At 38.0% G+C, this 131,216-nt stretch overlaps 5 protein-coding genes and 2 long non-coding RNA genes across 7 annotated transcripts; 3 read left to right on the top strand and 4 right to left on the bottom strand.

The window, feature by feature from the left end:
* The first annotated feature begins 18,738 nt into the window (after positions 1-18,738).
* LOC137005226 (NACHT, LRR and PYD domains-containing protein 3-like) lies at positions 18,739-25,768 on the top strand. The gene is made up of 11 exons (XM_067366043.1): positions 18,739-18,788; positions 19,103-19,216; positions 19,477-19,575; positions 19,770-19,868; positions 20,041-20,148; positions 22,672-24,435; positions 24,543-24,707; positions 24,805-24,915; positions 25,040-25,213; positions 25,304-25,477; positions 25,612-25,768. The coding sequence occupies exons 1-11, from the start codon at positions 18,739-18,741 to the stop codon at positions 25,766-25,768; spliced, it is 3,015 nt and encodes a 1,004-aa protein (XP_067222144.1).
* A 2,208-nt stretch (positions 25,769-27,976) lies between these two features.
* Positions 27,977-43,428, top strand: LOC137005225 (NACHT, LRR and PYD domains-containing protein 3-like). Its single transcript, XM_067366042.1, has 12 exons — positions 27,977-28,023; positions 28,292-28,402; positions 28,627-28,728; positions 33,062-33,172; positions 36,856-36,966; positions 37,957-39,540; positions 39,582-39,704; positions 39,819-39,983; positions 41,451-41,567; positions 41,687-41,860; positions 42,676-42,849; positions 43,275-43,428. Exons 1-12 carry the CDS (start codon positions 27,977-27,979, stop codon positions 43,426-43,428), a joined length of 2,973 nt encoding a protein of 990 aa, XP_067222143.1.
* A 3,604-nt stretch (positions 43,429-47,032) lies between these two features.
* LOC137005224 (NACHT, LRR and PYD domains-containing protein 3-like) lies at positions 47,033-55,454 on the top strand. Its single transcript, XM_067366041.1, is given in 10 exon segments — positions 47,033-47,109; positions 49,080-49,190; positions 49,862-49,972; positions 50,381-50,529; positions 51,095-52,886; positions 53,133-53,303; positions 53,645-53,818; positions 54,770-54,940; positions 55,020-55,193; positions 55,298-55,454. Coding segments are annotated over 10 exon segments (3,087 nt in total).
* A 259-nt stretch (positions 55,455-55,713) lies between these two features.
* On the bottom strand, positions 55,714-102,160 carry epha4l (eph receptor A4, like). The gene is made up of 17 exons (XM_067364531.1): positions 102,021-102,160; positions 101,059-101,126; positions 95,003-95,666; positions 79,554-79,709; positions 77,024-77,359; positions 72,086-72,210; positions 71,688-71,847; positions 68,217-68,331; positions 67,970-68,022; positions 67,768-67,881; positions 67,501-67,686; positions 63,454-63,515; positions 60,820-61,029; positions 60,505-60,654; positions 60,112-60,305; positions 57,186-57,347; positions 55,714-57,090 (listed from the first exon to the last, which is right to left on the bottom strand). Exons 1-17 carry the CDS (start codon positions 102,115-102,117, stop codon positions 56,976-56,978), a joined length of 2,967 nt encoding a protein of 988 aa, XP_067220632.1. The 5' UTR covers positions 102,118-102,160; the 3' UTR covers positions 55,714-56,975.
* A 4,583-nt stretch (positions 102,161-106,743) lies between these two features.
* On the bottom strand, positions 106,744-108,695 carry LOC137005247 (uncharacterized). Its single transcript, XR_010892216.1, has 3 exons — positions 108,642-108,695; positions 108,063-108,187; positions 106,744-107,737 (listed from the first exon to the last, which is right to left on the bottom strand). It is a non-coding gene; the product is annotated as an uncharacterized lncRNA (long non-coding RNA).
* Positions 108,696-119,252: 10,557 nt separating this feature from the next.
* LOC137005103 (uncharacterized) lies at positions 119,253-121,515 on the bottom strand. Its single transcript, XM_067365886.1, has 3 exons — positions 121,427-121,515; positions 121,185-121,298; positions 119,253-120,998 (listed from the first exon to the last, which is right to left on the bottom strand). The coding sequence occupies exons 2-3, from the start codon at positions 121,205-121,207 to the stop codon at positions 120,332-120,334; spliced, it is 690 nt and encodes a 229-aa protein (XP_067221987.1). The 5' UTR covers positions 121,208-121,298; positions 121,427-121,515; the 3' UTR covers positions 119,253-120,331.
* A 626-nt stretch (positions 121,516-122,141) lies between these two features.
* LOC137004122 (uncharacterized) lies at positions 122,142-124,756 on the bottom strand. The gene is made up of 3 exons (XR_010892112.1): positions 124,698-124,756; positions 124,505-124,620; positions 122,142-122,687 (listed from the first exon to the last, which is right to left on the bottom strand). It is a non-coding gene; the product is annotated as an uncharacterized lncRNA (long non-coding RNA).
* Between the last annotated feature and the right edge of the window lie 6,460 nt (positions 124,757-131,216).

The raw sequence follows: 131,216 nt of genomic DNA, 5'->3' as shown, positions 1-131,216 counted from the left end.
TTTCTGTGAGCCAACAAAAACAAGTGGAAAGGAATCAAAATGTCAGTTACCTGCAAGACAAGCCGTCATGCTGTCATCTTTGACTTCAAATACCTCCCCCTGGAAAAAATGCTAACGTTAGACATTGAAGAGACAGTACTTTTACTGCCAATGCATCAAAAAGAGGTTATGGCATCTGGAAAAGCCTTGAAAAGAAGACTGTGTATGTGTGTGTAGGTCATTTAAAGTGCCTCCGTATCTCATTGGTAGTTCACTATAACTCAGAGCAATGTGACAGAAAACACATCCACAATCTTAAAAGCCCCTCAGAGGAGCATTTGTCATTTATATTTATTTTCCAATGTGTTTTATTGAGCAGAATAATGCATGTTGGTTGAAATATTATTGGTGAGATCATGGGCGTGCAGATATAATAATCTACTTTAAAACATTGAATGTGCAGCACAACACAAATTTAAAGGTTTAACATTCGCATCCTCATTTTCAAAATGCACCAACCTGCATCCATTGTTTAAATCTTTGTTCACGGAAATCCAGTCTTAATCACTGAACAATGCCAGAGAAAGACAGATGTGTGTTTATGTGTGTTATAACTTTAGTTTGTTGAATTACACATACAGGTTCTGCCAAAAGAACATCTGAATGCTCCGGCCTGTCTTTCTCTTTCTATTGTGTATCTAATCAATGCTTTCAATCGTGTGTGCAATGTTTATATCTAATTTGGTTCCCTTCAGCTTTATATATATTCATCATGAAAATGAAGGCAAAGAGTGGGAAGAAAAACAAACAAACAAACAAAAAACATTGTTAGGATGGAAAAAACTCAAGCTAACAATACAGAACAATAGATAGATAGATAATAAACAAGAACTGTAGATAGATAGATAGATAGATAGATAGATAGATAGATAGATAGATAGACAATGAACAAGATAGATAGATAGATAGACAGACAGACAGACAACAGATAGATAGATAGACAGACAGACAGACAACAGATAGATAGATAGATAGATAGATAGATAGATAGATAGATAGATAGATAATGAACAAGATAGATAGATAGATAATGAACAAGATAGATAGATAGATAGATAGATAGATAGATAGATAGATAGATAGATAGATAGATAGATAGATAGATAGATAGATAGATAATGAACAAGATAGATAGATAGATAGATAGATAGATAGATAGATAGATAGATAGATAGATAGATAGATAGATAATGAACAAGATAGATAGATAGACAACATAGATAGACAGACAACATAGATAGATAGATAGATAGATAGATAGATAGATAGATAGATAGATAGATAGATAGATAATGAACAAGATAGATAGATAGATAGATAGACAAAGAACAAGATAGATAGAAAATGAACAAGATAGATAGATAGATAGATAGATAGATAGATAGATAGATAGATAGATAGATAGATAGATAGATAGATAGATAATGAACAAGATAGATAGATAGATAGACAGACAACATAGATAGATAGATAGATAGATAGATAGATAGATAGATAGATAGATAGATAGATAGATAGATAGATAATGAACAAGATAGATAGATAGATAGATAGATAGACAAAGAACAAGATAGATAGATAGATAGATAGATAGATAATGAACAAGATAGATAGACAGATAGATAGATAGATAGACAAAGAACAAGATAGATAGAAAATGAACAAGATAGATAGATAGATAGATAGATAGATAGATAGATAGATAGACAAAGAACAAGATAGATAGAAAATGAACAAGATAGATAGATAGATAGATAGATAGATAGATAGATAGATAGATAGAACAAGATGAATGGAACAGATAGCTAGAGTGATAGAATGATAGATACAGTAGTTGAGGAAAACATAAGCCTGCAATCCTGAATGAGAAAGCCATCAATACTAGTTTCCTGAAAAACAAGGAGTCACAGTCCTCTCTTATGTGACTAAATTTGTTTCAGATGATTTAAAATCAGCGCTGTAAAATGGGCTAGTAGCATTTTAATCACTTGGCACGGTTTACTGCGGTGGCATGGATGTTCATTAAGGACGTCTAATTTTACGCACTTCAGACATCAGTCCCCTGAGGGCGTCCACTCTCCCGAAGAAAGCTGCTTTTAGCATCAGGAAACCAAACTTCTGACTCGTCTCTCATGCCTGTTGGAGAAACATTGTCTGTTATTAATCTGTTTTCACATATAATGCGTTACATTGTGGTGAAGCCTTAATAGTTTCCAGTGTGTTTGCAGCTGAAGTCGTGGGGTTGTTGGTGGGTCGTAAAGATGAGTGAGATCATGTGGTTTTGGCATTTGTGATCTAGCACACGAACAGCCATGGTGACACAGAAACAGCTCAGCGCACGAGTAAACATCGAAAACCACATTGAACCACACCAGACCTTCTAGAGTTCAGCTTTACGTGATGATCGTTAGAGAACCTGGAGCAAATCCTACAGGAAAAGGACGAACGTGAGGGAGACTGAGACTGAGCTCTATCAGGTCCAGAGTTGGGTGATGAGGTGTTAAAACAATGAAATGTCATTTGGTTTGGCAGCGCGGTCTAAAATTCTGAGGTCATATTATAAACCTTAAAATAAACATTTTAAAAATGTTTACATTTAAAACAAATACAAGTTATGCAAGAAGAATGTGAATTATTTATAATTCACAAATCAAATGTAAGTATACGATTGAGAAAGATCATGGGACTCCAGATATTCTTATTGAAGCTCAAGATGCAGTTGAGCTGGAGAATATGACCATTATGTTCTTGTCAGCTCCAGTGCTGGTCAATAAAACAAAATGGGGACATTTCAAATACTATGCAAATAGTAAAATTTTCAAATTCATCCCATATTTCTAAATTCAACTTTTCCTTTAAAGGTGCCCTAGGACCCCTTTTCAAAAGATGTAATATAAGTCTAAAGCCCGGGGTATACTTCGGCCGTCCGCGTTCGTGCACCGTCCGCATGACGTAATTTTTGTCATGCGGAGGGCTCGCCAAATTTCGAGACCGCGCAGACAGTCCGCGTGCAACAACGCATGCGCAAGCAGTATAGAAGAGTCCACTAGGTGGCAATATGCACAGTATTGAGCCCAGTGTTCAGCCGTCAAAGAAGAGTGTGAAAAGACCGTTTTAAAAACAACATTTTCGTATGTGTTTTTTCGTATTCGTGATCCTAAAAATTCTGTAGACGACGTGGATCAACGTGTCAGATGGCATTCGGGATTTTGCCGTAGCCTATGCCTATTTTTAGTTTATAAAAAAAGATATTTAGTTTATAACTTATTAAATATGGATATTTTTCTTACACAAACACATCGCTTTGCTTCAGAAGGCCTTTATTAGCCCCCCGGATTTGCAAAAATGCTGATTGTTATCAAACACTCCTTCTTGGAGGATTTTGAAAATGCCAGTCACAATTGGCTTAACTCTTTCCCTGACAGTTTTTATACTGTATCCACCTTATTCTTGACGAGCCTACTGTGTTTTGAATTATGGGTTGCACTTCCGGTTTGGGGAACTTCCATTTAAAAAGACTAAGATAAGACTAAAATAAGATTGCCCTACAAATAAAGCTTATCCATCAGTTTGACTAAATGAGCTGTCAATGTTTCTTTCATGTTTTATTTTTTAGACATCATGAGAATAACGTAATGCTTGGCATTTTAATGTAACATGTTATAACAAGAATATCTATGGCAAGAGCTCTTTTCAGTCGCTGCTTCCTATCCTCGTGATTATTTTATTTTGTCTCTTTGCATACCGCTGTAATAGTATGAAAAAGGACAACAGATACTGCACATTTGTGGTCTGTTCTCCCGATATAATTTACGATATATCCCATTAATAATTCACAAAGAATCTCTTGTTTTTCTCCTCAAAGCCTCACGTCTCTTTCCAGGTTTGTTTTCACAGGTAAATACTATTTATTATCTGTCAAAATGGCGGAAATCACTTTGAAATAGTATCACGCAATGCTGAAGTTCATGAACATTTTTATTAAGGCAATGTATATTACATAATACAGATATATATCACTATAGTTATATTTAACCCATCCGTTATTGCTGTGGAAAGAACGGAAGTTACACCATAACTCACGCAAAGCATGAGGCGTTGGAATAAGGTGGATAGACAACAGTGAAAATATGGATTACCTGGAAATTCCATCAATGGCGGGGAAGCATTGTGTCATAAATAGGCTGACTAGACGTCCCGTTTTCCTTGGGACAGTCCCGTATTTCAGCTTAATTTTAGTGTCCCGACTTATTATGAAAAATTATGTTTTGTCCCATATTTCTTCTTTCCTAAATTTGCTAGTTGATCATAAAAGCGAATAGCAGTCTTCTGTCAAACGAGAATGGTCTAATTAAAGGTAGCCATAGTTTATTTTGAAGAACAAGTTTACCATCCAATCACAATTTGTTACCGATTAACTTGCACAAAATGAAGGCCGGATATTTGATAGTGTGGTGGAGATCAAGTCAGATGTGAAGATGACGCATATTAACGAGAATCTTCAAAAAGAGTTTATCAAGTTATTAGGCACACAAAAGAACTCGATGTGTTAACGCATGACGCTATGACGCTGTGTTATTCTATGACACTAGAAGCGCTCTCTCAGACAGCACGCGATCCCAGATTCCTCTTTATTTAGACACAGTTGTCAAAATGGTCATCATGTGGAGTGTCTCACATAAATACAGTCAATTATAGCTTCATTATTCGGTGATAGCTGGATATGAGTCTGTATCCAAACATTTGGTCTTAAAATTACAGTAGCCTAAAATCTGTGGAAATCAAGTGGAAATGATGGGGAAAAGAGTTAAAGTCATCTCTGCATATTATGTTGACATACTGTATGAATATTTTTTTTTATTTTAAATACAAAATTAGGAGTTTTTACCAGTGGTCTAATGCTTTTGGACTCTACTGTATGTCTGTAAGACAGAAACAATCAGAAATAGCAAGAGAGAAAGAGCATGAACTTACACAAATTCATCAAACATAAAATGTCCTCCAGCACCTTCTTCTCTTTCTTTACAGTCCATCATGTCTCTTCACTGACAAACATAAGGGGGGAGGAATCTGTCATACTTTCATTCTCTCTTTGATCTCGCTCTTTTCTTCTGCTTCACCCCTACTGGTTTCATTCTTTACATTATCTGCGTGTCCAATGTGATCCAGGCCGTAGTGTGCTTGTGTGTAACTGAACTTGATTAACATGAGTAGACTAAAGTCACGTGAAGACTCCCTGACATACTCCTTCACCTCCCCCACATCTTCAGATCCACACTGAACTTCTCCATCAGTCTGAAAGATGTTAAAACGCATTTGCGTTATTCTCGTGATATGACAATACAATCAAGCACTCTGATGTAGACTCACCTCTGTTATTGGATCACTGGAAAACTTGAAAGGACAAAGTGAATTGAAACCACAAACCAGCTGATTTTTTTTGGCTGAAGTTCGTAAGAACATTCTATGAAACTGAAGTCATTTTATGGGCTTTATACTTTATGATTTCAGTGTATAAAAGGAGCAATGTTGGAAATCATTTGTACAGGCCTACCTGTGGAGCTCAAACATGCTCCAAAATGAACATTCAGCAAGTGAAATTGGCTTTGCTGAGTATAAATTGGCCTTTACTTTTAAAAACTTAAGTAGGTTAAGTCTAATTACAGTGTTTACTTCAGTGGAAAATTTTATATATTATCTACAATACCAAATGTTTCTTTTCTCTAGAAATTAATGTGGTGACATGTAGAAAACTCCTCACATTAAGCCACCAAAATGAAAATAAGGTGCTTTAAAGGGTTAGTTCATCCAAAACTATAAATTCTGTCATTAATTACTCATGTCGTTCCACACGTCGTGACCTTCCTTCATCTTCAGAACACAAATTAAGATATTTTCGATGAAATCCGAGTGCTCTCTGACTCCTCCATAGACAGAAATATAATCAACACTTTCAAGGTCCAGAGCGATACTAAAGACAATGTTAAAACAGTCGACTTGACTGCAGTGGTTCAACCTTAATGCTGTGAAGTGATGAGAATTTTGTTTTGTTTTTGCACACAAAAAGTGATAACGACTTTATTCAACAATATCTTCTCTTCTGAAGGTGATGATACACGGGGCAACTTTTTAAAGCAATGTTGCTTGGGCACTTTCCCATTGAGAATGAGCAACAAATATCTATCCGGATACTTTAGATCAGTCGTGGGCAATTTTTTGAGATCCTCCAATCAGAATGCTAGCAGCCAATCACATGACCAGCTTGGAGATTTCAGAAAAAAATCAAACTAGATGGCGGCTTCTCAGGCAGTGGAGTGAAGAAAAGGAGCGTAAACTTATATCTTTTTACGCTGGTAAGTTGTGTCAACCCAAAACAGAGAACATACCTATTTTAATGCTTAAAGGGTTAGTTTAACTCAAAAATAAAAATAATGTCATTAACGACTCACCATCATGTCGTTCCAAACCCGTAAGACCTCCGTTCATCTTCAGAACACAAATTAAGATATTTTAGATTTAGTCCAAGAGCTTTCTGTCCCTCCATTGAAAATGTATGTACGGTATACTGTCCATGTCCAGAAAGGTAATAAAAACATCATCAAAGTAGTCCATGTGACATCAGTGGGTTAGTTAGAATTTTTTGAAGCATCTAAAATACATTTTGGTCCAAAAATAACAAAAACTACAACTTTATTAATATAGCAATACCAAAATACAAACAATGTAGAATAGCTTCAATACAGCATGTGTCTCCCTCAGACTGTAAACGAAGCTCAGGCGCACGAGATAACATGTCATCAGCGTCACTGTCCGGAGCAGAAGGGGGCGGAAATGCACCAATAAGCTGGATGCCAACCGCCGTAAAACAGGAAAAAAGAAGAAGAAGCAGCGTCACTGTGGAGTGAAAGCGGATATGCAACAGACCGGGAAGAGAAGACAATGCTGAATAAAGTCGTAGTTTTTGTTTTTTTTTGGACCAAAATGTATTTTCGAAGCTTCAAAAACTTCTAACTGACCCACTGATGTCACATGGACTACTTTGATGATGTTTTTATTACCTTTCTGGACATGGACAGTCTACCGTACATACATTTTTAATGGAGGGACAGAAAGCTCTCAGACTAAATCTAAAAACATCTTAAACTGTGTTCCGAAGATGAACGGAGGTCTTAAGGGTTTGGAACGACATGAGTCATCAATGACATAATTTTCATTTTTGGGTGAACTAACTCTTTAAAATACCAACAGATGTCCAATTTAATGTGCGCAGGCTGTAATTTAGCCATTGAATATTTTTAGTTAAAACCTAAAAAGACGTGTTCCACATAACATCTGTAGTGGCATAGGCTGTAGGGAGTATGGCATATGAAAGTAGCTTTTGATGCAATCAACCCGGGTTCGAATCTGCCTTTTTCCAAACTCACTTTTCTTCCTTTTCCCATCACAAATCAGATTGGAAAGGCATTTATATTTTTAATAAAAAATGAAGAAAATATTTGAAATGTTGAAATAAAGTGCCAAACAAGTGTTTAATAATAAAGTATTTATTGGGTTGGCAATAGATTTGCTCCTCTCTGATTGGTTGCTACCATCTGTCCTAATTAGTTGCCCTGTGTCTCACCAGGTTTCCTGTTGACGACATCATTGACCAGCAGCATTGCTCAAAAAGTTGCCCGTGTATCATCACCTTGAGTCTGTATTCTCGTTGCTTCATAAAATTAAGGTTGAACCACTGTAGTCACGTCGACTGTTTTAACAATGTCTTTAGTACCTTTCTGGACCTTGAAAGTGGTGGTTAAATTGCTGTCTATGGAGGAGTCAGAGAGCTCTTGGATTTCATCAAAAATATCTTAATTTGTGTTCTGAAGATGAACGAAGGTCTTACGGGTGTGGAACGACATGAGGGTGAGTAATTAATGACAGAAATTTCATTTTTGTGTGAACTAACCCTTTAATCTGCATGTTTTTGTGCAGTTTCACTGGCTAATCTCATTTATGATGCTGTGACAATGTCACAAAATGCAAGGGAAAAAAACATGAATAATCTTATTGTCATAAGGAATCAAATTTTTTTTTTTTTTTATTTATAAAAATGGTTTGACGGTCAGTAAATATCTCTCTTCAGCTCTCCTGTAAAAAGGTCTGTTTAGAGTATAATCAGGGATGTTGGACAGTATGAAAAATGAAGAACACTTTGTCAGAGTGTTAGGTGACACAGATACACACACATACAGATGACCTTTGACCTCCATCTGTGATCCACTATCAACAGGAAACTGCAAAGGTCTTGGCTCCTAAATGAGGTCTTTCATCAGACGGCAGTATTCACGTGTCTGGGGTGGATACTCCGTTACTGAGGGATGTTGAACTTTTGAATTGAGGAAGATGGTGTCGATTTTTAATGAACTTGCATCTTGCTTTATTTCTGTTTAATTTCACTGCATCTGCAACTGTCAGTTACGCTTGTTAATTATCTTCATCTTGTAAGACAGATGATCACATAGAGAAAATGAAAAAAGTTTCATATGAAATCTGGAGTAAAGATTTGTGTGTGAACAAGAGAAAAGGGGTACATGTGGTCGTCTCATTTGAGACTGAGCCAAATGGTTTTCGTTAATTGGCCGTGCAATATCACACAGCTGGGACTGATTAAAACTCTATACCGTGAAGAAAGAGAGAAATTAGGAGAGGAAAGAAAGAGTGAGAGAGATGAGGAAAAGAAAGAGCCTGAGAGGATCCCAACATGTGCTATGCTCGTGTACATACTACGAGATGAGTGAGTTTAGTTGAACGCTGGCCTTAATATTTATATCAACGAAAGCTACAGAATCAAAAAATGATGTTTCAAATGTCAGAATGAATATTATATAAACATATACAGGCCACATTTCAAACCCAAAATCAAAAGAAAAAAAAAATGCTTACAGAAAATTAAGCCTGTTTTAGAGACATCAATACCTTTTTATTGCAATGTGATATTTTCATGGCGTTTCCCCATTTAATTGTCATTATTTACATTATTCTCATTACTAAAATACAGTAAAAATAATACATTACAGTACAATGATTTAAAAAAAAAATTAAATCCACATACAAAACAGCTTTAAAATTTAACTTTTTGTACTTAAATGAGCATAGAATTTTTGTCGGTTACAGTAATTAGCATCTGAAGGTATAATGTGCTTAAATGGATAGTTCACCCAAAAATGAAAATTTGATGTTTATCTGTTTACCCCCATGGCATCCAAGATGTAGGTGACTTTGTTTCTTCAGTAGAACACAAATGATGATTTTTAACTCCAACCGTTGCTGTCTGTCAGTCGTATAATGCATGTCAATGGGAACACAATCTATAAGAGTAAAAAAACATGCACAGACAAATCCAAATTAAACCCTGCGGCTCGTGACGACACATTGATGTCCTAAGACACAAAATGATCGGTTTGTGCGAGAAACCGAACAGTATTTATATCATTTTTTACCTCTAAAACACCACTTTGTCCAACTGACCTGCACATCCGGTTAGTGAGGTCTGAACGCGCTCTTACAGCGGAAGTGATCTCTCGCACTCATTGAAGCAAAGCGCGAGAGATCACTTCCGTCATCAGAATGCGTTTTCTGACCTCGCTAACCGGATGTGCAGAGCAGTTGGACATAGTAGTGTTTTAGAGGTAAAAAATAATATAAATACTGTTTGTTTTCTCACACGAACCGATCGGTTCGTGTCTTAGGACATCAGTGTGTCGTCACGAGCCGCAGGGTTTAATTTGGATTTGTCTATGCATGTTTTTTTGACTCTTATAGATTGTGTTCCCATTGACATGCATTATACGACTGACAGACCACAACGGTTGGAGTTAAAAATCATCATTTGTGTTGTACTGAAGAAACAAAGTCACCTTCATCTTGGATGCCCTGGGGTTAAGCAGATAAACATCAAATTTTCATTTTTGGGTGAACTATCCCTTTAATTGTTATTAAAAATTAAATCAAATTGTAAAATGCCTCTTAATGGTCCTAGAAATAGCTTTCATAACTTTAAGCAAAACATTAATTCCTTCTTTTACATTTGGGGTCAAATATGTTCCAGACACGCAGACTCGTCATGCCAGAAATTGACCGATTCATTTTAAAGTGTTTCATTTGTAGTTTTATTCAGGGTCTGATCAAGAACTTTGACACTGATCAAAGCATTTTGAGCAGTCTTACCAAAAAAGGCAACAAGGATTCTGAACAGCTGGTTCATATAAAAGTCCATATTTGTGTTGCATTTGGTGCTAAATATCTTCCCTGTGTCCTGCTACGCTGCCCTCAAGCGGTCACACGACTCACGGAGATCTGCTGTGGTCACCGGCACTTTCACGTCCTGCAGCCTGACGGCTCTTACACTAAATGTCAAATCTCTACTGTGCAATAACTGACCGCAGCTTTTTCGTGCAATAGCAAAAATACCAAGGGAAATTCCCTGGATCTTTTCTCTGTCTTCCCATCTCAGTCTGCTTCTGGAATGTGATGGTCCTTCTTCCTAAATCCTTCCCTCTCAAGTCATTTACATACTACTCCTTAATCTCCCAAATCCCTCTCTCACGAAAGTCAGTCGGGAATTTTTCCAGAAGAGGAGGAAAAGCTGTCTCGACTGATATTTTATTACTCTGAGGGAATTATGGAGGGATTAGAGAGGAAATTGATGAGGAACACCACTCTGTAATGTCTTTCTCTCGCTCTCACACGTGGGTATTCATGGGTATTTTGATCACGTGGACATGAAGACATGTTTTGAAGACATTTAAGAAGGCTGAGGAATTCATAAACAGTCAATATTCATAAACAGACCCAGCTGTATTTACCTATTCACATCTAGCCAGACAACCAGCATAAGAACCGCTCATTTCAACATCATGTAAAGACACTGACCAGAAGTTTACTTTTAGTATGGGATGTTTTGGCATAGGTTGCTCTGAAAGTGAAAGATTATTGTCTTCCAAAACTGAACTGATCGTAATGTGAAATTTTTAAATGTAAACTGACTTTCTTTGCAATAAATGCCACATTATTTGATATTTTATCATTTAATATATTGCAATTAATACATTTTAAGCGTAGCTTAAAGGATTAGTTCACTTTTTAACCTGAATTAAAATTTCCTGACAATTTACTCACCCCCATGCCATCCAAGATGTTTGTCTTTCTTTCTTCAGTTGAAAAGAAATGAAGGTTTTTGAGGATTGTTCTCCATATAGTGGACTTCACTGGGGTCCAAATTGCATTTTCATTGCAGCTTCAAAGAGCTCTACATGACCCCAGACGAGGAATAAGAGTCTTATTTAGTGAAATGATCTGTCAAAAAATAAAAATAAATAAATAAAATAACCACAAATGCTCATCTTGCACTTTGATGCAATGCGCCACGCATGACATAGTCATGTTGGAAAGGTCATCCGTGACGTAGGCAGAAGTACCGATCCAGTGTCTACAAAGCGAACGTGCAAAGACTAAGCCAAACGCCCTTTACAAAAAAAGGATGTCGGATGATTTTGAAGTTGGAGGAGAAGTTTTTTGCCTCATGCTTGACCTTTCTAACGTTATGCACGGTGGATTGCATTTGTGGTTAAAAAGTATATCATTTTTTATTTTTATAGAAAATGACTGATAAGTTTCACTAGATAAGACCCTAAATGCCCCGATATACTTCAAACAACGTTCTTTTTCGTTCTTCATTTAGGGGTAAAACGAAGTTCGAAATGCGTGACTGACGACCAACTGAGAGCGATGGTTATATAAATATGTAAATATGAGCCATGCACTTTCTTCTCAGTAACAAAATAAACAAGAAAAATGAGAAAACAGCAAGCATTTTTATAGAAAGCATAAGAAAAGCGTCTGACCATAACATGGGTATGTTAGCACAAGCTCTAAAAATTAGCACTCCAGTCATGTCACGTTTATTTATATAGCATATAGAATGGATGTTTATTCAATAGATTGCTTAAAAGCAAGCAGCTTTACAGTATCAAACACGAAAAGCAGTGTCAGTGCCTCATTTCATCAGAAGCACAACTTCATTTTGTACTATAAAGCGGCTATTCAGTGTGTTTTCACCCATGGAGTTCTTACCTCAACAAACTCAACAGATCAAATGAGTCAGAGACGACTTTAACGCAAATGAAGGCGGAGCCTCAGCGCACACCTCCTATTACATTATCATCACTGACCAATGGTGGCATGAAGGTGTTTTGCAGCTGGAAACTTTTCTTGAGAGTTCAAGCCGTTTCAAACTTCCAAAAAGAACACAAAACGTTCGTTCTTCGATTTCATTTGAAGTATATTGGGTCCATTATTCCTCGCCTGGGATCATGTAGAGCTCTTGAAGCTGCACTGAAACTGTAATTTGGACCTTCAACCCGTTGAACCCCTTTGAAGTCCACTATATGGAGAAAAATCCTGGAATGTTTTCCTCAAAAACCTTAATTTCTTTTCGACCGAAGAAAGAAAGACATGAACATCTTGGATGACATGGTGGTGAGTAGATTATCAGGAAATTTTAATTCTGAAGTGAACTATTCCTTTAAGTGTCTAAATACATCTTAAGGTTTGGTGCAATGGTGCAAACCTTTGATTAAACCATCGACGAGCTCTTCATTGATCTTATTGAAGTGCTCTAGTACCGTTTAAAACCAATTGAAAAGTGCATTTCGACTTTCGGAAAATAGGTTAGGCTCCAATCATTTTTTGGAACTCATGGTTGTGGGAGAACTCCATTCCATTTCTGTGTTGCACCAGACACTCAATGGGTTTGCCATCTGAGGCTACTAATACCTGGCTGGAGTACTATGTGACATAAAAGATGAAAAGAACATTCGCCACACAGACATGATGTGTTCCTCTTCACAGTAAGTTCTCACACTTAAAAGTTTCTTTGGAATGTCAAAGGTCAGTCTGCTCACTCGGTCAGGACTTCCACTCCTGTCAACAGATTCAGATATTTGAGGAGAGAGATTATAAGAGCCAGAACCAGAAATAAAGTAACAGAATTCTGTTGAAAGTTGGAGTGAACAACATATGTGCCAAGAACTCGAAATAGAGAGATGATCACAGCTGTCTTCACTGAGATTAATTTGAATCCAGCTCTGAAAGAGTGATTCAGATTTTCACAATAAAGCCAAAGACAACACAGACTAGTGTGTGTCACAGTGGTATATCTGGCATCTTCCTCTCTTCTCTAATCAACACGTTTTGCATGTGACCACTGAAAACCAGCAGGTCGTACAGGACACAACAGAGCAGACTGGTGTGTGTGTGTTTAAAAACAATGCACATCTATACAGTAGAGTTTCCTATATGCCTTCCACAAAATTAGAAAAACATGTTTCTGCTCTTAATGTGGATAATTCCCCATTCAATCCATTTCTGATGTATAAAATCAGTGAACGTCCTGTTTTGCTCAGAAAACTGTCAACGGAAGTAAAATAAGCTGCAAATGCTGTTTAATGTTGACTATAAAGTCACGAGGTCTACAGAATGAACACAGCAACAAAATAATCTTTTGTTTTCTAGTTTAAACATGCATAAAACAAGATATATTTACTTGAGAAGGAAATAGCATGAGATATGACATTGTTTACAGAAAAAAAATGTAATGAGGTTTTGCTAAAAAATAATAATAGTAATAAAAAAATTGCCAGTGGGGTAGAAAAATGAACTGAATTCAAAGGGAAAACAGCTTTATTCGTCTGACGCCCTAGGCAAAGAGTTTTTCTTGTTTAACCTCATTAAATTTACTTAATATCTCTTAAATTTTCACCAGAAATCCCACCATTACAAAGATCATTTCCTGTTCTGGCAGTGAAGATGCTCGTTTATTTATTTGTTATTTGTCTATGGATCGTTTGGCGTTATAAACGTTGGACTGACATTCTGCAGGAGTGAATGTAGACAAATTACAGCTCGTGGACGGCAGTACATCAGCTCACACATTCACAAACACAGTCACTCATTTGGCTGCGCTCTTTATTTGTCATGAATGCACCTGCTCTTCCTCATATTTATGGATTATGCAAATGTTTATCAAACTGACTGTTTAAAAAAAAAAAGAAGAGAAAAATCAAATACTCAACCACCTGATCTCTCCTTGTCATGGCACATTCCAGTACGCCTGGCTGCTCGTTGGTTCTAACAGGATTACGGTTCTGCAGGGGAGAACCGCAGGACGCTGCAGTGACCTGTGGAGAGATGAAATATGAGTGTGACGTGTTTCAGGAGGATGTCTCAAAGTGCACAACTCAAATGTTTCTTCTTAATTTGGGTTTTGATAGAGGTTTATAAGTTACATTTTAAGGATGAAGCCTGAAGCTATATTTAAGGCCACATTTTATAGTTGTATAAATATTTGCTTAAAATCCTAATAAAATATTACAAATGGCTGTAATTGACTTATAATTTATTCATTTATTTTTGCAGGAGTGAAACATTTGTTACCCTTTTCTGGAAATTCATCTGCATATTCATGACACCATTACTAGAAGAATTCTGAAAGAATTATTACATCATTGAGATGATCTCATGCCTCTGTCTCCAAGATGATGAATACGGACATCTGTTCTGTAAACAGCGCAATAAACACGTATGAGCCCCGACTGATGTGTAAAATTCAAATGAGTATCAGTAGTCAAATAAACAAAAAAAATTTAATTAACCAAAACTACTGTCTGTAATTCATAAAACTAGACTACAAAAGATGGAAAGTACACACTGTAAACAAACATAAAATGTGAGACCCATTCACACTTGGAACTGGGAGAGACCTTGGGATTGTCTTTAACAATCATTATCATCAGCAAACACTCTACATCGACATATTCAAAAGACCTTTTTCCAGTTTTATGATGAAAGCATAATGAGGTATATTGAGCTTATTATTTTTTAACGATATAAACTAACGCATGTGTTTATGTACGAGTTTTGTGCACGAAAACAGCTTTCTCCAGGATGACAGTAACAATTATGAACGAAATAATTTTTTTTAAAGGGGGTACCACACAGTTTCTGCCAATCTCATGTTAATCTTCAGTACCTATAGAGTAGTATAGCATCCTTCGTATCACCGGAAAGTCTTTAGTTTTATCATATTTATAAAATACGCTGTACGGAACCTTTCCGAAAACAGCTGAGTGCCTGGAGGCGTGTCCTGTGAGCGGAGCTAAAGAGTCACAAGCACGCACAACTTTACACAATCACATTATCCCTGGATACATTTTGAATCACTATAATGAATATAGTGTATAGTGAACGATGAATAATGAATTTATGAATTCACTACATTCGTATTGTTTACAATTATTGCCAACAAAACAGACATTTGATGCAGTTTTACTCACCACCTACAGTTCCGACTCATGACCGGGATCATTACCGCTCCATCTTTCAGTTTCAAACGATCTGTAAATCCAGTGTGGAACTGGGCCTTGTTTATTAAAATCATAAGCGCCGATCCTAAGGGCTCGAGCAGCCACGGAAAAACACGAGATATTCTCCATTCATTTTAACCAATAAAAAAGAAATTGCAACTATCAGTTTCTTCCAGGAGAAGTGCCCGTCCAAGGAACTCCGACCTTGTTTACATCACTCAGGCACATATTTGAAAAAAAGATCTCAAATCCTGTAATTTTTTGGCACAGCAATACTCCGTCATTCGTCCAACTCGTGTTTTGAAACTTTGGCCACGTTTAGCATGAGAATCCAACTCTTTAACAGTGTAAATAAGTTAGAATACATGAAACAGCATTATATCCCCCCTTTAAATAAAACAATGCTGCAATCACTACTATCATGACAACAAACCCTTTGCACGCCACAAACATCCTTCAAACTCGAAACAGATTGGAAACAATTGTTGCAAGATTAATTATAGCACAATACACAAGATTTAAAAAAAAAAGCAAAACAAAAATTCATCAAAACACACTGACTATGCAGTCTCTGAAAATTTACATGATTAGGTCTACCCTTAATTTAGATCTTAAAAGACTTATTGAAGTGTGGCTGGTTATCTTTTAAGATAACATAAAATCTGTCATGAGCAAATCCCTGTTTTTCTATACAAAATTTGTTTGGAAAAACATTGAATTTTTAAACAAAATATAAAAATGTTCAACATTCAAAATAGCTTATGAACTTTCCAGTTTAGAGGGCAGTGAGTCATAATGATTATATTAACACTGCAAATACAGTGGCATGAAAAAGTATGTGAACCCCTTGCAGAATCTGTGAAAATGAGAATTATTTTAATAAAATAAGAGGGATAATAAAAAAAATGCATGCTATTTTTTGTTTAGTACTGTCCTGAGTAAGATATTTTACATAAAAGATGTTTGCATTTAGTTCACAAGACAAAACAGTAGCTGAATTTATTAAAATAACCCCATTCATATGTGAACCATTGATTCTCAATAATGTGTGTGGTTACCTGAGTTTTCACCCCACGACTCTTAATGCATCGTGTTTCCTTCTGGAGCATCAGTGAATGTTTGAACCTTTTTTAATAGTTGAGTTTGAGTCCCTCAATTGTCCTCAGTGTGAAAACACAGATCTCAAAATCCTACAGTCACTGCTGGAAAGGGTTCAAATATGCAAAAAAAGACTATGTTTATGTATATGGCTGTTTTCCGTATGAGGTACTCTTCTGAGTGAGTGCTAACGTTGTACATTTTCTGTCGCTGTTTGTGGAGATTAAAGAGTTCAGTCTCTCTGGAATTATTGTCTTTTGTGTTAATTCGGCACAACACCACAATAATCCACATGTAAAACTATGTGCAGCACACGTTATGGTAAGAGGCGTGACCTTTCTGGGCAAGGAGTGCTAAGCTGCTGTCGAATCACAACACAGGAACTGCTGGCACAATCAGAACTCGTTACGTATTTCTGAAGGAGGGACTTCATAAAACAAGGAAGTCATCAGCCCATTTTTATGACAGTGGAAACAGCGGTATACAGATAAGTAAATTATGTGAAAAATACTGTGTTTTTTTTACACGCGAACACATGAACACATGTTATATTGCACACTATAAACACAATCAAAGCTTCAAAAAAACACGAAAAACGGGACCTTTAATCTAAACCCTGTCTGGGAAAACGAGCCTTAATGTTTTATAGCAGTGGTTTTCAATCAAACTTAAAGGATTAGTTCACTTTCTAATTAAAATTTTCTGATAATTTACTCACCCCCAAGTCATCCAAGATGTTCATGTCTTTCTTTCTTAGATTAAAATTAGGGTTTTCGATGAAAACGTTCCAGGATTTTTCTCCATATAATGGACTTCAATGGGCACCAAACGGTTGAAGGTCAAAATTACAGTTTCAGTGCAGCTTCAAAGGGCTCTACATGATCCCACAGGAGGAATGCGGGTCTTATCTAGAGAAATCCCTGCTCATTTTCAAAAAAAAAAAAAAAATTGATAAAAGTTTTAACAATACATGCTCATCTTGAACTAGCTGTCTTCTTCTCTATTAGAATTACAGCAGTGTAGACGCTGCTAAGTGTATTACTGCCCTCCTCAGGTCAAAGTTTGAACTAATTGTTATATACTGTACTTGCACTAGCATATTGTATATGACAATTTAGTTCAAACTTTGACCTGTGGAGGGCAGTAATACACTTAGCACTTCTAACAGAGAAGAAGAAGAGAGCTAAATCAAGATGAGCATTTATTGTTAAACGTATAAAATAAAATAAAAATGTAGAAAATGAGGGATGGTTTCTCCAAACAAGACCCTAATTTCTCGTCTGGGATCGCTGTTATCTGTAATCTGTAAAATTAAATATTTTATTTTATTTTAGACTGAAGAAAGAAAGACATGAACATCTTGGATGACATGGGGGTGAGTAAATTATCAGGACATTTAAATTTGAAAGTGAACTAATCCTTTAACAGTACTTTGGTGCATATTCATCTGCCACTTGGTAATATTTCATATTCATATTTATATTTATAAATATAATTTCATATTTATACAGTTGCCCAGTATCTGCTCCATCTGTTAGGCTGATGAATCACAAACCTGTGCATTTCATAGAAGATTTACAGTAGCTCCTCCTTCACAGGACAGGTAAGCAGTGAGAAAAAGGAAAGCACCATCATTCTGTTGTTTCTCAAAGACAGTGAGTGGAATCCAGAGCACACATGGTAAGTACAACTGCACAGACTGAGAGAAAAATGTTGGATAGATTACATTAGGCAGGATTAATCATTCTGAGTTAAAGAGTAAAGACTAAAATACATTTGACACTGTCTAATCATTTTCAGTTATATTATTTGCAGAATGCATTCAAGTTTAAGTGTTTAAGTGAAAATCCCCAAATAAATGCTATGCTTCAACTACAACAATCTAATTTTAGGATCATAAAGTGTGTGTATTTATTTTTAGTCAGACACTGTGAAACAGTCAAAACCTTACACAACATGAATATATGTGAACTAAATAACTACACCAGGAAATATCTTTAAAGACAACTCTTAAACCAGTCAAACCGGATTCTGTTTGTGTCTTTCATTGCTTTTCTTCCTCATTCTCAGTCATTTGTTTCATAATGTATTTGAGAGACTAAAAGATTGTTTTTTATTTATTTGTCTTTATTTGATTATGATGGACACAGACTTTAAAAAAAAATTGTTCAGCATTTAGAAAAACACAAACACCATAATGAATGCTGAAGAAGACACTGATTATCACACTTGTGATGGAGAGAAAAGGTGAGAAATATATATATATATATATATATATATATATATATATATATATATATATATATATATATATATGTTTATTACTTGTACAAGCATCATATTTATATAGATATAAATCAAATATAAATGAATATTTATATAATATATATATAAATGAAGAAGCATATTCTTTAAATTTATATGCTTAAGAGACAGATCAAAACAAATTCAGTTCAAACCAACTCAAATTTTATTACAAAAGGCATTGATGATATTAATATAATCTGAGTGAAAGAGATGTTGAATTGCTCTGAACTCTGGACTTGTGTTGTATCTGACAGTGTTCAGCGGGAAAGATCACATTCACCTGATCCCAGTGTTTTATCCATGAAGAGCGACAAATCAATGAAAACACCAATTCAGTTAAAAAATGGAGACTCTCAGTTTAACCAAAGGTAAATCCAATTATATTTATGTTTGCATGTGGCTTAGAATACCTGTGTTGCTTTTTATTCTACAGTAGCAAGATAAAAATAATGCAATTTCTTTGCAAATAACCTTTCATTAATAAAGATTAATAAAACCATTTTTTTATGTATTTGAACATAATATTCAACTTTAGAGAGATATAGATTAATGAAACAAATTTTTTTGTTGACAAGGACAATCTTTAACTTTCGAGAAAAAGGTTGTTGTTTTTCAGGTCTCTGGAGAGATCAGATTCAGCTGTTTCCAGTGTTTTGTCCATGAAAAGTGACAAATCAATGAAAACACCAATTCAGTTCAAAAATCAAGATTCTCTGCTTGATCAAAGGTAAATAGAACTATTTTTATGTGATATAGCTTTGATGATTTTGGCAATATTATGACATAAAACTAAAATTTTGCTTTCAAATAATACAGTATTTTCCTTAACAAATCTTGATGAAATTGATTTTTACTTGGAAGCACATAATCGTTGTTCAATGGTGAGATGAATTATGTTGTATTTCGCAGTTCTGAGGAGAGATCACATTCAACTGATCCCAGTGTTTGGTCCCTGAAAAGTGACAAATCAATGAAAACACCAATTCAGTTAAAGGATGGAGATCTTATAAATGATAAAAGGTGAATACAGTAACAATGTTTTTAAATTACCTACGCTTTTAGTGCTATTGTGAGATAGACAAAACTAAGTTTGCTTGCAAATTCTATTTTTCTTAAAAAAATTTTGACACCATCTTTTATAGGCTAGAAAATAATGATTTTGAACTACAGTGAGATGGTTGTTGTTTTTCAGTTCTGAGAGATCACATTCATCAAAACCCAGTGTTTTGTCACTGAAAAGTGACAAATCAATGAAAATACCAATTCAGTTAAAAAATGGATATTCTCTGATTGATCAGAGGTAAATCTATTTATCTTTTATGTCCACATGCTATAGCTGTGATAACTGTAGCCTACAGTTATAAATAAGACTTTTTTGTGAATTTTTAAAAAGGTTTTTTTTTTTCTCAATCCCTTACACACAATCACATTATATTATTTAACCATTACTTTATTTCTGAAATCAAAGATGCATTTCTCAAATCTATAAAAATTCTTAACCTATTTTCACTTATTTTTCAAATAAATATATATATATATAGTCAGACCAAAATGTATTCAGACACCTTGAACATTTAATTCATTAATACAGTTTATTCACTATAGTTTTACAAAATGGTAATAAAAATATGAGAAGATCTCAGTTAAACTGACTGAACTAACGGTGCACTTGATTTGACTTTATTTTGCTATCCTCACTCACATAAATAAACTATAGTGTCCTGCACCCACTAGTAAAAATATATCAAATCTGAATAATTTTTGGTTTGACTGTATATTGTAGTTCTGTATATATTTTGAAATGTATCTAAGCAATGGAAAGAAAACTCAAATCAATCTGAATTTAATTTTCATTAATAGTTCATGTCTTTTTCAGTTCCCAAGAAATATCAAATTTACCTGATCCCAGTGCAACACAAAAGACAATTCACTGGAGAGATGAAACAAATCTACCACATCAAAGGTATTGTTTCATTCTGATAACCTGCTGATGTTCATTCACGTTAAAGGGTGCTGTTATGTGCTCCCCAGGTCAGAGAGGGTGAACGGGGGTCTGATGACTCACCATGTCATTCACAGTGAATAAGGATGAGTATAGATGATTTGCTGTTAACTCTCACCTCCTGCAGCGTTTAAGAAATTAACAGAAGGGCATCTCCGACTTCCAGAGGTGGGAAGTCCAGGGGTCAGAGAGTAAAAGTCCTGCCATATTTTTATTCCACCCACTGAAGCATTAATGAGATAAATAGGTGTTTAATTGAGTGATGATTGACAATTATTGAAGACAACTAATGATAACAAGCAGAATCACCAAAGGAGAAAATCACTATTTTTAAGTTACCATCATTGAGGTCAAGGTTTGTTTTAGTTGAGCTCTTGATCCTTGACTTTTTAATATTAGATTTTGTTTGGGCAGTTTTAACTGCATTAAAACCAAAGTTAAAAGATGATCAGGTGGTGTTGGTTATGTTTTCACATAATCATTATTTGATCTGAATAACTGAACTAATTTAGAGCCCAATCTTATATTTACATGACTAATTACAGCAGCACTGTGATTCCACAGCAGAAGATCAACTTTATCAATACAAACTTTTTTTTGAAAGTTATCCTTATCACACACACACACACACACACAATAATTATTTTAGGCACACACAGACATCAAGAATCAGCGTATGAATCTCAACAACGGTGACAGGCAACATATTCTGATCAACAGATCAACTCTGAACATTAGAAAACAAGCTACTAAAAAGTCACAGAAAAACAGCAAAATTTAAATAGTGAGAATAAAGAAAATTACTAAGACAATTCAGCTCATAATTTATTCATGCAGCAATGCATGATGGGAGGCATGGATGAATTTTGTTTGGTGGCACCCAGAATGCATTGAAACATGCTTTATTACTCTCACCACTGTTGAGATTCACAGACTGATTCTTGATGTCGGTGTGTTTCAATAAAGTTTTTTTTTTTTTAATCAGAACTTAAAAAAAATATATCTATATTTTTGTATTGTAAAAGTTGATCTTCTGCTGTAGAATCACAGTGCTGCCGTAATCAACATTGTAAAGCTAACTAAGATTGGGCTCAAAATGAAGTCAGTGATTCAGATCAAATAATGATTATGTGAAAACATAACCAACACCACCTGATCATCCTTTAACTTTGCTTGTCTGGTCGGTTTTATTTAAAACTGCCCAAACAATATCTAATATTAAAAAGTTAAGGGTCAAGAGCTCAGCTAAAACAAACTCTGACCTCGATGATGGTAACTTAAAAATTGTGATTTTCTCCTTTGGTGATTCTGCTTGTTATCATCAGTTGTCTTCAATAATGGTCAATCATCACTCAATTAAACACTTATTTATCTAATTAATGCTTCAGTGGGTGGAATAAAACTATGGCAGGACTTTTACTCTCTGACCCCTGGACTTCCCACCTCTGCTGATCTCTCACATGATCTGTTTTTGAAAAATGAGAAATAACACATAGTTAAACAAAATTTAAGTCATTATTCAATTAATACTGTATCTCACTTATGAGAATCAACACTTGTATTTTTAGCAATTTGTTCAAATAGAGAAGGAAAAATCTTCATTAGTAGAAAAAAGCAATCTAATTAAAATAGTCTCATAAAAAATTATTGCAGATATTATAAAAGAGGAAATACATGATATTGTGTTTAAGATATTTATAAATCAATTGGTATTGTTTGAATATTATAAAAAAAAAAATCAAGTTTACACTTAACCATATATGTAGCCTACATAGACTATATGCTCTGTAGTTTTATTATTTGATTCTGTTGTTTTTACAGACATGATGCTCCTCATCCAGAGATCCAACAAAGATTAAAATCTGAAATGAAAATGAAGCATCTGTACATTATTGAAGGGCTGGCAAAGCAGGGAAACCCAACACTCCTGAATGAGATCTACACCGATCTCTACATCACAGAGGGTGGGAATACAGAGATCAGTAATGAGCATGAAATTAAAAGGATTGAAAAAACATTAAAGATTGCAGCAGGAGTTACAATACCAATAAAATGCAATGACATCTTTAGACCTTTACCTGGACAAGACAAACCCATCAGAACTGTGCTGACAAAGGGAGTCGCTGGCATTGGAAAAACAGTCTCTGTGCAGAAGTTCATCCTGGACTGGGCTGAAGGGAAAGAGAATCAAGATGTCCAGCTCATATTTCCACTTCCTTTTAGAGAGATCAATTTGATGAAGCACAAAACACTCAGTCTTTCAGATCTTCTTCATGTCTTTTTCCCTGGAACAAAAGAAATGGAAATATCCAGTGACAAATATAATGTGTTGTTCATCTTTGATGGTCTGGACGAGTGTCGTCTGTCTCTGGATTTTCAGAGCGATGTGAGGTTGTGTGATGTAAGTGAATCAGCCTCAGTGGACGTGCTGCTGACGAACCTCATTGTGGGGAATCTGCTTCCCTCTGCTCTCATCTGGATCACCTCCAGACCAGCAGCAGCTGATCTCGTCCCCTCTGAGTGTGTCCATCGAGTGACAGAGGTACGAGGCTTCAATGAGCCACAGAAGGAGGAATACTTCAGGAAGAGAATCAGTGATCAGAGTCTGGCCAATACAATCATCACACACCTGAAGTCATTAAGGAGCCTCTACATCATGTGCCACATCCCAGTGTTCTGCTGGATCTCAGCCGCTGTTCTAGAGAAGATGTTGAGCAAAGCAGAGAGTGGAGAGATTCCCAAGACTCTCACTCAAATGTATACACACTTCCTGATGACACAGATTAGCATCAAAGATACAAAGTATACTGAGGAGGAGGACAAAGACAAAGAGATGATTCTCAAACTAGGGAAACTGGCATATGAGCAACTGGAAAGAGGCAATGTGATCTTCTATGAGGAAGACCTGAGAGAGTGTGGCATTGATGTGACAGAAGCATCAGTGTACTCAGGATTGTGCACTCAGATCTTCAGAGAGGAGTTTGGCTGGTATCAGGGGAAAGTGTTCTGCTTTGTTCATCTGAGCATTCAGGAACATCTAGCGGCTCTATATGTGCACCTCTACTTCCACAACAGTGGCAAAAATGTGCTTGAAGAAGGCGAAGTAAAAGAATCAGAAATTAATGTGACAGAGTCAATCATACTCAAATGTGCAGTTGATAAAACTCTAGAAAGTAAGAATGGACACCTCGATCTCTTTCTTCGCTTTCTCATGGGATTTTCAATGGAGTCAAATCAGGTCCTCATAGAAAGTTTTTTTAAGAAAAGAAAAATCATCCCCCAGAACACAGTGAAAATTACTGAGTATCTCAAGAAAAAGATAAAAACCTGTTGTCCAGAAACGAGTATCCTTCTGTTCCACTGTTTAAATGAACTTAATGATCATTCTCTAAATGATGAAATCCAAAAGTACATAATCTCAGGAAAAGTTGAAGACATCCAGTCCCAAGAACTTGGGTTGGCTTTAATGTTCATTTTAATGACATCAGATGAGAAGTTTGACGAGTTTGAACTACTTAAATTTGGTAAATCAGATGATTTCCTTAAGTGGCTGCATCCTGTGATCAAGCTATCTACAAAGGCCCGGTGAGCACTTTTTGTAACTTATTATGTGTGTGAATGCAACAAATTGTTAATATTCAATGAAAAAGCAAAAAAAAAAAAAAAAAAAAAAAACTTACTTACTCTTCCAGGTTGAATGACTGTAATATCACGGAAAGAGGCTGTCCAGTGCTGTCTACGCTTCTTTCATCACAATCCAATGTGACAAAGCTGGATCTGAGCCACAACAACCTGCAGGACTCAGGAGTAGAAATACTCAGTGTCGGAGTAAAGAAATCATATTACGCTAAACCAATGTATGCTTCCATAGAGTAAAGTTAAATATTACAACATTATATTACACATAAACTATTTACATTGAAAATATTTACTGAAATGTTTCTGACACTTCAGAATGAATGAATGGTTCAGTCCAAATGATCCAAACAATCAGCACAAGTATGAAGATTTTATAAGTCTCACTGCTGGACTACAGGACATGGAGTGTAGACTGAAATCTTTGAAGTAGGTTGTTTTTTTTTTTGTTTTTGTTTTTTTTAAAAGACTAATAAATGTGTCTGTATCATGCAAATTGTGCGACATGGATTTTTGCCATTAGATTGAGACAACATATGTATTTTCTCTGTAGTCTGAAGAACTGTGGAGTAACAGAAAAAGGCTGTGATTTCCTGAGCTCAGCTCTGAGATTAAATCCTTCACATTTGAAAGTGCTGGACTTGAGCTGGAACAACATAGGGGATTCAGGAGTGAAACATCTCTGTGCTTCTCTAGAGAAAGTTCAGTGCACACTGGAAATACTGAAGTGAGTTATAGCACAACATAATATACTGACTGTGAGATAAACATACCTATGTTTGAACCACATTCCATTGAGGTCAGAATGATTTCTCAGGTTGAACAAATGTGGAATGACAGAGGAAAGCTGCACTGCTCTGGCTTCAGCTCTCAGCTCAAAGACCTCCAGTCTGACAGATCTGGATCTGTGTATTAATGATCTACAAGACTCGGGTGTGAAGAAGCTCTGTGTCGGACTGCAGAATCCTCACTGTAAACTAGATAAGTTGAGGTAAATGTCTGAAAAAATCTTATTTATTGCAATATCAAATCCAAAGCCATTGAAATCTGGTTAAGCAACTGTTAAACTAGGTAGTAACAGCAAACGACTGACCTGTGCTAACAAATCCACTCTGCTCTCTTCAGGCTGTCCAACTGTAATGTTACACATGAAGGTGTGATGGTACTGACCGAAGCTCTGAAATCAAATCCATCCCACCTGAAAGAGCTTGATCTGCTTGAGAATGATCTCGAAGAGTCAGACCTGAATGTGCTCTCCATGATACTGGACAAGTCATCATAAAACAGAAAAAAAAAAACAACACTAACACAAATCTTTAGAAAGACACCTCTAGAAAGTAACATTTAAGCTTTGATATTTTTTCTGAATTATATACACATGTATATACTGTGTGTGTTTAATAAACATCAAGCATACCACATACAAACCAGTTGTTAAAGTTTATTATCTAGATACAAAACACAATCATTTATGGTGATACATAAATAGCACCAAAAGAAGTAGTAGAAACTATAAAAAATGAAAAGAACTCATTTACCTGTTTTATTGTTTTTTTATGTTCTACTGCTTACAATGAGACTGACGGATCTGAGTGGACTGCTCTCAACAGGGCTTTTCACACTTGTAATATTTAACACTGGGTCATTCTGAACCCTGGTTAAACAGTATCCTGGGTTATCTTGATTCACATTTCACACTGCTCATAATTTACCCAGTGTTAAAAATTAATCATGGTATCCATAAGCTGACATTTCACACTGAACATTCCTAAACCTTGGGTTAACGTACTTCGCATGTTTGCAGTGTCAGTGTCATTGATTGAATGAATGCAGTGTAAGTCATGTTTAGAAAAAGGCTCTTACATTGCACATAATTTCTATATTATATATTGCCAACTGTACTTATAAGTTTATACTGAATTAATTTTTACAGACTATAAAGGAAAGAATGAAACAACCATTCTTACTGGTGATAATCTGGGGCAAATTGCATAGACTGTCAACAGAGGGCTAGAAATCACTCAGAATTCATCAAAAATATTTTAATTTGTGTTCCGAAGATGAATGAAAGTCTTAGAGGTCTGGAACAACATGAGGATGAATAAATTATGACAGAATTTTTATTTTTGGGTGAACTATACCTTTAAGTGCAATGTGAAAAGCCCTAAGCTGCATCTAAAATCGAATACTTCTCTACTATAGTACAGTACAGTATGTTGCGAAAAACAGTATGTGACAAAAGAAAGTAACCACAAAAAGTACCTGGATGACCTACTGCTTCTGACAACATTGTGAAGTGTGCATACAATGAATACTTTACTATCCCATGAGGTCATGGGAGAGGATTATAGAATGGCAGTGAACGCTGGTAGGTCACATGATAATGACAGCATTCATTTAGTAAATCCTGACAGTAGTTTTTTAATGCCAGAAGAGGGTTTGCACTGGTGCAAGCTGTTAAATCTGGCCCTAAGAAAGCAAAATTATCAAAACAACACACTGTGCCTATGGTTTTCTCTGAAGATTCACTTGATAAGTATTATATATAAGTCTTTTATCTAGAATTTAAAAGTACAAACAAGCGAGCCCAGCCCAGATGAGAAAAACTAATGCAAAAGTAACATAACACATTATTTACATAAAAAGTAACTAAGTAACACAATTAGTTACTTTTTTAGGGAGTAACACAATATTGTAAGCATTATTTTTAAAAGTAACTTTCCCCAACACTGTTTATAGCAATGGTTTTCAATTAAACCTTACAGTATTTTCATCTGTCACTTGGTAATGTGGTTCATATTTATACTGTAGCCCAGTATTTGCTCAATCTGTGCATCACAAACCTGTCAGTTTCATAGATTTAGCTCCACATTCACAGAGCAGGTAAGCAGTGAGAACACAGAAAACACAATCATTCTGTTGTTTCATGAGGAGACAGAGTGGAATCCAGAGCACACATTGTAAGTACAACTGCACAGACTGAGAGAAAAATGTTGGATAGATTACATTAGGCAGGATAAATCAGTTTGAGTTAAAGAGTAAAGACTGAAATACGTTTGACACTGTCTAATCGGAAGATTTTCAGCTATTTTATTTGCCGAATGCATTCAAGTTTAAGTGTTTAAGTGAAAATCCCCAAATAAATGCTATGCTTCAACTACAACAATCTAATTTTATGATCATAAAATGTGCGTATTTATTTTTAGTCAGACACTGTGAAACAGTCAAAGCCTTACACAACATGAATATATGTGAACTAAATAACTAAACCAGGAAATATCTTTAAAGACAACTCTTAAACCAGTCAAACCGGATTCTGTTTTTTTTGTGTCTTTCATTGCTTTTCTTTCTCAATCCTATTCGTTTGATTTTGTAAAGTTTTTGAAAGAGTAAACTTTTTTTAAATGTTTTTGTTAAATGTATTTGTCTTCATTTGATTATGATGTACAGAATTAATTTGTTCAGCAGTTAGGAAAACACAAACACCATAATGAATGCTGAAGAAGACACTGATTGTACTTGCAATGGAGAGAAAAGGTGAGAAAAATGTTTTTTTTTTTTTTTTTTTTTTTGTCCATGTATCATATTTATATAGATATAAATCAAATATAAATTAATATTTTAAAAAAAGCATATTCTTTTGTAATAAAATATAATTAGCTGTGCTAGATTAAATCATAATGATATAAACAAGCACAGCTAATTATATATTTTATTGCAAAAGGCATTGACAATCTTAATATAATCTAAATGAAAGCGATGTTTAATTGCTCTGAACTATGAAGACTTGTGTTGTATCTGACAGTGTTCAGCGGGAAAGATCACATTCACCTGTGAGTGTTTTATCCATGAAGAGTGACAAATCAATGAAAACACCAATTCAGTTAAAAAATGGAGACTCTCAGTTTAACCAAAGGTAAATCCAATTATATTTATGTTTGCATATAGTTTAGTATACCTGTGTTGCTTTTGATCCTACAGTGGCAAGATAAAAAATAATGTTTTCTTTGCAAATAACCTTTTATTAATTAATGGAACCAACCTTTAATTTACTTGAACATAATATTCAACTTTAGATATAGATTAATGAAACAAAGAACATAATCTTTAACTTTCGAGAAAAAGGTTATTGTTTTTCAGGTCTCTAGAGAGATCAGATTCAGCTGTCTCCAGTGTTTTGTCCATGAAAAGTGACAAATCAATGAAAACACCAATTCAGTTCAAAAATCGAGATTCTCTGAGGTAAATACAACTATTTTTATGTGATATAGCTTTGATGGTTTTGGCAATATTATGAGATAAAACACCAATTCAGTTAAAGGATGGAGATCTTATAAATGATAAAAGGTGAATACAGTAACTATCTTTTTAATTATCTATGGTTCCCTTTCAGTCGGTCACGTTCGACGTACGTCAGTAGTGACCGACGAATTGGGATATCGCTTAGAGAGCCCTATCATCTTCGTGTAAACTAAAACAAGCCAATGGAATTGGCGTGCGATATTTGCATAATGCGCACCGCCCCCGTCAGGTGTATATAAATAGGAAGCAGATGCAATCGCACTCTGTCTTTCGCTTCGGAGCCATTCACTGGTGTCCTATTTAGAAGACTCCTTTCTTCGTGTGTTTTTTGTACTAAAACACTGCCTCAGAAGAGGATCTGCAGCGAGCTTCGGTGCTGGTGAAGAGGGCACGTGCAGCGAGGTCGCGAGTGTCTGAGGAGCCGAGCTATAAGCTCTAAACTGCTGTTTTCACAGCAACACAAAGAGTGTGTGTGAGGTAGCGATTTGGGCCGGTTCCTCGGTGTGTCAGGGAGTGGTGTACCTGACACATCGCGTCGCTCCCTGGGTGCTTCAGCACGAGTGAGTTGACTTCCCCTTCTAAAAGAGCTTTACAGACGAACCCTGACAGTATGTCATTTCGTCTGTGCGTTACTGGGTGCGGTCGTTCCCTGGTCCCTGCTGATGGGCACAATCGCTGCATCTCGTGTTTGGGCGTTCAGCACGCTGAAGCAGCGTTTGTGGATGGTTCATGTTCCCATTGCGGGAACATGACCATCGCGGTGCTGAGGTCGAGGCTCTCCTTCCTGAAGTCTCAGGAAGCGGGAGTCCCCTCTCCTATGCCGCGTACAACCGTTTTTTCCGGCCCCGGGAACCGGAATGACGGTACGGCGCTGTATAGGGAGGGCGACCTGAGGATAACGGTCAGGGCTCCCCCGTCGAGCGGAAACGCTCCGCGGGCCCCTGCCCCCTCATCAGCACCGCAACCCATCCTGCCGCCGTTGGTTTCCGCGGAGGATCAGATGTCGATCGCTGCGTCGGAAGGCGAGTTTGAGTGTTCGGGGGAGGAAGATCCGGACGCGCTGTCGGTCTCGAGCTAGACTCGGTCGCACGGACTGCGCGTCTCACCGAGGTGCACCTCCAGTCGGTGTTGAACTGCCTGAGCTCGCTCAAGTGCAGGACAGCGGCTCCACTGAAAGATTTTCAGAGGCTCCTGGGGCATATGGCATCTGCAGCCGCGGTAACGCCGCTCGGATTGCTTCATATGAGACCGCTTCAACACTGGCTCCGCGGCCGGGTCCCGAGATGGGCGTGGCAGTGCGGCACGCTCCGTGTCCCCGTGACACCGAGCTGCCGTCGCACCCTTGTCCGGTGGTTGGACCCTTCGTTCCTGTGGGCCGGAGTACCCCTCGAACGAGTGTCCAGGCACGCTGTGGTCTCCACAGATGTCTCTGCCACGGGATGGGGGGCCACGTACAACGGGCATGCAGTGACAGGTCTTTGGACGGGGCCTCAGCTGCATTGGCATACCAATTGCCTCGAGTTGCTAGCGGTTCGTCTTGCGCTGGCCCGCTTCAAGAAGCTGTTGTCAGGCAAGCACGTTCTAGTCCGCTCACTAAGCACTGCGGCCGTTGCGTACACCTACCGTCAAGGTGGTCTACGCTTCCGTCGCATGTCGCAACTCGCCCGCCATCTCTTGTTGTGGAGTCAGAAGGATCTGAGGTCCCTTCGGGCCACTCGTGTCTCAGGTGTGCTCAACCGTGCAGCCGACGAGCTGTCACGGCAGCATCTACTTGCGGGCGAGTGGCGGCTCCACCCCCAGGCGGTCCAGCTGATTTGGCAGCGTTTCGGCGAGGCCCAGGTAGTCCTGTTTGCCTCCCCGGAAACTGCCCTCCGCCAGTGGTTTTATTCCCTGACCGGCGGCACGCTCGGCACGGATGCCCTGGCACACAGCTGGCCCCCGGGTCTGCGCAAACATGCGTTTCCCCCAGTGAGCCTTCTCGCACAACTCATGTGCAAGGTCAGGGAGGACGGGGAGCAGGTTCTGTTAGTGGCTCCATACTGGCCCACTCGGACCTGGTTCTCAGACCTCATTCTCCTCGCGACAGCACCTCCCTGGCCGATTCCTCTGAGGAAGGACCTCCTGACTCAGAGACGGGGCACCCTGTGGCACCCGCGTCCCGATCTATGGAACCTCCACGTGTGGTCCCTGGACGGGATGAGGAGGTTCTGAGTGATCTCCTGCAAGCGGTCGTAGACACCATCACTTCCGCTAGAGCTCCTTCCACTAGGAATCTCTATGCGTTGAAGTGGAACCTGTTCGTCGAATGGTGCGCCTCTCGCCGAGAGGACCCCCGATCATGTTCGGTCGGATCCGTGCTTTCCTTTCTGCAAGATGGGTTGGAGCGAAGGCTGTCTCCCTCCACCCTCAAGGTGTATGTTGCCGCTATTGCCGCACATCACCATGCAGTTGAGGGTAAGTCCCTGGGGAAACACGATCTGATCGTCAGATTCCTGAGGGGGGCCAGGAGACTGAATCCTCCTCGCCCTTCCTCCGTACCCTCTTGGGATTTGACCCTGGTTCTCACAGCTCTCCGGGGTCATCCCTTCGAACCTTTGCAATCAGTCGACCTGAAACTAATGTCTCTTTAGACGGTTCTTCTGGTTGCATTGGCTTCCCTGAAGAGGGTAGGGGATCAGCATGCATTTTCGGTCGACGAAACGTGCCTAGAATTCGGGCCCGGTGCTTCTCACGTCATCCTGAGACCCCGGCCTGGATACGTGCCCAAGGTTCCTACCACTCCCTTCAGAGATCAGGTAGTGAACCTGCAAGCGCTGCCCTCGGAGGAGGCAGACCCAGCCCTAGCTTTGCTCTGTCCCGTCCGCGCTCTGCGCGTTTACGTGGACAGAACGCGAAGCTTCAGGACCTCAGATCAGCTCTTCATCTGTTACGGAGGCCAGCAGAAGGGAAAGGCTGTCTCCAAGCAGAGGATGGCCCACTGGATAGTGGATGCCATCGCCTTGGCGTACGAATCCCAGGGCGTGCCTTGCCCGCTCGGGTTGAGAGCCCACTCCACCAGAGGGGTGGCCTCTTCCTGGGCGCTGGCTCATGGCGCCTCGCTGACAGATATCTGTAGAGCTGCGGGCTGGGCGACACCAAACACGTTCGCTAGGTTTTATAGCCTACGTGTAGAGCCGGTATTCTCACGTGTACTCGCATCCACTAGTCGGTAGACGTGTTGTACCCACTCTAAGTGTCGGCTTGCAATGCCATTCCCGCCACTGGCCGGATACGTACATACTTTCACTCCAGTCGTGTTCCCCGCTTGGCGAACCCTGTCGAGTTCCTCCGCCTCCCCCTTCGGCTCGGACATTGCGGAGTGTCTGATGCCAGGCCTACATCCGTCGCTGACGCTGTCTGTTGGCTGGGGCCCATATGCCGTGACCCCTCTACGTGAGCGGTCCCATATGAGTATTTTCCACGGTTTAAAACTCCCTACGGGCCGAGTCCGTGTCTTTCCCTTAGCAGAGCCAGCTCTGCTGTCACCTGTCAGATGAGTCTCCCCCTACCAGGTGGAGCCATCCCAGGGACTCCATATGCGTACTGCCCCCCGGGCCAGTCCATGTGTGTATTTCCCACGTAAACTCCTCCCCCATTGGGTAGGTAGTGGTCTCCGCAGCGTCCCTTACGGGTTCGCTTCCCCAGTGTGTCTAGTTTACTTAGTGGGTAGTGGTTAGACAGCAGTAGACTCTCTCGGTGTAAGCTCGCCCCCTTCACCGCCAGCCGGTGCTATGGGCGGCTGAGCTTGCGCTGGGCACTGGAAGGGGTTTCGTAACTGTGGCGCTTTAGTTGGGATCCCAATTCGTCTGAAGGAGGGAACGGAGACGTACGTCTCGTCGCCACAGTTTCTGTACCCTCGCTGTAGCGCGGACACCAGTTGTCTCCTCAGCGAAAAACAGAGTGCGATTGCATCTGCTTCCTATTTATATACACCTGACGGGGGCGGTGCGCATTATGCAAATATCGCACGCCAATTCCATTGGCTTGTTTTAGTTTACACGAAGATGATAGGGCTCTCTAAGCGATATCCCAATTCGTCGGTCACTACTGACGTACGTCTCCGTTCCCTCCTTCAGGGAACGAGGGTTACATACGTAACCGAGACGTTTTGGTGCTATTGTGACAGAAAAAAACTAAATTTTGCTTGCAAATTCTATTTTTCTTAAATCTTAATGACATCATCTTTATATGCTAGAAAACAATAATTTTCGGTGAGATATATGTTGTTTTTCAGTTCTGAGGAGAGATCACATTCACCTGATCCCTGTGTTTGGTCCCTAAAAAGTGACAAATCAATGAAAACACCAATTCAGTTAAAGGATGGAGATCTTATAAATGATGGGAGGTGAATACACTATAACTATGTTTTAAATTACCTTATTTTATTTTATTGTGACATAGACAAAACTAAGTTTGCTTGCAAATGTATCAATTAATGACACAGTTTTGGCTGTCATGGTATGTGCATGTGAAAAAGACCTACTAATTACGTTGCTTATTCTGATCACTTATATTGGACACTTTTTTGCATTTAAAGGGCACTGTGGCGACCAGGGCGGGCGAGAGCTGTGAGGGAACGGCGCGAGGCCGGTGACGCAAGTGATAACAAGCATCACCTGGGAGGCGCACCGGCCTTGAGTCTCTCACGGAGGAGCTCCGGGAGCATAAAAGGAGGAGCGACGACCGTGGAGGACGAGAGAGGACCAGGCCTGGACTTTATTTTATGTTTTATTATGTTTGTGTGGCCGGCAGACGTCCGCGAGGGTCTGCCGGCATTACTTTCGTTTTGTTCTTTGTTTATTTTGAATTAAAGTTACGTTGAATGTTCGCCGGTTCCCGCCTCCTTCTTCCCATTTACGAACTGTGTTACATTGGTGCCGAAACCCGGGAGGAAGGAGGGACATGCTGTCGGAGAGCCCTCGCTGCTGAGGGGGATCGCGGTGCTGCGGAGTTCGGGCAGCGCGGAAGTGAATACCGCGAGAGGCTGCCAGAGGCGGTGGTGTTGGAGCCTTGTGAAAGGTGGGACGGAGACCCGGATGCCGTGCTCCTGGGACGAGGTGGGGTGGCTGCCATCCTGGACTGGGAGGGAGCGGAGGAGTCGCCGCCGTCTGCCGTGGGCCGGAGCCTGCTGCCGTCCGCCATGAAGGGGAGGAGCAGGGGACGGGGGACTCGCTGCCAGCTGCCCTCAGCCGGAGGAGCCATCGCCGGCCGCCAGGAGGCGGTCGAGGATCGGGCCGTCCACCGAGCGTCCAGTGCCATCGCATGTGGCACCGCGAAGAAGAGCCTCTTGGCAGGCTGAGGACCGAGCGGCAGTGTGTCGTGGAACCGGACCAAGACTTTTTTTTTTCTCTTTCTTTTTCCTCTCTCCCCTCTCTCGTCCTGTCGCTCCCCTTGCTTCCGTCTCCTTTCTCTCGTCTCGTCTGTCCTTACCCCCAGGTGCTGCGGCCGCCGAGACAGGCCCCGGGGGGGAGTAAGCGCAGTCGCGGGAGTACCCCCCGGCCTGCAAGGGGCGTTGGGGGTATGTGACGAGCAGGGCTGGCGAGAGCCGTGAGGGAACGGCGCGAGGCCGGTGGAGGGACATGGAGGGACATGGAGTGTTAATGAGCTTCACCTCACGGAGGAGCTCCGGAGGCATAAAAGGAGGAGCGACTACAATGAAGGACGAGAGAGGACCAGGCCTGGATATTATTTTATGTTTTATTATGTTTGTGTGGCCGGCAGACGTCCGCAAGGGTCTGCCGGCATTACTTTCGTTTTGTTCTTTGTTTATTTTACATTAAAGTTACGTTGAATGTTCGCCGGTTCCCGCCTCCTTCTTCCCATATTTACGAACTGTGTTACAGGCACCTATTATGCAAAATTCACTTTTACATGGTGTTTGACCATAAATGTGTGTTGGCAGTGTGTGAGCAAAACCACCCTAGAATGAGAAAAATCCACCCAGTGGTTTTTTTACAATCTCAATAATTCATAAGCACTGTCTCAGAACGCTCTGTTCTAAGATTGCTCTCACTGTGACGTAGAATTGCGCTAAGCCCCACCCACGTGGTTTGATTGACAATCTGGTTTTGGCATAGACCCCGCCCTCGGTGATCTGTCAACAATCCTCCATTGTTTCAACGACAGCCGGTAATGTCTCCTAAGAAACATAAGTGTTCTGTTGTGGGATGTAATAATGAACATAGTAGTTTTCACTTACTCCCGACATCAGAGCCACTGAAAACGCAGTGGATGGATTTTATTTACGAAGGAAAGGCGCCACTCAAAATTCCAAAATACGTTTATGTTTGCGCGAATCATTTTTTGACTGACTGTTTTGAGAACGAGGCTCAATTCAAAGCAGGTCTTGCTTCAAAGTTAATCCTCAAGTGTGGATCGTTGCCTACTGTTCGCGATCCAACGTCACCTCCAGAAGAAGTAAGTGTATTTAATGTTTTTTGAGCAAATAGTCATTTCAGTCGATGTCAGCCAATTCAATAACAAATGCGTCTAAAGTTGTTGTCGTAGAATGTCTGTGTATATAATTTAAACCTTGTTTGTATAGTGTGTATCTAACGTACTTAGCAAACGTTAGCACAGTATTTGTGTTCGTAGTTTCAAAAAAATTGCGCGAACGTTATTACAGTGTGTGTGTGTGTGTATGTGTGTGTGTGTGTGTTGCACATCCATAATTGCAAAGGGGACGCGATTAAAACTCTATAAGTACATAAATGTATCAAATAACCATTCAGAGACGTCCTGCTCCGTTCTCAATTGTGTTTCTTCTGCCGAAGTCTCTTCATCATCTGGGTCTGACTCCAGTTCAAACATGTACGGCTGAATGCCATACAAAACAGCGGGTCTTTCATTCTCAGCCATTCTGCATTACCGACTGTTTATTGCCATAGGTATGCAAGTTACGCCCTCATCCAGAGGCAGGGCGGGCATATGCAGCTCATTTATATATAAGATGGTACACACCAAAACAGCTCTTTTTAAAACAGGCCCCAAAAATGACATTTTCAAATGGTTATAATAAATTAACTGTGGGGTATTTTGTGCTGAAACTTCACAAATACATTCTGGGGACACCCAAGACCAATATTACATCTTGTAAAAAGGGGCATAATAGGTGCCCTTAAAATTGGCTTATTCTGACTGCTGACATTGAAAATGATGCATGTGTTTCTTCGAGGGTATTGGGCAGTTTTTGATTGCTGTTTTGACATTCTTCCTGTTCATTTTAAGTCATATTTGGTAATTCTCTTTAATGTATTTGCCCTGATTTGATTCATTTTCCCGGGAAATTTATCTTTTTTTTTTTTTTTTTTTTTTTTTTTTAATTATTTTGTCATCATTATTTTGTTTTAACAAGATAAAAATGTCAACCTTGATTGACATGGCAATAAAATTCTATCACATTATTTTGACAGTTTAAGTTTTGGGCAGTTGGAGTTAGATTGGGCAGGTTTTGTTGAGATTTTTCAAAGCTTTTGCATTCTCTTCAAAACTTGTTGTGAGTTCGGACAAACACTTCCTGTTTAATGTCCTGCTGGCAGTGTTTCAGACAGCTCTATACATTAACAATGGAGCAGTTCATAGAGTTTTATTTTGAACTTGGACTTAAGTTTAAAGAAATATGGTGAGTGCTTAGTTCAAGGAGTTCAGTAAAGTTGGCAATATATTCACAGATTCAAACTTCCCTGATCAATAACTCATGAGCTATTCATTGTTAAAACACAAATAACACATCTTTCCAATCATAGTAAAGTAGACAATGAGCTACAACCTTGTTTTCCTCAAAACAAGCCTTCTTTGCACTGGATAAAATAAATTGATCTAAATGAATAGGTGGCTGAGAGACAAGTCCGAAGGGACCATCTGTAAAGTGCAAATTAACGTCATTAAACATATGCTCTCCTGCTGGTTATTCTATAACACTTAGTTCGATAAAATGTGCTTTTGCATCATTTTTTATGATTTTAATTATTAAAAAAGCACACAATCTTTGTTGTTCAATGGTGAGATGTATTATGTTGTTGTTTTTAGTTCAGAGGAAAGATCACATTCATCTGATCCCAGTGTTTTGTCCCTGAAAAGTGACAAATCAATGAAAACGCCAATTCAGTTAAGAAATGGATATTCTCTGTTCAACCAAAGGTAAATCTATTTATCTTTTATTTGCTTGTGCTATAGCTGTGATAATTGTATCCCTACAGCTATAAATGTCACTATGTTTATGAATGTTTAAAAAGTTTTCCTTGAATCCCCTACATACTAAATCTGATTCTATTATTTTCAAACTATTACTTTATTTCTGAAATCAAAGATACATTTCTCAAATCTATAAATATTCTACACATATGTTCACTCATTTTCCAAATTGCCTGATGTTCCACTTAACTGTTATTATGAAGCACAGGTTTTATAACCCAAACTCAAATGACATTCTCCACATTTTTTGAGAATGTTTATAGTTTTGAGCAAATATTCTTTTAAGAAATGCATCTAAGCAATAAAGAGAAAACGCAAATCAATCTGAATTTAATTAATTTTAATAATGTCTTTTTCAGTTCCGTAGAAATATCAAATTCACCTGATCCCAGTGCAATACAAATGAAAGATGAATCAAATGTACCACACCAGAGGTATTGTTTCATTCAGATCACTTTTTAAGTTTTCATTCAGTGTTTGCAGACTCAGGGTAAAAAGGGGGGTTGGATGACTCACCATGTCGAATACAGGGAATAAGGATGAGTACAGATGATTTGCCGAACTCTAGCCAGCTGCAGGGTTTAAATGACAGCAGGGCATCTCCAACTTCCTCACTGTTCAGTTGCCATCATGTTGATCTCTCACATGTTTTTGAAAAATTAGAAATAACACATAGTAAAACAAAATTTAAGTGATTATTTAATTAATATAAAATCAACACTTGCATTTTTAGCCATTTTTAATTCTTTATTTGTAGAAAAGGCAATCTAATTAAATTAGCCACACAAAAAATATTACAGATTATAAAATGGGAAATACATGATATACTGCTATAAATCAATTAGTATTGTTTGAATATTATGATATTTTTTTAAGTTTACACCTAACTATATATCCTTCATATTATTTCATTCTGAAAAGATTATGTTTTTGCAGCAATGATGCTCCTCAACCAGAGATCCACCAAAAATTAAAATCTGACATGAAAATGAAGCATCAGCACATTTTTGAAGGCCTATCAAAACAGGGAAACCCAACACTCCTGAATGAGATCTACACAGAGCTCTACATCACAGAGGGTGGGAATGGAGAGATCAGTAATGAACATGAAATTAAAAGGATTGAAAAAAAATTAAAGACTGCAGCAGAAATAACAGTACCAATCAAATGCAATGACATCTTTAGACCTTTACCTGGACAAGACAAACCCATCAGAACTGTGCTGACAAAGGGAGTCGCTGGCATTGGAAAAACAGTCTCTGTGCAGAAGTTCATCCTAGACTGGGCTGAAGGGAAAGAGAACCAGGACGTCCAGCTCATATTTCCACTTCCTTTCAGAGAGATCAATTTGATGAAGGACAAAAGAATCAGTTTAGTTGGTCTTCTTCAAACATTTTTTATGAGAGAGATAAGTTTACATCTGATTCAAAATTCCTCCGTCGTTTTCATCTTTGATGGTCTGGATGAGTGCCGTCTTCCCTTAAACTTTGACAGCAATGAGACTCTACGGGATGCGACTAAAGAGACATCAGTGGACATGTTGCTGACAAACCTCATTGCAGGGAATCTGCTTCCTTCTGCTCTCATCTGGATCACCTCCAGACCAGCAGCAGCTGATCTCGTCCCCTCTGAGTGTGTCCATCGAGTGACAGAGGTACGAGGCTTCAATGAGCCACAGAAGGAGGAATACTTCAGGAAGAGAATCAGTGATCAGAGTCTGGCCAATACAATCATCTCACACCTGAAGTCATCAAGGAGCCTCTACATCATGTGCCACATCCCAGTGTTCTGCTGGATCTCAGCCGCTGTTCTAGAGAAGATGTTGAGCGAAGCAGAGAGTGGAGAGATTCCCAAGACTCTCACTCAAATGTACACACACTTCCTGATGGCACAGATTAGCATCAAAAACACTAAGTATATTGAGGAGGAGGACAAAGATAAAAAGATGATTCTCAAACTAGGGAAACTGGCATACGAGCAACTGGAAAGAGGCAATGTGATCTTCTATGAGGAAGACCTGAGAGAGTGTGGCATTGATGTGACAGAAGCATCAGTGTACTCAGGATTGTGCACTCAGATCTTCAGAGAGGAGTTTGGCTGGTATCAGGGGAAAGTGTTCTGCTTTGTTCATCTGAGCATTCAGGAACATCTAGCGGCTCTATATGTGCATCTCTACTTCCACAACACCGGCAAAAATGTGCTTGTAGAAGGCAAAGTAAAAGAATTAGAAATTAATGTGACAGTGCCAATCATACTCAAATGTGCAGTTGATAAAACTCTAGAAAGTAAGAATGGACACCTCGATCTCTTTCTTCGGTTTCTCATGGGACTTTCGATGGAGTCAAATCAGGCCCTTCTACAAATAGTTTTTAAGAAAAGAACAATCATCCCCCAGGACATTACGGAGATTACTGAGTATATGAAGGAAAAGATAAAAACCCGTTGTCCAGAAACGGGTCTCCTTATGCTCCACTGTCTAAATGAACTCAATGATCATTCTCTAAAAGATGAAATAGAAAAGTACATAACCTCAGGAAAAGTTAAAGACATCCAGTCCCAAGAACTTGGTTTATTTTAATGACATCAGATGAGAAGTTTGATGAGTTTGAATTAAGGAAATATGGTAGATCTGAAGCACTGCTTACCTGGCTAAATCCTGTGCTCAGGCTGTCTACAAAGGTCTGGTGAGTACTTTTTGTAACTTATTATATGTGTGAGTGCAACAAATTGTTGATATATAATGAGAAACAAACAAACAAACAAACAAAAAAACATGACAATCTTTCTTACTCTTCCAGGTTGCATGATTGTAATATCACAAAAATAGGCTGTATAAAGCTGTCTACACTTCTTTCATCACAATCCATTGTGAGAGAGCTGGATCAGAGCCACAACAACTTGCAGGATTCAGGGGTAGAAATACTCAGTGTTGGAGTAAAGAAATCATGCCACGCCCCACAAATGTACGCTTCTATTTAGAGTAAAGTTAACTATTAAAACATTATATTAATGGGTCATTCCATGTCACATCAACCAAATTTCAGAAACTTCCCCAGCTCAAATTTTTTATTTTGTTAATTTTTATTTTTTTTTTTCAAGAGAGAAAAAAATAAAGAGTAATTAAAGCCAAAATATTAAATATCATGGATGCATTTTTTACTGAGTAATCCACTATTTTGTAGAGGGGGTCAAAGAACACTTGTTTTGTTTTTGTTTTTTGCCCCAAGTTTGCAGACCTGTATCTCAATAAGTATTAAATATATCTTATATTTTGTTTTTTAATAAACATTTCTTTATCTTAATTTTAATGGTCCTATATGGTTCAGTCCCAGAGATATGGAGATGTTGCTACATGAATAAATTGGTCAGTTGTACACATTTTCAGTTGTCAAAAACCAAATGTGGGTCACATTTGATACTTTTTTCATTTAAAGAGAAATATCTGAACAACAAATTTCTATCAACACAAATTCATAGAATATACCGGATTGCCATAAATATTGTTTTTCAAGGCCCTGTATGGTTCAGTTCCATAGATATGGGGATCTCAATGCAGCTCAGTTCAGTTTGTTGTATATTACCCATTTTCAATAGTCAAAAACAAAATGTGGTTCACTTTGCACACAGCTGATATTTATTGCATTTAAAGGGGGATGTCTGAAGAATAAATAATGTTGAAACTAAAAATGTATGTCATTTTTGACCATTTAAGTGGAATTTTAGCACTCAGAGAGGGATGTTGTATGCAATTATTTTGATAGAAGGAAACAAAATACAATTCTAGCTTTAGTATTATTTGTTTTTTTAGACATTCCTCTTTAAACACAATAAGTATCAGCTGTTTAAAAAGTTTCCTACATTTGGTTTTTGACCATTGAAAATGGATAAAATTCAATAATTTGAACATGGAGTCACATTGGGATCCCCATATCTATGTGACTGAACCATATAGGACCATAAAATGAAGATAGCAAAAGAAATGTTTGCTAAGAACCAAAATCTAAAAGGATATTAAGGTATCTTTAATAATTCTTTAGTTACAGGTATGCAAACTTGGGGCAAAAAAACACAAATGCTTTTTCCCATTTTTAAACTTTCAATGCTGGCATACAATGCAACAAAAATAGCTAAAGTCAACAGATTTTACTAAGAAACCTACCAATCTCTGTTTAAAAATAAAATAATCATGCGCCATCTTTCTCAAGTCATTTTTACCCCCTGTAAATTGGCTCCAAATCTCAGTTGAAAATTGTTATTTTTATACAAAATATTGGATTACTCAGTATACATTCATGACATGTAATACTTTGGCCTTCTTCATTTTTAAAAAAAAAAAAAACCAGGGACCTCTGATTGAGTTGACACAGAATGACCCTAATACACTTTATATATATGAAGATATTTAATAAAATGTTTCTGTGTCACTTCAGGATTCAGGCATGGTTCGACAGTAGGCCAAATAATCCAAACAATCAAATTCTTTATGATGCTTTTATACACCTCACTGCTGGACTACAGGACACAGAGTGTAGACTGGAATCTTTGAAGTATGTTTTTATATCTTAAAGATATAAATGAGTCCTTATCACACAAAGTGTGCTACATGGATTTTTGCCAACAGATTGAGACAACATATGTATAATATACATTATTCTCTTCTCTGTAGTCTGAAGAACTGTGGAGTAACAGAACCAGGCTGTGTTTCCCTGAGCTCAGCTTTAAGTTTAAACCCTTCTCATCTGAGAGTGCTGGACCTGAGCTGGAATGACATAGGAGATTCAGGAGTGAAACATCTTTGTGCTTCTCTGGAGAAAGTTCAGTGTGCTCTGGAAATACTGAAGTGAGTTATAGCATAACAAAAGCACATATACTGAATTGTGAAGTGATTTGAAGTTAATAATGACTAAAGAGCCTTTAACTGCTTTATTAACAGGTTAAATAACTGTAATATAACACACAGAAGTTGTGCAGCATTGGCTTCAGTACTACAAACAGATTCAAACCTGAAAGAACTCTCTCTGAGCAATAATGAGCTCCAGGACTCCGGTGTGATGTTATTCTCTGTTGGACTGCATCATCCTCACTGTAAACTGGAGATCCTGAGGCAAGATGATTCTGAATATTTGTAGATTCACCATTAAACAATATTGCTCCATGGGCATTTGTTAATAAATTATAGCTTATGTAAGAAGTTATTAATAACAGGGACATAATCTTGACAGAAATTGTAAAACAAACAAACAAAGAAACAAACAACTCATTAAAAACTGCTTTCCCTTTTCCCTTTCCCGTTTCTTGGAGTGACTAAATTTACTGTTTACAGCCTTGTAGGACAATTAACACCTATATGATGTATAAAGTCACTGGAATTTCTAGAGTTAAGAATGTTTATATGTTCTTTCAATAGGCTTTCATGTTGCAAATTTAAAACGGAAGGCTGTGGATCTCTTACTTCAGCTCTGAGACCAAACACTCATCTGAGAGAACTAGACCTGGGCAACAACAGACCTGGAGATCAGGGAGTGGAGCTGCTGTCTGCAGCTCTTCATGATCCAAACAGCAGACTGAAAACACTGAGGTTAATATATAGAAATCAGTGAATATATTTATATTTGAAGTTAGAACAGTGTATATTACAATGAGTTTCTTTCTCAGGTTGGACAAATGTGGAATGACAGAGGAAAGCTGCACTTCTCTAGCTTCAGCTCTCAGCTTAAAGACCTCCAGTCTGACAGATCTGGATCTGAGTATTAATGATCTACAAGACTCAGGTGTGAAGAAGCTCTGTGTCGGACTGCAGAATCCTCATTGTAGACTAGAGAAGCTAAGGTAAATGGGTCACATTTCATACTTTTTTTCATTTAAAGAGAAATATCAACACAAATTCATAGAATATACCTGAGTGCCATAAATATTGTTTTCCAAGGCCCTGTATGGTTCACTTCCATAGATATGGGGATCTCAATGCAGCTCAGTTCAGTTTGTTGTATATTACCCATTTTCAATGGTCAAAAACAAAATGTGGTTTACTTTGCACACAGCTGATACTTATTGCATTTAAAGGGGGATATCTGAAGAATTTCAGTGGAATTTTAGCACTCAGAGAGGGAAAAATCTTAAAAAATTGTCTGGAAAAATCTTATTTAGTGCAATATCAAATCCAAAGCCATTCAAATCTGATTAAGCAACTGTTAAACTAAGAAGTAACAGCAAACCACTGACCTGTGCTAACAAATCCACTCTGCTCTCTTCAGGCTGTCCAACTGTAATCTTACACATGAAGGTGTGGCGGCACTGACCGAAGCTCTGAAATCAAATCCATCCCACCTGAAAGAACTTGATCTGCTTGAGAATGATCTGGAAGAGTCAGACCTGAATGTTTTCTCCATGATCCTGGACAAATCATAAAAAAAAAAAAAAAAAAATAAATAAAAATCCTTAAGATAACTCTAGAAATATACTTGTAAGGTTTGAACATTGAGTAGTAATCACACTGTTTAAAAAAAAAAAAAAAATCAAATGTACTATATATTAAAAAAATGCATTAAAGAGTTTTTGCAAATCAAATCATGATGTAATCTAACTTAAGGTAAAGAGACAAATCACATATGAACTGAAAGTGGATAGTATGGTTTTATATTATGTATTTAAAGTACACATTTCCAGTAACAATTTACAATAAGGTTTCAATTGTTAACATTAGTTAAAATAAACTAACAATATTAATTTTAACATTTATTAATACATTATTAAAATCAATAGTTGTATCTGTTAATATTATTTAATGGACCTGAACTAAGAATAAACATTGTATTTTTAATAACTAATTACAAAGATTAATAATACTATAACAAAATTGCTCATTGTTAGTTAATGCATTAACTAACACTAATTGTAAAGGATTACCACTTCTGTAAAGGTTTATACATATACTCTCTGCAATAAATATAATAAATGTAGAGTATGCATACATAAACCTTTATTCTTCATGTCTGAGAATTTTATCCTTGTTGTGATAAGCACAATTAGGAACTCACATGGCTGATGATTGAAGAGTAGAGATCTGAATGACAAGGGGTCAATAGAAAATCTGAAATTGTAATCAAAAGGCAGAAAGTCAAAGCCAGGAAGAGAAATGCAATTTGAAAGAATACAAATAAACCAGACTAGAAGATGCATGTAGGGCATTCCGGTTCACTGAACCAACTACATCCTCCAATCAGGTTTCAAGTGACATGATGGTGAGTAGATGATGGCAATATTCAATTTGGGTTGAACTATCATTTTAAGTATTGAGGTATGTGTAAAATACATAAATAAGAAGGGAAAAAAGACAAAAGAAAAGGGGGGTTCAAATAATGGTGCTTCTACTAGTGATTATCTAATCTTTCATCTAATTTCATCTAATCATCTAATTACAGAGTGCCTCAAACATCACAGAATATCTTTCAAATATATGAGTAACTAACCTTTCAAAGTTTGCCAAATCCACTAATTATTTCATCCTCAAAAGCTGGTACCTTGTAAACATGACTTTGTTTCAAGGAAGACTGTTGTGCCACGTGTGCCCTCATTCGTGCTGCGCAAAATTATTATATTGAAAAGCTGCTTGCGCTTTCCATTTTTATGTGCAATTAGCATCAGGCAGTTAGTGGGAGTAACGCCTAAGACTCAGACTATAGAGGGTACGCATAGACGTCACTTTCCCGCCGGAATGCACTCCCTCAGCTGGACTAGGTGACAAAAGAACCTGCTGCATGACTGGATTTAATAGGGGAAACTGCGAAAACGCGAGTAAAACAAATGATTACACTAAAGTTTGGGGTCGAAAGTGTTCCTTATAACATGTCAAAGAAACCTAATCCATGGATATTGACATGCAGGAATCGTGTTTCCTGACATTTATATGTGCCTGATTTTGACGCCGGGGAAATATATAAAGCGTTCACCGGCTGATTTGCTTTATGTAACTACAATATAGGTAGGTCTAAATCAGAGTGATTACTTATATCAATGTTATATATATTGTCATATCATCCAGCCCTAAAACTTGTATAGTTTTTGTCAGTGTTTATTTAAAACACCCATTTATGCAGAATATAAGATGGTAAATATTTAATTGATGAGTTGTCAACACAATATATAACAATACAATATAGAGGGTATGATTTTACCCCAAAATCCAACATTTTGACACAAAATGATAACTGCAAAACATGTTTCTTTGCCTGGAGTCCAGCGGTTTCTGTGAATTGTAGCAACCTATTTGCTTCTTTTTTCTGTAGCTTTCAGCAGTCTGTAAAAATATACCTCAGATTTTGTGTCAAATGTATTTGTACAGTCAATCGGAAAACTCTTTGCTGTTTTGGATGTGTTTTGTGTGTTTTTCGTGGCATTCACGCTGCAAAAAATTGCTGCCACTCAGTCTTTTGCCACTCAGTGGCAAAAGTCATAATGGTCGACGGTGACGTCATGTGCATATCCTCTGTAGCAGAGGTGTCAAGTTACGAAGTACAAATACTTCGTTACCTTACTTAAGTAGAAATTTTGGGTATCTATACTTTACTGGAGTAATTATTTTTCAGCCGACTTTTTACTTCTACTCCTTACATTTTCACACAATTATCTGTACTTTCTACTCCTAACATTTTAAAAATAGCCTTGTTACTCCTGTTTAATTTTGGCTTGTTTTCATTCCAGCTTTTCTTTGTTCAAAAAAAAAAAAAAACCTATCCAGATAAATCGCACCATCCAGATAGAGTGAATTTGATTGTGGTTGGATGAGAAGTATAAACATATACCATTCCGACATCCTATTGGTTTGTACGTGATTCATCGCACCTGCACATGACACAAATCATCACGTCACACTCCAGCAAGGAGGACGTAGCCAGTGTTGGGGTCATTACTCAAAAAATACTATTTCTTAAAAGTTATTATTTCTCCACTACTGGCTCATTTATCAAACAGGTGCTTTCTATTCATCCTCTGCAAATTAAGCTACAGTAGGTAGCTCGGTAGAGAGATGTTTGAATAAATTAGCGTTTGCGATTGACAACTTGGTTGACAATGTTGTGATAAGTAGGCTATACTAACTTTGTAACTCGTTATCCCCAACACTGGACATAGCAGACGTATATACATTTTGACACGTGTTTGTGTGTATTTGGCTATTCAGGCTCAAGGAGTACTAATCACATGCGAGAGGGTGCTTCTGTTGTGTGCCTATCCCGCCAAAGTGGCTAGAGGGAGTGGCGGTCTTACCCGCCACAGCTGAAATTTACCTGCATTTGGCGGGTTGGCGGGTGTTAATGTCAAGCCCTGATTGTTACTAAGCCTGCCCTGGGTACACCAATTTTCTTGTCCGTTGCCCTCACAGATTCCAGCAGCTAAGCTTGGATGTACATTTACATTCCAGTAAAGGTTATTGATGACATGCCTCTGAAGTTTGACTTTTTGCACCATTACAATACTTATAGGCAACTAGTCATCATATCTTCCGCTCTATGAAACACATGTTAATGCTCATTAGTACACATATATGGTTCTTTAATATATTTACATTCTACTAAAATGCGTTCATTTTCAATGGGCATATATGCGGCTGAAACAGGTACTAGTGCATCCCAAATTTTTCAACATCAACATTTGAATATAACATTATAGTCAATATGGCCTTTAGAAAAACGTTTTTTTGTGTTTTTTTTTTGAGGAGGTGGAGTGCACAATAGGCCCCTGTGGCACGGCCTAAGCTTTTGTCCTTAATGGCATTTTTTTCCCACATTACTTTTACTTTTATACTTTAAGTAGTTTTGAAACCAGTATTTTTACACTTTTACTTGAGTAAAAAGCTTGAGTTGATACTTCAACTTCTACAGAGGTCTATTTAAACCCTAGTATTTATACTTCTACCTGAGTAATGAATGTGACTACTTTTGATACCACTGCTCTATAGGCTGTTCCAACTTCCTTGATGCCATAACATGGCTGTATGTGGAAGAGCAGGTTTATCATGACACAACAAAAACATCATTCATTTCGACGAATTCACGAGGACCGTCAGGTTGTATTCAGAAGATACTCTACTTGGTAAGTACCACTGCAGCATTTAATAGATCACGGCAACATGAATCATTTTGAGTTAGACCTAAAATACACCTGACAATGATTTGAAAAATGATCAAGTTATATTATTTGCAGAATCTCAAAACATGTCAAGTTAATTATTAAAACAAAAACATGAATAATATTTATGCTTTCTCTGGGAAGTTGAACACATTATATTGAAAGATCACAACGTATATTTGTATACATATGTTTAGGCAAATATTTTCAGGTAACTGACCTATGTTATACTTCAGACTCAACTGCATGAAACAACAACAAACAAGTAAAACCAGTTCTTAAAAGACTGCTTACGTGCATAACAAATATTTCTTTCACTTTTCCAGCATTCTATGTTGCAAAAATGTTAAGCATAAAAAGCCTTCTTTTCTCCTGATTATGTTATTAAAAACAAACATGAGACATAAGGACAAACAACATGTCTGATTCCTACACATCTTTCAGTGGATTGAATGGGTGAGAAAAACATATTTACTCACTTCGTTTTTGTTCATGTATGAATTTGTATGTTCAGAGAAATATGAATTTTAAGGATCAGTGTTCAAGTTTGGTTGAAAGAAGATTATTATGAGGAGAAATTGTACTGTTATCACTTGTCTAGATACTAGCTGTGATGAAATTCTAAATCATATATAACAATTTCATTTAATTCTAATTACACTGACACCTTGTTTTTATTGGATTGCTTTATACATAACAAAACATACCAGTACGAAATTAAATACACTGTACATAAACAAAACAAACAAATGTAATTATAAATAATAATAATAATATTAATAATAAACAACTTCATGAAAAAAACAAAACAAACAAAGACCTTTTTTTTTTTATTTGGTTCAAATATTTACTGACACTGTAATGGTGATTAAAAATGATATCATTTTAAGTTTTGTAATCACCATTACAGTGTCAGTAAATATTTGAACCAAATTAAAAAATCACGCAGACACTTTCTGTATACTTGTGTCCTAAATTATTGTACTATTAAGAAACTGAAATGTAAGAAACATTAAGGGTTATTGACTCTACTTAACTTTATATCAATGGATTACTTAAAAGCAGAAAAGTGAAGTTTTATTCAGTAAAATGTGCTTGCTGTTTGAGCTGTAATGTCACATGAAGCCTGATAACATTAACCTTAATGGTGCCATAGAATAAAAATGTTTATTTACCTTGGCACAGTTGAATAATAAGAGTTCTGTACATGGAAATGCCATACTGTGAGCCTCAAACACCATTGTTTCCTCCTTCATGTGTAAATCATTTGCATGAAAAAAAAAAAAAAAAAAACACAGAAAAGGGGAGATATGCTGCATCACAAACAGTTTGAACTTCTGCTGTGTGAACTTCTGTATTATTTATGCAATGTTTATTGGAGTCGTGAGCTTGGGGGCAGGGAGGGAACATTTTTCCTCCCATCCCAAAATAGACAATTAAAACATGGTATAATAAAACATATATGGGGTATTTTGAGCTAGACTTAGATTTATATTAAATCTTCTGAAATGGACATTCTATGGCACTTTTAAGTGAAAGTAAAAGTGAAGTATAGTAACCCATACTCAGAATTAGTCCTCTGCGTTTAACCCATCCAAGTTAGTGCACACACATTAGGAGAAGTGAGTAGTGAACACACACACACACACACACACACACACACACACACACACACACACACACACACACACACACACACACACACACACACACACACACACACACACACAGAGTAGTGGGCTGGCATTTTTGCTGTGGCGCACGTGGAGTGATTGGGGTTTAGGGGCCTTGCTCAAGGGCACCTCAGTCATTTCCTGAGACTCGGACTCGAAACCTTCAGGCCACCAGTCTTACTCTCTAACCATTAGGCCAAACTGCCCCCAAATACTATATTTACATAATAAAACATAACAATCTTGTGTTCCCTGCTGTAGTTTGATGGAGAGATCAGACTCTTCTGGCCCTAGTGTTTTGTCCATGAAGAGTGACCGATCCATGAAAGTACCAATTCAACTGAAAAATGGATCAGCTCCAATGGAAAAAAGGTAAGGACAATTTATGCTAAAGATTTATTTATTTATTTACCTCATTTCAAGTTTTATAAATCACCATTTAATGAATATTTGAACCAAATAATGAAACATGCAGACATTTTCTTTTTACTCGTGTACTATAAAAATGTGCTATTTAGAAGTGCTGAAATGCAAGAAATGTTAAGGGTTATTGGCCTTACTCAACTTTATATCAATGGAGTACTTAAAATCAGAGAAGTGAAGTTTTCTTCAGTAAAATGTGCTTGCTATTTGAGCTGTAATGTCACTTGAAGCCTGATAACATTAACCTTAAATAAAAGTAAAAGTGAAGTAAAGTAACCCATACTCAGAATTAGTCCTCTGCATTTAACCCATACAAGTTAGTGCACACACATTAGGAGAAGTGAGTAGTGAACACACACACGCACACATACTGCAAACCTTGGACACCCGGAGCAGTGGACAGCCATTTTTGCTGCAGCACCTGTGGAGTGATTGGGAGTTAGGTGTCTTACTCAAAGGCACCTCAGTCCTGTTGGTATTGAGACTCGAATCCGCAACCTTCAGGCCACCAGTCTTTCTTTCTAACCATTAGGCCACAACTGCCCCCAAATGCTGTATTTATATAATATAGTTATGCTATATTTTCATAATATAGCATAATCTTGTGTTCCCTGCTGCAGTTTGATGGAGAGATCAGACTCTTCTGGCCCTAGTGTTTTGTCCATGAAGAGTGACCGATCCATGCAAATACCAATTCAACTGAAAAATGGATCAGCTCCAATGGAAAAAATGTAAGGACAATTTATGCTAAAGATATGTTTTTTTTTTTTTTTCCACCTCATTTCAAGTTTCATTATAAATCACCATTTAATGAATATTAGAAACCAAATAATGAAACACACATACATTTTCTGTTTACTCATATACTATAAAAATGTGCTATTTAGAAGTGTTAAAATGTTAAGGGTTTTTGGCCCTACTTAACTTTATATCAGTGGAGACAGCATATGTGTGCAAGTAAACAAAATTTTAAAAAGTAATAATTTATTGCTTAGGCAAGAGGATGGATTACTTAAAAGCAAAAAAGTGAATTTTTCTCCAGTAAATTGTGCTTGCTATTTGAGCTGTAATGTCACTTAATAACATTAACCTTAATTTACATAATATAGCATACCATAATCTTGTGTTCCCTGCTGCAGTTTGATGGAGAGATCAGACTCTTCTGGCCCTAGTGTTTTGTCCATGAAGAGTGACCGATCAATGCAAATACCAATTCAACTGAAAAATGGATCAGCTCCAATGGAAACAAGGTAATGACAATTTATGCTAAAGATTTATTCTAAGCAGTGCTGTGGTAGAAGGTACATTCATAAGGACAGAGTTTCACCCTCATGTCGTTTCACAACTGTAAGACTTTCATCTTCGGAACACAAATTAAGATATTTTTATGAAATCCGAGAGGTATCTGACTTGTCCATAGCCAGCCATTTAACCATCACTTTTTAAGGTCCAGAAAGTTACTAAAGACATCGTTATAATAGCCAATATGACTGCAGTGAACAAATCACCTCCACTGACACTGAGGTAACAGTCTATGATAAGTATTTTACACTGACTTGACAGAACAAAACAAACAAAAAACTAAAACAAGAGAACGAGTAAGACAAGATAAGATAGTCTCCTATGAAAGCTGGTAATGCATGAAAGAGTTAGTATTGGCACGATTTCTAGTAAATTCAGTGAACATAAAACACTAAAGATAAGTGACTGATATTAAACTTTTTATGTCTATATTAAGGGACTTACACAGAAAATCAAGTCAAGACGCTAAGAAGAATGACAGCCTTCCTGGAGGATGCATGGGATATCAGTAGGTTAAAAGACTCATTTATAGTGTCAGAACTTATGCATAGTGGTTGCTACTAACCTATATATTTTCAACAGACATGATTCAGAAACACATCAAGTCAAGATTCAAAGGTTAAAATCAAACATAAAAATGAAGCATTGGTACATTTTTGAAGGATTTGCAAAGCAGGGAAACCCAACACTCCTGAATGAGATCTATACAGAGCTCTACATCACAGAGGGTGGGAATGGAGAGATCAGTAATGAACATGAAATTAAAAGGATTGAAAAATCATTGAAGGTTGTAGGAGCAACAATACCAATCAAATGCAATGACATCTTTAGACCTTTACCTGGACAAGACAAACCCATCAGAACTGTGCTGACAAAGGGAGTTGCTGGCATTGGAAAAACAGTCTCTGTGCAGAAGTTCATCCTGGACTGGGCTGAAGGGAAAGAGAACCAGGACGTCCATCTTATATTTCCACTTCCTTTCAGAGAGCTCAATTTGATGAAGCACAAAACACTCAGTCTTTCAGATCTTCTTCATGTCTTTTTCCCTGAAACAAAAGAAATGGAAATATCCGGAGACAAATATAAAGTGTTGTTCATCTTTGATGGTCTGGATGAGTGTCGCCTGTCTCTGGATTTTCAGAGCGATGTGAGGTTGTGTGATGTAAGTGAATCAGCCTCAGTGGACTTGCTGCTGATGAGCCTCATTGTGGGTAATCTGCTTCCCTCTGCTCTCATCTGGATCACCTCCAGACCAGCAGCAGCTGATCTCGTCCCCTCTGAGTGTGTCCATCGAGTGACAGAGGTACGAGGCTTCAATGAGCCACAGAAGGAGGAATACTTCAGGAAGAGAATCAGTGATCAGAGTCTGGCCAATACAATCATCTCACACCTGAAGTCATCAAGGAGCCTCGACATCATGTGCCACATCCCAGTGTTCTGCTGGATCTCAGCCGCTGTTTTAGAGAAGATGTTGAGCGAAGCAGAGAGTGGAGAGATTCCCAAGACTCTCACTCAAATGTACACACACTTCCTAATGGCACAGATTAGCATCAAAGATACAAAGTATGCTGAGGAGGAGGACAAAGATAAAGAGATGATTTTCAAACTAGGGAAAGTGGCATACGAGCAACTGAAAAGAGGCAATGTGATCTTCTATGAGGAAGACCTGAGAGAATGTGGCATTGATGTGACAGAAGCATCAGTGTACTCAGGATTGTGCACTCAGATCTTCAGAGAGGAGTTGGGCTGGTATCAGGGGAAAGTCTTTTGCTTTGTTCATCTGAGCATTCAGGAACATCTAGCAGCTCTATATGTGCATCTCTCCTTCCACAACAGTGGCAAAAGTGTGCTTGAAGCATGTGAATCTGAAGTGCCTGTGACAATGTTGAGCTTACACAAATGTGCAGTTAAAAGATCTTTAGAAGTTATGAATGGACATCTCGACCTTTTCCTGCGCTTCCTCATGGGACTTTCACTGGAGTCAAATCACAACCTCCTAAAAGGACTTTTGGTGAAGAAGACAGGAAGTTCCCTGGAAAGAGAGAAAACTATTGAGTATCTCAAGCAAACGATAAAAACAATCCCTTGCTCAGAAATGACTCTTGTTTTGTTCCACTGTCTGAATGAACTCAATGATCATTCCCTCATTAATGAAATCCAAATCTACCTGACCTCTGAAAAAATAAACAGCGTCAGCCTTTCCCCAGATCTTTGGTCAGCTCTGGTGTATATCTTAATGACATCTAATGAGAAGTTCAATGAGTTTGAACTTCGTAAATACGGAAGATCGGACACGGCTGTGTTCTGGTTGCTTCCTGTGATCAAGTTGTCGAAAAATATCTGGTGAGAACATTTAGTTTTTTGCTTGCATGAATTCAATTATATGAAGTGGAATAAAAAAAATATATATATCAATGTTACTTTTATTATACATAGAATATTACTTCTATTTTTGTAAAACACTATTTTCAAGATGCTTTTTCATACCATTTATAATTGTATAACAACAGTATCTGCCATTATATACACAGTAAATAGCATCTACCTTAGTCTAAACAGCTGATGCTATTAATATATTTGTACTGGCAGGATGCATGACTGTAATATCACAGAGAAAGGCTGTGCAGTGCTTTCTGCTGTTCTTCCATCAATATCTAATCTCAGAGAGCTGGACTTGAGCCACAACAACCTGCAGGATTCTGGAGTGGAAATACTCTGTATTGGACTGAAAAGATCACACTACGACTTAAACAAATTAATGTACGAGTTTTCAGTGAACCAAAACACAAAAAATATGTCTATACAAGCCATCTGTACATTTGAAGGTTTTAATCAAACATATTAATCCAATGACAGGAGGAGTCTGGGTTCTCATGAGTGTGAGCCCAATCTTAATTTTGTTGTTCTTCCTACTGCTGGACTACAGGATACAAACTGTAGGCTGGAATCACTCAAGTAGGTTTACTCTCTAAGCTCCAGATATTGTACATTCATCCTAGGTTTACAAATGCATAGATATTATTTACATACTTTAAATGATATCTTCTCATTAAGAATGATCATGAAGACTGAAATTAAACTATTTTCTCTTTTATCTGTAGTCTGAAGGAATGTGGAATAACAGAAGCAAGCTGTGTTTTCCTGAGCTCAGCTTTTAGTTTAAATCCTTCTCATCTGAAGGTGCTGGACCTGAGCTGGAACAACATAGGAGACTCAGGAGTGAAACATCTCTGTGCTGCTCTGGAGAAATTTCAGTTTGCATTGGAAACACTAAAGTGAGTTACAACAAACGTAATAGTTACGTTTGCTGTACGTTTTTTAGTAGTACATTTTGATAACCTTTATCTGAATTATTTATTGATTTAAAAAGTGTTATGCAATATAAACAGTCAATGTAGTGAAGACCTGCCCTAAAGCTACTGTTGCAACCTTCAATGGGAAAAGTAAGGTTGGACTTTATTTATCCACTGGAAATTCATTAGAAGGCAAAAAAAGGGTTAACAAATAAAAATAAGGCCATGGTGATGTCATTTTACAGGGAAGTTGTTTAAGAGGTGGAGAAAGTTATTATGAGAGGAAATTCTCGGGAATGATTAGCCAGTAAAATGCATTTAAAAAGTAAATGGAGTGACTTTTGAATTCATGTTAACATTTAAATAACCCCAAAAATAAAATTATTTACTCACTATCATTAGGATGAAGATTTCTTTTTTCAGCAAAATCAAAAAGGAGATTTCATTAGGCAGCATTTCATAAAATGACAGTTGGTAATTATTTTAAATGTCACGCTCAAAAAAGACCAAAATGTTTAATAAAAGCACCCCATATGACTGGTAGGCAATATTTCAAGTCTTCTAAAGCTGTTAGATAACTTTATTTGAAGAACAATGTGAAATCTAGGTCATTGTTGATTCTTTACCCTCTTGCTGTCAAACATACTCTGTAATCACATCAGTTAAAATGGCACCTTTGGATGTGCTTATGTAGAATCAACGTCATTGACGCTATCAAAATTTCAGACTCACTAAATACTGACTTAAACTTTCCATTACGTTTAAAATTACATATCAGTTAAATGTTATCAATGTGCTCTAATTCTGATACTACTGTTTTGAGGTTCATTTAAATATTATATTTAGATATTATTTTGGGTAAACTATTCATTTAAAGTAATATTTTGTACCATAATTTGTATAATTGATACTTTTTTGACTTTCTTGTTATAGACTTTCAACTTGCAAAATCAACGCGGAAGGTTTTGAATCTCTGTCTTCAGCTCTGAGGTCAAACGCTCATCTGAGAGAGCTGGACCTGGGCAACAACAGACCTGGAGATCAGGGAGTGGAGCTGCTGTCTGCAGTTCTTCATAATCAAAACTGTAGACTGAAAACACTGAGGTTAATATATAGAAATCAATGCATGGTTTTTGATAAAGTTGGAAAATGAAGCATATGTTATAATGAATTATTTTCTCAGGTTGGACAAATGTGGAATCACAGAGAAAAGCTGCACTGCTCTGGCTTCAGCTCTCAGCTCAAAGACCTCCAGTCTGACTGATCTAGATCTGAGTATTAATGATCTACAAGACTCAGGTGTGAAGAAGCTATGTGTCGGACTGCAGAATCATCACTGTAAACTAGAGAAGCTGAGGTAAAATATGTGAAACCTAATCAGATTTCCACAAATACTAAACCATTTATAGCATTATTGGGTAACTTTTCCACTGTCTGAAAAATCTACTCTGCTCTCTTCAGGTTGTCCAACTGTAATGTTACACATGAAGGTGTGGCATCACTGACCAAAGCCCTGAAATCAAATCCATCCCACATGAAAGAGCTTGATCTGCTTGAGAACGATCTGGAAGAGACAGACTTGAATGTGCTCTCCATGATACTGGACAAGTCATCATAAAAAACAGATGTTTATAATAACCCTTTAAAAAAAAAAAGAGTTGAATAACTCATAAAATGCATTCATACTAATGTCATTGCAAAATGTACTTACAGTACAAAGAGTATCATCATGAACTTAATGGAAAGGGTTATGTGGAGATATGTGGATGCTGGATAATGAACATGCATTTTGATTCATGATATATATAGAGTGCCAACTACAAACAATTTCTTTGAAATTTTATTTTATGAACTAGATACAAAAAGGTCATAAATAAAGCACATAAGTTAGGGGCACCTAAAGGTGGAAATTCAGAAAATGTAAAATTAAGATTCCTCAACCTGTTATCAAACTGCTCTTAAATGTACTGCTGTTTTACAATGTTAAATTTACTGCAACATGAATATTATGCTCACTTTGAAAATTAAATACATTCGTTAACATATTTTTGTCATGTCATGGAAAAAAAAAACAGGAAGAAAATGTTGGAACTCGGAAGCTGTACATGGAAACGACTGCTGGTATTATGTACATCATGAAGAAAAACAATTAAAAACTATCATATGTACATACAAAATCCTAGATTATGTACAGTGAAAAAAGTTTCAAAAAATAGATCTGTGACTATGAAATTCTTGCAATGATTTAATTCAGCAGTTTCGAACATTTTATCAAATTACACAGATTTAATAATTTGCGGTTGTAGATTCAATGGTACTCAAAAGCTAGAGACATGGAAGCAAATTAAATGAAACTGAAAAGAGGGGAAAAAAAACAAGACTGAAGGATTGACAGAAAGAATCCAGGAAGAGCTGTCAGATTAAGTAATTTACTTTACTACTTAAAAATGCAAAGATTGGATACATAGAACATGAGTAACTCGAGACTAAATCTTATCTGGATCTATCTTCTCATTCCCTTTATTTTCTTATTATTTTTTTTCAACAAATAAAGCAATATAATTTTCCATTCAGCAATGTCTCTGAAAGCTCCATCTGGCCTTCATAAAACAAACACACACCATCCAAAAGGTCTGTTAGATTAGTTTACAATGGCTCAAAATCTCCCGAGGCAAAAGATCCGTTTGAATATAACGTTCAAATCTGATCCACAGAGAACAATTCCTTCCTGCCGATGACGAGCGGCCATCCTGAAAAGATCCTGAGGAGAAAAGTGTCGTAGTCTGTTTGCACTTAGTTTAAATGGTTCTTTCCACTTACACAAGGAGGACACTTCCCGAACTTTCTCCTGTCAAAAAACACTGCCTCGCTGCCTGGATCAAGAGGGTCAGAAACATCTCATCCGGAGAGATGTATTAAGTAATTTTAATTGTCGGCAAATGGCCGGTTTAAAAATCCTTAGATATCATGAAGACAATCGGGAAGAAAATTCCTCGAAAAGTGCAGTTTAGCTCATTCATTCTGATCTTCATACCATTAATTTTCCATTAAAGTGCAAGAGTGATGTGAAATATTCCGTCCCTCTTGTAATTCATGCTAACCAACATGATGCATCATTTTTTCCCCCCTTCGTCACAGATCAGACAGGGATCTTTTTGTCTTGTCTTTGTTGCAATCCAGACAATAAATCCTGCACGCTGCTCAGGATCTTCCTCTGATGTGCACTGCATGAGATTCCCATTTTGGCCAGATCCCTGTAAAAGAGCAGCACAGGGGATTTTTGGTAAGCTAAAGTCAAGCTCATCAGGATGTGTGTGTAATTAGATGTGTAATGTGTTGTGGTGCTTACTCATGACTCATGGGTATGACACTCTCTAAGCTGCAGTATCCTGCTGTGATGAAGTTTTCTCTGTATTGCTCCAGTCCAATGATTTTCAGCCATTCGTCAACAGAACCTAAAGAGGGGGCGGAGCCTTCAGAGGGGGCATGGTGAAGCATGGATGGGTGTGGCCTGAGGGCGACAACATTAAATAATATATTTTATTGCAGAGAACATGAACTTGCCACAATTTATGTGTTTATATATGTGTTGTTATGTGTGTTTTGCTACTCTCAAAGAGATTACATTTCTAAAAATGCCTATTAGAAGAACAGCAAAACTTGAATTAACTTTTTAAAGGAACTCAATAAAATCATAATTTTTACATGCAAATGCCAAAAAGTTCAGAAGTTTAGGGTCAGTAAGAGTCTTTTATGCTCATTTATTTGATTTATTTGAAATATTATTACAAATTTAAAATAACTATTTTCTATTTGAATATATGTTAAAATGTAATTTATTCCTGTGATCAAAGCTGAATTTTCAGCATCATTACTCCAGTCTTCAGTGTCACATGATCCTTTAGAAATCATTCTAATATGATGAATTGCTGCTCATTTCTGATTATTATCAATGTTGAAAACAGTTGTGCTGCTTCATAAATATTTTGCAAAATGATACATCTTTTTCAGGATTCTTTGATGAACAAAGTTAAAAAAAAAAAAACAGCATTTAATTGAAATAAAATGTCTTTACTGTCACCTTTGATCAATTTAATGCATCTTTTCTGAATAAAAGTTTTAATTTACAAACATTTGTATGCTATGCAAGTATTGCTAAAACGTGGTCCCATTGTACATACTGCTAACCAGGATCGATTTAAATTGTTGCTCATGATAGGATTTAACTACAAGTTAAATAAAATGCATTTTCTGAATCATTTTGGAAGGCAATGGCACATGAAATTGAGCATTTTTGCAAAATGAGAATTTTGCAGTTGTTAGTGTACAGCAATTATAAGTAGCTTCCTGTTCAGATAATATTTATGTCCCCAGATGAATATATAAACCTAATAAATGTTCATTAGGGAATTTTTCTTAAGTAAAATGTAAATGCCAAACACATATTTTAAGATCTGTACCAAAATATACCCAAAATAGTAAAACCCCGAACCACCAGGGGGCCCCTTGCTCTCGATTTAATGCCTAGGGCAGTGTGATTAATAGAATTTTACTTTCCTTTGTGATTTTGGCTTCCAACGATTATGAAAACACAATGGCGCATTCTGTTCCTTTCCTTTAAAGCAGTAAGCTGCCGCCCTTCCTATATAGCAATCAAATAATTTTACTGTCGTAATATACATTCTCCTACCTGACTTGCTCAATACTTAAAAAAAAAAAAAAAATTGAACTGTGAAGTCGGGTTTCTGTGTGCTTTCACTTAAACACATTCAGTTTTTATTGAACATAAACAGTTGGGAAGGTAATCGAATGCTTGCCAGTATATTAGATCTGTGCATTCGGTCTTAAAGTGACAGCAGCCTAATAAACCTGCTGCTGTCGATCATTTAATGCTAATGAAACAAAAGAAAATGCGATTTGCATTCACTGCTCTTAACTGAATAACTTTAGTAAATTGAAATGAATCAATGTATATTTAAAGGTGCCCTAGATTGTTTTTTTTACAAGATGTAATATAAGTCCTAGGTGCCCCCTGAATGTGTCTGAAGTTTCAGCTCAAAATACCCCATAGATTTTTTTAAATACATTTTTTTAACTGCCTATTTTGGGGCATCATTAACTATGCACTGATTTTTTTCAGCACGGCCCCTTTAAGAGATGCGCTTCCTCTGCCACACGAGCTGTCGACTATATTACAGCGCATTTACAAAGTTCACACAGCTAATATAACCCTCAAATGGATCTTTACAAGATGTTTGTCATGCATGCTGTATGCATGCTTCGAATTATGTGAGTAAAGTATTTATTTAGATGGTTACGTTTGATTCTGTGTGAGTTTGAGGCTCGCTCTGTGGCTAAAGCTAACATTACACACTGTTGGAGAGATTTATAAAGAATGAAGTTGTGTTTATGCATTATACAGACTGCAAGTGTTTAAAAATGAAAATAGTGACGGCTCTTGTCTCCGTGAATACAGTAAGAAACGATGGTAACTTTAATCACATTTAACATTACATTAGCAACATGCTAATGAAACATTTAGAAAGACAATTTACAAATATCACTAAAATATCATGATATCATGGATCATGTCAGTTATTATTGCTCCATCTGCCATTTTTCGCTGTTGTTCTTGCTTGCTTACCTTGTCTGTGCACAGATCCAGCCGTTAATACTGCCTTTCCTTGTCTAATGCGTCGAATGGGCTGGCATTATGCAAATATTGGGGTCATACATATTAATGATCCCGACTGTTACGTAACAGTCGGTGTTATGTTGAGATCCGAGTGTTTTCCGGAAGTCTTTTAAACAAATTAGATTTACATAAGAAGGAGGAAACAATGGAGTTTGAAACTCAATGTATGTCTTTTCCATGTACTGAACTCTTGTTATTCAGCTATGCCGAGGTAAATTCAAATTCTGATTCGAGGGCACCTTTAATTCATACGGTGAAGACTAAAGGTTTTTTTTTTACATTTGGTTATTCAAAATCTGAATAGTAGGCTATTATTAAATTGTTTATTTAATTTGTCTCTTTTTTATTGTTTTTGTCCCTGTCCCTTTGTTTTTGTTTTTGTCCCTGTAATTTTCTTTTTTATTGTATTATTACTTCAACTCACTGTTTGTTGACAGTGAAACTGCTATGAAAGAGCAGATTAAGGGGTTGGGGATCATTTCAGGGTTTTTATGAACACACTGATAGAGGCCCCTTAAAAGTTTTGTTTAGGGCTCCCAAAAGTCTAGGACTGGCACTGTCTGTAAGTGTTGATGTGCACCTGCTGGCGTCTCCTGCAGTCCTCTTGAGCGTGGCAGGATTGCGTATGAGTTTGTCCAGCATGTTGACTATCTGGCTGAATTTGGGTCTGTCTGCACGTTCCCTCATCCAGCACTCCAGCATGAGCTGATGTAGAGCCAGCGGACACTCCATGGGCGGCGGCAACCGGTAGCCTTCCTCTATTGCCTTTATCACCTAGGAAACAGGGGAGAGGAAATGAGTGGCTGATCTTGCTGAACTACTGCATTCAGTTGGTTTGTATAACTTGGCATGGCATACAATAGCACGATAAAGCCAAGTATTAATACTTTGCAAAGTGTACCATGGGAACGCCAGCGCTGAAGGCATGACAAGCTCTCGTAATTAATTAGATTTGTGGTGCAGTGCCACGTACATCTTGGTTGCTCATGTCCCAATATGGCCGTTCACCATATGACATCACTTCCCACATGACAATGCCGTAACTCCACACATCACTGGCTGAGGTGAACTTCCTGTATGTGATGGCTTCAGGAGCTGTCCATCGGATGGGAATCTTCCCTCCCTGTGATTGACAGGTTCATGTTATTGGCAATACTAAAATCTAATTCTGAACAGAATTGAGGCCCGTTTACACCAGGAACAATAACAATAACAATATTAGCGTCCACACCATCCATCTTTAAAGCAGGATGGATTTTAATTGGCTGATTGAAATGTAAACTCTTACCCTGGTAGTATACGTTCCTTCTGGTTCATCTTCCAGCACTCTGGACATCCCAAAATCTGAGACTTTGCACACCAGGTTGCTGTTAACTAGGATGTTCCGTGCTGCGAGGTCCCTGTGAACGTAACTCATGTCGGATAGATATTTCATACCGGACGCGATTCCTCTCAGGATGCCCACCAGCTGAATAACAGTGAAGCGGCCGTCATTCTTCTGAAAGAGGAAGGAACATATCAGACCTGAACAGTGACACCCTGACTAGTTTCTAGTCCTAAATTGTTTTTATGGGTCATTTAGGAATGGGGAGAAACTCAAGTTTAGGATTACACTGTGTCATTTACCAAGCACAAAATGTTCTGCATCAATTTTTTTCACACTGAAAGGTAGATGGTCTGGCAAGTGACAAAATCACAACCAAATCAGTTGCTTGTTGTGAAGTTTGACTAGTTAGCATAGGTCAGTTAAGCACCTGCTGGTAGCTGCCATAATACTGCAGCCATTTCAGAAGAAGTGGAATTGTAGCGTCTTCTAATATACAGGTGCTGGTCATATAATTAGAATATCATCAAAAAGTTGATTTCATTAATTCCATTCAAAAAGTGAAACTTGTATATTATATTCATCCATTACACACAGACTGATATATTTCAAATGTTTATTTCTTTTAATTTTGATGATTATAACTGACAACTAAGGAAAATCCCAATTTCAGTATCTCAGAAAATTAGAATATTGTGAAAAGGTTCAATATTGAAAACAGCTGGTGCCACACTCTAATCAGCTGATTAACTCAAAACACCTGCAAAGGCCTTTAAATGGTCTCAGTCTAGTTCTGTAGGCTACACAATCATGGGGAAGACTGCTGACTTGACAGTTGTCCAAAAGACAACCACTGACACCTTGCACAAGGAGGGCAAGACACAGAAGGTCATTGAAGAGGCTGGCTGTTCACAGAGCTCTGTGTCCAAGCACATTAATAGAGAGGCAAAGGGAAGGAAAAGATGTGGTAGAAAAAAGTGTACAAGCAATAGGGATAACCGCACCCTGGAGAGGATTGTGAAACAAAACCCATTCAAAAATGTGGGGGAGATTCACAAAGAGTGGACTGCAGCTGAAGTCAGTGTTTCAAGAACCACTACGCACAGACGTATGCAAGACATGGGTTTCAGCTGTCGCATTCCTTGTGTCAAGCCACTCTTTAACAACAGACAGAGTCAGAAGTGTTTCGCCTGGGCTAAAGACAAAAAGGACTGGACTGTTGCTGAGTGATCCAAAGTTATGTTCTCTGATGAAAGTAAATTTTGCATTTCCTTTGGAAATCAGGATCCTAGAGTCTGGAGGAAGAGAGGAGAGGCACTCAATCCACGTTGATTGAGGTCCAGTGTAAAGTTTCCACAGTCAGTGATGGTTTGGGTTGCCATGTCATCTGCTGGTGTTGGTCCACTGTGTTTTCTGAGGTTCACGGTCAACGCAGCCATATACCAGTAAGTTTTAGAGCACTTCATGCTTCCTGCTGCTGACCAACTTTATGGAGATGCAGATTTAATTTTCCAACAGGACTTGGCACCTGCACACAGTGCCAAAGCTACCAGTACCTGGTTTAAGGACCATGGTATCCCTGTTCTTAATTGGCCAGCAAACTCGCCTGACCTTAACCCCATAGAAAATCTATGGGGTATTGTGAAGAGGAAGATGTGATATGCCAGACCCAACAATGCAGAAGAGCTGAAGGCCACTATCAGAGCAACCTGGACTCTCATAACACCTGAGCAGTGCCACAGACTGATCGACTCCATGCCACGCCGCATTGCTGCAGTAATTCAGGTAAAAGGAGGCAAAAATGCTCATACTTTTCATGTTCATACTTTTCAGTTAGCCAAGATTTCTAAAAATCCTTTCTTTGTATTGGTCTTGAGTAATTTTCTAATTTTCTGAGATATTGAATTTGGGATTTTCCTTAGTTGTCAGTTATAATCATAATTAAAAGAAATAAAAATGAGAAATATATCAGTCTGTGTGTAATGAATGAATATAATATACAAGTTTCACTTTTTGAATGGAATTAGTGAAATAAATCAACTTTTTGATGATATTGTAAATATATGACCAGCACCTGTATATATTAGAATGTGTTTGTGTGTGTGTGTGTGTCTATCTATCTATCTATCTATCTATCTATCTATCTATCTATCTATCTATCTATCTATCTATCTATCTATCTATCTATCTATCTATCTATCTATCTATCTATCTATCTATCTATCTATCTATCTATCTATCTATCTATCTATCTATCTATCGTACTTATTGTATCTATCTATCTATCTATCGTACTTATTGTATCTATCTATCTATCTATCTATCGTACTTATTGTATCTATCTATCTATCTATCGTACTTATTGTATCTATCTATCTATCTCTATCATATCTATCTATCTACAGATAGAATAGATATAATATATACGATGGGTGGATGGATGGATACAATATACAATATAAGATAGATAGATAGATAGAATGACAGAACGAGACAGTTAGACAGACAGAACAATAGATAGATAGATAGATAAACAGTGGATATTTTAAATATACATTTATTAAACAAATCTGTATAGACGTACAAACACAATCTTACTCTGAGAAACATGTCCAGTGAGCCGTTCTCCATATACTCTGTGATAATCATAACTGGTTTGCCTGCAATGAAAGAGAGACAAAAATAAAACAATTGAACTTCACAAATTATAATAAATTCGAGTTTCGAGTCAACAAATCTAGCCTGAACAATAGTGGAGTTTTGTAATATATCATGTTTATGCCTTCTTTGGATGAATTATTTTGTTGTATTCCTCATTTGTAAGTTGCTTTGAATAAAGGCGTCTGCTAATTGAATTAATGTGAATCTGTTCATCTGTAACACTTTCTCACTGACAGTATTTGAAAGCCAGAGATGCACTGGATGTATGCAACACCGTTTCACTGTTTCTTCATAGCATAAAACTCAGTGTCAACCAACCAGATCTAAACACTGGGCAGAGAACATGAATATCAGTTATTCAAACAGAATCAACACACACACACACACACACACACACACACACACACACACACACACACACTCAGGCCGGTTGATTGACACGCAGCCAATGCTCCTTTCCTATAGAGGAAGTGAGGTAAATAAAGCTCGACCAGACACATTGTCGGCCATCTTTGTTGGGCTGGCCTTTTTTATGACCTTGAGGCGAGTTTGACTGACAGCTCCTCTAGAGGGCCCGAGGAGCAGGTGACCTCTGACCCCTCCCACTCACTGTCGGAGTTTCCCAGCCCCACCCCTTTCCGCCCACCCTATTAGAATGCTAATAAAGTGTTTACTGACTTTGTCAAGTTTCTCGTGTATGATTGTGCCAACATTTATGTGTACATTTGACAATGAACTCTGCAAGACATGGGTTAGAATCTCCATCTTTACTCATAATTTCAAAAAACAAAAACACTGAAAATACTGATAACTTACATATTAAACAAGAGTTCCAGAAGTCATATGTCAATAATCTCAAAGAAATGCTGTTGAATCATTGATGAGAGATACCGAGAGGCCCAGAGATCCCACACTGCCTTATTTACATATTTAGATTCGCTTCATACTCATTTACATTATGCAAATGAAGTATTCAACTCTATTAGCTCTGCTGTAACAAAAAGCAGGAGAATTTATAGCAAGACAGCTTTATAGATTCATGGAGACATTTATGAGGTAAAATTAAATTAAACATTGACTGTGCTGGCTGCTATTCATGATAGAAATGTCTTCCACCAATTTAATTTACTAAGGAAATATAAATCAATGGTTTTGATGTCACCTGCTGCTCAAGACATGAAGTTTCTTTCAGCATGTACAGCCGAGTGTGGGAAATAAACACATACATCATTTCAATAACATAGACAAATACAAACAGGAACTGTTATATAAAACTACAAAAAATAAAAATAACTTATAATTAAATACACAATTATGTGTGTATGTGTGGTGTATAGTTATTATAATCAACATAAACATATACAAATATATAATAAAATATTTATTAACATTTCTTTAAAAATGAATCCATTAAAAATAATAAAATTTTTACAATTGTAATTTAAAAAAAATATTTTAATATGTAAAACATTAAAATATATATATATTTGTACATATTTTAACTATATATTACTGCTGTCAAACAATTAATCAATTAATCACAATCAACAATTAATCGCATCCAAAATAAAAGTTTGTTTACATAATATATGTGTGTACTGTGTATATTTATGTATATATAAATACACACTCATGTATTTATTTAAGAAATATTTACATGTATAAATGTATATTTATATATTTATATTATATAAATATATATATATATATATATATATAATTTTAGATATAAATATAATATTTTTTTAATAATTTTTATAAAATAATTTTGTTAAGTCCACAGCACACACATATTCTGTAAACAAACTTTTATATACATATATATATTTAAATTAGTGCCCTAAATTAGTGCCTTCTATAACATTCTAAAACTAATGCTGGTTTACTAAACATGAAATGACAGTTAGAAAATGAAGTAAAATGAAAAAATAAAGTAGAAGGAAAGGCCAGATGAATAAGAAGCTAAATGTATAGTGTGTGAAGTCTAACTTTCTCTCTTTCACACACACACACACACGCGCACGCACGCACGCACACACACACACACACACACACACAGCAGTGGCTGTAGGTTAGAGATATAGGGTAACACTCTAACCCCCAAACACATTTAGGTCTGACGACGTGATTAATGAGTCTGCTGTGCTTTTTAGCTCACATTAGCCCTTCAGAGCGGCCCACTCCATCTGGAGACCACAAGGGTGTGTGTGTGTGCATCACACAGCAGTTTTTGTCAGGACACGCTCAGCAAGCAAACACACTGATAAGCTGGACATGCATACATAAACACACACAACCATTAGCACATCAAAAGGAAAACGACATCACCAGCCTGTTTCTTTAGGGGGTTTAAGCCTACTTAATACCCAGACTTTTGACCATGTAGTGTTCCGGATAGGGTTGCACCAGCCATTCGTAAGTTCTTAAATTAAAGCCAAACTAGAGGCTTAGTAATATGATGTTTACTCTCAATTATCAAAATATTCTGTAAGTTTCAGAACTCAAGACTCAGGGCTCTACGGTAAGATTTTTCTAAAAATTTAGGAGAAGTCAAAAATTTAGGAGCACATTCTGTTCAATAACAGACATTAACTTTCCCATTACTGGGCGATATTTGGCCCTTTAAATTAATTTGCTGGGGCATTTGTACCATTATAAGAGCATTTTTCTAATCTTATTACTTGTATGCATCATATTTAATAAATTTCTTAAATTAAAATTCAGTTACAACAATAAGACCCAATCAGACTGTTACCAATAAAAATAAATAAATAAATAAATAAAAAATCCATCTTTGCACTGCAGAAGTGGCACAGAAGCTCCATCTGAAGTGGTATTACTTAGACATTTACATAAACTGCTTAATGCTCATTGTTAAATAACATTGTATGAATGTTTTTAAATATGATTTTTTTTAATTTAGAAATATGTAATAAATTTTTTTTTTTTTGTACGTTTTATTCCGATTGTAGATCTATTCATCGATCGAGTCACTTGCACCAGTGCGCCTAAATATTTTTCACAGTCGCACGCAGTTATTTTCAGGAGCAAATGCGAGTGATATGGGTGCACTTTAGAGCCCTGACACTTCTTTGTTAGTCCAAACAGCTTTTATTAAAGGGTTTGTTCACCCAAAAATGAAATTTCTGTCATTAAATACTCACTCTCGTGTCGTTCCAAACCCTTAAGACCTTTGTTCATCTTCAGAAATAAACTGAGATATGTTTGATGAAATCCAAGGGTTTCTTAATTACACATAGGCAGCAACATCATTTCACCTTTTAAGGTCCAGAAAGGTACTAAAAACATCATTAAAATAGTTGACGTGACTGCAGTGTTATGAAGCGACGAGAATAGTTTTTGTGTGCAAAAAAACAAAACAAAAATAACGGCTAATAGTGAGTAATTAATGACAGAAATTACATTTTTGGGTGAACTAACCCTTTAAAAACAAGCTGCCCAAATGACTCATTTCAGATTTTGTCTCAGTATGACATCACAGTGCATCTAAAGACTCTGCAGCGCCAACTTCTACATCATATCCTCTCTAGCCCCGCCCACCGATTTGAGCAGTAGTGGGTGAACTAATCCATAATGGTCATGACAGTATCCGTGATGGTAATCCATAAGACCCCAGTGGATGAATCTATATCTTCTGAAGCAAACAATAGGTGTGAGGACATAACTAATATTTTTTACTTTTTTAACTATAAATCATTGCTTCTGATCTACAGTCATATGAAAAAATGCACATGATCACTGGTTTTTAAGCACCAACGGAGCAGCACCCATTCACTTGCATTATATGGACTTGCAGAGATTGAAAAATTTTCGTTTGTGTTTATCTGAAGAAAGAAAGTCATACACATCGGGGATGGCATGAGGGTGAGTAAATGATGAGAGAATTTTTCACTTCTGGCCAAACTATCCCTTTAAGGCAAGTCAAACCTCAAATAAAAGCCCTTGATGTCAACTTTGACTTACATTTGGTGACCACACCCTCCAGGTGAATGATATTGGGATGTTCAAACTGGCCAATGACACTGGCCTCACTCAGGAAGTCCAGCCTCTGTTGCTCAGTAAACCCCGCCTTCAGCGTCTTGATGGCCACACAGATCTCCCGCTTTCCAGGAAGCTTCAGACGACCGCTGCACACCTCGCCAAACTCACCTACAGAGACAGGAAGTGACGTTTACAAGCATCTCTCACAATATATGAAATGCTAAAGACATAAAAGGTTTGTTAACGTACCGATGCCGATCACCTTCTCGATCTTGATACAGGAGGTGTTGATTTCCTTAGCAAACTCCCTGATGGCCTGGTTGGGGTCTTCGTAGGTAAAAGGGTCCACATATATTCTCACCCCTGCTGGCACATTAACAGAAGAAGACTTGAGAATGGAAAATTTTCCTTTTTTGCTCCAGCTGTGGACTGATGAAAGGGGTTTGCTTACCTGGCTGCAGGTTTTTCTCCTCAGCCTGTTTAGTTTTGCTGTATTTGCTCCTCCTGAGATTAAAATATTCAAAATGATTCAGTATTAGTAATTATTTAGTAAGTTTAGTAACTTTTTTTTAACTAACATTCACTCATATTTTATTTTATTGCAGCTTCATTTCAGTTAATTTTTAATAGTTGTAGTTTTAATTCACAAAAACAACACAAGTCTATTGTTATTGAAAAAATACCAGATGTTCTGTCACCTTTTGGTGATGATGAAGGTAATGATGAGGATGAGGAGGAGAACAACTACACATCCGGCCACCAGCAGCAGCAGCACGGCAGAGCTCATGACTCCTCCTACAACAGGAGCTGCGACTGAGAGAGACACAAACACTGCAATCATATACACTTTTTAAAAAAGTGACAGCAAGAACCTAAAAAAAAAAAAAATTTTTCTCAGCCATGACGCTTCAAGCTTGACGTCGACTAGTTGCTGATCATGGCCCATAGAGGGCGCAACAGGATAAGATAAGTACACTTTTACACTCAGTTTCCAACAGTTAAAATGACAAATAAATGCATACTCCGAGAGCGATCCGCAAGATATGTTTGATTATACCATCTGGATGCTTAATATTGATCGGGTGAATGTATGTTTAAAACAACTTATTGTACACGTAAGTTAATCTCTGTTCTAAACTACTGTTCTGCTGCATCGCAACTCACACACATACAGGCAGTAGCTGGAATGTCACGTTCAAATCTCAGCTCGAGGTTCAGGCTTATTTGCTCATTAATGATGTCTTCAGCGACTAGTCAATGTCAACTCGACTTTAATCCCATAAATGTTGACTTAAAAAAAATATAAGTAATTCAACCCCTAGTTCTCAGTATAAAAAAACTGTAAGAAAGTATGAAAAAGTTTTGAATGATGTATAACTCTTATATGTATGTCTGTCCAAAATCGATGGAGTATTTTGAGTCTCTTTTGCACTGGTAAGAAAAAAAAAAAACGAGGTGGTATCGCAGGTGCAACCTCCGACCCCAGGGAGTTAAAGAACCTTTGACACTACAGAGAATCTTTTGAACCACAAAGGTTCTAAATGGAACCATAATGCTAATACAGAACCTACTGCTGCACGATTAATCAAAATAAAACCGAAATCGTGATATGGCTTAGTGCAATTATCAAATCACAAGACATCAATTTATTTAAATAAATACATGTGCTGTATGTTTCAGAGTGAAGCGCAGAATTGTGTTCATTTACAGGCGAGCAGCTCATGATCCAGTGTTTTAAGCATCCCTGAGCCTGATACTTCCTGTTTTTATATATATTTCAGTATTGTTTTCTGATGTATAATTTCTGTTCTGTTTCTTTAACGGCCAGGCTCACTTGTTGTTATGCAAGATTGAACAGAACAGAAAACAATGGAATTTATACATCAGAAAACAATGGAAAAAATATTGAAAAAAAAAAAAAAAATATATATATATATATATATATATATATACATATCATAATTGCGTCTAAAGAAAGTTACAAAAATGATACTTTAAGTTATTACTTGCAAAATCGACACAATCATCTTCACAAACATCTAATGTTTGTCAACAAAAGAGAATCTTTAAGGTATTCCTGCAGTTTTCCTCCAAAATAAATGCTTGATGGATTAATGTGTTAAAAGTAAGAAATTAAGACATCCATAAATATTACTGTTGTAATTTTACAGTTGCATTTTAAAATAAAATGTATATTATTATATTATTATTTTCTTAAATTCTCAATTTTTTTATTTAACAGTGAAATATTGCAAAAGTAATATTACTTATTTTGTTTAATATTTTTAGTAATAATAATACAAATAAATAATAAATATATTAATAATAATAAAATAATAATAATAATATTAATTATATTTATTATTATTATTTTATAATAATATTGGTATATAATCAAACATTTCTGGCCAAATTGTGCCCCCTTACAAACAAGGCTTTTTTTAAAAATGCATTCGAAAATGCAACCGCAATTTTTATCAGATAAAAAAAAAAAAAAATTATTTTTTTCTCCAAATCATGCAAACTTTTTTAAGAGTGTATGCCTTTTTAAAATGTCTGGCCTATCATATTTATATTTTTCATTTGTGTAGTGTAAATACATCTGATTCTAGATCATCCCAACTCATCCCAACTCAAGGGGTCTGAGGATTTTTGGGGCCCTGGAGAAGTTTTGACATGCCCTGACATTTGTGCTTTTTTCAGTTGTTCATACACATATTAATGGTAAAAGTGTCATTACACTGTATTCAGCACAAACTAGGCTACAATAATATGTGAGGAACATGTATGTACATGTTTGTGTTTTTGAATGAATAACGTTTATGCGTGGTTATTGAAAAAACAAAAAACTTAAGTCACTGAAATAAGGCCAAAAAATATATATTAAATCTTTGTTCACAAGACATCTGGGTATTTGAGGTTGTAGACTAGAGTTTTTGCTTCAAAATGAGGTAAAAATTATGCTGCCTGCTTGTTTATATAAAACAATAGAGAGATTTAAATTTTCTAAAACATCTTTGGTCAAGAAACACAGTATGCATGGAGGCGTGAATCCTCATGTATAATGGGTGATTCTCACCTGAGAAGACAAAAGAAATGCATAAAGATCTCTAATGAGCTGCATAAATAATGAGCTCTTTCAGTCAGGTAGGCTGTGAAAAAACCTGTGAGACATTGATCATGTCTCAAGCTCATGGTGTATATCAAACATACAGAAAAAACAGCAACACTGTGAAATAGTATTACAATTTAAAATAATGGTATTCTATTATATTCTTTAAAATATAATGTATTTCTGTGATGCAAAGTGTCTGTTACCTCTGTGGCATTTCATATAGGCTTTTAGCTTAAAAGCATGCACATTTGGAGAAATATTGATGGATTCTCATATGTTTGTCAATTTTCTATACAGAGGAGTAATATTCAGGATTTATTGTCATTACTATGAGTGCTGGATACTGTGTTTACAATTCATACTTGAAGCCGGAGGGCGCTCTGCCCCTTTTGTCCACAAATGCCTGAGCACTGAAGAAGAATAGGCAATCCAGGAAATAACTGAACTAACAGAGGCCAGAGATCGCTAACTATGGCTATTCAAAACACTTTTCAAGACAATAAATACACGATTGCGACGATGAATGCATGTATTGACTGAATTTGCGTCTGAATAGCGCTCGCTCCGTGGGCTTGGCCGCATTAGCGGATAATGAGCTGAATCACGGATTTCTGACATGGCTCTTTTTCATACAGATTACATAAACACAGAAGGTTTGTTTTTGATTTGATTTACACGATTTAAAACCTAACATTTCAACGTTTTTTAGACACAAGTCTAATTTTTTTGTGATTAGTATTCGCTAAGTTACAGTTCATTTTCTGAGAACTATCAGATTGGATTTCGTTCAGAGGGAGACGAGAGATCACGCAACATGTTAGTTTTCTTTATTTTACAAAAAGCACAACATTTTGTTTTTACTCTGAGTGTACACAAATAAAAGAAAATATTCCACAGATTAAAATGGTGTATAACTCTTAATTGTATGTGCAACATTGACAGAGTATTTTGAGTCTCTTTCACACTGGTTAGAAAAAAAATGCGGTGATCACGCCGGCGTGACCAACGACCCCAGAGTGTTAAACACATTGTTGAACATGAGCTCTACACTCACCAGTGTTGGTGCTGAACTCAAAGGGGGCACTGAACTCTCCGTATCCCGCGGCAGTGCGAGCGCGCACGTGAAACACGTAGGAGGTCAGCGGGGTCAGATCTTTAATATCAGCATTACGAGATGTCGTCTTTACAATACGATAACTCCTCTCATTCTGATCCTGAGATTTATAAATAGAGAGAGACAGAGAACGGAAGACAAGAGGAAGGTAAGAGGTCAATAGCTGGACATCTGAGGGCTATTTTAACTTGAATAAAACTTCACTTCCTGTTTATCCAGACAGCAAGTGTCCACAGTGCTATACAGTATCTTAAAGGAACAGTGCACCTTAAATTAAAATTCTGTCATCACCAGGGCTTTAAAATATGACAAAAGAAAAGATGTTTCCCATTATTCACCTTTTCATAGTATTTAACCTCATATTCCAGTATGACACCGTTGGGCTTCTCAGGTTCGTCCCAGAACAGAGAGAGCGTGTGGCGGGTGATGTCCTTACTCTCAACAGTCATGACCGTAGAGGGAGCTGAGGAGAGACAGAAAGAGTTAATATATTTATAAAAGGTTTATGTTTACTGAATTGTACTTTTGTCAGGTTTTGCCGAGACATTTGTCTTTCTTTTATCACATCAGAGACAAATGGAGAGGGAAAGGATAAACCCAGAGGACAAGGAGACCTTTTCTTCTTCTAAACTGTGGATTTGGAGTTAACACTGCTTTTGTCTGTTTGTTTTTTTTCCCCCCTGAAGCTGTTTTTGTTGAGGGTGAGAAAGTCAAACAGACAGAATCAGAAATGTGCGTCGTCTTCTCTGCTTTTCCAAAGACACATCACACAGAGTCAGAGACACAATAAAGAAAAAGAGAAAAACAGAAAAAGAAAACGGATTCTGAGGGATGTGAAAGAAGAAGAAGAAAAAAAATCCCCATGTATTACTTTCCTCTACCAAACAGAACAACTCTAGATATCAAAACCACAGAAAGCTTGCCAAATTTCCACAGAATTCAAATGCTGTTTTTGGCGAAGTCCTACACATCCCCTTCTGTGTATTTTGACTAATTAAGTCTGTTCGTTAAGTCAAGCAGGACTATTAATATTGCTCATATTTGGCATTGAACAAACTTCTAACTCTTAAACCACAATATTTCAGAAAACGTGAAGGTTTGGTTTTATTTAGGTGACTGAAAATGGAAAAAAGTGCCAACAAACTAGCATGACAATGCTTTAAGCTAGCAGTAAAATAAACTATTAGCTTCATTTGAAAATGTTTACCATATATTGTAAGACTGCATGTACTTGTGAAAAATCGAATTGCGATTTTTCTGATAAAAATTGTAATTTAAAATGCTTAAAAGGGCACCCATTATGCCCCTTTTACAAGATGTAATATAAGTCTCTGGTGTCCCCAGAATGTGTCTGTGAAGTTTTAGCTCAAAATACCCCACAGATCATTTATTATAGCTTGTCAAACTTCGGTAGCTCAACAACAACAAAGCTGGAGAATCTCACGCAGCCAACATCAGGATTGTCAGTAACAGTGTTCGGCCTTACATTGTTCAAACCGGAGTCGACACTGATGGAGAGACTCTTTTAGAATGAAACTGGACGTTTCTGAATGGTTAGTGGATAAATTTATGTAGTTGCTGTGGAGTTGATTCAACTCATCAACTAGCATGTGCCGTCATGTTAATCTTTTGTGCAAATCCAGTATGAAATGAATTGACATGGCAACAACACTCTACTACAACAACACTTCCTCTTCTCTAAAGCAGGGAAGATGTTTGACACATTACAAATGCATGTTATAAACAACCCAAACTCAGAGCAAATGCAGAGATGAGTTTATGTGGACCAGCATTTATAAATCGAGATCATGAATTGCACGTGTGTAAATGAACACAGTGCCGTGCTTCACTCTAAAACATGCTGTGCGTATATTTAATTAAATTGCAGCCTTTGCAATTTCATAATCGTGCTAAGCCAGATCACGTTTCCAGTTTTACTTAATTTAATCATGTAGCCCCAATATCTAGACCACAATCAGCATAGAAAATGTACAGTTGGCCTATCTAAGCATCCTAAATTCAAGTGCTAAAGCTAGAGTTTCGTGCATTAGCGTGTGTGGGACAGTTAAACAATTCGATCCCCTGCCAGCTGTAGCAGCAGCTCGACGGCGGCCCTCTTCCATCTCACAGATCCGTCTTCTTCTGCCAGTCCCGACAGACTAAACGTGATTTAGGGGCGTCCCTCGGGGGGACTCGGAGACGACCCCCTCCAGCCAAAAACACAGGGGTCACCGCCCTCTTCAAGCACCAAACACACTCATCTCTAACACACATCCATCATGCCGTCTGCTCTGACAGATATGGGCCGTAATGGAGTTGTGGGTGTGTGTGTGTCTGGCTGAGATAACGTTAAAAGGAAAGATGAGAATCTGTGCTTGTTCATCGTTAACACGCAAGCTTTAAGATTTAGTGAAACTACATGTTAATTTGTTAAAGCCTTTCCTGCATGCTAAGATAGAAACACAAAAGCTGAGAAATGCAGTGTATGAAATTTAGAACACCAAGAAAGTGGGCAATACGTCTTCAATGTTCAAATACAAATTTCACAAAGTTTTATAATATTATTTGATTAATGATCAGACTTAGAAAATAGGTGTTTTTGATTGTAAAGATTTCTTCAAAATAAACGGAAAACCTTTTAAGGTTTTGCATATCTTGTCACAAAGTCTCATTATGCGCTGTAGTGATGCTGTATTATGTGTTATCTATAATAAAAGTTTGTTTTTACTATTATTAGATGTGTATGAATGATTTAATAAGTGAAGATTTGTTTATTTTTCATATTGATGAATAAAGCAACAAACAGCATGTTTTTTTTTTGTAATTTTTACCACGGTTAAGGAGGTTTACACAGAAACTTCTTTATCTGACTTTCTCTTTTTTCACTACGACAGCAGGAATATATCGTTTGGTCTATTATTAAACGTATGTCAGTAGCATCTACATTAAGCAGTGTATGTTGATTACTCTAAATATACACACGACCGCCCACTGCACAACTAAGTAGGACACATGGTCCTCTGATTTATAGCCAAAGGCATGTCAATGCATGACAAAACCCCACCCTTCCACACTACGCCCTACATCCTACACCCTAAACTCCACACTCCGACCCCTTAGGCTGATTTACAGGCTTGGGTTGTCACAGAAAGTTCCGGAACTCCAGCTAACGCTCTATTCCGACGGAAACCCAAGACACCATCAAGAGCACAGACCGCATATCACAAGTCGGCAATTACACACACACACACACAGTCATGAATCAAAATAGTGTATCTGACGCTCTACATGTGTGTGTGTTTGTAATGGAGCAGAAAGGTCATACAGAAGTTCTCCGTAGGCAATTAGGGGAGTGAAATTGAAATGTTTTCTCTGAATATTAGGTGAGAAATATAGTACACTGCTGGTTGAAAGTTTGGAATAACTATGATTTTTTAAAAATGTTTTAGAAAGAATTCTTTTCAGCTCAACAAGGCTGCATTCATTTGATGAAAAATACAGTAAAACAGTGAAATATAATTACAACGTACAACAGTTTTCTATTTGAATATATCTAAAAATGTAATTTATTCCTGTAATACAAAGCTGAATTTTCAGCATCATTATTCCAGTCTTCAGTGTCACATGATCACGTTTTCGCCAGTCGCCAAAATACGTACCAATACGTACATATCACTGCAGTTTCCAACTGAAATGAACACTAGAGGCAGTAAAACAGCAAGCACTTTTAATCATTTGCATACACAGTTATGATTACGGGGTCAGATTACGGATTAATAAAGACTCATTTTCACGTCTCCTTGCACAATATTATGTTATGACTTTAAAACGCTTTTTTACCAAAGTGCACGATTTGTAAACGAATATATTTTGGACTTTGCATTGCTTAACCAGCTCCATATGTTTTGCTTTTCTGACATAATAAGCTTGCTCGTTAGCTCAGCTGATACAGAGTTGTACTTAAGTCGAGGAAGCCTTGGGTACGAATCCCGTGAAAGGCGAGTCACGGTATAAAAGAGCTCAAAGAGAGATCTAAACAAGCTAAAACGGCATGATTACAGTTGCTTTTTTGTCACATTTGCTTTTGTTAACACTATCGGGTAGGTTTAGGTGTAGTGTTGGTGGTACGTTATTTTAAATCAGAACTGCGGTGATTCGTGTAAAATCCAGTGTCATAAAATTTTACCATATTCACGTTTATCTTTTCCATCAAAAACAAAACAAAACAAACAAACAAAAAAAAACTAAACTAAATGAAACTGCAGTGATATGTACATATTGGTAAGTATTTTGCAACTCGCAAAAATGTTCCCACAGGTACGTTTTTCCAATGAGACTGGGTTGGCCATTTCATACTTTTCACCGCTGTAGCACCCCCATCAGGCTGATTGGGGCTAGCCTTGGTGATATCGTAGATGGTGTGAGTACTACCAGCCCTCAAAGTTTCAGCGCCTCTACGACTTAAGGTTAGATCTGCCTGGTCACTTTTAGGGGAGAATACTGATCTTTGGAAAATGTAACAATTACAGAAAGGTTTCAATCTTTCTCCTCCATCAGCAATTTCCTTTTCCTTTTATATCCTGAGCAAAGCATTATTTAAGAAAGGAAAGATGATCATGATTAAATACAAACACCAAAAACCATCTCTATTGATTTCACCACATTTCTGTTTAGTTTATAAACTGCTAGATGAACAATCATGACACAACTGTGTTTGATCTCAAGAGTTAATAAATTATATGTATTTGGGAACATGTTGGTCTTGTGAAACAAATATCCTGTAGGTGTTTATTAGTGGTGCAAGTGACTGTTTCTCCAAACAATATCTCACATTCAACTCTGTGTGTCTGTTCAGTCATGAAGGACATGACAGTTTATACAATAAATCTTATTCTATCAGCAGCAGTATGTGGCAATGCTTGTCATTATAGCTCCTCTCCTGATCTGAGACCAGATCAGACCTGATCTACAGATACTTAAACTACAATTCAAACTGTGTCATTGTTCTCTACAGGCTGAGGTGTTGTAGTGTTACAGATGAAGGCTGCAATGCTCTGGCTTCAGCTCTGAGATCAAACCCCTCACACCTGAAAGTACTAAATCTGTCTGGAAATAAACTAGGAGAATCAGGAGTGAAGCTGCTCTCTGATCTGTATTGTGCTACGTGCTTGAACCCCTAAAAATATTAATTATTCTAAACCTTTGGCCAGCAATGTATCACATGCAAAGTATGTATCACTGATTAAATTTGAGCATCTTTGGACACACAAACTTACCAGCCTGGTTGGTGGTGAGCGTGACAGACACGGCCTGCTCCAGGCTAGGATTGTGTTTGGACACCCCGTTGATGGCCCAGATCTGGAAAGTGTAGTTGGTGTGCGCCTGCAGCTGGTGAACGGACACCCGCGTGGAGCGCAGACTCAGCCGTTGCGGAGAATATCGCACGTCGTCCCCGCACAGTGTGCATCTCTGTGTGTCTCGCACACACTGCTTACACACCACATTATAGGTGAGATCCTGACGGCCTCCGGAGGAGAGCGGCGGACTCCATTCCAATGTCACCGACGTCTCGTTGACATTAGATATCAGATTGTGTGGAGCGGATGGAGGACCTGCGGTAAACACAGAGAGAAAGAAAGCTTTCACATAAAATTTCATTTTGCTAGAGATATAATGTAAAATTTGTTTATTTTTAAATAACAATGTTGCATATATGTATGTTTCCACAAAAATATGAAGCAGCACAAATGTTTTAATCACTGATAATAATCAGAAATGTTTCTTGAGCTGCAAATCATCATATCAGAATGATTACTGAAGGATCATGTGACACTGAAGACTGGAGAAATGATGCTTTGATCACAAGCATAAATTACATTTTAACATATATTGCAATAGAAAACATTATTTTAATCTGTAATAATATTTTACAATAATGCTGATTTTACTGTATTTTTGATCAAATAAATGCAACCTTGGTAAACATAAGAGATCAGAATTTAAATATTACGTATATATTTTATTTTAAATATTTATTGTAAAACAATCAGAATTATGGAATTTTTTTTTTTTTTTTTTTACCAAGGTTCAGTTCTGTTATTTTGTGTGTGTGTGTGTGTATTTACATAAGTACCGTATTGTGTACTCTAAAACTTTCTATAAGAGAGAAAGAGGCAGAAGAAATGAGAGAGAAAACAAGAACAGAAGGAGAGGACAAACAGCGTCTGTTCTACAAAGAGATAGAGCTGGTCATTAGTATGGAAGAGAGAGAGAGAGAGAATGAGGATAGACAGACAGCTGGTAGAGTGAGACTGATACTGTCTCATTTAAATTCATTTATTTGATGTGAGGAACATCTGCTGCACATAAAAGAATGTAAACAGAACTAATCACATGCCCATGCACAACATACATTAGAATTTTTACTTTCAATTAGTTATTTTTGTATATTTTAATTTTTCAGACAATATGTTTCAGCTCATTTTTCATTTTCATTTCATTTCATTTTTTTTCATTTGTCATTTAAATTTAATTTTTAAATTAAATTTAGTGCCGTCAAAATTAGCGAGCATTCAGTTAAATCACGTTAAAAATATTTAACGCAATTAATGCAGCATATTTTTTCCATCATAATTGCTAGAGTTAGCATAATGGCTAGAGTTACACTATATGATCACGCTCTTATTCACACAAATGCTTTTAAACCATTCAAGCACCACAAGATGAATGAGAATGTGCTGTCTGTGAATGTCATGTCTGACTCGTGCGCACAGATAGACGAGCGCCAGTATCAAGTACTCTTTCACACTTGAACAAACAATAACACACAGAATTATGCCAAAATGCCCATTTTGTAGAGTATCCTCATAAGAGCAGTGTTAAATTATTTAAATGATGTTAAATGAACAAAGTGTTGTGAGGAAATGAGATGTGCATCAGATCCGTGTCATGTTCAGCAGTGGCAGCTCTTCAAGTGACAGCAGCCTAATAAAGCAGTTGCTGTGATGTCTGTCATTAATGTTATTTAAAGAACAAAAGTAACAGAAAATTGTAGCTTTAATATGGATTAATCTATATTAAATTTATAATTTATGCAGTGAAGTAAATTGAAATTCTAATGAAATTGTAAATTGTTTGATAACTTTATTTAATTTCTGTATATTTCCTGTCTGTTAGATAGGCAAAAGGTAAATATGACATTTATTATAATGGGTTTATGTGAAGATTGTTTTAAGTTTACTTAAATTAAAAGTTATTTTTAAAGCATAATAAATGTTGAAATTGACAGCTTTTTGTTATATGTAATACTGAATGTCTATAATTAATGTTTTAAAAAAGTATTAGTATCAGTGACCTTCATTCATAAAAAGATGCCATTAAATAAATATACTGTATTTAAGTTGTTTCTACATTAATTTAGAGATTAACTGTGGAATTATTACAATATAAATATATTAAAAACTCCAATATTAAAAAAAAAAAAAATGTGTGATTTATTATTATTACTATTATTATTATCAGTTGACAGCATTATGTAGCTTTAGATTGCTGAAGAGGGAACATCTGGCTTTTAAAAATATATATTTGTATTTTTTTATTAATAAAGATGCTTATTAAATGGAAACTGTATTATCTGATCCAATTACGTAAAATATTCATATAATTTTTAAAGTAAAATTTTGAAAAAGTCACTCAAATACCCATTTACATACTACTCCAAGGTCCATGTAAAACACCATAGTAGTAGTTTTTAAAAAACATGGTACACCCACTTCAAACTGTTGTATATGTTTGTGTTTAACTCACGTGTGCAAGGCATGGCAGCGGGATCAGTCTCTGATCTGTAATATCCTTTGTCACAATTACAGGAAGTGGCTCCTTCATTCGTGGAGTAACTGTGCAGAGGACATTTACGACAGCTGGCGTCCGAAGAAAGAGACCTGTAGTAGCCCACCTTACACACTACGAGAGAAGAGAGATACAGGATGAGGTTAATTCAGTATCAATATGCTATCCAGATAACAAAGTACCTGGAGTATGTATCAGATTATTATAAACATTATTAAATGATTCAATTATGAGATGATTATAAAGTATATACGATGGAACATTAAAAGCCGCCAGTTCTCCATACACAAAACAATGATGCATTTATGATGGAGAGAGAAGCCAGGAAAAGGGAGGTGAAGTCAAGAGAGCGAGAGACAGACCAGAAGATGATGAATGAGGAATTCTGGGTGTTTTCCCAGCATGCACCAGTCACCTTTAATTCTCTCATCCATATATTTGAGTAAAACACGTTTTGACATCATAAATAAAGAATGCGTGATGTTTAAATAATCTGGCGTGTCGTGTCCTCCTACTCCTCCTGCCTGAAAAACATCACAGTTTTTCATCGTCCTTATCACTCATTTACGTGCAAACACACACATGCACATTGCTCTGTGTTTAGACGTCTGTGTATATATGGATGAAAACTAGGAAGATGAAAGATGCCTTAGACTCCGGCACACTACTATAAACGTCTATCCGACTCCAGAGACCAAACAAACAATGGGAACATGAGGTCAAGGTTTGGCTGGTTAGCATGACCCTGTTATCTTAAGCTGCTAGATGTGGTAACTACAACATATGATAGCAAAAAGCATTATTTTGCATTAATAACCATTCAAAAAGTTGCCATGAATGGGAATGCAAACAATTCAAATTCTTTAAATGTCAAATAAATGACTTTCAGACACCCAGAAGTAATTTATTTTAGGGTATGTTTACAATGTACTAAAAATGGAAAGGTTTTTCCTTTGCATTTTTCACACATAGACGACAACACGGATCCGCAAAAATGACTAAAGACTCTGAATTCTGCTGCCAGGCCAGTTGATGGCGATGTCACTTTGTTAAAGAAAAAGTAAGATGAAATTCTGATCAGTTGTCACTCTATATCTGCCAATAATATGTCTTAGTAAGATGATATTTAAATGCTTAATTTTATGATAAAAGCTCTGTAATTTTTATTTTGGGAGCAAAATATATAATGTAATGCAATACAATGATGACTGAGAGAACAAATATTCCTCAAAAGCCTAATGAACCTAATTTAAATCCAGTAAATGATCATCTTAAAGTATGAATTACAATGTAAAAGTTATTCTTACATTTACTTTATAAAAATCAGAAGCTAAAAAGCTTTTTACTTGAAAATAACGTATAAGCTATCAATCAGACGACAGAAGGGATGTAGTAGATTGTAGCAGATTCAGCAAAATGTTTAGAGAAATTCATGTATGAGATATAATATAGTAGGCTTTATAAGGTTAAATATTGCTGGAAACCTTCTAGGATTAAAGAAAAACTTGATATATATATATATATATATATATATATATATATATATATATATATATATATATATATATATATATATATATATATATACAGAAACTCGAAGGAAAAAAATAAACACCACAAGGATCTCCTAAGGCTCTTAGATGTTCCTCTGCTAATCCTAAAGAAGGGAACAGACCTCATGACAGATTATCACCATCAGTCCAGACTCTAATCTCTGTTTAAGATTGATCCAGAGGTTCAGGAGACACCAAAGGAAGAGGAAATCATCTCTCATTCTCTCTTCCCACTGGACTTAATCTTCACTGAACTGAATGAGCTTTTCTGTAGAAAAAAAAAATCCTTCCCAGACATCCAAACACACACAATATGACACGACCCCCTGAGATAAGGGGACAAAGAAAAGTGTTTTCTGGTTTCCAACACACATTCCAGCATTCCCTGACATGAAGAGCAGATATATCAGTCACATTTCTGAGCCCTCAAATCAACGTCTTTCCATTAGTGAGATGCTGAGAGACGACGAGTCACGATGAGAGACGGACTGCATCAGTGGGTGGACTGAAAACTGCTGCTCAAAAATCCTCAAACACACACAGAAGACACTTCAAGAGCTTTTACTTTTATTAAACAACATCATAAACATACCTGTCTTTTCTCCTCTCTTGTTATTTCCTTTCAATCTGCTCTAAAAGATACTTTTTAGATTAACCTATTTCTTTAACAATAACAGAAGTCAATGGGAAGTCTCAATTTAGATAGCTAGATAAGCGTGTGTGTGTGTGTGTGTGTGTGTGTGTGTGTGTGAATGATGGTCTGCAGAGCACTAGGATTATTTTAGACAAAAACATCAAGATCAGGTTCCTCTCCTGAGGGCATGGAAGATCTCTCTAACACACACACACACACACACACACACACAAACAGGCGCACCTATCTTAGTGGGGTCTCTCCATAGGCTTAATGGTTTTTATACTGTACAAACCATACTTCCTATCCCCCTACCCTACCCCTATCCCTAAACCTAACCATCACAGGAAACATTCTGCATTTTTACATTTTCAAAAAAACATCTTTTAGTATGTTTATTAATCCATTTCCCTCGTGGGGACCGCTGGCTGGACCCCACAACGTAGGTGATCTCAGGTTTTTATTACATTGTGGGGCCATTTGGTCCCCACAATGTAATATATGTCAGAACACACACACACACACACACACACACACACACACACACACACGTGAAAGAAACATCAATTGGCTTCTTGTCTCATGGTCTGGCATCTGTTGTTCTACATGGTTTAGTCACTAATTAACAATTACCTCTGACCCCCCACCCCCCCACACATGGACGGACGGACGGACGGTCCATCAGTGTGATTGATGACAAACATGTGGAGGGCGGACGGATCATATTGATTGATGACTCACTCGCTCCACATGTTGACCTTGACCCCACCCTGAGGCCTACAACACTAACTGATTCATACAAGCCTGGCTTCACCTTAACAAACTCTATTCTCATTACCAGAGGAAGTCGTCCATCTCCTGATGCCTCCTACGAGCTCTAGTAATAATATTAACCTGAACAAAAGTAAATCTCATTAAACTATTGAGTAAATATCGATGGTCACGTTGAGTTTTTGATACTGGTCCTCATCCGGCATCTTAACTTCCCAAGCAGAGAAAAACATGAAATGAAATCTTCATAATATCTCAACTGTTGCTCATAGAAAGCAATGAGATTAAATGGAGAGCAAATGGAGCAAATAAAGACTCAGTTTCTCACATGCATCTCCTGTAGGGTTTCAAAAGAGACTCAATTTTTTTAGTTAGCAAGATGTCAATATGACAGCGAGATGTCAATATGGCAGATATTTCTCTTCAAATTCACCAAATGATTTGAGCTGCTATTCATATTTATTTTACAGCTCTAAAATCTTACTATATGGTCAAGAATCATCTGAGACAAACTTGGTACTTAAATGAAACATTTAGGAACTGTGATATAAAAGAACAGCCTCTGAGCAATAAAAATCTTCTCTGCTTGGTAAATCAGAAGTTGTTAGTTACACAAGTGACAGGAAAACGTCATATATATATATATATATATATATATATATATATATATATATATATATATATATATATATATATATATATATATATATATATATATATGTGTGTTTTTAAAGCTAAATAGAAATAGCACAGAAGCACAATAGCACAAAAGCACAGAAAATTACAAAAAAAATGTAAATAAATTATTATATATAAACAAAGGCTACTTCAAAATATTATAATATTTTAAAATACTATAAATATTATAATATAGGGCTGCACTATTCTGGATAAATTGAGAATCATATTTTTTTGTTTCAAATAAAAAAAAATCACGATTCTGAACAGACAAGTAAACAAAATAACATTTAATTTGCTAGAGGTTCTGGCAAAATGTTAATTGCTGCAGTCTATTTAAAATTGTAATTAATTAGAATTAATTATTTTAAAAAATGGGTTGAATGAATGATTTAATGACTCATAAATACTTCACTTGTTTCATTACTAGATGAATCAGTGTTTCTGGAAAAAAAAAAAAATCTCTTGAATGAATGATTCAATGACAAATACATTTGTTTAACAGTCACGTGTCGCCACCTACTGGTCTAAAGATTCAATGATACAACTGTTATTTGAAGTGCCAAAGGTGATTTGCTCTATTTTGATCACTTCCACAGACATCAGTGTTTATATCCGAAATATAAACTTTAATCCCAGTACTTCTGTGATTATCTGAATATTTGTAACACAGAAATGATGATACTGTATGGTTGAAAAGCGGTGTTTGTGAAGCTGTTTCATACCTAGATAGCCTTACTGCTTTCTCTGGGACGGCGGCAGCACAAACGCAGATTTGAATGTTCCACTGGGCGAATTGTTGTCATTTAGGAATAAGATTTTGAAAGATAAGAGTCTTTGAATCGAGATTGCGATCTTTTAATAATTAATAAGCTCTACTATAATAGTATATAAATAATACTGTTTTGGAAGGGAAGTACAAACATTTACAAATCTGAATAAATTCTTCACCTGAAAGATTTTCAGTGAATAACAACATTTTGGTCTGTTCATAAGCTCACATAAAGCTAATTTACTGTATATATTTTGGGTGAATTATGACTCTAAAGGAATCTTTACAAAGTTGAGTTAATGCTGCTCTGTGCCTGCTCAAAATTCTGTGTAAAGACGCAACGCAGCATAAAAACCAGGCTAAAGTATACCTGCTCTGACCATTTCAGCCCCTACTATAACAATATGCAGTTATTTTTGTGTAAATTCATTTATGCCACCTCTGTGCAGCATTAAACAGTCAGTGTAAACATACCCAATTGTCACTTCAGAAGTGCTTCTGTGCCACCTTTGCATTGTAATTTGGCATTTCACCTGTGCTTGACCTCTCCTCGACAACACTCAACATGAACACACAATTAATTTCATCAAAGCAAAGGTGTGGCTGAATTATTTATTAATATACATTATTGTTGTTGGTATTATTGTGTCAAAGCATGTTGTTTTAATATAACAGATTTGGCAGGCTTTTGAAAGTATTGATGCAAGACTTCCTGAAATGACCTGAACTTCAAGCTCCCCTGAACACGTACACCAACTTCCAGCATTCAAAGAGAGGAATTTCCCAAAATTTACTGCATGTTTATCGGAGGTAGAATCACGTACACCCTGCAGGGCTGCAGGGGTCTTTAAAATACGTACTCAATTAATAAATCCACAGGGTTTTAATAGCAACTACCATGAAAAGAAAAGAATGGAGAGATTAGAGAGAAATGAGTGTGTGCCTGGCAAGGTCTGCACATATTGTTAAACATGAAAAGTTGTGGCAGCATTTTCAAATACAGGAAGTTTTGGCACAGGAGGATATGCAAATGAGTTCCACACACACTTACACTCACACACACAGGTTTGTTTTGCTATCAAAGTGAGGACATTACATAGGCGTTATGGTTTTTATACTGTACAAACTGTACAATCTTTCCCCTTACACTAACCCTACTTTTAAACCTACCCTCTGCATTTTTACATTTTTAATAAAACATTGTTTAGTATGTTTTTAAATCTATTTAAACTCATGAACTGTCCTCATATTTCATGTTTACGTCATAAATTGGTGTCCTCATAAATCACAAAAATGCGCGCACACACACTTATTTCATGATAGATTCCGTTCGAAGTGACACACACACACAGAGTTCAGGTGAATCTATAACTCTTCATGGACAACCATTTCTGACACTCCCTACAAAAACGTGTCACATAAGTCATGGGATGTCATGGGATACATCATGGGATGAGTTTTCTGTTTTGATAACATGTATATGTGACTTATAGGGTCAGGCTAAAAAAAACAAGGGTGTGTATTTTTAGTTTGTTTATCTAAAACTCTGGAAATTCAGGACGACAGACTGTCTGGAGCTGCAACACCTTCCATTGTGCATGTGTATGAATACGTGTTTATGGGAAGTGGGAGAACAACAGGGAACTGGGTACTAATACACACACCTACCATACAAACACAAACACATGAGCATAATGATGTTGTGGCAGTGCAACATGATGAATATGGCAGCAGTGACATGACAAACTCTCTTATTTTGATCTTTAACCTTTAGAACTTTCTCTTGACCTTTAGGAATGAGGTCCAGAGACATGTGGTCAGTTCTCTCAATCAATACTTCTGTGTGTTTACTATGTGGATGTCCTCAAAGGTAAAAATCATACATAATATCAGCCAAAATTTTCATATCGGTGCATCTCTAATTATATATTAACTGTGCAAAGTACAAAATAATAGATGTATATTGTACAATTTCTATTATATTTAACTTCTTGCATAAATAATAATAATAAATTATATATATATATATATATATATATATATATATATATATATAATGTATATATGTACAGTAGTCAACATTTGAAATGGATCAAAACCTTTCATCAAAGTTGTTATAAAACCTTCTTCTAAGGACAACTTTGATGACATTTTTGGTCCACTTCAAATGTTGACTACTGTATATATGCATATATATAGCCACACCATGTGCTAAATATATGCTGATACTATAAATAACTGGCCGACATATTGAAACACACATATTGAACATCTTTGTGCCTGAAGCTTCATTGGGTCAATTCAATGCTTAACCGCTGATGTCTGTTTGTTACAAATTAGTATGGATCTGTTTCAAAACATAGTGAGCTATGTACCTAGAAAGCATTTTAGGACATCATAGACATAATCTGGATCTCTGCTCCAAAAGATAGCCAGCCCCATATGCTGTATTAATTAAAAAATGTAAATGCATGCTTTGCATGGAAGAAGAAAATTCTGAAAAGAACAATTTAATTAGTTCAATAATATAGTTAAAAAATATTTGTGTGTACTCTGTATCTTTATGCTTACTAGAGTATTGCATTGTTACTATTCTAGTTACGATGCTGCCTTAGAAGAACAGCAAGTTTTTCTCACCGTATTAAAATGAGTATCTATCTAAAGTGTTAATTTTTTACACATCTTTACATCCATCATTCCATCACAATGAGGACTAAAACTGAGAAAAGACCACCTACACACCTCCTACAGTTTGACGAGCTTAAGATTACAACCCAAAACCTCGCAATCACAGCCCATTGTTACAGGAGAGCGAAGAGAGAAACAGAGAGAGAGAAAAAGAAAGAGACAGCGTCTGTCATCACATCAAAGGGATGTTTAAAGGGAACGTGAAGTGAATGATGAGGAAAAGAAATCAAAGACCACCTAAAAACCTCTCTCTTTCTCTAGACATCAGCTCCTTTTCATTCTCTCGTCTTTTCCTGTCTGAGAGGAGGGCGCTGACCTTCCCTGTGTGCTGACAAATCTGTTTTTCTCTGCGATCACCTCCTTTATTCTCGCTGTCTTTCTGTCTTTTGTTGTTCCCCCTTCCTCTTACTGCACGTCTATCTCTCTCTCTGTCTTTTTTAACCCCCTCTTGACAGAAAATAAAAGACAAATTCAAAGGCAGAAGGAAAGTGAGTGAGAGAAAACAATACGGAACTTCCAGCAAGATACCAAAACCCAACACTGATGGTTAAAACGACAACTAGTCTTAACACCAAACCACATTGTCGGAAATGACTAAAGCAGCGACAAAGTTTTCATGCAAAAATAGAAATTTGACTTTCTTTCCTCTATGATTTAAAAAAAAAAAACCCTCCCTTTTGCATCCAATGACAATGAATTGAAGCTAAAAGTTTCAAAAAAGTTGCCAGAGTACAGAAAAGTAACCAGTATGACACATGCACAATATATCAAATTTGCTGAATTCATATGGCAACTATGGCCAAAAAACTAAAATATAAGTCACTATTCAGTTCTGCATTTAAATATGGGATTTTAGGTAAAAGGCACAGCAGGTGTATATATATATATATATATATATATATATATATATATATATATATATATATATATATATATATATATATATATATATTATTTTTAATTTTTTTTTTAAGTGTTCAGATGCACAAGCTGCTAAACGCCACCTCCGTCAAAAATGAGATAATAATATTGAGCGAATGCTCCCTGCACATAGTATACGTTCATCAAATACTTTTGCTACAAATCCCCTAAATCCCAGGGTCAGTCAGCCCATTCAGAAATATCACTTCATTGGCAGAAAGTGCTAAACGCCAGATCCCTTTGTCAGCAAAGTTCACAGAAGTACCAATTGGAAGACGCAAACCAAATCATATGATTTCAGGATGAATGATGGTGTGCGTATGAGACGCTTTTACTTGCCGAGCTTCAAGTTTTTATAGTGTGTTGTCCATCCTTACAGTGGCAATGACAGGATTTTGCAAGTAGCAAGTAAACACAACAGTGTACCTTTTGCTGCTGTAAAACTGACAGAAACCAACGTTTTACTATGTCTTGGTGTCCAAAGAGATGGACTTAGAGACTTTTACAAAAGAAGCACACATGGTGCAGCAAAACAAATTTGTTAAATACCAATGAATTGACTAAAGTTACATTTTTTTTTTTTAAATAAGGCATTTCAATAACTATCTAATAACCTTTTCATTGCTATTAAATCTTACATGCTCACAGCTGTGTGTCTGTGTATCTATTAGCATAGTATTGACTCGTGCATGATATACCAAGGTTTACAATAAATATGGTTTACTTTAAAGGGATAGTTCACCCAAAAATGAAAATTTGATGTTTAACTGCTTACCCCCAGCGCATCCAAGATGTAGGTGACTTTGTTTCTTCAGTAGAACACAAATGATGATTTTTAACTCCAACCGTTGCCGTCTGTCAGTCAAATAATGCTAGTGGAAGGGAACTTCTACTATAAGAGTAAATGAAACTTGCATAGACAAGTCTAAATTAAACCCTGCGGCTCGTGACGACTCATTGATGTCCTAAGACACGAAACGATCGGTTTGTGCGAGAAACCGAACAGTATTTATATCATTTTTTACCTCTAATACACCATTATGTCCAACTGCATTCATCACTCAATTCGTTTGGTCTGATCGCGCTCTGCCAGCGGCAGTGATGTCTCGTGCATATATTTCAACGAGTGTGAGACATCACTGCCGCTGGCAGAGCGCGATCAGAACTTACTAACGAGTGCTGCACGCGGTTGGACATAGTGGTGTATTACAGTTAAAAAATGATATAAATACTGTTCCGTTTATCGCAAAAAAAAAAAACGATCGTTTCGTGTCTTGGGACATCAATTTGTCGTCACGAGCCGCAGGGTTTAATTTAGACTTGTCTATGCAAGTTTCATTTACTCTTATAGTAGAAGTTCCCATCCACTAGCATTATTTGACTGACAGACGGCAACGGTTGGAGTTAAAAATCATCATTTGAAGAAACAAAGTCACCTACACCTTGGATGCGCTTGGGGTAAGCAGATAAACATAAAATTTTCATTTCTTGGTGAACTATCCCTTTAAATATGGGGATTTAGGGAAAATGCACAAATATATTGCATGACTTTTGAAGACTCTGAAACACATAGCACATATGATTATTTTTGTCACTTAAATTTAGAAATAAGTTTGCTAAATACTTCCTACACTGAAGACATTTAATACAGTTTAATGGGTTAGTTCACCCAAAAATGGAAATAATGTCATTGATTACTCACCCTCATGTCGTTCCAAACCTTCGTTCATCTCAACAAAGCCTAGTTTACTGAAATCACATGACTTTGACACTCTGAACCACTGATTCAAAACAAAAGATTTGTGAAGTAATCCTTATGTATTTTAATGGAATAATTGATTAAGAATTGTTTAATTATTCAATTAAAATACATAAGGATTATTCAGTTCGATCTGATGGAATTTTACTATTAATTAAAATGCAATAAATATTTAAAAAAGGCTTATAAAATGTAGTGTATTTTGAGCAACATGAGGTGAGTAAGTGAGTAAGTGAGTGCACTTTCCCTTTAAGAGAGCTGAATCAGAGCTGAATTTGACTGAAATGAGAGAGGGAAATTCAGGTCAGCCAAGGCCACACGTCTCCTGTCGGTCCCTTGTAAGACTTCCAGAGAGTCCATTAAGTCTGGTTAATATAAGGGACTGTCAGCGAGCTGCAACATTATATCAATGTTACGGTGGTGCCGTCCCTCTCGCTTCTGTCACGCTCCTTTTAGAGGGGGGAGAGTCAGCGTTGAGAGAGACAGTCAGAGATAAAGAACTGAGGGAACAGAACACCATCCAGACCAGAAACAGCTCTCAACACCTCGATAATGATGTTCGACTCACACACAGGACTCTTTCTATCTGTTTCCTCTGTTGAGGAACTGGGTTGGGTTGTCCCCATCTCTTCAAGCAGAGGTAAACTCTGACCTGCTCCTTTTAGCCTGGTGTGTGGTTAAACCACTCAGGCATGTCGGAGAAAACGAGGGCAAAAAAGCTGGAACACGAAACAGTTCTTTCCCTCAGCGCAAATAAATGGCACAAGAAAAAGGAGGAAAGTGATGAAGAAAAGGTGAGAGAGATTGATTCCTTCCACCCCTGTCCTTTCCTTCATTACCCAGAAGAAATTTTATGGCTCATTCATAGCTCAGATTAGATCAAACAAAAATGGGTACTTTCAAACTTAAGCCATAATAGCCACATTTTTTATAAATCTATTGTGGTACTTTTGTAAATAAATAATTTAGGACTCTTATGCAAGGTTTATTTTGGCAAGATGTGTTTGATGTAGGGTGTCGTGGTGATTCCTAAACGACAATGGGAGACGGGACGCAAGAATCGATCGATTTATCTTGTGTAGTATGTCAGTGGATGAAAATCGATGCAGGTTGTGCGACGATTCACAAAGTTCCAACATAATTTTTCCGTTCCTCCACGAAGGGTTCCATCACAAGAGAAACAATTGAGATTTTAAAGAGATCGTATTTGCAAGACTTAACCTCCAAGCCAAAAGTAGTGCAAATGTTCTAGAAGAGACAGAACCAACTGACAAAGAATATATTGCATAACTTTCATAAAAATGTATGTTTTATTTTACTATTATTTATCCTTCATTTAAATTTAGTTGCATTTAAAAATCTAATTTGCTGTCTACTAACTAACTAAGTATGTAAGATTAAGCCGAAGAAATAAGCATAAATCCCTATTTGTTCTCCCTTGAATTTCATTTCTGTATAAAAACAATTGAGACTGTAAAGATCTATCGGTCTTGGGGGTGTTGTTGATCATGCAACAGGCTGCTTTAATTCACATAGAACAAACAGCAGCTTCTCTCTTGCCGTCCCCCATCGGGCCCATATAGACCAGGAGCCGAGATCATAGCTCCCGAGTCTCCATGGCATCCTGTGGAACCCCAGCTGTCAAGAGTTTTGATGTCTTAATAAATTTCTCCTCTCCAGCTGTCAGCCAAGCGTCAGAGATGGATGAAAGAGTCAGTGACCTTTGACCTGCCCGAGACCTCTTCTTCAGCTCCCCCCGGTGAACCCCCAAAACTCTCACAGAACCCCGAGACTCTATTGCAACTGCAGATTCCTTTCAGCACAACATCAACCCTGAAAAAGCCCAATCGCTTCCCACTGATAGTTTCACATGCAATACAACTTCACAGAAGAAACAATAAAGGAACACATTGCTGTTTTTCAAACTGTACTGTATATACCGAGGTAACTTTTTCGAATAACATGCATTCATTTTTTATTTACTTTGTTCTTTAGAAACAGATTTCCTCATGCAGAACTATAAAATGTCTGTGAGATGTTTTGTTAGACATGGCTACATGGTGTGCTAAAGTCTTGTGTTTCACCATGGAGTTTTCACTTCATTTTAACTGAAGTAACTGAAAGGCGCAGTGATATAATGGTGGAGAAAAAACTTAATCCACAATGAAACCAACTAACTACACTATGAATTAAAAAAAAAAAAAAAAAAAAAAAAAAAATTCAAGTCATGTATTAGGGGTGTAACGGTATATGTATTCGCCCCGAACCGTCACATTACGGACATCACAGTTTGGTGCATACAGTCAGACGAAGAATTCAGTCACAGGTGATCCACACTCCAATGCAGAAAGGGGTGTGCAGTAATGCGACGCTGTTTGCTAACCACCACAACATAAAAAAGTGCACAAGAAGACAATCTATGCATAGATATGTTTATCTCTCAACCAGTGGTTTAACCACGGAAAGATATCAATAAAACAGCTTGAGAATAATATCTCACTTAGCGTTACATTTACCTCAGGCAAGTCATTTAGTGTCCACAGCATGTTACTTCACTAGAGAAATGAACTCTAGAGGGGAGCGTTTCCTTAAAAATATGCACTATGTTAGCTTATATATTCATTATATTTACCTGTTAGTAATGTCTTAATTATTTAATATATGTTTAACTAAATTTGTCATGAAAAGTTATGATAGTAACTGTGTAAATGATTATATTTCAATAATGAATTGGAGTAGAATAATAATTTAAAAATTATTTTATAATTAGGTTACAAGTTAATGCAAAACCTGCCTTTTTTGCAATTTATTTGAGTGTTGATTATTATATATAAAAATAAATAGCAAATGAATGTAATAGTTTGGGCTGTTGTTAATTGTAACTTTTAATATTATAGTAATGTGCTCCCTGTATATAGTTTACAGCGTTTGCTGAGAAAGATTTTTTTTTTTTAAACTTAAGAAAATGTTAATTATAATCGAATTTGTGTAAAGCAAGATACAAGTTGTTCAATAAATCACTGTTTAATTAAAAAGAGGGAAAAAAAAGAAGCATTTTATGTTTAAAGAATTTTATGTTTAATTTTCTCCACCCGCGCTACCGAACCATGACATCAGTACAGAGGTACGTTCCAAACCATCATGTTTGTGTACCGTTACTCCCTTAAAATATATGTTCACATTCTTGAAATATCACAAAAAACTGTACGTGAAGTGTAAAAACAATTTACACAATGTTGCCATTTATTGTTTTCAATCTTCAGAACAATCAGTGTGGATTCAAATGCCATCAATACTCATGAAAGCTAATAATCTGAATAACTAATAAAAACTCAAAGAAAATTCAACTTGTCATGGACTTGACGCATACTTAAGGAAACCTGAAACAGCTCCAGATGACTGCACTTGTAGTCTGAGCGAGAACGTAACCTCTGATCTGTGACCTCTCGGGGCAAAGGTCAAGGGTGGCGCCGGCTTTCCCTCATCAGCGCTATGGAAACCACGCAAAAGTGTTTGCAGTGCGTCTTTGCGGCACATCTACAAATAGCAGCACATGTCTAGAAGTCATTAAGCACAAAAGAGGTCCGACTTTCTCTTTTCTCTGTCAACACTGTGTGATGTGTATTTATTATTGTCACAGGCTCTTATTTGGCTTGATCTATGGCAGAATGAAATGTCAGTTTTAAAGATAATTACATTTTTTCCCCTCCACAGATCCATTCATCACACTCACGGCCCTCTGCCATTTTTAGATTCTTGATAACATGCCTCAACTCATTCCATCTTTCTCTCGTGATCCCTCTCTCTCTCATGCACACATCCACTGTGAGTCACATCCTATTATGTGGCATGAAGTTGCCAAAAAATTGTTAATTACAAAGTTCAGAGCCTAACTAGTATGATTATAATGCACTTAGTTCCGTGAGAACGCTTGGTTGAGGACAGCACTCTCCTCTCTTCTACTCTGTGTTTGTAATCAGCATCTCTTGTTCTCATGTAATGGTCTCATGGGAGGAGTGATCTCAGTCCTCCTTATTACACAATCACAAACGCTGATAAACCAATCAGAAGTGCTATTATTACCACCTGATGACAGATGCTTGTTTGAGAAAAGAAAGAAAAAGACAGGGATGGATGGATGGATGGATGGCAGTGTTGTGCACCATTCAGAAGTGAATTTGAACTGAATTTGAAATGAGGTAACAAACAGGATTCAAAATTGCAATTTGCATGTAAGCAAGTAGTATCAAAATGAATTACAAATTCTATATAACTGTGATGTTTAAATAGAAATGCTTTGAAAAAAGTTTAAATGGACGTGTGAAACTTTATAGGACGCAACAGTTACCACCCACTTTTTCAGTGGCATTGGTTCTGGAAGTATTTTCCCTGTTCATATTTTCCGTTGGGGAAGTCTTCATTGGAATTGAATAGTGGTATGAGTTGGGAAGAGCCAGGATATTAGCCTAACTCTGAAGAAAGTCATATACACCTAGGATGGCTTGAGGGTAAGTCAATTATAGGGTAATTTTCATTTGTGGTTGAACTATGCCTTTAACGACTTTAGTGAGGGAAAGAGATACAATTCCATAAAGCATTGTGAACAAAATAATCAAATTATAAATGATGGATGAATCTAAAAATATTGATTCAAATAGGTTGATTATATATACAGATACAATAGAAGAATAGAGAAACTGGAGAAACTGACTCTATTTCATTTGCATTAAATGCAAATTTGCTTTATGCGTGAGCGGTACAAGTTTTTTTAAATGAGATTTACTTGTCGTGATTTTCTGATTGGTGGAGATTTCTTTGCAGAATCATGGATAATGTAGTTTATTACCAGGGATTTTGATTAAGGCCCGGTTTCACAGACAGCGCTTAGCCTAAACCAGGATTAGGCCTTAGTTCAGTTAGGGCATTTAAGTAGCTTTTATAAACTTACACTAGACAAAACAATGCCACTGACATATTTTAAAGTATGCCAGTACAAGTTACTTTCAGTTAGAACAACGCAAACATGCATTTTTGTCTAGGACTAGCTTTAGCCATGTCTGTGGAACCGGTGGGAAAATGCAGGCTGATGGATTCAACAAAATCAAATACCATCAATTGATTAACAACCTTGTAGCTCACAGTACAGTAGGTAATTATTAAAAATCTATTTCACTGTGGAGAAAATAAATGGGATTTTTTCTTCCGGAACCTGACAGTTGCACTTAATAGGCTTTATGCCGAACACATGAACAGACCACTGCTTGACGGAGAAAGTGTTAATGTCATCATGAACTGACGCCGTTAGCTATAGACTTTTATATGTCAACCTGCATATGCGATGGCATTGGTTTTGCTCATCTTTGGTAGGTAAAGCATACTGAGAAAAACAGCTCAATATTTAGCGTAGCATGATAAAAAAAAACGAACTGGAAAAGATGCGACCTGTTTTACAGAATACAGAATTTTGTTTTACATAACCTGCATCCTTACGGACAGAGGGTATGACAGAACAGTCAACTTCCTGTGGGAGTGGCCAATTCAATTCAAAAATCCAACTCAAGAACTGAAACATTCTTAAATTTGCCCCAGATCTGTTGTGCTAGTTTGACTGTAACATCAGAAGTGCCTTACCCTGACATTGCTCATTCCGCTCCTCGTATCCAGGGTTACACAGGCAATTCCCAATGGGCACCAGCCACTCTCCATCTGCGCCGCAGTACATTTTGGGAACCTCCTGCTCTTCCGAATGATTCACACAGGAGCCGCGCACCTCCACCAGGGACGACGTGTCCGCCCCAGTTACTGTATCAGGAAACTGCGCTAGGTTCCTCACGGCTAATGGACACTTTTTATAAAACACACGAACGGAAACCAGCGCGATACAGGCCCCTACATCCTGAAAGGCCAGATAGAAGCCCGTGTGGCTCAGAATGCCGACATCCCGAACCTCAGTGTTCAGCTTCATGATGCGATCACCAATATCCACCTGCGTGAAGCTCTCATCCGCCGCAACTGTGTCAATCTTATCAAAGCGGCTCTCGTGAGCATACCGCTCATTATCAGAGTCGGACTCAAGGTAGTAGAGGTTGAACGTCTCTTTGCAGGTGCCGATGACACCGGGCAGGCTGTTACAGTCACGCAGGGTGAATTTAATCTCAATGTAGATACGCTGGGCCGGGCCACGCCGTATCCAGTGAGTCCTTAACCAGTTGTTCTGACTGGGCTCCATTACATTACACACCTGGTATGTTCTGATGGGGATGTTCTTCTCGTCCATGATGCTCACCTCTTCCCACTGCATGAGACAGCACAAAAAAAGTGTTAGAAATTAGCTGAAAATCAAGACTTTCTCAATATCAAACTGAAATCTTTTAAATTGGAACACTCAAACAAATTTTTGCATTTTTTCTGACTAAAATATGTATGCATATATATTTGTATTTCTGTCACAACAAGTCTCTGAGTGTTTGTCATGGTAATGATATGACAATGTTGTTTGGTTTTGGCGGAATAGATGCAGTGCTATACAATATAGCATACAAGAATTACCCGTAGCAGATCTATACAGGTGGAGCTGGGGAAGGTGGAGGGTTTCTGAAAGCGTGCTGCACTGCTATAGAAAATGCTGACCAAGTATATGAAGGTTGAGCAGCGAGCTCATTGGCTACTGATACAGTAGTGTACCAATCAGCTGTGCCCTATAGAAAATTATGTGATTGCAAGCAGATTGAGTTAAGCACCTATCAGCCGGTGCCATTTATGACAGAACTTTGTATTTCTCTTTCCTTTTTATCTATCCATTAATTTCTTGACATTGCAACACTGAATTACTGTTGTACTATTTTAACACTAGTGCTTAATGTCATGAGATCCTTGAACCATTAATGTATAATCTTCAAGGGAAAAAATGCAAAAAAGGAAGAAAATGCATGAACTGACCTTACAAACCCAGATATAATGATTGTTTGGCTGCTGATTGACATGAAATTATAACTCCCTCACATAAACCAATCACATTTTGATGAACTTCAGTATCATTTGTGTGTCATAACTATGAAAAACAAGACAATAATATATATATATATATATATATATATGAGATCTGATTTTTTTGTATTTAGTTGATAAATATAATGTATTAAGCTATAATAATCTGTTAATACCCCAGTGGTAATTTTGTTTGTACATTGATAAGGCTGTTCGTATTTGAAAGGTTATTCTTTTTCTTTTGAGCATGTGCAGATATGTTTATGTTTTTATTTAATTTAGGCTTTTTGCTATACTTCTCTCCATCCAATTTTCATTTTCATGCCCCTCTGATAATGCTGAATACAAACGCACATTGACTGTAGATTAACATTTAATTTTTCCTCCCATCTCAATTTTTTTTTCCATCAGCATGTTCCCTTAGGGGCTCTGTAGTAGTCCAATGTCAAATTTACACCACAAAATACACAGAAGCGCTTCCAAAATGGCATTTTGGTCTCTTTACACAGGCTGTTTAATGTTGCTCAGAGGTGGCATAAATGCTCCAAACATTTACTTTCAACAACCTTTAACCTGGTATAATTGTACAGTCTGTATTGTCTTTTCATTTTGTTTGCCTACGCAAATTGTATTGTATTTATATTTTGCTTGACTTACGTGAATTTTATTTATATTTTAGACTTACATGTATTGTATAGCACTTTGAGTCCACCATTAGTTGAGTTAAAGGTGCTTTATAAATAAATAAATGAAGATGAATGTATTTAAACAGCAATTGTAACTGTATACTTTGATACTTGGGACTGAAGTGCGTCAGAGCAGGCATAATTTAGGCTGGCTTTTATGCAGCATTGCATCTTTACAATGAATTCAGAACAGCTTGGGTGATCAGATACACTTTTTAAAGACAATGAACCGGATTCGACCGCTAAGAAAGACAGACCGGTGTGACAACATATAAAGAAAATCAAACCAATGAGTGAAATAATTATTTAAACGGTGATTTATAAATAAATCTTTTTAAACAGCCCCAAAGAAAACAGTACCACCTGTTCAGTCCTCACACATGCGCTGCTATCCCACCACTCGCTTCTAAACTCTTCCCTCACACGAGATTGTATTTTCTCAAGAAAATTACTCAGACATTTTTTATATATTTTTACTAGTGGGTGCAGGACACTATAGTTCATTTCTGTAAGTGAGGATAGCAAAATAAAGTAAACTGTGACATATTATACCCAAAAATTCTTCATACATTGGACTACCAGTAAAATACATAAAAATTTGGAACCAAAAATTATTGACCTGACCATGTTTTGCTTAAGTGTTATCTGATATAGTTAAGATTTTTTTCTGGCACAGTTTAACTCTGAGATCTTGTCATATTTTATTACCCTTTTTTTAACTATAGTGAATAAACTATAATAATGTGTGAAATGTTATAAATGAACTCCAACCAATTTTGGATGATTCAGGTGACATGAAAATAGTAAACAATCCCAAATGGAGCATCCCAATTAAAAACCGATAACAAGCGGTTGACAGAATAAAGTATGATACTCATCAGACTCCCAAGAAACAGAAAACAAACGATCATTTAACTAAACAAACATGAGGCCATCCAGAGTGAAAATGGAACTGAACCTTGGGAAGCTGTAGAGTAAATGTAGATCTAAAGCATAACATCTGTTTCACTTTTACAGGCTTGAGTGTAAGTTTGCCTGCCCTGAACTAACCTCAGAAAATCACTTTTCTTTTTCTACTAGCCTCAGATACAATAACATCTCTAGACAGTCATTAATGTTGTTCAGCCTAACACTTCTCAGCGTCTGCTAAACCAGAATTACAGCCACTGATTGGACTCATTGAGTTTTCATCATCTAATCAGCAGTAATGACTTTTATTAAAGCAAATGAACACCATCTAAACACATGCAAATACCCAAGAGTCTGAATGGGTATCACATATTAACCTACATTACGGGACAAAAGTCTGGAACATTTATATTTTTAATGTTTCTGAAAGACGTATCTTATGCTCACCGTGGCTGCATTTATTTCATTAAAAAAAAAATATGTAAAAACAGCAATATTGTAAATATTTTTAACATTTAAAATAATTTTATTTTTTATTTTATATGGAAGTTTGTTTCTGCCACTGAATAAAATAAAAAAAAAAAATTCTCAGAATTGCCAATTGCGAGTTATAAAGTCAGAATTGTGAGAATTGATGCAAGTTTTTATCGTGCAATTCTGACTTTTTTGATTGCAGTTTTTTTTTTTTTACTTTATTCTGATTGCAAGATATAAACACAACTGTTATGAAGTCAGAATTGTGTGATATAAACTTGTAGTTCTGGAAAAAAACATTTTTCTCTCGCAACTGGACATTATAATATGCAATTGCAATTTTATCTCACAATTCTGAGAAAAAAAATCCAGAATTGTGAGAAAAAAGTTAGAATTGCGAGATATAAACTCACAATAAACTCACTTTATACCTCACAATTCTGAGAAAAAAGTCAGAATTGTGAGATAAAATTTATTTTTTTTGTTTATTTTTTTGTATGGCGGAAACAAGCTTCAATCATTTTAATATATTTCAAAATATAATTTATTCCTATGATCAAAGCTGAATTTTTTACATAATTACTCCAGTTTTTAATGTCACATGATCCTTCAGAAATCATTCTAATATGCTTAATATGATTAAATAAAAAAAGAAACATTAAAAAAAATTTATATTCCAAACTTTTGATGATAGTGTATGTGCATTAATAATTTTCCGTTTGACCTTGAACAACATACATTTATTGATTCAGCAGGCAATTTTATCCAAAGTGACTAACAAATGTGCACAGTTAATAGTTACAAACTGATTTACAATTTCAACAAGTGATAGGCAATTTTTAGGAAGCAAAAAACAATGTATTGCATCAAATATGCATTACATAGTAAGTGATGTCCATTGAATGCATATGCACAATACCAATGTATGTACTATTTTTCATTTCTGCCTTGCGATATCAGCCACAGTCCCACAAATACCATCCTGGCGGCCCTTAATAATCTCCAGGAATTATTCACCGTGCGCTAAAACTAATTGAGCGTTTGTGAGATAATAAGACTGACAGCAATCTGGCGTCCGTCAGGGACCGCGATTGTCTCCGTTCGGCTCGTCCCTTCATCAGTGTAACTACGGAGGCCCAGCGGAGCAGCGCAGAGATAAGAACCAGGCGCTGCCGATAGCAAGACGAGAGGAGAAAAGAGCTAATTGGCCGTATTAAAGTCTGAATACCCGCCCACCGTCCGTGCCAAAGGCCTGTCCATCACGGAGAAGATCACAGAGGGAGAGGAACTCAGGAGCTCAATGAAACTTGGATCGATGCGAAAGGAAGCCGAGCTGCTCTGCAATGAAAGGGAATTCTGTGTGTTTTATTGAATCGCTGATGTGGTAATTTAGATGCACCTGATCTGAAGATGTTAAACGGCTAATTGGTGATGAGGGGCTCCGAACAGTGCAGAGATCCCGGGAAGCATACATTATCGGACAGAACCCGCTGACCCCCTCAATCTGAAATCTCACACACACACACACACACACTCACATACTCAAACAGACCTTTTCTCTGCCTCTGGGTTGCCAAGTCTCTCCCCCCTACCTCTTTTGAGAGAAAAGGGATAGAGTTTCCTAACAAAGGGCATTTCTGTCTCCCTCCACTATTTAGGAAATTTGACGCCCGTCGCTGTAACCTAGCTTTCCAAATTTACATCCGAGAGAAGTGGAGAGGGCCGGCTGATCTCATTCGTATTTAGAGGTATTCATACGTGACATGAACATTTTCGGACACTGAAATGTAGAATATCAACAAACTGATGGCATCAAACATGTAAATGCTTATACATACGAATTATAAAAGTCTAAACTGGTTAGAATCGAAACTGAGTTTAATACTCAATCCCAAGTAAACAATGAGAAACTTTGGCAAATGTCCTTATAAAAGAAGTCCAGATAAAAATAAAGTGATCTGCACTCTTTGAAACTGGAATATTGGAGTGTGTTACCAGAAAATACTTTTTTCTGCTTAAAAATTTCACTTTAATTCAGTGTGTTTCTTGTCATTATTTAAGACATTTAGTTGCAATTTCTGAGTGAAAGTGTTTCAAAGTAAATCCTACACTAGTGTAATTTAATTATCATCAAAACAGAGAATACTTAAACTAATATTAAATTAGGTACATCTGTAGCCATGTTAAATACATTTGATGGTGTTAAGCATCTTTAAATAATCTCATTTAATAATAATGCAATGCAATTAACCTCTGAATTTCATTTTCTATGAACCTCAAATGATTTGCAAACATTTGTATGCCTTTTTAAAGGCCAATTTAGACGCTTTCAGTACATTGATATTGCATGAGTAAAAATAAAGGCTCAAAAGGGGGTTTTCGCAGTGATGCCATGGAAGAACCATTTTGGAAACCGTTTTTTCTTAGTGTGAAGAACATTTTAATAATTTTTTTCCACTCTAAAGGTTCTTCATGGAACCATATTTTTAGGAGTGTTTTCATCTTACATTGATTTTGTATTGTATCTAAACGTATGGAAATGTGCTAGAACTACATGCATGAATACTAAAGAGTTCAGGTTGGAGACGGAGATGGAAAAAGATGAATTGCAAGATGGGTTTTTCGACTCACCCCTCCTTCCGTCGGGCTGGCGACCCATGCCAGTTCTCCCTGCACTGATCTGGAATCCAGCAGCGGGACTGAAGGACAAAAACACAGAAGACTTGAGGATGAGATCGCCAAAGCTTGTGCGTCTACTGGAGAAAACTGATGCTAGGATGAAGTCTAAAGGCATAAATCTCAGATAAATAATGACAAAAGCTGCAAAGGTGGCTAAAAAGTGACAGACAAGTGTGCAATGGTTTGATCCGTGAGCAGTGACTTGAGTAGGAAATTGTTAATCATTAAAAAACAGTAATTGACAAATGAATGATCAGATTTCCAATTAAGATACATCAAAATATAAAGACAATTGTTTTTGTTTTTCTTGAAAAAAATGTACTAAAAAAAAAAAAAAAAAAATTTACTAAAAAAAATACAGTTCAACAAAAAACACACCAGACCACACAAGAAACCCTATAATAATTCTAAAGCAACAACTACAATTATGTTGTGTGATGTTATATGAAGAAAAATGTTTATATTTCCTTAAATCAAATGAATTAGTATTTCATTCTTGTGACTGCAAGACAAAAAGGGCCCAGAATATCTTCAAGGTACAACTAAAGATATATGACATTATAAATATTAATTAGGGGAAGAATAAACAGAATAGTGAATGATTAAAGATCTAAAATTGAAAATGTGAATAATAAATCTGTGGCATTTCTCCATGTATGAATAGTATTTTGTTTTTAATCTGTTAACATGTCAGTTGACCTGTTGTGTGTAGGCTATATAATGTATATATTACATTTCCAGACATGAGTTGCAACAAATTCCTTAAAAACTCCTTAAAATTTTAAGTAGGCCTACTTTTTTCTTCATTTAAGATGATGTGATACCTGTTCACATATCGTTACTGTGTAACTTATATGTCCGCCTGAGTTTCACTTGCGCCCCAAACTTTTTCTCTTTCTTCCATCCCCTCTTACCTTCATTCGCCGGATGATTCCTTGGAGCGGACAGACCTGCACAAATCCCCAGGAAAAGCGAACTGAGCGCGTAAATAATCCCGGCCATGAGCGCCATTCCTCCTTTATGTTAACTGTCCGTTATTCCTGTTTATTCCTCGTGCTGCTCCGCGCGACTGATCTTGAGGTGCAAGAGACGCTCACTCAGCGAGCTCTGCTGGAGGGGGCGTGGCATGTGTAATGACGTACCTGTCAATCAAGACAAGAAAAAAAGTGGGCATTTATTTAAATTATATATTGTCTAAAATAATACTACCGCTACAACTACTACTACTACTACTACTAATAATAATGTAAAAATATTGTGTATATACCTGTGTTATGCTTGTAGACTTTAAAAAAAAAGAGTTAAAATTTGCATCATGTTGGATGCAAACTGCAATTATTGTTTAAAATAAAATTAATTTAATTACACATAACCTGTATGTGTATATGTAATATTTTGTTATTTTATACCATTGTAATCTTAATTTTAAACATTTAATTATTTTATTTTTTTAAAAAGCATTATAAAAATAGTACATTCTTTAAAATATTTATCGAATAATAATATAAGGAATTAAAATAATACATAATATACATAAAAATAAATAATAATACGATGATATGAAGAGTAAAATAATATTAGGCTATTTAAAATATTTTAAATGCATTATTATAATGAATATTATTAGGCTAAAGCGGTAGAACATTTTGAGGAGCGGAGAGATGAATTGTGCACTGATCTTATATCGCCATCTAGCGTCCATTTTCAGACACAACAGGCTTAATAAACAGTGTAATACCTTTCCTCATGCGCACACCAGCCCCAAATGAACCGTGACGTGGGCTTTTCTTTCATTTCTTTCATCACTCGAGTGAGTGACGTGCCACATTCAAGACACAATAAAAGAAACGCAATGTGTCGATTTTACACTGTCGATGTGGTGAAAAGACATTCCGTTTGGACTCAATACAGTATCCTGCGGGTTTACAGCAGGGAATTTCGGCATTTTATTATTTACCACATTTTTTTTCAGTTTTATAATCATCTCACTGTAAGTAAAATGCTCGTATTGATTGAATTCCACCTGACACCTGGTTCCTCTCGTGCATCCAGACGCAGTTTCTCTCCTCAGGGTAATATGCTGTGGGAGATGTTTCATCTCCAGCTGACTGAATCCAATAGTTTCCATGAGTGGATCCTGACCTCCATCGAGAGGGTCAGTAGCTGCTCTCTTTGGGCAGAGAGAGGAGAAGAGACCCCGGGGAACCTGTGGAGGCTGTGGGTGTGCACTGTAAACCCTAATGCTCAAAATACTTAATTCGTTTGAGTAGGACAAACTTAAATTAAACAAATTAGTTCAGTTAAATTAACAGTTATGAGTATTTAAAACTTTATTTTACTTTTGAGTTCACTGCACTGACATATTTCAAGTAAACTAAACTGTTTTAGTTGCAGCAGATTTCTAATTCCCAGCATGCTTTGCATCAGACTGTCTAAATGTTGAAATAAAGTGTTATTTTGTGTGTTTTTGCATAAGATTAACATAGGGAGACATAAGTTAGTGTTTAATGTTGTGTTATGTTGGGATTGACAGGGGGTTCTGTTATGTTAGTTTTGTAGGGTTACCATTCTGGTGAAGAGTAGACTGTGTGGTTAGGTTGAGGATGGGCTGCAAAACTTTTAAGACCACATATACTGTATGTTGTTTGATTATATACATGCAAGTATATATTGACAGTCTCTTTGATAATTATAATAGCATGTGTTTTTTGCTAACTAACATTTAACCTAGATTTGAATGTGATGTTTATGTAAATTAACTATATGTACTTGAGTAGGGCGAGGCTGAGAACTGTGGGAGCGAAGGAATGCCAGTGATGTGATTGTTAATGAGAGACACCTGTGCACCACACTAGCATTGCTCCACTTCCACGGCTCTCGGCCCCGCCCCACTTGTCACAAAAAAATTAAGTTCTACTAACTTAAAAAAAATAAGTTAGTTAACTTAAATGTTTTGAGGTAATAAGTTTCCTCAAATGTTTTGAGTATTCTGAACTTATTGAGTTTTACAGTGTGGATGAGGAGCAGCTGTACCTTCCTCCACTGACTGAATGTGTGAGAGGTTTGATTGACAGCCTCATCCTGGATGAAATACATTCAGCAGCACCACTGACAGCTCCACCAGCACACTGAGAGGTCAATATATTTTATTACTGTGATAGAAGTGGTTTGTAATAAGCATTCTCCCCTCACTCCTTTGTTTATGAATCCTGATTTCCCTCCAGGCCTTGAACCGGGACCTTTTTTGACTTGGGCTTCAGATCTTCCCAGTTAAACGTCATAAGATGAATAATGCATTTTCAAAGACCTGTGTTAAATGTAAAACGGAGGATGGAACATATTTTCATTGTTTTTTTGAGTGTTCTTATATTAAGGCATTCTGGTCAGATGTTGTTCAAGAAATTAATAATATATTAAGAATTTCCCTGGACATGGACCCATTGGTCCGTATTTTTAGGGATTCTTCCACATAACACCTGGAACTCTTCCAAAATTCAACTGTTTAAAATCTTATTGTTTACTGCCAGACGCTGCATTGGATTTCTGAGACACCGCCAACAAGGACGCAATGGACAAAGAGTATATTGGACATTATGCCATAGGAAGCTCGGAGTTCTTTCCTCAAAAACAAGCCATTTCAGTTCCACAAAATCTGGGATCCTTTTCTCTCCCACTTGGGAGACAGTTTGTGTCAGACGCTGAAGGACGGCCTGTGTGGTATTATAGGGATGCGAATGAGTTGAACTCATGTTACTGGGTGCTTCGAACTGCTTACTGATATGTGACAGAATGATTGTTATACTATGACCCCTCTGAAGACAGCTGTTATTTATGTATGTCTTTTCTTCCTTTTTCATTCTTGAAAAATAAATAAACACAGAACAAAAAAAAAAAAAGAAGTGGTTTGTAATTCTTATCAACTCTGAATGTCACCTCTTATTGTCATGTCAGGCAACCTGAAGAACATGAAACTGTGAATTAATAATAAAGATTTTTATTTGTGTGTGTGTGTGTGTGTGTGTGTGTGTGTGTGTGTGTGTGTGTGTGTGTGTGTGTGTTTGTAGATAGTTAAATTGCAATTGTAATAATTTTAAATAACATTGTATTAATTAGCCTATATATGGATGCATATATAATATTTGTTATTTGATTAAAAGGTATAATCATAAAAATATCTATATATTAGGTTACGCTTTATTTTAAGGTGTCTTTGTTACACTGTAATTATATATTTAAGTACTGAGTAATATTAAATAGCCTAACTATAGTTATAGGTGCATCTGTAGGGTTAGAATTAGGGTTTGGTTTAGGGTTTGTTGCATGTATTGCATAATTTATTTATTATATAGCAACTACATTTAACAAAGACATTGTAAAATAAAGTGTTGGAAATGTATTTTTTAATATGTTGAAGGATTTTTTTGAATATGTTTTTATTATGCCATTTGTAATTTTTGGTCTTAAGAAGTTGTTCTATAAAACTGCGGTTCAATCTATGTGGAGGGTGTTAGATATCAAGTGTGTTTTAGACATTTGAATCCATTCATAATTATTTTTTTTGGAAAAAAAAATGTGTGTGTGTGTGTGTGTGTGTGTGTGTGTGTGTGTGTGTGTGTGTGTGTGTGTGTGTGTGTGTGTGTATGTGTGTATGTGTGTGTGTTTGGGGGACATTTTCAAGTGGCCTGTTTTTGGATTATTGAATTACAGAACAACAGCACTTATAATATTGCATTCCTTTGTTATTATTAATATTATTAATAATAATTATAAAAGTAGCAAGACAATGAGATAACAATATACGTCATACTTGCTTTGTTTTGAAAAGCTGTTTTGGTTGCCAATCATTTTGTAAAAAATACAGAAAAACTGTAAACATGTTTACAGAACAAACTGTAAATTTTACAGTATAAAACCGTAATTTTCAAACAAGAAAATTTGAATGTAAATTCAACAATGCACACTACTACTGTGTGACTGTGCAGATTAATATCTCATAAATCTCATATCTTAGATGAATATCTCATATCTCATAAATATGCTCATAAAACATTCACTATAGGCTTACACTTATATTCTACATTTTTAGACAGCCTCAGGCAAGTAAAAATGTAATTTGTACCAACTGATGGTAGCATTTTAAATGTTGAGACATGAATATGAGCAGGGGAGTATATATATATATATATATATATATATATATATATATATATCTATATATATATATATTATACACATGGGAATGTCATTTTTTTTAAAAATTGTTTTATATGTTTTTTTTTAATGTATATTGTTATGTTGTGTAGGTGTATAGTGAAGCCAAAGATAAAATTCCACTGAAATTCCAAATGAAAGTAAAAAATATATCTCAAATATTATTTAAAAAAAAATCTAAATGCCCCTATTTGGGGTTTTTTTTTTTTTTTTTTTTTTTTTTTTTTTGAGAAATTATTTTTTGTAATGTATTACATTTTTCTAAATTGAGAGTTTGGAACCCTATTGGAAAAATGTAATGTCACTGAATGTCACTCCTAATTCCACCTCCTCACAGGCCCCAGTGTGAACATCCCGCCTGTACTAGTAGTTGGACCACTGTGTGTGTGTTGTGTAAAATTAAAGAAGAGAACAGAAAGTGGTGCATAGAAATGTATTTATTTCCCCAAGCAGTGTTTGTGAAACCATTACAAAATTTGTCATTTAAGCGTAAACAAACAAGCGTTTTAATCACAAAATATCAAAAAACATAGTGGTTCACAGCATTAAACCCATCTGATCGTAATACCAGATGTTTCTGAATACAAAAGATTTAATTTACTGGTTCTTTCCCTTAATCAAGACCTTCAAATTTCCAATTGTTGCTGAATTTGATATGATTATAATCATGAAAGGTCAACATTTACTCTTCCCTGCCATAGTTTACTAATTTCTAAGTATTGTGCTTTTTGAAAGAAAAAGCTGCATGTGAAAGGCTATTTAAGCACTGAAGTGTATCTTCAAAAGTCTCAGCAGATAACTAGCTCATCGGTTCATTTAAAGCATCGCTGTCAAATAAGAAACTCAACAAAAGTGAGCAAGTGAGACCTATGCTCTTAAACATTGGCTTCTCTCATCTATGTTTAAACCTGGTCTTCCACAAAGGATACAACCCTCATTGTTACAGAGGTAAAGTGGCACACGATTAGCAATCTGCTGTAGTTTAGATCTAAGATTTGGTTTATTTTTATCATCTCTGTAGATATGTGTGTAAACAAAGGCTTTAATTCCCTGGTATGTGTTTAATTCATCAAGACCTCTTATAATATTGTTTATGTTATTGCTATTGAGACAACGGTTTATACAAGGACTTAGAAAGGTGTAGAAAACCACACATCCATCTCTGTTTGTATTCATCAAGTGTGTCAAAGGAGAATTATTTGGAGGATTCATCAGTAAAGGCTCTGAATGTGCATTTGTATGAACCCCTGCAGCGATGAGTTGACAGCCTCTGTAGACATTCACGTCAGGTTTTGTGTGAGGTTTAACTGTTTCTGACAGGTCATTTATCAGAAAGGGTCTGTTTTGGGGGTTGAATCCGCTTTGACACTGATACTGTGGGACATTGATGGCTACTGCATACTGGCCGCCGCTAAAATAACTGGTTCCAAAAATAAAAGAAAAAAAGAAAAGAATTATCATCATTTACATATGCAAAGTAAGTAACATTCATGCTGAAACTGTGCGTAACAACAGTGTAAACTTTAACAGTATGGCAAACTCAAAATTGTGTTGATCTGTATGTTTTCTGTGTCTATGCAATCATACAAAAATGTATTTGTAGGAACACACTTAAGTTATGATTACCTATGAATATAGTGAGATCACATTTTTATTGCATAACATAATGCATATACTCATGTTAACAACATACAAATACAACCTAGTGTTAACCCTTTATTTCATACCACAAAATGAAAACATACTTGAAATGAAAATATTTTTGAATCCTGGCAAGGGTGTTCACGTCCACATCTTCATTCACCACACCTTGAATACTAGAGAGCAAAACAATCCAGAGAAGAAGGACCCTCAAATGCACAGTGAAAACCTAAAAGAGCAAAAAAATAAAATAACCCTAATATGGCTATATCTTCAAAACAGAACTATCATGCAGTAACATGATGGAGACAATATGGAGCAGAGAATAATAACAGTGTTGAACAGAAAGCGGTTTACAAAAGCTTATTACTCAACATGATTGTGAGAGCCAAATGGACAGTCAGTCTGATCTATAACAAACAGGAGAATGCATTCATATCAGGCGGCTTCATACAAAAATGTACCAGCTAAGAAAATGAATCATTTTTAATCTTTCAGATTAAAATCTTATATATTTTGCTGCAGGTATCAGAGCATTTTTAATTCATTTAGCTTTCAAATAAGCTGAAAATGTTCATCTTTCTAAATTCGAAAAGTATTCTCTATATATTTAAATCACAAAACTCAAGCTGTTGTAGCTCCATTAATGATGGCAGTGATGAAGGAGTGTGAATATGATTTACCATTTTCTCTGTTGTTCAGGTCAGGATGTTCAGAGATGTTGTGTGAGACTGCAGTGAAGCAGGAGTGATGAGGAAGAGGAAGCAGATGGTTTTTATTCTGACACTCGACCAGCCCTCTTCTTCAACTCCATGAAAACACCAATTAAAATGCTTCACAGTTTCATCACTGACTCCTCTAATAATGTCTGAGCAGCTTTGTGTGTCTCACCATGTATGGTAATGTTGGACTTCCCTTCAAATTGGTCAATAAGAAATAGAACAATAATTCCTCTAAGGGTAACACTTTGTAATAACTCATTAATAAATCATTAACAAACATTATATAATGCTTAACATATCAGATCATTCGTTAGTTAATATCTTCACATAGCCAGAAATATGAGATAATGTGCGTGTTAAAGGGATAGTTCACCCAAAAATGAAAATTTGATGTTTATCTGCTAACCCCCAAGATGAAGGTTCAGTAGAACACAAATGATGATTTTTAACTCCAACTGTTGCCGTCTGTCAGTCAAATAATGCATTGCAATGGTAACACAATTTATAAGAGTAAAAAAAAACATGCACAGACAAATCCAAATTAAACCCTGCGGCTCGTGACGACACATTGATGTCTTAAGACACGAAACGATCGGTTTGTGCGAGAAACCAAACAGTATTTATATCATTTTTTACCTCTAACACACCACTATGTCCAACTGCCTTGAGCGTGTGCACAACATCCGGTGCGTGAGGTGTGTACGTGACTGGCGTAGCTTAAACATGGTGCCTGTAGTACAACAGTTGTTATACACATGGAAGTAAACCACTAAAAAACATGGTTTACATCACGGCATGGCTGATGGTTTAAGTCGTACTTGATCCTCTCTTGGGTATGTAAAATCATCAGGGGAAAAATGATCGCTGCAGACCCCCAACAACTTTAGTACATTAATGGGTGTGTTGATATTCAGCCAAAGAGCAATCAACCATAACTTCAGGCGAGAACGCTCAGAAGTTGGGAATACGTGGAAAGTCACCACTCCCAAATGAGTTTGTGTGAGAGAACGTAATCTTTTAGTTTTAAGTTGGTTTGAACAATCCGTTTATGCGCAAGTAAGTACCATTTTGATTAGCCGTCGTACCTATAATGTTTGTGCACTGTGTAAACAATGAGTGACGTATATGAGCGAGAGATCACTTCCAGCGCTTGTGTCAACTATGCAAGAGCGCGTACACACCTCACGCACCGGATGCCATGCTCACACTCAAGGCAGTTGGACATAGGCAGTTGGCATGATGTCTTAGGACATCAATGTGCCGTCACGAGCCGCAGGGTTTAATTTGGATTTGTCTGTGCATGTTGTCTGTACACATACATACATGCACACTCCACACTATTCACCACACCCAGCTGATACGCATTACCTGGACTATAAAGGACTCCCACACACACCACCTCACCGCGAAGTCTTGATTCCTTGTGACAATTCTGAGCGTTTCCTTGTATCCTGTCTGCCTGTGTTTGATCTTGCCTGTTCCTGTTTATTGACCCGTTGCTGCCTGTCCTGACCCTTGCCTTGTATACTGTTCTGTGAATGATATCTGCCCATCCTCGATCTTCCGCCTGTACTCTGACTACGACTCTGCCTGTTCCTGTTTGCCCCTGATCGACCCAGCCTGTACGACTATGCTCACTGTAAATAAAAGCTTGCATTTGGATCTTACCATGAGTCCTGCATCGTTACACTATAAAAGCATGAACAAATGATTTAAAAATGATTTGTAAAAAAAACAAAAAACAAACAAAAAAAACAAATACCAAATGTATGAACTTTACAGGTTATTGGATATGTTAAAATGGACGTGTAAAGTGCTTGAAATTACTAATTAAACTATTTTTACCACAACATTTGTAAATGTAAAAGTGCATTAGGTAATATATGAATCAAATTTTAATGAGATTTGTTAGCATTTTATTTACATTAAATAATTATCTGTTAATCATTATGTAATGTTTAATAAGTGCATTAGTTAACATTAACAAGCACATTATCTCATATTTCTATGTGAATATAACTAATGATCTGATCTGTTAAGAATTATAATATTAGTTAATGATTTATAAATGAAAGTGTTACCAAACATAACTGAAATGTAATGTCAAGTCCATGTTGAAGCAACATTAATATTCCAGCTACACTTCAACGGTGCATCAACAAATTCCTGACCATTTCAAACTTTGGGGAAAACCTTTTAAAACATATATAACACCTTTCTAGCAGGTGAGTCAATTTATTTAACTGTTTAACACAATCAATGACAAAAAAAAAAAAAATTCTTAAAAAAAAAAAAAAAAAAAAAAGTGATGTAATAACTGCAAGCAGTCCAACGGTTCAAGTTTTCAAAATATGTCTTGCATCAGACTAATGCCTCTTTTTCTTTAGGTTCCCTGAAATCTGAAAAAGAAAACATTATGTACAAGTCAATTCAGTTTTCATACATATAGTCACATTCAAGAACTATATTTATTGTACTGTATACTTATAGTTACTGTATCTAACTATATTTATAATACTGTTAAATTCTGTAATCAAGATCTAACTAGGCATATAGAAACTTCCAGACAGGTGTTTTGGAGCTGTTTAGAGCTAAATTCTGCAGGACAGCGGCCCTCCAGGACCGGGTTTGGACACCCCTGATGTAGAGAAATAAACACCTCAGAGGTATGGTTATTACTATAAACTATATCTCAGTTCATTTTCCATAAAAATAGCATTAAAGTGACAAGTTTATCCTGAAGAATAAAGGAGCTCAATGAATATTTCTTTAAAGCTGCAGATGCTTTTGAGGGTGAACTAATCACATTTTGCCAGGTTAGCAGAACAAAATCTGCAAACAAAACATTGTTTTGACACAAGAGTTTTGTTTAAAGCACTTAATTTTAAGTACATTATTTATTGTTATGCCTGAAAGATAGCAATTTACATGATTAAAATAACTTTTACTAGGCACAGAACATGTTCAAGAATGATGTGTGTTTGGTGTTATTATAGTAAACTAAAACCATAAAAAAAAAAAAAACATTGTTGTACTTGAAATAAAATGAACATTAACTGAAATAAAAAAAATGCTGAAATAAAATAAACTATACATCTTATATGTACCTCAGGATAGCAACTGCACAGTTTTGCTACTGCCACACAGCATGGTTGTGGGAAACGCGCAGATGATGGAGCTCCAATCATAAGGTCTTCAATGAACATACACAGGAGATCAACATACATGGCACAACATAGACATGATACATTGATGTGAAACAATGATAACAACCAACAAAGACTGAGGGAGAACACAGGGAATATATATAGGTCAGACAAAAGGGCCAACAAGGCTAATTAACAAGAGGCTGGGACTAATGGAACTCAATCAGGGTAACAAAGGGAACTAACAAGTGGCAGGGAAACTGAACAAAAGAACATGTGACACAGGGAAACAAACACAGAACACTGACAGTTACACTGTAAAAAAAAATATATATTTTTTTCTGAGTAGTAATTAAAACAGATTATTAAAGTATGTTTTACAAGAAAATACTATTTAGAATTTTTACTTCAAAATTTCATGTTTAAAGGCCCGTTCACACCAAGAACGATAACATAGACTAAAGATAAAGATAAAGACATTTAAAAATCGTTCTAAATATAAAATAATATCACTGTCCACATCATAGCAATAACAATATAGAGAAATTATACTGTTGGGATTACTATCAGAATCCGTTCTAATTTAAGGCTTGCGCATTTAAAATGACACACGACATTGCAGAGAATTTAATCGTCGAGGTCCAGAAAAAGCCACCACTGTTTGATCATTGACAAAAGCATTTTCTGAAAATAGAAAAGTAGTTCCCTTTCAGTCGGTCACGTTCGACGTACGTCAGTAGTGACCGACGAATTGGGATATCACTTAGAGAGCCCTATCATCTTCGTGTAAACTAAAACAAGCCAATGGAATTGGCGTGCGATATTTGCATAATGCGCACCGCCCCCGACAGGTGTATATAAATAGGAAGCAGATGCAATCGCACTCTGTCTTTTGCTTCGGAGCCATTCACTGGTGTCCTGTTTTAGAAGACTCCTTTCTTCGTTTGTTTTATTCTAAAACATTGCCTCAGAAGAGGATTTACAGCGAGCTTTCAGTGCTGGTGAAAGGGCATGTTCAGCGAGGTCGCGAGTCTCCGAGGAGCTGAGCTATAAGCTCAAAAACTGCTGTTTTCACAGCAACACAAAGAGTGTGTGCGTGTGTAGCGATTTGGGCCGGTTCCTCGGTGTGTCAGGGAGTGGTGTACCTGACACATCGCGTCGCTCCCTGGGTGCTTCAGCACGAGTGAGTTGACTTCCCCTTCTAAAAGAGCTTTACAGACGAACCCTGACAGTATGTCATTTCGTCTGTGCGTTAATGGGTGCGGTCGTTCCCTGGTCCCTGCTGATGGGCACAATCGTTGCATCTCGTGTTTGGGCATTCTGCACGCTGAAGCAGCTTTTGTGGATGGTTCATGTTCCCATTGCGGGAACATGACTATCGCGATGCTGAGGTCGAGACTCTCCTTCCTGAAGTCTCAGGAAGCGGGGGTCCCCTCTCCTATGCCGCGTACGACCGTTTTTTCCGGCCCCGGGAACCGGAATGACGGTACGGCGCTGTATAGGAAGGGTGACCAGAGGATTACGGTCAGGGCTTCCCCGCCGAGCGGAAACGCTCCTCGGGCCCCTGCCACCTCATCAGCACCGCAACCCATCGTGCCACCGTTGGTTTCCGCTGGGCCCTCTACGGACTGTCCAGCCGTTACCTTTGGTGTGCTGGCGGCGGATCGGATGTCGATCGCTGCATCGGAAGGTGAGCCTGAGTCCTCGGGGGAGGATTCGGACGCGCTGCCGCCCGGGACGGTAGCGTTGCCCGAGTCGGATCCCGAGCTCACGGCTGTGCTCTCCCGGGCCGCCTTGTGCGTCGGGCTTGAGTGGAACCCTCCACCCTGTCCCGGCCCATCTCGGTTGGACGATTGGTACTTGGCGGGGGGTCGCGCTGGTCAAATCCACGCGAAGATCCCGCCAGTCGAGCGGTCTGTTGCGACGCAATTGTGTCCAACGGCCGCTGGCTGGCGCGGTGAGCCGCGTCTCCCGTCCCAGGCCTGTGAATTCTCAGCCGGTCTGACTGAGAAAGCTTACAGTGCCTGTGGGCAGGCTGCCTCTGCCCTGCACGCGATGGCCCTTTTGCAGGTCTATCAGGCAAAAGCGCTGTCGCAGATGCCCCAGGAAGGTCCTGACCAACAGCTGCTTGGGGAGCTGCGCGCTGCCACTGACCTTGCCCTCCGGGCAACGAAGGTGACAGCGCGTTCTGTTGGCCAGGCGATGTCTACTCTGGTAGCCCAGCAACGCCACCTCTGGCTGACCTTGGCAGACATGAGGGAGACCGACAAACATCGGTTCCTGGATTCCCCCGTGTCTCCGGTCGGCCTTTTCGGCGACGCGGTGGAGAGCTGTGCCCAACAGTCCTCCGCTGCACAGAAGCAGGCTGAGGCTATCAGACATGTCATGCCACGGCGGTCCGCTGCTGCCTCCACCCAGCCGCCCGTGGCTCAGCCTCAGCCCGCTCGTCGCCGAGGGCGCCCGCCTGCGTCTTCCTCCGCCCCTGCTAAGTTGGCAAAGCAGCAGCCTACACCAGCCAAACAGCAGGGTGCCGGGCGCGGACGTGGTGGACCTGGAGCGGAAGGTTCCTGCCCTTTGGGAGAGTATTCCATCTGCTCTCCCACCCCCGGAGGAGGGCCGGGGGGGATTTTGTGGCGGCTGTCCATCTACCGCCGCTGGCTCTCCGGAGTCCAGCGGTACCCACTTTGCCACAAAAAGAGCAGTTTCCTCAAACTCCAGGTCACAACAGGGGGTGTCTGCCAGTGTGCCAGGCTCTGCCTCGCCGCTGACAGCTCCCTCCCCATTCGCCAGCAGGTGGCAGTGTGATGGTGCAGACCGCGTCCCGTGCGCCGTCTCCCATGCACACTGCTGCCTCGCAGAGTCCGACCCCACTCCGGGCCGCCCCCAAGCCGTCCGAGTCGGGTCCCTCTCTGCCTTGCTGCCCCACCCCCGGTGCGTCTGTGGTGCCTTTGGTCCCGCTGGCTCAGTGTCTGGAAGCGTGGATCACGCTCCCCAGCCTGTCCAGTTGGCTCATTCGTACTATCAGACTCGGCTATGCGATTCAGTTCGCCCGGCGTCCCCCGGTCTTCAGGGCTGTCCACTTCACTCCGGTGTCGTTGGACAGTGCACCTGTTCTCCGGGTGGAGATTGCTGTCCTACTTCATTGTACCAAAAAAAAAAAAGGGCGGTGGGCTACGGCCAATCCTGGACCGTCCCCAGGATTGGTCTGCAGCAATAGACCTGAAGGACGCGTACTTTCATGTCTCGATTCTGCCTCGACACAGACCCTTCCTAGGTCGGTCTGCGTTCGAGGGTCGGGCATGTCAGTACAAAGTCCTACCCGACATGGTTGTAGCTCCCAGCCGGTTGGGTCTTCAGGTCAACTGGGACAAGAGCAAACTCGCCCCCGGGTAGAGGATCTCTTGTTTCGGTCTCGAGCTAGACTCGGTCGCACGGACTGCGCGTCTCACCGAGGTGCGCGTCCAGTCGGTGTTGAACTGCCTGAGCTCGCTCAAGTGCAGGACAGCGGCTCCACTGAAAGATTTTCAGAGGCTCCTGGGGCATATGGCATCTGCAGCCGCGGTAACGCCGCTCGGATTGCTTCATATGAGACCGCTTCAACACTGGCTCCGCGCCCGGGTCCCGAGATGGGCGTGGCAGTGCGGCACGCTCCGTGTCCCCGTGACACCGAGCTGCCGTCGCACCCTTGTCCGGTGGTTGGACCCTTCGTTCCTGTGGGCCGGAGTACCCCTCGAACGAGTGTCCAGGCACGCTGTGGTCTCCACAGATGTCTCTGCCACGGGATGGGGGGCCACGTAAAACGGGCAGGCAGTGACAGGTCTTTGGACGGGGCCTCAGCTGCATTGGCATACCAATTGCCTCGAGTTGCTAGCGGTTCGTCTTGCGCTGGCCCGCTTCAAGGAGCTGTTGTCAGGCAAGCACGTTCTAGTCCGCTCACTAAGCACTGCGGCCGTTGCGTACACCTACCGTCAAGGTGGTCTACGCTTCCGTCGCATGTTGCAACTCGCCCGACATCTCTTGTTGTGGAGTCAGAAGGATCTGAGGTCCCTTCGGGCCACTCGTGTCTCAGGTGTGCTCAACCGTGCAGCCGACGAGCTGTCACGGCAGCATCTACTTGCGGGCGAGTAGCGGCTCCACCCCCAGGCGGTCCAGCTGATCTGGCAGCGTTTCGGCGAGGCCCAGGTAGTCCTGTTTGCCTCCCCGGAAACTGCCCTCCGCCAGTGGTTTTATTCCCTGACCGGCGGCACGCTCGGCACGGATGCCCTGGCACACAGCTGGCCCCCGGGTCTGCGCAAACATGCGTTTCCCCCAGTGAGCCTTCTCGCACAACTCATGTGCAAGGTCAGGGAGGACGGGGAGCAGGTTCTGTTAGTGGCTCCGTACTGGCCCACTCGGACCTGATTCTCAGACCTCATTCTCCTCGCGACAGCACCTCCCTGGCCGATTCCTCTGAGGAAGGACCCCCTGACTCAGAGACGGGCACCCTGTGGCACCCGCGTCCCGATCTGTGGAACCTCCACGTGTGGTCCCTGGACGGGATGCGGAGGTTCTGAGTGATCTCCCGCAAGCGGTCGTAGACACCATCACTTCCGCTAGAGCTCCTTCCACTAGGAATCTCTACGCGTTGAAGTGGAACCTGTTCGTCGAATGGTGCGCCTCTCGCCGAGAGGACCCCCGATCATGTTCGGTCGGATCCGTGCTTTCCTTTCTGCAAGATGGGTTGGAGCGAAGGCTGTCTCCCTCCACCCTCAAGGTGTATGTTGCCGCTATTGCCGCACATCACCATGCAGTTGAGGGTAAGTCCCTGGGGAAACACGATCTGATCGTCAGATTCCTGAGGGGGGCCAGGAGACTGAATCCTCCTCGCCCTTCCTCCGTACCCTCTTGGGATTGACCCTGGTTCTCACAGCTCTCCGGGGTCATCCCTTCGAACCTTTGCAATCAGTCGACCTGAAACTAATGTCTCTTAAGACGGTTCTTCTGGTTGCATTGGCTTCCCTGAAGAGGGTAGGGGATCTGCATGCATTTTCGGTCGACGAAACGTGCCTAGAATTCGGGCCCGGTGCTTCTCACGTCATCCTGAGACCCCGGCCTGGATACGTGCCCAAGGTTCCTACCACTCCCTTCAGAGATCAGGTAGTGAACCTGCAAGCGCTGCCCTCGGAGGAGGCAGACCCAGCCCTAGCTTTGCTCTGTCCCGTCCGCGCTCTGCGCGTTTACGTGGATAGAAAGCAAAGCTTCAGGACCTCAGATCAGCTCTTCATCTGTTACGGAGGCCAGCAGAAGGGAAAGGCTGTCTCCAAGCAGAGGATTGCCCACTGGATAGTGGATGCCATCGCCTTGGCGTACGAATCCCAGGGCGTGCCTTGCCCGCTCGGGTTGAGAGCCCACTCCACCAGAGGGGTGGCCTCTTCCTGGGCGCTGGCTCATGGCGCCTCGCTGACAGATATCTGTAGAGCTGCGGGCTGGGCGACACCAAACACGTTCGCTAGGTTTTATAGCCTACGTGTAGAGCCGGTATCCTCACGTGTACTCGCATCCACTAGTCGGTAGACGTGTTGTACCCACTCTAAGTGTCGGCTTGCAATGCCATTCCCGCCACTGGCCGGATACGTGCATACTTCCACTCCAGTCGTGTTCCCCGCTTGGCGAACCCTGTCGAGTTCCTCCGCCTCCCCCTTCGGCTCGGACATTGCGGAGTGTCTGATGCCAGGCCTACATCCGTCGCTGACGCTGTCTGTTGGCTGGGGCCCATATGTCGTGACCCCTCTACGTGAGCGGTCCCATATGTGTATTTTCCACGGTTTAAAACTCCCTACGGGCCGAGTCCGTGTCTTTCCCTTAGCAGAGCCAGCTCTGCTGTCACCTGTCAGATGAGTCTCCCCCTAACCAGGTGGAGCCATCCCAGGGACTCCATATGCGTACTGCCCCCCCGGGCCAGTCCATGTGTGTATTTCCCACGTAAACTCCTCCCCCATTGGGTAGGTAGTGGTCTCCGCAGCGTCCCTTACGGGTTCGCTTTCCCAGTGTGTCTAGTTTACTTAGTGGGTAGTGGTTAGACAGCAGTAGACTCTCTCGGTGTAAGCTCGCCCCCTTCACCGCCAGCCGGTGCTATGGGCGGCTGAGCTTGCGCTGGGCACTGGAAGGGGTTTCGTAACTGTGGCGCTTTAGTTGGGATCCCAATTCGTCGGTCACTACTGACGTACGTCGAACGTGACCGACTGAAAGGGAACGTCTCGGTTACGTATGTAACCCTCGTTCCCTGAAGGAGGGAACGGAGACGTACGTCCCGTCGCCACAGTTTCTGTACCCTCGCTGTAGTGCGGACACCAGTTGTCTCCTCAGCGAAAAACAGAGTGCGATTGCATCTGCTTCCTATTTATATACACCTGTCGGGGGCGGTGCGCATTATGCAAATATCGCACGCCAATTCCATTGGCTTGTTTTAGTTTACACGAAGATGATAGGGCTCTCTAAGCGATATCCCAATTCGTCGGTCACTACTGACGTACGTCTCCGTTCCCTCCTTCAGGGAACGAGGGTTACATACGTAACCGAGACGTTATTTCTCTTCAGGCAGACAGAAAGGAATCACCTTCCCAGTGTTTACCTCCACACAATCCTGACATTCCATCACATTATTGTTGATGTCACACCAATAAAGAGGCACTTGCGCATGAATCTTCAGGATATCTTGTTCCATATCCTTCCTCCATTCGTCCTTCTGCCAAATCTTTCAAAGACAAAAACATTCATTTCCTATTTTTGGATATTCTTCCAGTTTTCAAGGCCATCCAAAATATTGTCATCACTCTGAATGCATCTCGTCACACAAGGAGAGTTATACGAATAGAAAACTATACAGCTATTCTGATCTGCCAATGCTAGAAGTTTGTCCATTGGAGAATTACCTATAGGACTGAGTTGGTCGTGCAGCAATGACATTTTGTGATTGAGAATATTTCTGACATTTTGTGCATCCTCTCTGCCGAACACAGTCTGGATCTTGTGTACACTGAGCCTGTGGGACAGTAATCGCTATTGCATACTGAACATCAAGCTTGGTCTTTGGCTGGACACTGAAAGACATAAGACATTTTTACTTTGTTCCTTGTGTCTTTGTATGAATCAACTCAACACTTTGTACATGCTTTTTAATTGAAAACTATATGTGGATTTTAATTTTCAATTAAAATGCTTCACATTTGCATCACTGACTCCTCTAATAATGTCTGAGCATCTATGTGTGTGTCGCCATGTACAGTATTTTTTGGACTTTCTCAAAATGGCCAATAAGAAACAGAACAATTAATAATTCCTCCAAGGGTAACACTTTGTAATAACTTTAATTAATACATCATAACAAACATTATATAATGCTTAACAGATCAGATAATTTGTTAATATATATATTCACATAGCCAGAAATATGAGATAATATGCTTGTTAATGTTTACTAATGCTAATGAATTATTATTAAAAACACGTTGATTAACAGATCATTATTTAATGTAAATATAAATGCTTAAAAATGTCATTAAACTTCAATATTATCAAATGCACTTTTTTTTTTTTATAAATGTACAAATGCAAAAAGGTGTTTGGTAGCAACAGAATATTGAACAATATAAGAATGACGGGTCCCACTTTATATTAGGTGTCTTATGTACTTGCGTCAAAAATGGTGAGGTACAATGTACTTATTGTGTTCATGTTCTACTGCAAAACACTCTTGCTGCTATAGAGGTGTGATATGAGTAAGGATGGGGACAGGTTTGGTGGTACGGGTAGGTTTAGGGGTGGGTTAAGGGGTCAACAGTGTACAAGGGTCAGTTTGATTATAAGAGAACATGGTTCAAACTGTTTTTATTACATAAATTAACAAGTATTTTGAACTTTGAAGTTGTGGTGAAAAAAGACTATGCGTTGTTTTTATTCCACTATATGGACTTCGCCAGCTAAATTCACTGTTAGTTTAGATCAATTACACTATTCAATCGAAACATAGCATGCTGATGACATCTGCTGGTTAAAGCCGTGTAAATGCAACAAGAACAACAAAAACATGTTGTGCACACTTTTAAACCACAGCGCGTGAGTTTAGAATAAACAGACTGTTATCGTTCGTTGGTGTGGATGCAAATATATCTACCGTTATAGTTATCTTTATAGTTATCGTTCTTGGTGTGAACGGGCCTTAATTGAGCATTACTTGCCATTTCTTTGTAATTATTTGCGAAAATAGTTTCAAAGTTAATCCTACACCAATGTTTTTTAGTGAACAAGAACACTCAATTGCAAATAAACTAGATAAGCATGATTCATGAGCAGAATCTAATGTTTGCAGAGTCTACATAATGAATTACAACTGACAAAGGACACATGCATGGTTATTTAATTAGGCACAGAACAGAAGTTCAAGAATAATAATTAAAAAATATATGTGTGTGTTTGACGAGTAAGAATTCTGCTTTCATAGCCCAATGTTTTCTGGGTAAAACAGCTTTATGAAAGATAATTAACACGCCACACACGTTTGATCATTGACAAAAGCGTTTTCTGGAAATAGAAAAGTAGTGATTTCTTTTTAGGCAGACAGAAGGGAATCACCTTCCCAGTGTTTTTCTCCACACAATTCTGACATTCCATCACAGTATTGTTGATGTCACACCGATAAAGAGGCACTTGTGCATGAATCTTTAGGAGATCTTTTTCCATATCCTTCCTCCATTCATCCTTCTGCCAGATCTTCTCAAAGACAAAAACATTCATTGCCTCTTTTCTGATATTCTTCCAGTTTTCAAGGCCATTCAAAATATTGTCATCACTCTGAATGCACCTCGTCACACAAGGAGAGTTATATGAATAGAAAACTATACAGCTGTTCTGATCTGCCAGCGCTAGAAGTTTGTCCATTGGAGAATTACCTATAGGATAGAGCAGAAAATGCTCAGCGTGTTCCCTTGGTTTTTGAGTTGGTCGTGCAGCAATGACATTTTGGGATGGAGTGCAGAGCACACATCTCTCTCCGTTGTTGAGAATATTTCTCACATTTTGTGCATCCTCCCTGCTGAACACAGTCTGGATATCAGATCCTTCTTGTGTACACTGGGCCTGTGGGACAGTTATCGCTATTGCGTACTGAACATCAGGCTTGGTTTTAGGCTGGACACTGAAAGACATAAGACATTATCACAGTTTTCAAGAAATATTGTTTTTTTGTTGTTGTTGTTTTTTTTTTTTACTTTGTTCCTTGTGTCTTTTTATATGAATCAACTCAACACTTTGTACATGGATTGTAATTGAAAACTAAATATGTTGATTTTAATTTATTTGACTACTGTACAAACAGACTTACTTGTCATCAAAATACTTGATCATTTTAGCAAGAGCGGCAGGGTTTCACATCAGCTTGAATGCTTTGAACACACAGATGAAGCAGGCAGAGGACGACGAGATGCTTCAATGATGCCTGAAGTGAAAAACATCTCTCATTTCAGCACAAAACTTGAGTTAAATTCATGCAGGAGATAATTTGAAGGACCAGATTGTTTAAAAGTAGAAAAGAAAAGAAAGTTTACTTATTGAATTGAAACTTACCATTGTGACGGCTGGAATTATGAGGAAGAATATGCGTTTATTTTCAGAGATGAAGCACAGTTGTTTCTCTTCTGATAGTGCTGATGATCACAAGGAAATGAAGCACATATAAAGACCCGAATGTAAGTTTATCATTTACAAATTCGATTAGTCAATTGACATTGCAAACATTTGGTTAACTGTTGAGAGATTAAGTGAATGCATTTGTCAGTTCCTGGATATTTTCTCACTATAGACTTGAATGACATTAAGACTAACCACAAAGATTATCATTTACCTGTAGCTCTTTATTTACCTCCAGTTTCACTGAAGAGCAACAATACACTGAGTGTTTCACTGAAGCTGTTTTTTAACCTTTGGCTGATATAAGCAGCATCAAGGTTATTTCACACGATTAGGGCTGTTATTGTGTCTCTTTCAGTGTCGACTTGATAAATTGTTTTATGTACAGTGCCATTATAGTCACTCAAAACTCTTTGGATGAACACAGATACACTCTGAGTGATGAGTCGTTCATGAACAGTCATGTTACTCGTGCCGCCACATGGATAAAACAAGTTTTATTTAGGAGCAAGGCATACAGTGAAAATCATTTATTGCAGTATGATTACTGACATAAAATGCTTTTTAGGAAACACAGTTTTCATGTAACATCTCACTGCCAGCATCTCCACACTTATAACATTTCATTTGATTATTTTCCTTCACACACCGATAGAGAGGCACTAGATTATTAATCTTTGTAAACTGCTGTTGCTGATCCGCTGGCACACCAGTCGAGTTTCTGCGCCACATCTCTTGGAAAATGAAAGCTTTAATCCCAGTTCTCCGTGTTTTTAGCCAGTTTGAAAGGCCGTACAAAATAGTGTCATCTTTATTATTAATGCACTTTTCTATGCAAGGTGAGTTGTACGTATACAAAACAACACATTGATCATCATTTGGCATTCTCAAAATTTTGTCCAGGGGAGATGTTTTTGTGGCATCTATAGGATAAACAAGCACATATTCAGAATGCAATGTTTCCCCAGAAGAACTGGTCATTTGGATCCAACTTGGCTTCGCAGCTCTGAGACTGACTGAGTCTTGGATGACTTCACAAAACCTTCGCTTACTATTAGTCTTGAAATCGCTGAAGGCGTTTTCCATTTCGTCCATGCTGAAAACCCAATCAAGACTGAAATGTTCTGTACACTGTTGATATGGGACCCTGATGACTACAGAATACTGATTAGGCCTGTCATAGCTGGTTGGCTGTAACCTAGAAGACAAAAATCACAAATAATGCAGATTTCAAAAACTAACACTGCATCCCAATTTGCTTACTATCCATCCTAAAGTATTCGAAAATAGAATTAGTGTGTCCCAAATCGTGTTAAAGTGAGTATTCCAAAGATACCCGGATGGTTTACTAAACAGTTACAAGTTGCACGTAACTAAGCGTCAGAGTATCCGTTAAAGATGCATTTAAGTGTTGAGTGTATGCTGTAGCTACGGCATAGGCTGTGTGTTGCATGTGTAGACTACACAATAGCCTGACATGCACCTCTTCAAAAATGTAGCCATGCATCAATTCTAAGCGAACCGCAAGCGCTGTGATTGGTCTGCTAGAACCACGTGTTGCATGTTGATGTGGACAATGACGCAGAAGTAAAAATGAAAACTGACGCATAGCCTGTGGCACAGAGGATCCAGCGTAGGTCCGACGCAGAAGTATTAATCAGACTTTATGATGAAGTAGTATATCCTAAAGCTTGCATACTCTTCTGCTACACACTCAAAAGTATGTACTTTTTCTTCACAAAAACAGTACATAGCCTACTTTTAGGGCATAGTAGACAAATTGGGACACAACATAAGACTTGTTTCAGAGACAGAATTACTGGCAAGCAGGGCGGGGCCGAGAGCCGTGGGAACGGGTGGCGCGAGTGCTAACGAGCCACACCGGTCTCGGGTCTTTCACGCAGGAGCTCCGGAAGGATAAAAGGAGGAGTGATGACAGTGAAGGAAGAGAGAGGACCAGGTCTTTTGTTTGTTTGTGCGGCAGCGTAAGGGACTGCCGCTTTACTTTTGTTTTGTGTTTGTTTATTTTAGGATTAAAGCTGCAGACCATAAGTTTTGCCTCTTTGTCGCCATCTCTGTATGAAACCTGCAACTGCAGTTATTTTTTTGCAGAATTATCATCTTTACGTGGGTTGTGCATCAGCGTGGCTCCTCAGCGCGGATGAATCTAATGTTTCGAGGAGTATGTGTGTGCTATGAGTCACCGCACTGTACTGATACTGTACAACAGATACTACGACTTGCAAGTTTGTCCAAAATAATACGTTTCACCAAAAAATGTCATCTGAACAAGTAACATGCCTGCCACTTTTGTTCTGGCCAAAAAGTTTTCAAAAAAAGATTTAGTGTTACATTAGCATATATTAGTATTATATTAGCATTATCTACCCAATAAACCGTTAAAATGTCTTTCCGGTCCAGCAGAAAAAAGCAATCCCTGCATCCGTTTTAAACCCTTTCAGAGTTCACGCCACCTTCAAAAGCCCTGCCGATATTTATTCTTGTTTTCACAAGGGCCTGGTCGCATTCCCTTTTTTGCTGTAGTCCAAAGTCTTTTGCTTTTTACTACTGGTGATTTACCAGTTGTCAATGATGATGGTCGTTTTTACCTTTCCTGATTACAATCCGCCATCAAAATGACATGTTTACAAATGAACACCACCTGCAGCGTCCGGGACTCCTTCTTTATGTATACAGATGTGATGTAAAAATGCAAACTCGTATTTCCCGCGGAAACCTACCAGTACCACTCAAATTAAAAAACATAATTACAAGCTTACAGTTGTGAATGTAAGGAGATAGTTTTGAACACTGGCTGGTTATGTACTTGCTCAATAATTGATTCTGGATCATTTTTAACCAAAAAAAGTTACAGACTGCAGCTTTAAAGTTTTATGTTAAACAATCACCATTTCCCGCCTCCTCCTTCTCCTGAGCCTTTAACTTTGCTACATGCACATTCACCATTAAAACATGTCACTTATTTTTACTGTTGATGTGCAAATATTGACTTACTTGTCATCAAAATATTGGATAATTTTAGCAAGAACATTGGTGTTCACTGGCATCTGATCACATTGAATACACAGATGAAGCAGGCAGAAGATGAACACTCTCAGATCCACAGATGCCTAAAGTCAAAATGACAAACCTGAGAAATGAAAGAATAAAAGTAACAAAACAAAAAAGCCATGATGAAAATGCTTACCATGACGAATTATAGAGAAGAAGGGAGACGCTCCTGAGCTCTTCAGAGAAGATGTGTTGGGTCCCGTCCGACTGAGAGAATATTTATTCTGGGATCAAATATATGCAAATAAACTAGGTGTAATCTTTAACAGAGAAGGCTGTGTGAATGTTCAACACACTGTTTGACATTTGCATATAATTCAGTCCATATCAGTTATAATGAATGTTGTCTCTACTGCAGTCTTGCAGTGAAATGGTCCGTCAAAAAGTCCAACACTATTGGACTAGTCAGTATACAAGGAATCCTTCTGGATTGTTTAAAGACTTCATACAGAAAGATACAGAAAATGTTAATTGTAGCTAATTTGAAGGTATATTATGTAAATTTTTGCCGCTAGAGGTCGCTGCGAGGTGTTGTCTTCACATCTAAAGCCGGTGGAAAAGAATCAGAACGAGGCAGAAATCATGTTCATGAATGAGATTATTAACATTGCTGTAGCATAAAGCATTAATATAAGGCATGGCAAAACATGGTACTTGTGGTAAATCAAGAAAACAAGATTTAAACAATAAGACTTACTGTGTTGAGCTACATAACATGAATAGTTTTCTGTCAATGAATGTATCCAAACAGTTGCTCACCTGTCTAATAAAACACTATTGATAGACAACGCACGGACATGGTCCGTGTCCTGGTTAAAATTGCTTATTTCTCTGGATTTAAACATTCTTGGAAACATCTGGGATAATGTAAGTACAGAAGTCAACAAAATATATAATATTGGTCAATATAATATGTAACAATATAATATGTAATAGTGAAGCAACAGAATTGGCTTTGATGTCTGTGCAACAGAATTGATTTTGTAACCTAAAAGAATATGCATTAGTTCAGAAGTGTGTAAAGGTGATTTTGAAGTGAACAGTCTGATACGAATGTGTCCTGTCTATCTGACCGGCTCTGACATCTCTTCTGAAACAGAGCTTTTGGAAACAAGTGTTTGGGAAACACTACAAATAACCCTTCCTTAACACATACTTGTGCATCAAGCAACAAAACCGCATGCAACAGGTTTCATTTATAGTGGATTATGACAGTCATTTCTCTGATTTACTCTTTATGACCAAACTACCTTTTTAAGATGTTATTATAGAAAGGAATTAGCTGCAGAAAATGACATAATGATAGAAGTGATTGGCTGCAATTGCCCATCATGAGACTAAAATGTACAATGTTATTCACTGTAACCTCCCATATGCTGGAACTCTGAAGGAAAAACATGCAGAAATTATGTTTTAGAACAATAATGACAAAAAAGTTAATCCTTGATCTGTAAAAAGGCCCCCCTCACCACCTCATACATTTATAAGATTTTCAAACAAAATTAACCACTTTTATGATTTATTTTCTCACAAAATCTGTTGCTCCATCAATGTTCAGTACAAACATATATATATATTTTTCCTGCAGTCATACACTTTGAGAGTGTGTTTTTAAGGTGTGCCTTTAGCGCTGTTGTACCCTAGAAACATGCTAATGTGTTAAAAATGCTATAAATGTGTAAAAACATGCTATCAACACGTTAAAACATGCTAGGAACACTTTAATAATGTGTTAAAACATGTTAGCAAAGTGTCAAAATCATGCTGGTGTACCGGAGGCCAGCTAGTAGTTGCTGTGCAAGTAAACCGCTGTGCTAGTAAAGGGTTGCAGCCTTTAGCCTCTTTGTTAAAGCGTTGGGAGACCCAGGTTTGAGGCCCGCACAGAGCGGGGCGAGTAGGACCTGGGTAGAGGGATTACACTAGCAACATATTAAAACATGCTAGTAAAATGTTAACAATCTGCTAAAACATGCTACCAACTAGCCCCTACGTGGGCTTTCTGTGGGCACGCTTTCTATGTCCCTTCTATGTCTCCACTAATGAGCTGATGAGGTAAATCAGGTGTGTTAGATGAGGAAGACATATGAAACGTGCAGTGCTGGGAGTCCTCCAGGAGCATGTTTGAAAACCAATGTCTCCACAAAATGAATAAAAATCAGATTTTCATTTTTTTTTAATGCCAGTATAACACGCTTTCACACCTTTATTTTTTGTAGCTTTGGGAGAAGTAATAGTTTTAGGGATAATTATGTTTCTTCTCTCCTCCTGTCACGATCACGTCTGTTCCTGTCACATCCCGGACTACATTTCCCATGATCCTCCATTGCTCATCACCTGCACTCACTTCACAATCACTCCACACTAATCACCACACCCAGCTGCCACACATTACCTGGACTATAAAAGACTCATACACACACCACCTCACCGCGAAGTCTTGTTTACACAGTGTGACATTTCCGAGCGTTATATCCCTGTTTACCCGTTTGTTACTGTTCCTGCCTGATTCCTGTTTTACGACCCATTGCTGCCTGCCTCGATCCTTGCCTGTACCCTGACTACGACTCTGCCTGCTCCTCACTGTTCCTGTTTGTTCCTGTTTTGACCCTGCCTGTACGACCACTCTTACTTCTAATAAACGCTGCATTTGGATCTCACTCTGAGTCCCGCCTTCGTTACAGAAGACTTCGCCACATCAAGATCCAGCAGCTTTTCTGAGCATGTCCAGCCTCAGCATGGATCCAGCATGGTGTCTCGTCAGCCTGCGTCAAGGTGATTGTACCCTCGAGGCACATATTCAGAAATTTTTGGATATTGCCTACCGATCTGATCTACCGGACTGTGCCCTCATGGACTTTTTCTGTTATGGATTAAATGAACCACTAAAGGACTATTTGCTTACCAATGGTCCCCGAGGGTCGTTCGTGGAATTCCTGGACTTTGCCCTGTTATCTGATGGTTCACGTTTTACTGTGGGTGTCGCGGAGGATTCCGACACCATGGTAAATCACGTAATGGCCGCCGCGCCAAGGAACACGCATGAAATGGCGGCTACCATCACAACAGCAACAGTTCACACCTTCGCTGATCGCACAGAGCAACGTCACGTCGCCGCTGATCGCCCACAGCAAAGTCACGTCACCGCTGATCACCCAGAGTCACGTCACGTCTCTAGATCAGTCCGGGAGCGGAGAGGGTTGCGTTCCAGTGTGGCTGATCCTCCACTGACTACGGTCCGAGCAGCTGGCATCCCCAAGTCCTCGCCGGCCAATTCGCTCTCAAACCAGTCGGCCGCTTCGCTCTCAAGCCCGCCGGCCGCTTCGCACTCAAGCCAACTTGTTGCAACGCTCTCAGGTTCGCCTGTGTCTACGGACAAGATGGCCGCATCGCCTGTGTCTACGGACAAGAGGGCCACTTCGCCTGTGTCTACGGACAAGAGGGCCGCATCGCATGTGTCTACGGACAAGATGGCCGCATCGCCTGTGTCTACGGACAAGATGGCCGCATCGCCTGTGTCTATGGACAAGAGGGCCGCATTGCCTGTGTCTACGGACAAGAGGGCCGCATTGCCTGTGTCTACGGACAAGATGGCCGCATTGCCTGTGTCTACGGACAAGATGGCCGCATCGCCTCATCTTCGGAAGAGGAGGAGGAGGAAGGCTTCTTCCGTTCTTCCCCCTCTTACGCCCAAGCTGCTTGCTCGGCCGGCGCCACCTGAGCTTCTTGCCCTGCCAGCGCCACCTGCGCTTTTTGCCCTGCCGGCGCCACCTGCGCTTCTCGCTCTGCCGGCGCCACCTGAACTCCCTGCCTTGCCAGCACCACCTGAACTTCTTGCCCTGCCAGCACCACCCGAGCTCCTGGCCCTGCCGGCGCCATCCAAGCTCCTAGCCCTGCCAACGCCACCAAAACTCCTTGCTCTGCCGGCACCACCCGAACGCCTGGCCCTGCCGGAACCACCTGAACTCCTTGCCCACGAGGCCGCAACAGACCCCGTTGAAATCCCCAAGAACTTTTTTGGGGGGGGGGCAGTATACCTGAGGGTGGGGAGCTTTTGGGTGGGCACTCTTCCTGGCCACTGCCGTCATTGGCCTTTGAACTATTATGGACGTTTATGGACCCTAACCTGCCGTGGTTACCCAAACCACCTGACCTACCGTAGTTACCCAAACCACCTGACCTACCGTAGTTACCCAAACCACCTGACCTACCATGGTTACCCAGACCACCTGACCTGCTGTGGCTGCCCAAGCCACCTGACCCGCCTGACCTGCCGTGGTTGCTCAAGTCACCTGACCTGCCGAGGTTACCCAAGCCACCTGATCCCCCATGGCCTTCTGACACTCCGGACTCACCATGGCTGCCCGTGGCACCTGACCCGCCATGGCTGCCCGTAGCACCTGACCCGCCATGGCTGCCCGTAGCACCTGACCCGCCATGGCGGCCCGGGAACCTGCATTGGAGACTCCGTTCCTGTCCGCCACTAGAGCTCCAATGCACCCACCCCCCCCTCTCTATTGGTGTCATCTACGCCGCGAGGACGCGCCTTCCGGGAGGGGGGCGTTATGTCACGATCACATCTGTTCCTGTCACATCCTGGACTACATTTCCCATGATCCTCCATTGCTCATCACCTGCACTCACTTCACAATCACTCCACACTAATCACCACACCCAGCTGCCACACATTACCTGGACTATAAAAGACTCATACACACACCACCTCACCGCAAAGTCTTGTTTACCCAGTGTGACATTTCCGAGCGTTATATCCCTGTTTACCCGTTTGTTACTGTTCCTGCCTGATTCCTGTTTTACGACCCATTGCTGCCTGCCTCGATCCTTGCCTGTACCCTGACTACAACTCTGCCTGTTCCTCACTGTTCCTGTTTTGACCCTGCCTGTACGACCACTCTTACTTCTAATAAACGCTGCATTTGGATCTCCCGCCTTCGTTACACCTCCACAGTTTCATTCATCAACTTATACAACTTTTTTGATTCTTAAGTTGATAACATGCTTCAACTCGTTGAATCTTTTTCCTCAGAATCCCTCTCTTTCACACACACTTGTCAACTGTCCCATCTAATTATGTACATTGCAATTTTATTTTTTTGTGTTTAGTGCATTATAGGCTAAGATTGAAGAAAAGTTGCTTGAACAAGAGAGTTCAAGTTATAAAAAAATAATATCTAGCCTAAATATATACAATAATGTACACTTATTTATGTGTTTATTCTTGTTGGCAGTTTTTTATGATACTTTACTTATGAACACAAATAAGGATATAATGGCAAACCAAATTAATCTAAAACTGATGAAACCAGAAAGCTGGCACAGATGTATGTAGTCTATACAATTACAATGTAACTGACTGTTATTTTGCTACAAGTAGGATAAAAATGTGATTGTGAAGTTCACGCACTCTCATCTTGCTCAAAACCCGTAAGACTTTTTCATCTTTGGAAAACAAATGAAGATCTTTTTAATCCATTGACAGTCCACACAACTACCACTTTGTTGCCTCAAAAAGGTCATAAAGAAATCGTAAAACGAATCCATCTGAATCGAGCAGTTTAGTCCAAAATATTGCTTTATTTGATGAACAGATTGAATATAGGCTTTTATTCACATATATATTGATTAGCAACAGAAAACATAAACAGAAGCTCAACTGAACCTGAAAGACGTGCAAGAACAAACTTTTTGCAGAAGCTCAAATGTGCTGTGTAACACAAAAGAATGAACCTCACTCATTTAGAGGTGGAAATTTACCGGTAAAGGTTTAGTTCACCCAAAAATGAAAATTCTGTCTTAAATTACTCACCTTAATTGAGGGTGAGTAATTAATGACAGAATTTTCATTTTTGGGTGAACTAAAATGAAATAAAATTTGTCTGAAATTTCAATCTAGAGTAGTCTCTCTTACAACCAAAACATACATCAGAGAACAGAGAAAATTAGCTCCAAGTAAAACAGAGTATTTCTTCAGTATAATCATGCATATTAATTTATCATTGAACCAAGACTAAATGCTCCTATGGGTCATATTTCAGGGAATTGACAAACGACCTATGGGCATGTTGAGTGAGTGCAGAAAGAGGGTGCCTGTGCTCAGTAATTATCAGCCTTATATTTAAGTGCCTCAGAAAACTTTCAACATCTCTATGCCAATCAGTCAAAATCTAACCTTTACAGGGATGATCTCCATTGGGCAGTGGCCTGCTTGAACCCTTCAGTTCATCATTATATTATTAAAAAGCAGTTAACTTTCTCTATAAGCAATTACTTTGTCTTTCTCCCCTAATCCCTCTGTCAAAACCATACCTAGATGAAAAAAAAGTACACTTCTGTAATGTACTTAAAATGCTCTATTTTCACGCACCTCTTTTGTGCTTAATATACCAAAAATGTATTCTTTAGTACTTCTTAAGAACATCTAAGTGTACTCAACCGTGCTATTTTGAGACACCATGAAATATGAACAAAAATGTGCCACTTGTAGTACATTATGGGTTCAAGTTTACTATAAGTTAAATTAATTAAATACATTTTTAAATACAGAGATAGTATGTTAAAAGCACATTTTTGTTCATATTTCATGGTGTCTCAAAATAGCACAATTGATCTTAGATGTTCTTAAGATTATCTTAAGAAA

This window comes from Chanodichthys erythropterus, chromosome 17 (assembly GCF_024489055.1).
Source record: "Chanodichthys erythropterus isolate Z2021 chromosome 17, ASM2448905v1, whole genome shotgun sequence".
Classification (NCBI taxonomy): domain Eukaryota; kingdom Metazoa; phylum Chordata; class Actinopteri; order Cypriniformes; family Xenocyprididae; genus Chanodichthys; species Chanodichthys erythropterus.
This window is presented reverse-complemented; position numbering and strand designations above follow the sequence as displayed.

What these genes read in the sequence shown, in the direction of transcription:
- LOC137005226 (XM_067366043.1), top strand. Translation starts at nt 18,739, where the DNA reads ATGAATGCTGAAGAAGACACTGATTATCACACTTGTGATGGAGAGAAA. An exon ending in TGTAGACTGAAATCTTTGAA is followed by an intron (nt 24,916 to 25,039) that starts GTAGGTTGTTTT and finishes TTTTCTCTGTAG; the next exon opens with TCTGAAGAACTGTGGAGTAA. An exon ending in TGCACACTGGAAATACTGAA is followed by an intron (nt 25,214 to 25,303) that starts GTGAGTTATAGC and finishes ATGATTTCTCAG; the next exon opens with GTTGAACAAATGTGGAATGA.
- LOC137005225 (XM_067366042.1), top strand. Translation starts at nt 27,977, where the DNA reads ATGAATGCTGAAGAAGACACTGATTGTACTTGCAATGGAGAGAAAAG. An exon ending in GACTCTCAGTTTAACCAAAG is followed by an intron (nt 28,403 to 28,626) that starts GTAAATCCAATT and finishes ATTGTTTTTCAG; the next exon opens with GTCTCTAGAGAGATCAGATT. An exon ending in GATCTTATAAATGATGGGAG is followed by an intron (nt 33,173 to 36,855) that starts GTGAATACACTA and finishes TGTTGTTTTTAG; the next exon opens with TTCAGAGGAAAGATCACATT.
- epha4l (XM_067364531.1), bottom strand. Translation starts at nt 102,117, where the DNA reads ATGGCGCTCATGGCCGGGATTATTTACGCGCTCAGTTCGCTTTTCCTG. An exon ending in CGCTGCCATGCCTTGCACAC is followed by an intron (nt 77,360 to 79,553) that starts GTGAGTTAAACA and finishes TGTTTACCGCAG; the next exon opens with GTCCTCCATCCGCTCCACAC. An exon ending in CGAGAAGGTGATCGGCATCG is followed by an intron (nt 67,687 to 67,767) that starts GTACGTTAACAA and finishes CTGTCTCTGTAG; the next exon opens with GTGAGTTTGGCGAGGTGTGC.
- LOC137005103 (XM_067365886.1), bottom strand. Translation starts at nt 121,207, where the DNA reads ATGATCAAGTATTTTGATGACAA. An exon ending in ATCAAGTATTTTGATGACAA is followed by an intron (nt 120,999 to 121,184) that starts GTAAGTCTGTTT and finishes TATGTCTTTCAG; the next exon opens with TGTCCAGCCTAAAACCAAGC.